The sequence below is a fragment of the Notechis scutatus genome, chromosome 1, assembly GCF_049901735.1.
Source record: "Notechis scutatus isolate UNSWTSFEM ecotype Mainland chromosome 1, rNotScu1.2, whole genome shotgun sequence".
NCBI classification, from domain to species: domain Eukaryota; kingdom Metazoa; phylum Chordata; class Lepidosauria; order Squamata; family Elapidae; genus Notechis; species Notechis scutatus.
Genome location: NC_142009.1, coordinates 150277605 through 150413237, shown reverse-complemented (window position 1 = coordinate 150413237; position 135633 = coordinate 150277605). Strand labels below are relative to the sequence as shown.

The 135633-nt window shown below is 38.8% G+C and overlaps 1 protein-coding gene across 1 annotated transcript; it reads right to left on the bottom strand.

The window, feature by feature from the left end:
* Positions 1 to 22667: 22667 nt before the first annotated feature.
* On the bottom strand, positions 22668 to 121600 carry SPTLC3 (serine palmitoyltransferase long chain base subunit 3). Its single transcript, XM_026668503.2, has 12 exons — positions 121169 to 121600; positions 76959 to 77150; positions 73147 to 73301; positions 70756 to 70904; positions 68305 to 68429; positions 59966 to 60059; positions 53564 to 53669; positions 53067 to 53286; positions 49472 to 49598; positions 28822 to 28957; positions 27747 to 27876; positions 22668 to 24569 (listed from the first exon to the last, which is right to left on the bottom strand). The coding sequence occupies exons 1-12, from the start codon at positions 121277 to 121279 to the stop codon at positions 24456 to 24458; spliced, it is 1659 nt and encodes a 552-aa protein (XP_026524288.1). The 5' UTR covers positions 121280 to 121600; the 3' UTR covers positions 22668 to 24455.
* Positions 121601 to 135633: the final 14033 nt, after the last annotated feature.

The window sequence follows — 135633 nt, the reverse complement described above, 5'->3', positions numbered from 1 at the left end:
TAGAAATAATTTTGTTTGTGCATTAAGTCTTCACTATTATCTTTAAAATTCAAAAGGAACTTTCCATCTTTCCCCCTCATAAAATAAACTCATCTGCAAAGTTGTCATAAATCAATTTTTAGGTTTGAAATTTGTAGCTTTAATACTGTCTGGAGCAACTGACTCTGATTTTCATGTCTCGGCTTCTTGGATTCTGGAACAGATACCCAAGCAAGATTTCTGGCTGCTTTGAGAAATAGGATATAACGGGAAGAAAAAGATGCAGGCAAAAAGTGTTGTTTTGCTGCTTATAATTTAAAATTAGCTCCGTGGCTGAGAAGCCATTTAGCTCAATGGTAAGTAGGAAGTAGGGGTATGCCTAGAAAATAATAGGTTTGGTGGCTACTTCCTCTGCCTAGCATTCTGCAGAATATTCCCACGATTAGACCAAATGAAGTTGGAGAAAGTAGGCAGTTAGCAGTGTAATCTCAGTTCCTGCCTCCCCCCTCATTAGTCTCACCATTGGAGAATAGTAACTATAGCTTGTCCAGCATCCACTAAACTAACTTGATCTACCTAGATGGAGTGAGGACTACATTCCTACATTTAGCAAGCAGTACAATTTATTTATTTATTTTTATTTTATTTATTTATTTATTTATTTCATTTGCCAATTGTTTACAAGATAATAAGTATAAATGTATACATAGTTGTGAATACATGAAATGGTTACATATAAGAAAAATAAAAGAATAAGAGAAACAATAGGACAGGGACGGTAGGCACGTTGGTGCGCTTATGCACGCCCCCTACAGACCTCTTAGGAAAGGGGTGAGGTCAATAGTAGACAGTCTAAGGTTAAAGTTTTTGGGGTTTGGGGAAGAAACTACAGAGTCGGGTAGAGTATTCCAGACATTGACCACTCTATTGCTGAAGTCGTATTTCCTGCAATCAAGTTTGGTGCGGTTTACTTTGAGTTTGTATCTATTGTGTGCTCTTGTGTTGTTATGGTTGAAGCTGAAGTATTCATTGACAGGTAGGACATTGCAATGTATGATTTTATATACCATGCTTAAGTCAGACCGAAGACGGCGTAATTCAAGGTTTTCTAGTTCTAGAATTTCAAGTCTGGTGGCATAAGGTATTCTACAGCGAGTAGAGGAGTGGAGAACTCTTCTTGTGAAATATTTCTGGACTTTCTCAATTGTGCTAATATCAGATACGTAGTGTGGGTTCCAGACTGATGAACTGTATTCGAGTATTGGTCTAGCAAATGTTTTGTATGCTCTGGTTAGTAGTGTGATATTACCAGAGAAAAAGCTACGTAGGATTAGGTTAACAACTCTTAATGCCTTTTTGGCTATGTAGTTGCAGTGTGCTCTAGCACTTAGATCATTAGAGGTGAGTATTCCAAGGTCCTTTACAGAGCTTGGGTCATCAACAAGATCTTGACTATTCAGCTTGTATTTTATTTTCTGATTTTTTTGCCAATATGTAAGACAGAGCATTTATTTGTTGAGATTTGAAGTTGCCATTTGTTTGACCATTCGGATACATAGTCAAGATCTTTTTGTAGGGTAGCAGTATTGTCTGTGGTATTGAACAGCTTTACATCATCAGCGAAGAGAACGCAATTGCTCTTAATATGATCACAGAGGTCGTTTATGTAGAGTATGAAGAGAGTTGGTCCTAGAACACTGCCTTGGGGAACACCACTATTGACAGGTACTGGATTTGATAGGACGCTCCTCGATTTTGACCATTTGTTGTCTGTTTGACAGGAATGCTTCTATCCAGTTATTCAGTTGTCCAGAGATACCATAGGATTTTATTTTTAGGAGTAGTTTGTCGTGTACCACTTAATCAAAGGCTTTACAGAAGTCTATGTAGATTGCGTCTATTGTTTTGCCCTGGTCGAGTTGTGTCGTCCATATGTTTTTGCAGTGTAAGAGTTGCAGATTACAGGATAGTTTTTCCTGAAACCAAATTGTTTATTGGAGAGTAGGTTATTTGTCTCTAAGTGAAGGATGATGGATTGGTTAATAATTGATTCCATGACTTTACAGGTGACGCAGCATAAGGAGATTGGCCTGTAGTTTTCAACTAGGCTTGGGTCTCCCTTTTTGAAGATGGGGATGACTGTGGCTTGTGACCATAGGTTAGGCAAGGAGCTGGTTCTGAAAGATTTTTCAAAGATTATGCTTAGAGATTTGGCTATGGCAGTGGATAGCTTTCTTAAGAAGTAGGCACATATTCCATCCGGTCCAATAGATAGAGATGGTTTTAGGTTGCGTATTGCTTTTTAACATTGTCTTCTGTGAAATCGATATGTATTAGATCATTGTTGTTATCTGTGGTACGGCTAGGAAATATTGGGCATGATCCATTGCTGTTTACAAATACTGAGCCGAAGAATGTGTTAAAGATGTTGGCTTTAATGGTGTCGTCGTTGCAGTCTTTACCATCAGGTCCTATCAAGGGAGGGATGGACCTTGAGTCTTTTAGTTTGTTGTTTACAAAATTGTAAAAAGCGCGGGTGGAATTGGTGCTTAGAAGGTTTTCCTCTTGTTTAATGTGATAATTGGTGCATTCGGTCTTTATCTGGTGGCATAGATTTTTGTATCGGTTTTTGAAATTGGCAACGTGACCAGATTTGTTTTTCCGCCAGAGTGATCTCTTTTTGGATTGAAGTTTCCTTATTGATATGGGTAATCTGCTTTTTGTTTTGTTTTGGGAGTTGTTGTTGGTACATATAGTTTGATGACTCTTTTGACTTCAAGTAAAAATATGTTATAATGGTCTTCAACGGTATTGCATCCAGTGAATAGAGATTGCCAATCAAGGGATGAGAGATCGTTGTCTATAAGATCATAGTTGCCTTTTTGAAGTTACAATAGGGGATTACATCATTGTGGTGATTTTTGTGTGGATGTATGTTGAGACAAAAGTCGATCATATTGTGGTCACTACTGGAAAAGGGTTCTTTAGATTGTATTCCGTAGATTAGGTTCAAACTGTTGCAGAAGATGAGATCGAGGCAGTTGTTTAGTCTAGTGTTGTTGGTTACTAGTTGTTCCAGTCCCAGATTTGTAATAGCATTGTAGAAGGTTGTGTGTATGATTTCAGTTGTACAATCATTTAGGGTCCAGTTAATATGAGGTAGATTGAAATCACCAAGAAGGATAAAAGGGTATGGGCAGGATGCAGCCCATGTTAGTAATGTATTTAGCTTGTTTACATGTTCGATGTCATAATCAGGTGCTCTGTAACATAGTAAGAATCGAATTGTGATATTTGAGGATAGTTCACAGATGATGGTTTCAGGAAGGGCAAACTCCTGGGTAACTTGGATATTTTTAGATGTAAGGATTTTTATAGAATATAGCAACTCCACCTCCTCGACGATTTTCACGATCTGATCTGTAAACATGATAGTCTCTTACTGTGGTAATGGAGTCGGGGAGAGATGCATTGAGCCATGTTTCACAGACAAATGTAATGTCGAAGTTAGCCATATTTAGGAGGAAGAGAAATTCAGGTATTTTATTCACGAGGCTTCTTGCATTGAGTAGTTTGCATTTAAGGCCGGCAGTAGTTGGAATTGAGGTAGTTGGGCGTGCGTGCCTAGTCTTGGGTGATGGTGGATGGGTTGAGGTAGGGTTGTGGTTGAGGGTAAAAGCTGAGTATTGGGTTGAGTGGTTTACTTTTGATACAGTCAGCATGGTAGTCAATGTACAGGTCCTTCTCTCCATTGTCTAGACGGTTTTTGAGTTCGATGCGGAGTGCACGGGAGCGGGCACGTTGCTGTATGGTTAGGTCAGGGCGGCAACGGAGGTTCTTATGGATGGTGTTGGTTTTGGCGAGTGAGTTTATAGTATAAATGAATTTACGTTTGCTTGATTCATTTTTGCAAATGACCCTGCACAAGCGTGGGGCCACAGAGCCATCTCTATTTTTGAGCTCTCGGTCAATGCGGGAAATGTCAAGTATTTCATCAGCGGAGATGGTTGATGCTTGATAATTTCTGATGATGTTTCGGACAGTTGTGATGTCATCATTGACATTGATGTCTTCTAGACCAAATAAGATGGCGTTTGGGCGTTTCCGTTCACGCTCAACGGCTTCTCTGATGAGAATTGGGATATCAATATTTGTCTGGGTTGTGTTTATTTGTGGATTGGGCTCCGATGTCCTATTAGAACAGCTTTACCTGTAACCTCTATGGGACACAAGAATTCCAAGAAAATCTTCATATTGTCAAGGGAAAAAAGCATTATAAGTGCTTTTAATACAGGTATGTTGTAACTTAGAGAGAGAATACCCAGAAATACAGTAAGGAATTTCTTCTCTTTGCTCTTCTCTGTTTCTTATAACAGAGTTCTGGATACTTTTCACAGCAAAATACTACTTGGTTGACTTACATATGTGAAATTTAATTCCTATCACTTGTCTCCTCCCTCCAAAAGGTAGGAAACAGACAGATTAACGCTAAGCCTCTTCAAGCTGTATAGCAGTTGACATACAAACATGTGTACACAAACATCACAAGCAGACACAGAGGCACTTGAACAGTAATCTGATCTTGGATGTAACAAAGCTTACTTATGCTGTCTGATTTCATTATTAGCAATCAGAGGTTTTCTTAACTTGTGTCTTTTTGGTACCATGGAAACCATCCATTATTAGAAAGAGGGATGTGACTAGTTCAAACAGATACTCCTGGGTCATTGTGGGAAATGGTATGAAGATATCAGGGACAAATGGGAGATGTGGTGCACCTACCGTGTTGAAGTAAGATATTGTTCGTCTCCCCGAGGTCACGTTTGAGATGGGCAACTATACAATTTGAATGAATGAGTGAATAAGTGAATAAATGAGAGAATGAATGAATGATTCACCTGGACTTTGTATAAGGAAACCAGTTTGAATCAGGAATAAATTATACAAGTTGATCAATGGCAATCACATTATATGTTTTAGATTTATTTAACTTTTTAAAAATTCTGTTTTTATAGAAAGCATTTGAAAAAAATGTAGGGACTGGAAAAGCAGGAAAGTACATGAATAAGAGACAGAAAGCATTTTTCCAAGTATCAGTTATAACCAGAAGTTCAGATTTTATAACATCCAAAATAAAATCATACTTACTACAGTATATGTAATTTGGCTGTGCATCAATCACAAGTTTTATCACGAAGATCCAGATTATCAGATTATATTTAACAGATTATCATTTCTTGAACTTTTGCTAATTAAGTTATAAGTCAAAGGCTTATCATCACAGTTGAATTAAATTAATATTTAAATTACATTAAATTACTATTGTCTCTCATGGAAGGGAATATCAACTCTACATTTTAAAGATACTCGTTTTTATTATTTTTATTCTTCAGAAAGTCAGCAAATTTAAAATACATACAATAATTGCTAAGTGGTAAATTTCTCAAACTGCAATGACTGGTATTTCTGAATTTTACAAAATTCAAATATAAACGTTTTTTGTTTAAACATCCTATATTTAAGCTCATCAGATAAACATCATTAAACATGCTATATTGGATTCCAAATGGCCCTATATAAGAGTAAGGATTGATAGATTTGTAACCTGTAGGATATACACATGTAATGAAAAAAAAAGTATTGTAATTGTATTGTGTATAATAACAGTATGCCTTTGTAACTTGGCTTTATTTGAAGAGCCAACAATTGTGCCTGACCGTAGAAGTTGACCATATCTGCTAATTGCTGACTTGTAGAATAATACATTTGGGAAAGCTTGTTTTAAGCTTCTGTCTCAGCACTAAATATCTGTTGTGATCTCTAGGAAGATCAGATTGAATATTTAATCCCACCAAAAATTTTTTTACTACCGATTCTGTGGGTGTGGCTTGGTGGGCGTGGCAGGGGAAGGATACTGTAAAATCTCCAGTCAGAGGTGGGATTTGCCGGTTCTCCGAACTACTCAAAATTTCAGCTACCGGTTCTCCAGAACTGGTCAGAACCTGCTGAATACCACCTCTGCATTATAGGCCTTTTGGTATCTAGTAAAAATGAAATTGGTCTGCTACGGTTTTGGTGACTAATGTTTTCTTTGGAAATTCTTCTTCTTTGTTTTATTATAACATATTATTTTCAGATGCCCTGATTCTGTTATGTAAATTTGTTTGTTCTTTTATAATTTAATAGTAAATTGCTTGAGGCATCATTAAGTGGAGATATGGTTTTAAAATGCATGAAATAAATGAAAAGAACCTGTGAGAAAGAGAGAGAAAACTATGCAGGGTCATTTTAGGTATTGCCTTCCTAAGAATGCTTTTAAGGCAATAGACTAGCATACAAAATAATTCACTATGAGTTGTTGTTGTTTTGTTAAATTCAGTATAAAAAAGAGAGTTTGCCATTCCTCCCATTTCCCTTCAGTTCATTTATACAAGATAATGTCTGAATTTAGATGACTCTATGACCAATATTAGTGCAATTTATTTTTCTTCAATATGGGGTTAGTTCTTAAAATAGGAAAATACAGAATGAGGAAAAATGCAGAAAAAGGCCGCCTATATTGAGGGCATCCTTGGTGCTCTCTAAGTTTTGTTGTTTTCCTGCAGATGTTTTGTTACCCAAATTGGGTTAACATTATCAGTGCACTTATGATGTCACCTAATTTGGTAGCAGGTAGCATCAATACTCTAATGAACTTACCTAGTTTGGGTAATGAAACTTCTATAAGAAAACAACCAAACTCAGAGAGCACTAAGGTTCCCTCTGTAGGAAGTTAGCACTCCTAGAAAATTGAAATATCCTAGGAAATATTAAAAAGGCAGAATATTTCCCCTAAAAAGAGTAGAAACTCAAGAGCAGAAACTCACCTCAGAAGCATAAGCTCACCCCCACCTTTGTTAATGGGTGGGCCATTAAGGCCTGGGCCAGAATACTTTACATAGCAAAGTTCTCCAGGTAAAGCTATAGCAATTGCTCAAAAGCCCTTTCAGTGCATCATCATCCAGCAAGGCTCAACCAAGCCTGGAACTCAGGACAACCTACAGAGTTGCCCCTGCATGGCCTCATGGGAGTCTGACAACCAATCAGAATACAAGCTCCAATTCAAATCCCAACAAAGGTTATAAAACCCAGGCACTCTCAGCACCTCAGCCTTTTCTTGATCTCTTCCTTCACCTTGAAGCATGTGATCATCCTTCCTTTTCACTCTGGAGCTCCAGGCCATGTGGTCCTCCTGTCCACCATTAAACCTTCCAAACAGCCTCCATGTTTCCAGTGTCTTTTTTCCCACTTGGAACTGAACCCAGAAGGCTATTTCTTCCAATATCTCAAAATAGGGGGCCTTTTCCTACATTCTTCTTCATTCTGTATTTTCCTATTTAAGAAATAATTAAATTGATTTTTAATACTGGTCATGGTGTCATCTAAATTCAGACATTACCTTGTATAAGGGGAAAAAAAAACCCCAACGAAGCTCAGAGGGCACCAAGGACCCCCTCATTGAAACTCTGAGCTATGAAGAATAAATATTCTATTACTGTGAAAGGGAAAATAGTTACAGTTTGGACCTGGATGAAAAGGAAATTATTTTCAAGCAATTGCAACAAAAATTAATTCAATCCCTAGGCATGACTGTGTTTGTTACAACAAAGAAACAATGAGAAGAACAGAAAAATAGAATAGTGCAAGAAAAGGAAAGTGAATTGGCTCTATTTAACTAATTTCTGTCTGAGAATGTGAAATGATTACAATGCTATTAGGCAAATTGAATGGTCTGTCTGTGTGTGTGTGTGTGTGATGGATGTGGGTGTGATTGGGATTATTTTTCTCTCTTAGCTGGAGAGGAGTTGGAGAGGATTTATTTTTCTTTTTCTTTTATTTTTCTACATTGCATTTTAACCCTTACACTACAATTTTTATCGATGTCTACTTTAAAATTGTGCTGTTTCAAGCAATAATAGCTAAATTTGGGATGGGTACAGAAAAGAGGTTCAAGGTTACAGGTACCTGATTTGTGCAAACCAGTTTAAAAAGAAATAGACATAAAAATGGAAATCAGCTTGTGGGACATGAAGTGAATTTAGCATTTGAACAGCAAATTAAGCCCACAGCATTTGGCTCGTATTTTGTGCTATATGGAGAAATACTGCATTTTATTTCAATTATTTTTTAAATGAAATATTTTCTAAACACATATCATGCCTGTGAATTTCATATACAAATTTTATTCCCTTCCATTTTGATTATGCATTTGATGCATAATCAAAATTATGCATTTTGATTATGCACGTCCAAGTATTCATCCCGAGATAAAAATTATAGTACCTTTCATGTTGATTCTTGAAACATCTGCCAGCTCCTACAGTACCCTGGGGGTGTAAACCATCAGCTCTAGGAGATCTGAACTTAATGTTTTCTAACCAATGCCTTACCTATTTTGACCTGAATTCCTTTTGTCTCCCACAGTGCTGTTTTTGACAAGCTGGACTGTTTTTTTTCCCTTTTGCATAAAGACAGATGCAAAAAAAAGAAAAGAAGAATTAACCAATTCCAACTTCTCCCTGCTCTCTGTCTTTCTTGCCATTATTGTGAACTAACCATTTCCTTGACTTTCCTCTTGTTCTTTACATATTGAAGTAAAGTTTTTGTGAGGTGTTTTTGTTTTTTGGTATTTGTTTTTTTTTGGTATTTGGTATTTGGAAGTTAAAGTCTTAGCAGATTCTGAGGTTAGCTTTTCTGATGCCATCCTTGCAGATTCAGGCTATTTGCTGGTATTCTGCTCTAGTTGGAGAATTCTGGGAGTTGAAGACCACAAGTCTTAAAGTTGGCAAGTTTGGAGATCTCTGCTCTAGTTTCTGCCTCTGTCTTTTGGATGCTGTGTATGTTGGGAACCTATATGATCTTCCACTTGTTGCAGAGCTTGTTTCCCAGTTGTTGTTTTAAAGTCCATCATTACCACAGTGTTATGTTTCCTGGAACCTCAATTAACTTTGAACGGTTGGGTAGCCTCTCTACATACCTATAAAAACATCATTTCTTTTTCACTTAATATTCATCCAAAATTCCAAATGTTTTCAAGGAGGCTTTCATCCTTGGTATCATGTATTTCTGTACAGGTGTTGTCATTATTTTTTTTTACATATGATGCAGTTCCTTCTCCTCTTTAGTTGGGTCAGTCTCTCTTGAACAAATTATATCCCTCTAGTATAGTTCAGTTTGGGGAAGAAGAGGTGATAATACCTGAACTTCTAGCCTGCCTGTTGTCCTCCTGATCCTTTCATGATGTCTTTTTAGTATAGCTGGCCTCTATTTAGTTTTGTTGTTGTTCATTAAATACATGGGATAGTGAGGCAAATCTAGCCACCTTCAACAATTAACTTAACTATGTTCATCCCTTTCTCAAATGCTACACATATGGCGCACACAATTTGCTGAAGACACATTGTGCCGTTGATGCTGTGCACGCCATTGGGTGGAATTTCATGTCCCTATGCATGCGTTAGTCTTTAGGATGTTTTGTTAGAAGCCCAAAGCCTCACCCTGTCTGTTTGCCACCCAGAATTACTGAAGGAAACAACAGAGCTGACTTCAAAGAGAGCAGGGTTTCTGTTCACCAGGGGTTCAAGACCAGTAGAGGGTCTACTGCTCTCCCAGTGGCTTTCATCTCTCTTTGCGTGGAGTCCTTAAGAAGGTCTGAGCGCAGCCATGGAGAATTCAGTGAGCTTCCCTGAAAGACTACTTAATCCCACCCCCAGACCTAGTGATTTACGGATAATTAAAAAAAAAAAAAAGCAGCAGCAAGATTATTTGCTCTCTTAATTGTTGCCCAAATTGTTGTAGCATTTTCTTCATACAAGCCCATCCATATTTCATGTTTAATGCAGCATTTGACAAAAGGAACAATGCCCAGTAAAGAACCTAAATATCCAGCTTGGAATTGTTTAAATGTGTTTGTGGGTTGCAAGGGCATTAGAGAAGGCTGCAGAGAACGTTTGGGAGAATATGAAGGGATTTTAATTCCTCTTTGAATTCCAGAGTTGGTTTCAGAGTGGGAGGATGAAAAACAGGGGAATGCTGAAAACGTCTTTATTTGGCATACTTGTTGGCTTAATTCTTAAAGTTTGATGCCATGTAATAGAAAAGAAAATTAAGGATCATTCAGAAATATTTTTAAGGTTTATTGGAAACAGAGCTGTTTGAACTGCTTGACCAAGCTTGATTTTTTAAAAAAATCAAAAGAGCAATATGAATAGGTGGCACTACAAAGGTTTGTGATTCCATTGCTTTTATCCAGATTTTTAAAGAAATAATTGGGGCCAGTTCACCAACCTTGGAAGTTAAGCAGAGCAGTGCCTGATTAATATTTGGATAGGGGGCTTTTAGGGGACACCATGGCTATGCATGAGACCACAAAGTTAAAAAAAAGAATGCCTCAAAGCAGTGCCAAACCACTTGTGCATTGCTGCCAAGAAAAATGAATTTATTTATTATACAATAAATTATAGTCAGTCTCCTTCAGCAGGGGACTCAGGAGAGTTTATAACTGAAACAAAAAATGAAGATACTAGTCAGACCTAACTTCTTATTATTCCAGCAACCCTTACAGTATTTGCAACTTTGTGCACCATGGAACAATAGTGTTTAAATAGCAATAGCACTTAAATTTATATACTGTTTCACAGTACTTTACAGCCCTCTCTAAGCGGTTTACAGAGTCAGCCTATTGCCCCCAACAATCTGGGTCCTCATTTTACCCACCTCGGAAGGATGGAAGGCTGAGTCAACCTTGACCCCTGTCAGGATCGAACTTCTGGCAGTGACAAATCTTGGTGTCCCCCTTCCTTTGTACATACTGTACAAACGAAGCCAAGCTTAAGGCTACATAAAAGTTTTTGTGGGGCCCCTTTGGGCCTGGTGCCCTAACATACACCACTGCTTGGGGGGGGGTCATTCTTTTTCACAGGTGGCATGATGGTTTCATTTATTTACAGGGCTTACAGGCCACTCACATCCTAACCAACTACTTGAAAAGACGAGAAAGTACATTTTCACACACACCCTTCTCTAGGTAATTTCGTTGGCTGGGCTAAATCTGGGTGGGAAAGATTGTCACATCCTGAAACACAGCAATGCAGGGCTTTAAAGGGGAACAGCCAGCACTTTGAATTGATCCTGAAAGCACTGGTGATGTTATTTAGTTAGGGTAATGAAACATCTTCAAGAAAACAAACAAGCTCAGAGAGCACCATGGGCCCCTCCTGAAAGCAAGACCATAGTCAACAGTGTGTTCACGAAGAGCCCAACTTACTTTGAGGAAGATTTTATCAGGAGATGCAATACGACACAGTATGTGGATTATATGCAAGGTACTGTGTTATCCAAATAAGTATTTCCCAGTATTATAGCTCCCTGATAAATGCATTGATTACGACTAAAATCATTGGCCCACACTTTCAGGCACAGGTGAACCCAGGAAATCTGTTGCATTTTTTAGCCAGTTAAATCCAGGGGAAGGATGGTTGTAAGATCTATAGCAGGGGGTTTCAAATCTTCTCAGGCTTTGGAAGCTTAGTTGAAAAAAAAATTTTTTTTTATAATACATTTTTTACTTTTATACAATCATTCCATCTTCAGTTGAACAGTGTGTTGTCTGGGTTACAAGCATCTTTGTTAAAAAAATAATCAAAGTTATAACATCCTTCATGACATATTCTGCATATTTAACACAGTAATATCCACCTATTAATTATACTAATTAATTATACAATATTAACATGGTAATATTCAACATGTTAGCGATCATATTAGCTTTCCACTTTTAACACATCATCTTTATTTTGTTTCCCTGTTACTAACTTCCATTTCTATTATTTAACCATTGATAGAATAAATCCCATGCCATATAATATTCAGTTTGCTCTTTCTCTTTAAATGCCAACGTTAATCTATTCATTTCTGCACATTGTAGTATTTTCCTAATCACATTCTCACCTGTGGGTATCTCTTCACTCTTCCAATTAATTCCAGTTAAATTCAGGGGATGGATCAGAGGTGGTATTCAGCAGGTTCTGACCAGTTCTGGAGAATCGGTAGTGGAAATTTTGAGTAGTTCGGAGAACCGGCAAATCCCACCTCTGACTGGAGATTTTACAGTATCCTTCCCCTGCCACGCCCACCAAGCCACGCCCACAGAACCGGTAGTAAAAAAAATTTGAATCCCACCACTGGGATGGATGGTTGTAAGATCTATAGCAGGGTGTTTCAAATCTTCTCAGGCGTTGGAAGCTTAGTTTTTTTTAAAAAAATCTTAGAACCTCCAATTAGCTGTAATGTTAGAAAAATTGCTTTAATCAAGTGATTTCCCCACCTCCCCCTTCGAGGTCCCCTCATAAAACATTCACAAAATTCTAGGTTTTCACAGAAAAAAAAAGATTGAAAGTCCCTGGCCTGTTGCACAATTCATGGCCCAAAATGTTTTACTCCCCCCGCCACCCCTTAGCTGTTTATATGAAGGCAGATAATTTTGAAACTTTTTTTAAAATAACATATTTTTCCCCCTCTCAGCCTTGCTCAATTTGCTATTGAAGTCAGTTTTTAAAATACAGCCCTCTCCATGTGTCAGCCAGAAGCCTTTGACATAAAAAGGCTTTCTTTTTCCTCTTCCTTAGACATATACATTTCTGGAGGGAAGGCAGAGGTGGTATTCAGCAGGTTCTGACCAGTCCTGGAGAACCGGTAGCGAAAATTTTGAGTAGTTCAGAGACCTGGCAAATCCCACCTCTGACTGGAGATTTTACAGTATCCTTCCCTTGCCACGCCCGCAGAAACGGTAGTTAAAAAAAAATGAATCCCACCACTGAGCGAAGGGATCATAAGACAAATCCTGGAGGATGCGGGTTGGTTGCCTTCAGAAAGAGATGGTTACAGAAGACTAGAAGGACCCAAAACACTGCCTTACAGAGCAGTTCAGCAATGGAACAGACTACCTTGGACTTACCTTCACTGGAAGCATTCATTCAGAGGCTGGTTGCCATCTGTCAGGAAAGCTATAGTAGTGGATTCTTGCACTGAGTTAGAGGGGTTGGGCTACAATGACCTTCAAGATATCTTCCAATGCTTACATTTTATGATTCTATGATTTCAGGGAGAAGCAACCACGTAAGTAGGGACATGTGAAAAATGTTCTTCATTTCATGTTTCATGCAAACATGCTGAGCTAGTGGATGGATCATGATACTGCATGTACCCAGCTGCCGTGAAATTCATCTCAGTGTTCAGGGTCTTGGTTATTGGGTGACAATTCTCTCTAATCATAGTAACTCTACAGATCTGTTAAAATGAAAATTATTTCTGAATGTTCATGTGAGTTTAATATTGTATATTTCATGAACATCATTTCATTTTTTTATTGAAATGTTTTGTATTTTCTATTGGTAAAGTAGCAGGGATACTATAATAAGGAGATCATGAGGAACAGCATATTTATCTGCATTGAATTCTGAATAAATGGATGCTAAATAGTTGCTTGCTCCCTTCCCTGGTCATTATGTTGGCCCTCTTCCCTTCCAAAACAATTTTAATTGACAAAAGGGGAAACATTGGTCATAAGTTGAATGAAATAAATTATATGCATGAAACTGCATGAATCTACATTGCATGAGAACCCATTTGACATAGTGGTAAGGTGCTGGATTAGGAATGGTGACGCCATAAGTTCTAGATCTCCCTTAAGCTGGCTATGTGATTTTGGAATAGTCTCACGCTCTCAGTCCAACCTAGTTTGCAGGATGTTTGTAGAAGGAGGGAGGATTAGATACCACCCTGAGTTCTATGAAGACAGGATATCAATCTAATAACATTTTTAAAATTGCTATTTTAAAAAAGGAAAAAGTGAAAAGCTGAACGAATCATTGACCTAGTTTTCAGTGGATTTGATATGAAATTGCTGGAATTTTTTTTCCAGTAGGCAGTGGTGAATCCTATAAAACAAGTAAAAAGAACATGAGATATAACTCTTGTGTTAGCACTGAAATTCCTTGGGTTTGGGTACTTTTTTTTGAAAACCACCTTTTGGTTAGGGAACAGACAATTAAACTGCAAAAGATTAAAATCTAACTTTTCAAGCATCCAATTGCAGCCTCCCTAATCAAATTCCAGGGAGAGGAGACAGCCAAAGCAGAAAAGGTAGAATTTTAAAAAACTTTGAATGAATTCTGTGCCTTACTATTTGGGGATTTTAGCTGATTGCAGACAATTACAAATTGCCTTTATTGCACATTTATCAGACATGATGGGAATGTCACCTACCTTGGCAGGCATTCTCCAAGCCCATTTTTGACAGTTTTTTATCTTTCTCCTGGAGGAAGCACCATGTGACCCCTGCAGAAGGTCAACAACTTAATTATCCTACTCAAGACAAAGCCACTCTGTGCACAGGAAATGAAAGAGGTACTTTGAAAAGAAAGACATTTCCCTCTCTTGAAAGAAATGAAACTTACACAATCCCATATTCTTTTCATCCTGAACAGACCTCCTGACTGGATGCTAACTGATGTGGATCATGGAAAGAAAGGAAATCCAGGGTCCCTTCCTGTCTTTTAGAATACAAGGACTGCAGCCTGGTGAATCTGTTTGGAAAAACAGTCCTATAAAAGGGCTTCATAGAAGGGCAAACTCAGCCATCAGAGGAGCCACCACACAAACAAAAGTAATCAAGAAGCCAAACTAATATTACTGCGGGCACCTGTCTGGCATGAGTTGAGGCACATAAACAGTTGTAGGAAAGAAGCAATTTTTTAATCTCTTCCCTTGTCACTAACAATAGAGAAATGCACAAGAAATGATGAAAACAGCACTGGCTTATATTAATGGGCCATAGGAAAGAAACCACATGTTACAAAGAAGCGCATTAGGTGACACCAAGAAAATTAAAAGTAACTTGGTTGATGGACTTTCTTTGGCACATTTTAGAAATACTGACTTTGTACAGTAGCTTTTACTTGCCATTATTTCTTGCAAAGCCAAGATTGAGTCCAAATCCAGTTATAGACAATGAAGGCAAAGGGTGAGCTTGTTTGCCTGCTTATTACTTACTTACTTACTTACTTACTTACTTACTTACTTACTTATGTGGCAATAAACCCATGGCTCCAATACCTTTATACCTAGCATCCCAACTATATACAAGGAAAAGTTGGCTTATAGTCAAGGCCATATACAGGGGAGATGAGAGGGCGATATAGCAGATATGAAAAAAGATGGAGCTTTATTGCCATCACCTTTTTGAGCTTTTACTACCCTTGAAGATGTCCCTGCCTATAAGCCATCTGTCACAAAGATCTTGAGTGCTCCTTCTGGTGGGATGTAAGCTCCTGTGAAAAGCAAGAAATGGAGGAGTCTGAACAAGCTTTTTTTCACGCCAATACTCTAGTTCTCGAGATTCCTGAGACGAGTTGTGAAATTTGCAATAGAGAGATACAATCAAAATTGGAGGGAGAATTGCTGTTTAACAGGCTAATTCTTTCTATGGTTATTGGCCAGGTTTGCTGACATCCTCAGAGATAAGATCAAGACAGTTTACAAACACGGGGGGACGGACCAGATTATTTCAACTGCAATGTGTCCAGTTAAACTTCATCTTTTCTTCAAAGCCTGTAGCAGAGGAAGAACAAATTGTTCTGATGGTTTCAATAGTTTATAGTTGTTATTCAGGCTCTCATGTTTCTAAAATATACAATCAAAACCAGACTTCCTCATCTTGGCACCCTTTGAACATATTGAGACCACTCTCAGATTCTTACCCCATATGGTCCAGCAGGCAGAGCATTCTGGTGCTTGTAACTCTAATCCCAGTCCTAAGAAGGGATTGCTCTAAACCAGGAGCAGCCCACCGTTTGGTATCCAGCAATACACCTTTTTTTGTGAGCTACAGGTTGAAGGCAAGGAAACCCTTGTTTGTTCACTTATTTATGAAGAGTGCTCTCTTGTGCATCATGGCAGAATTAGAGTGTCTTCCCATCTCTTGTTTTGGATGAGGAGTTGAGATTTTTCTTTTTTCTTTTAAGAAGTCAAATTAGGATTTAATTTCACTTTGAGCTTTTCTTCCTCAAAAATAGGGGGAATTGGTGAGCTTCTGGAGAAGGCATGGCAAACTGAAGATGACTGCAAAAACTGATGACCACAGCAAAGACCAAAGAACCAGTGAGTAGATTGGTTTCTTGGAATGAAATAAGGAGAAGACAGGGGATCACTCTCATGTGCTCCAGATGGCTGTTTCTCATGAGGAGACCACAGGACAATAGTTTTCTGTGGGTTGGAGTGCCATGAGACAATGGGAATAATCATCTTGCCAGCAGCTGCAGCATAGACTTTTAAAGGATGCTAGATTCACAAACTACACTTTCCACTCACTTTCAGAAATGGCTAATTAACTACTTTTAAACTATTAGAGATCTTCAGAATGACAAGTTTGAAAATGCTGGAGGAGACTGCCTTTGATCATGAACAAAAGAAAATTTTAATTATAAGGATAAGAATGTAAGAAGACTGAAATAAACAGCAAAAAGCTAATTCTGATCTTAGAAAGTTATAAACCAAGGGTGTCAAACTCAAGACCCGTTGGCCAGATGCGGCCTGCAATGTGGTTGGATCTGGCCCATGGGGCCGTCCTGGTCTACTGAATGTGAAGAGGAAAGCTCAGGCCAGTATAGCTTCAGCCCGGTCTACCTGATGTGAAGAGGAAACATGCCAGTAGTTTGGGGAGTGGTGTCATGCTAATCACGCCCACCCAATTTGCCATGCCCCCCACAGCTCTGATGCGGTCCTCAATGAAATTGAGTTTGACACCCTGTTATAAATGGATTAAGGGTCTAAATAAAATTGGAACACTGAAACTTTTGCAATAAGATTTTGGAATTATAAAAAAATAAACAGCATCTCTTGGGAAATAATTTTTGTTTTAGTTTTTTGGGATATACAAAAATAGCAATTTTATGATTTCAAAACTGGACACTAGAGTGGACTAATGCAGCGGTCGCCAACTGGTGGGCCGCGAAAATTTTGGTGGGCCGCAGAGAAATCTCATCCCCAGAGCACCCCACCAAAGCAATTAATCCAGGCTGCTCAGCCCACATGGCCCGCGGGAACCCTCCCCGCCCACTCACTCCTTCCCCGGCAAACTTGTCTGCTAAGTTGCTATTTTTCCTTTTTCCAACCATCACCTGTTCTGCTGTGCCGGGAGATTTTAGATTAACTAGGAAGCAGGAAATGGTTGAATTTCTTGCTTTCTAGCTAAGCAAGAACCTCCCTTAGGACTGAAGGTTTGCTTGCAAGCAAATTCAGTGCAGACTCACGGCAAGCAAATTTGAGAGACTGAGCTAGCCGATGGCAGATAGATAGATCACTGAATGATTCTATGAGCAACTCAATCTGCCTGCTTTGCCTGATTTTGAATGAAAGTTGCTTTTTTATATAAAAAATTCAATATTTACATACATGGTGTGTTGTGAGTTAATTTTGTGAGTTTGCTTGCAAGCAAATTTTATGTGACAGACTGAGCTAGCCAATGGCAGATAGATAGATTTCTGAATGAATCTGTGATTCTGTGAGCAACTCAATCTGCCTGCCTGCTTTGCCTGATTTTGGGTAAAAGTTGCTCTTTTTTTTATAAAAAAAACTATTTATATATTTATAATATTTACATTCAAGCCACGCCCAGCCAGTCACATGACCACCAAACCACACTCACAAATTAGGCCACACCCACAGAACCAGTTAGTGGTCCCTGGGATCTAAAATTATGAGTTTGGTGGTCTCTGAGGTCCAAAAGGTTGGTGACCTCTGGACTAATGTTTTTATGTAGAGGAAAGATTTACAAATCTGTTGCAAAACATTTTAACAATGAAAATATTGAAGGAGTCTTTTGAATAATGGAATCAGATAATAGCATATCCAAAATATCAATAATTATGTCTGCTTCTATGCATAGTACAGTTATGTCTAAAAGAAATGATTGAAAAATGACAGGTGTAGAACATATTTTGTCTGACAAGGTAGAGCTGGTTTTGAGAGATTTACAACTGAAAGGCCAAGAGAATGATTTTAAAAAAGGATGTTTCACTGGATCCGGTTTGCAGATAATACAGCAAGCCCTTCCTTAAAAAACAAATTTCTTCCTTTGTGCAAGGTAAGTGAACGGCATTCCTAAGTACAATTTATTTTCTGTAATTTTTTTTAAAAAAAGTTTGACCCAACAGCAGTTGCACCATTTTAATCCATGCTATGCCTTTCAGGTATGTAAGTGTTCCTTTCAATTCCTTTGCCACTCTCTGTCCAGGTTGCTCATGTTAGATACATGAATGGCAATTAATTTATTCTCAAACAACTGTTGCCTGAACAACTGGGATAAAACACTACTCTAATGACATGCTTTGTAAAAGAAGACCATTCCTGCTCAGTTCTCTTGAACCAAGAGCTCTGTTCCAGATAATGGTGAAAGAGGAAAATTGGACAAGGTAATGCACTCTACTGAGATACTAGACAGAGAGAAGGGCTATATTGAGATTCATTTAAAGAGAAATTCAAGGTGCTTTTATTAAGTTTTATTGAAGAATTTTATATAATAATAAAAATGGTTCAAATGTAAGAAAAAAAAAGTACAAACAGTGAACAGGTAAAGAAAAACTATATAATGAAGCGGATTTCACCTAATAACTTTTGTTATACAAAAAGTAAAGCGAAATGGATCTCACCAGGGGAGAAATAAATTTGTCCTCTTTCAGATTCCATCATAATACCCTTTTTAATCATCCAACCCATAAACCACCAATTTGAGGAGGAGCCAAGATGGTAACAAACTAGCAGCTCCTGAAATAAGCTCCCACCCTGTCACTTCTCTGATTCAGTCCTATGGCCTAAAAATGTAACCCAGAGCCCAGTAAAGAAACTAGGCCAGCGCCAGTAATGATACTGGCGGTCCATAAACCCAATACAGCAGAGAAACAGATGAGGATTGACTCCTCTTTCCCCGCCACTAAAAATGAGAGCAACAGAACTATAGCTTCAGGAACTCCTTTGCCCGCAAAGATTACGACAATACAGAAGCCAGTAATAAGACAAGTCCCCTGCCTGATCATCCAAAACTTCAGCCCAAGTTACTTATTGGAGCAGGATGGTAATGGAGGTAACTTTCTGGAACAAGTCTCCTGCATTTATTCATTCTATAAGGTCTGCCTTTTGTCTGCAGAAAACTTGCTCTTCGTTCTTCGTTGGCTAAGTGACATTTCAGTCAAGGTGGACTGAAGCTGGACAAGCCCTCCATCTGCAAAATCTCTAATCAGGGGAGTGGGTGGGTTTAAAATGGCAACAGAAGCAGCCTTTCCCACATCAATAGTGTACCCAGAAGCTGCCAATCACCACCGTGTACTCCAAAAGAAGCAGTTCCTGCTAGAAATCCATCAGAACGCTCATCGATGAAACAGGTGAGACTATTGTGACCTTCCTATCTCAGCTCTGAAACTGTCAAAATAGAACGATTGATTTAAAAGATTTTCACTACTTACCCAATTCAAGAAATTTTAAGCGCATATTCCTGGATTTAAAACAATCGTCTCTGCCCACCAGACTCACACAAATGAGTGAGTTCTTGTGGCAGACTCAGCACATCCAAACTGTTAAAACCCCTAAGGATGAGTTAGTTCGTGACCTCATCACTAGGAAAGGGACAAATGATTGTGACTCTGCAGATAATAACCATAAAAATATACAGCTAAAAGGTAGTAAATCTGCCACACTTGCCAAAACTAAGGAGGCTAAGCAAACTCCAAGGAGGAAGGAAACTAAATCTATAAACTCAGAACTCATTAATGGGAGGAAGCTAGCAGACATCAAAACAATTCTGACATACCCTCCCAGTGTTGGTAAGTGATATGGAAATCCAGCAATGATAATAATACATCTGCCCCGTTGAGGTGCTCATCTTCAAAATCGTCTCATACCGCAGCCTCTGCTTTGCCTTGGACACCAAAAGCTGTTAGCACACTATTCTGACTTCTTCTTCACCAGTAACTATGTTAGTGATATTGACAATGATTTCCCTGAGATTAATACTCCAGAATATCCAGGGATATCCCAAGGAAATTGTCTCCTCAGCTAAGCATTGCAGAAACTGTCGGGCTACAAAAACCAAGAAAGGCACATGGTGATTCTTCCAAATAGATTTATTGCTCCACACCTATAGACAGAATCTTGCTGAACAGAAACACCCAGAAATCTATAGGAAGCATATACTATGAAAACAATTAGGAAGGAGCTGACGTCACCCATTTTCTTTCACACAAATGATCTGAACTGAGCTACCTCTTATCTACCGCTCCCTATACATTTTTGGGGGGCTCTTGTTTTTATATATCCTTTTAATATTTTTAGCTCTTCAAAATTTACTTGTTTGTATCCTACCTTCTGTTTGATTTGAATCGCCACTTCCGTTTCCCCCCCATTTTCAGCAAAAATAAAAAAGGATTTCCAGGCACAAACAAAAATACTTGTTGCTTCTTCCCTAATCAAACAAGTCAGTTTTTCCATTTTTGAAAATGTTGACATTTCCCCCAGAACTCCTCTGTAATGTATATTTCTGAGCTATCAGATTTTTAAGCAGTTTCGTTGGGTTTTTCTTTGCTTGAGTTTTAATATATTTATTTTAAAATATTCCCCTCTTTGAAGTTCTTTGGAGTGTGCGTAATCCTTATGAAAATCTGACAAGTTTTAGGGTCCAAGTATATTAAAACAGAGATCTTCGTTTCCAGCTTTGAAAACTGTTAGCTGAGGACAGACTCTTGGACAGACAAAGGACAGACAAAGCTGAGGACAGACTCTTGGCCTTAATAGTTTTCTCCTTCTGAAACTGCTTTGGTTTAACAATTATGATCCTCTGTTATCTTAAGTGAGATGAGTGTGCACTAAAGAAAAGAAACTACTTAGCTTTGGCCAATCATTAATTTTTCCCCAATAGGTTTTCTGGCCAATTTTCTTCTGTTGCACCAAATAACGCTCTTTTGATCTGATTTTATAATTGCTGTATTTTGACATTTTAAATAATATTTCCCGCTTCCAAAACATTGGAGGCAAGGGGCAAAGTAAAATATTTTAGGAAGATTGGCCAAAACCCTCAGTGCATTTCAGATGGCCTTGATACATTTCTTTATCCTAGATCTTTTTTTTAGATAGTACTTCATATAATTTGATGTTGGAATAATACAAACTAATCTGTCCATCCATTTCTGCATTAGTACCAACTTACATGTCCCCCTGTGATTAAGATGGGAACCCATCTATAATTCTCTGCACTCTTACTTGTGGCTCTGTAGTCCTCTTGAGACCATGGTACTGTTGAACATCAGGCTAAAGAGGCATTTTTTTTTCAGTTGACTTCCCTCTCACCTGTTTTTGGTGGTCTTATCAGGCAAAATACATTGATTTTGAATATGTTAACTCAAGCAAATAAAAAAATGATGTCACTGCATTTGTAGAACCTTTTTAGTGCTTTCAGTAGCTCAGAAAGCTAGATTATAGTTACAACCCAGAAGAAGCTGCCTCAGGGGTGGGATTCAAAATTTTTAACAACCAGTTATGTGGGCATGGCTTAGGTGGTGGGCGTGGCTTGGTGGTCATGTGACTGGGTGGACATGGCTTGGTGGTCATGTTATTGGTTGGGTGTGGCCAACTCAATATCACTCACATCGAGGCACGCATCTCCTCGCCTGGCCTCTCATGACTGTGGGGATGCTGCAAAAGTCATAAGTGTGAAAAATGGTCATAAGTCACTATTTTTAGTGCCATTGTGATTTTAAATGGTCACACCACACAAGCAAAGTACCAGCAAAGGAGGGGGGGAAAAACCTCCAGAGATGTTCCTGAGAGAGAAATTCTAGTCCTGCCAAGAATGTAATAAGGGTTAACGGAGAGGCAGTTTCTGTAAGCAACACCAGCATGTTTCCTTCCTGCCTTCCTTACAGGATTAGGCCAGTAATTTCTTCTAACAACCGGTTCTCCGAACTGCTTAGAATGTTAACAACCGGTTCTAGCGAATAGGTGCGAACTGGTAGAATCCCACCCCTGAGCTGCCTTATGTGCTAATTTCCAAATGGAAGTGAGAAGCATTTGATTCTGCTATTAAATTACAGATGTGAAAATTAGCGCAAGTCAGAAAAAATTAAGGTGAAAACAGCAAAACCAGATAAGACAACTGTTTTTAAGTTCACCATTACGACTATCATGTGAATGGCCATACTGCACATGGGAACAACAAAATCAGATGGCTCTACCAACAAACTTCAGAACGCATTCAACACACATTTCTTCTGCTTCAGGCAGCATAACTATGTACAGCACTAAACCAGAGTCCTGCTTTCTTTGATCATGATCAGAGAAGCTTGCTCTTTCCAGCATCTGCTCTTAGTAGGCTGTTCCAAGTATAGAAATACAGTGAAACAGGCAAAAGCAAATTGCTAGCGGCTGAAGAGAATTGTGGAGGAAAAGACACCGAGAACAGGGTCTTCGGGAAATTTTTATAACACTTTGTAGAACATAGTTTCTTTGTTAACATATGGTCATTCATCAGGGGCAGATTGGTCCTGAGTCATTGTGCCAATTTTTTTTTTTTAATGACCAAGAAATGAACCAACTTCAAGTATTTTAAAAAACACACAAAAACATCCTTTATTTTTATACAGCAGTTTTAGTATAATGCACAAACATGGGCCTGTTTAGTGTTTCTCAAGTTCATTTGCCAATGTGAACAATCATACAACACTGTACAATTCGCTCCCCTTACCCTCCTATACTTGTGAAGCAGAGATCTGCTATTCTGGAATGCACCGTGCTCCATTTTTAACACTGTAGCCCCACTGAACTTTATTAACTTGAATAACAAGAAGGGACCTCAAAACTAATCAGCCTTGCTTTATCCTCAAAGCTGCTTTACCAAGCAAGGGAATCCCATACTGTAATTGGTATTCCACAATTTAATTGTTCAGTTCTTAAATCTAATGTTGCAGCTGTGTTAAATGGATACCACAGCTTTTTAAGAACATGAAAGTAAAATACATCTGTGAAACAGAAAGCCGAGCCATCTCTTGATCAGACATGTTTACAGTATCATGAGACTTTCGAATGGTTTGTATCTCTCTCAAAAGTGATAGAAATGCCTTTCAACCAGTTATCTTAGAGTATGTGTGTATGTGTGTATAGCTATCTGAGGCCTTAATTGTTGAGACTGGACAACAGTGGTATATTCACATTAGTCCTGGCTCCTTCATCATTTGGTGAAACAGAAATGGAATCCTATCCACTTGTTCCTTTAATCTCCAAATGCTGTTTTCAAATCAACTGGTCATATTTTAAAACAGTTAATAATTTTAGCCTCATGAAAAAGATGGGTGCAGTATATCAACCTTCCAGAAAAGAACATTCAGTGTGGTCTCCTATAAGTAATAAGGTAAAACGGATAGTTCTTTCAACTTGAAGGCAGCAGTCACAAATGCTAAGGTCTTTTAGAATTATATTCTGTAATAGCCTGAGTGTTTCAAATCAGCAGCCTGCTTACTGAGCAAACAAATATTCATGGAGAAAGAAGTGTCTTACAAATGACATCTGCTTTTTTTTTCATACTGAAAAGCTTAACACATTGCAAATGGGAAAGCGAAATGGTTATTAAAACTGTGTGTGACAACTCTAAAAACCTATCTGAAAATTAAATAAGTAATCCTCCTTTATGAAATAATTCAAATAATTCAACAATGTTGAATCTGAATTGACACTGTTTTGGCTTAACTTTATCAATTGAAATATAAAACAATTTTTTTAAAAAATACCAAGCAGCAAAGATGAATTGGTTTTTTTTTCCCCCTTTACTCAAAACTTTCTAACAATAATACTTAAAGTTACACAAAACCATGAAAGACCACTGATTTACCCCTGAATCAAGCTCCGGTTTACTCAGTATGTTGAAGAATTTCTACTTGATGGGGATTTTTTGCCTAAATCCTGTTGAGCTGCATTAGAGATACACCTCTTCTATAAATAAGGGCCAATTTAACAAGATAACTTTGTTTTCAGCTATTGTATTACATTCCAATTCATTTTTAAAAAGTGTTCTCATAATTAATTTTTTTTCTAACTCTGCTCTTAAAACAGCAACAAGAGCTGCATAATAGCAACTGATCTAGCAGTTAAAGTCTTTGGGGTCTAATAATAATAATAACAATAACAATAATACTTGTGTTTCCTTGTGAGAGAACCGCAACAATATTCTAGTCCTTTGCAGACAGAATTCAATCTGGTTAAAAACAGACATAAAATGCTTCTCTTGGATTAGGTAACGGTGAAGCAAAACCTGTTCTTAGAAAAAGAGAAATGCATTCCTATTGTTGAGATCCCCATCTCCTCCTTGTAACATCATTACGGTTTCTCCATGGGAGGGAAACTTAATCTTCAAGTTCAAAGCTCGTTTCATCATACAATTCAGGACGAGATGACTTAGCGTGCCGGGAATATTTCAGACACAAAAAATCACCCAGTTCATCTAGAGCGTTCAGGACCTGAAATGCAATGTCAGTGTATTAGAAAGGGCATACTTAGCGTTTTTAAAAAGACACACACACAAAAAAAAGACACATACTATTTTAGTATGGCATTTAATGTTGAACTATTATGAAGAACTCATTTTTTTCAGAGGTTCTACATAAACCATGCATTTACAAGTTTCTTGTGGTTTCTGAGAGCTGCTTCTATCATCTTGATGAAGTCCAACAACCTCCCCTGGATTAGAAGAATTTTGCATGGTTCTGGTCTTGATGCAAAGGCATAGTTTTGAAAAGGGTGATAAGGTCTCTGCATAAGCACAACACATATCCAGAATATTCTTTGTGTGGGTGTACTAGAATAGAATAGAGCTGGAAGGGACCTTGGAGGTCTTCTAGTCCAACCCCCTACTCAAGCAGGAGAACCTATACAATCTCAGACAAGTGGTAGTCTAATCTCTTCTTAAAAACCTCCCATGATTTCTGAAGGCAAACTGTTCCACTGGTTAATTGTCTTCGGTGTTAGGATTCCAGGTTGCTTCTCTCTTTGATTAGTTTCCATAACTTTTCTACATACTATTTCCATGACTTTATTTTCCTTTATCTGCCTTTTAAGCAGCATTAACATGTTTGGGAGGAAGAAACATTATATGAGTATGTGTTTAATCTTGGCATTAAACTAAATTAAATACATCTGAAAAAGGATTAGCGTACTGCACCATTATAAATCAAAGTACACACCTATCTTACTGAGCACTTACTGAGTTATTGAGGATTTTTCCTGACAGAGAACATTCTGCCATATTGCTAGGCTGTGGCTGAGGTAGGCTGAATCTGGATCAAGATAATCTAATAGGGAGGTGGCGTTTTCCATAGAGAAACTTTTTATGCAGGCATTCTAGATGGTAAGGAGGAGGAATACTGGAGGGTCAGCACCCTTGCTTGGCTCTACCTGGCTTCCTACAGGATCGGTGCCTTCCCTCCAGGAGGCATGATTCTGTTCCCTCTAATCATTTTTTTGCTCTGGCCACCATAGCAGACAGAAGCTTTAGAATAGAATAGAATAGAATAGAATAGAATAGAATAGAATAGAATAGAATAGAATATTGGCCAAGTGTGATTGGACGCACAAGGAATTTGTCTTTGGTGTATATGCTCTCAGTGTACATAGCAGAGCGGGGTTTCCCCCCCCCTTTTTGTTCTTTTGGTTGAATGAGGACATTGGTCTTAAGAAAGTGCAACCATGTGTCTCCCATAAGGTCAAATAGTTTCTGTAACACACATGAGGAAGTAAGTATAGAGACAAAGGAAAGAAAGATGGACAGGAAGGGAAGTCTGGCCTAGTTGGTTGAGTAATTTTACCTGCCATCCTGTAAAAGGACTACTGTGGGAATAGTAATTTGAAAAGTGACCTTTATTGTGGTGCTGTAATCCTAAAGGAATACAAACTTCCGTTTTTCTTTAAAACATTATATGTCTATAGAATTAATTTTTAAAAATTACAAATACATTTCTGGTGACCCTTTTTTTTGAAAAATGTTGGTTCATGGATACTTTATTCTTGCTTAAAAGACAGAAGGAGAACATAACCAGGAGGTCTATGCAGATAAATTTGAGAAAACTCTTCTTATATCTTTCCATTTTAGGAAGGGAATAATGATGACTGAGATATTTTAAATTAAGTTCATGTCATAGCTCAACAGTGTTTTTATAAAAAATGGTTTAGTTAGGTTTAAATACAGAGAAAGTATGAAAAAGCAAAGGAAAAAAAATAGCCATACTGTGTCCAAACACTCTGGAAAAATTATATGGTTATAGTAACATTTTTTAAAAAGTTACAAATCCTTTTTTGTGGCCAAAATATGTGCTTGTCTTCCACACAAAAATAATAGCCCAGTTAGGTCATTCCTATTGATTCATATTCAGGGTTCTTTTATTTTCCAATTACTGCAGAGAACAGGTCCTGCCTGTCTCTAGCAAACATAAAATTCTTTAATAGGCCTTATAATACATTACAGCTCTTTAATGCGTGGTCTTTTCCAATTTTATTAAACATATTGGGCTTAAAATCATTAGGTGTCTTTCAAGAACAAGCAGAAGAATAGCAAAACCAGAATATCCAAATATTTGGATAATAAATTATTATAAATTTTATTTAAGGTTCTGAGTTCATCAGGACAATATAGTCAAACAGAACATTTATAGACGATTAGATAGTGGCCCTTTTCTTAGAAATGCGATAGAATTATTATTTAATCACATTTTGACAAGGTTTTCCGCAAACCTTATTTTCTGCTAACTCTAATCTCTCTTTAATTATTCTTTGGAAACCTCAGGAAACTGAGGACACAACACTGCTTCTCAAATCTTCTCCAAATACCATAAAAATTGATACCACTGTGATACCATTGTAAGGGAGGTGACCTATAAGAACTAGAATTAACAAAAAATGACTTAAATTGCTATCAGAGATCAATAATTTTTTTAGAGAATAAGTGTGGACAGGCTGTTGGAGCCATGCGGGCATAGGCATTATTCATTGAACACTATAGTAACTTTCAATAATTGCTGTACGAATGGCCATAACTATTCTGTTCTTGAAATTCTGGCCTTCACAAAATCCCACTGTCACACAAACACAATTTGCAACCTTCCCTGCCAGCTTCGCGGAAACAAAGTCAATTAAAAAAGCAAGAGAAGTTAGAAATTTGGTCATGTTAGTTCTTGATTAATAACTGATAGTGTTAAGTCATAAATTCCACTATTGATGAGAACAAAAATATATAATGTATTTTTTATCCATTGTCTATAATGGTGTGAATATTTATTTTAATAGGATTTCAGGATTTTTAAAGGGTATTACTCCCATAATTCATAAAATAATATATAATTTTTTAAATTTTGTAATTCTGCTCCCTTTCCACTTTGACAATTTAAGAATTCTACAAAAACTCGAAGCCTAATGCAAGTGCATTCAATAAAATACACTGTTTAATCTATACTTCCTATCTTTCTAGCAGCAGTGTGTTCTGATGTTTCTAATTATCTAACTTAAAAGCTCCAAAGCCTCTCTGATCAAATGAAGCTTAAATAAGGAAGGCAAAATTACAAGAGACAACAAAGAAGAGAAATTTAGTGAGGCTTCTCCCAAGGCCCTCCAGGAAGTGAGGTTCGTAAGTCTATCTCTGTGCTTACCGTGTCTAGCATCTCTCGTGTATGAGCAGTGGACACACAAAACCGAGCCCTGGATTCTGTGATTGGAGTAGCTGGGAAGCCAACTACAACCACACCAATGTTTTTGGATAACATGAGTCTTGCAAAAGCCCTGAGGAATAAGGAAACAAAATGAAAGACAGCTTATTTTCTTAAAATGCCATTATATTTAAAAGAACAAGGAATAAGAATTGCAAAAATAATACCAAAACATATACATATTCTGATGATATAAGAATCAATGTTAATTAAAAAAAAACACCTTCCAATAGGATTACAGCTACGATTAGTTCTTTTTTGTATTACTGTGCATGTATATGATATGGACATTCAAAAACATTTATTTGGTAGGTTTTAACAATACAATGGCATATGAATAAACAACAAGGGGCTCCTAGTCTCACTTTCCTTCCCCAGGGTTGCTTTTAGTAAACTACACTTGATAGGTTGTAATTAAATTGTCTAATTGTGGCTTCCACATGCAGTTCACTATTTATTTCTGATTCCTCTCCAAAGGATCATTTAATAAATGCACTGAATTGAAAGCTAGATTACTCTATTATCTGTCTGTCTGTCTGTTCCAGTTCATCTCTCTCCCATCCATCCATCTTCTATCCATCCATCATTGTTCTTCTCCCTGCATCTCCCACTACCCTGGGTGTAGTCTTATTGATGTGCCATATTCCTGAGCATACATAGTGTAAATCTTTAAAAGGCTATTGATAAGCTTAGTTTAAAAAAAAAAGGCTTGTCCTGTTTTGGTAATTCATTCCCATTAGGATGAGAGACTCTCATTCTGGCTGAATTCATTATTTTTAATCATATAACCAGTGAGAGTTTACCCATTGCTGAAATAATATAATAAAGAGAACTTGCAGCCTGCTTCCTCCCCACAAGATTGCATTGAGGGAGGGTAGGAGAAAGCCCCAGTTTGCTACAGGTGACTACTACCTATGTTCCTCTTACAGCTTTTAAACATAATTACAAATGAACTGAGTTTAAAAATTATATTCTGAAAATTTTGCACAGTTTTTTTGTGTAGCAGGAATTAACTTACCCAACTTTACCAGGTAAATAAAGAAGTAAAGGCACAACTGGAGAATCTTCATTGCCATAAATAATGAAGCCTAATTCACGCAATCTTCTTCTGAAGTACCTTGTGTTTTCTGCTAGTTGATTGATTCGTTGACGTCCTGAAAGAATGAATGAATTACAGAATTCAGAAAAATCATGTCTTATACTTGCTACCTAAAGACAAAAACAGAAGTATAGGCATTTACATTACAAAACACTTATTTATTTAAAATAAATTAGGAGCTCATCAGTTCTGAAACGTATGGTGCAAACTGTAAAATGGATTCATGAAATTATTTCCAACAAATACATTTGCTTAAATTATCAGGCATAAACAGCAGTAATGATGAGACCAAGTGAGATGGACATTCAACCTTTCGATTTTTTAAAAGAGGTTTCAGCATAAGCACGTAGAAGAACAACACATTTTTCTCCTCGGAACGAATTTACCATTTGTCCAATCATTTTTCTGCATGTTTATTTTAGAAATGAAAGAATTTCTAGACAACATGTGCTTAAACCATTTTAGGGAAGAAAAGGAGTGGTACTAATGGAGAGGTTCCATGCTCTGTTTAACAGACTTCTTTTAATAGAACAATTCTCTTTGTTGCTTTATATTTGAAAAGGGGAGGAGGTGTGAAATGATTGCCTCATTTCAAAGCATACTCTCTTTTTCTTTTCAAGAAAATAGAGAATGCTTCTCAACTCTACTGAAAAACACATTAGAAATAATTAGATGTTCAGAAAAAATATTGAACTCCCACGACAATTACCACCTACCTCTATCCTGCTTGAATACAATCAACTTGGATATGTCAGGATATGCAAATCTATCTAAATCTGATCTCAGAACCATTGCCAAGACCACTGACACCCTTAAATTCCTGTTCCACTTCCCTGAACTTGTGCTAGCCTAGGAGTCATTTATCCTTTCGGGATATGAACAAGAATATGAAGGAGCAAGGCAACAAGGTATCATCTTATTCAATATAACTTTTAATGTTGTACAGTTGAAACTGGCTAGCTGAACATGTTTCCAGAACCACACTGCATCTTACAAATGAAAATACTGATCTGATGGAATTGTTATTCAGCCACTTTCAACTATTTGTGAGCCAGTCAGTGAACATCATCTCACCAGAACAGTCTGTCAGTAGCTGCTTCTCTAAGTTATTGTACACTCTTGGCATATTTCATCACTGATAGTATCTAGCCACCTGTCTTTCTGTCAGCCTCTTTCTGATTGCCTTCAATTTTTTCAAGCAACAGACTCTTCCAATGACTTTGCGTTTTATGTGTTCAGAATATTTGAGTTTCACCTTACTATTGTTCACTAACTGCTTTCACTGAGTAGTTGGAGGGGGCAGTTTTATTTTGTGGACCCTTACAGGTTTCCACAAGTTTTGGACAATTACTATCCAATCTTCAATCTTCTCTTAGCTGTGTAAAGGTAAAGGCTGTGGGGACAGTGATTCAAGATGACCTATGATATGGGGCACTCTAGAAGAAATGAATTATCTAGACCAGGGGTGTCCAACCTTGGCAACTTTAAGACTTGTGGACTTCAACTCCCAGAATTCCTCAGCCAGCAAAGCTGGCTGAGGAATTCTGGGAGTTGAAGTCCACAAGTCTTAAAGTTGCCAAGGTTGGACACCCCTGATCTAGACCTTATCGGACAGAGTTCAGACCTGGGTAAAGGACGTAGATAGCATTTGTAACTTTGGCCGATGCCTATGCCCATGCCTGATTAGGGATCACATGACTTTCTAGTACTGCTTCTTAATCAACAAATGCCTTTCAGAGCCTAGGTTTATCTATTTTGTTAGTTTTATGTTATAAAACCATCATTGTTATTGTTTTGTGCTGCTGGGAATCGATGTACAATTGTAATAAGATATAAATATGATAAATAAATAAACACATTAATTAATGTTGACACCCTCCTTTACCAATTTTGAACCATTTTGGTGGCTCTGTATTTCAAGCTGTAATATTTTAGTTGTAACTGTTGTTCCTGGTCATCAAATAAATTCAACAGGCAGATGAGGCGGCCTGATACATGTTTTAGGGTTAACTATAGGTAGCGGCGAACACAGTAGAAAGGATTGGAATAACCAATACATTGAAAATAGCCATTTCTAAAATACTTGCTTGCGTTTTCCATTATTCCTGAGAGGTGTACAGGTTGTCCTTGAGTTATGGGGGTGATTGGGATTGCCATCGCCAAGTTTTGTGGTCATAAAGCTTGATGTCATTGGAATGCATTGCTTAGTGAGGGCAATTCAGGCAGTCCCAATTGGTGTGGTAACTCAAGATATGTGGGTTATTAAGTGGAAAGCAAAGAGAGTTCTGGGTAAGGAGATTGGAGGGAAGTGGAGGAAGCCTGTGCAAGCCACACATGAATTAGGAGGGGTGATGGTGCTACAGTGTGGCGTATGGTCAGGGAGGCAGAGGAGTGGGTGCAGGATGAGTTCATGCATGTATATGAGTGCAGGGAGGTCAGGGAAAGAGGGTGCAGGATATGTATGTGTAAGAGCACAAGGAGGCAGAGGAAAAGGGGTATAGGGCGCATGTCAGAAGTGGTATTCAGCAGGTTCTGACCAGTTCTGGAGAACTGCTAGCGAAAATTTTGAGTAGTTCGGAGAACCGGTAATGGAAATTTTGAGTAGTTTGGAGAACCAGTGGTAACCTTCCCCCAGGAATGGGGTGGGAATGGAGATTTTACAATATCCTTCCCATGCCATGCCTACCAAGCCACATCCACAGAACTGGTAATAAAAATCTTTGAATTCCACCACTGGCACATGTGTGTGTGTGAGAGCAGAAGGAGACCAGGGAGGTAGGGTGTGGAGGGTGTTCAGTGTGCGAGCATAGGGAGGCCCAGGGAAAAAGGGTACTGATGAATGCATGCATGTGGTCCAGCAGGTAGGCCGAGAAAGGAGGCTACAGGTGCGTGCAAGCGAAGAAAGGTCAGGAGAGGGAAGGTTTATTCAAGTGACTTGTGTGATCTTACCACCAGCTTTCCGCATTGACTTTGTCTTTGGGAAACTGGCAGGAAGGCCCAAGATTATGTGACCACGGGATGCTGCAACTAGTCATTAGTGCAAACAGGTTGCTAAGCATCTAAATTTTGTTTACATGACTGCGGGGCTGCTGCAATGGCTGGAACTTTGAGAACTGGGCACAATTTCCTTCACCGCCATCATAATGCCGAACAGTCAAATAAATGATCCTAACTTGAAGGTTACTTGTAAGTATTAGGGTTGAACAAAGCATTTCTTCTGTGACATGGCTGTGTGTGCACATGTATGTCGGGAAGCAGTCATCAGGAAGCAGAATTCAAAGTAGCTGCATGAGCTTTACAAAAGATAAGGCTGATTGAAAGATTTAACGAGAGGAGCTCTATTTGCACTCTGGCTGTGGAGTACCTTTTTCTAGTGTTTTTCATAGTCATTATAGCGATACCTGGCTCAGCATATGTCTACCTTATGCTGATACGTGCAGCTAACCTGCTGAACACGATTCCTGAGTAGGATCAAGGATTGTAATTACTTTCCACGATTAAGGAATGTTGATTTAGTTAAGTGATTATCAGCCAGAAATTAAGACTCTGGCTTTTGTACTGCATATGGTGTTGCACATGTGCTACACTGACAGTAACTATATAACAAAATCAGCATAGAGAAATGATTTGTGGAACTAAGGTTGTGAATACTATGTCTTGGTTCATGCACTGGGATTTATAAGATACCATCAGGGCAACATTTAGAGCCGCGGTGATCTTCTAAGGTTATAGGTACTCCTCGACTTACGACTACAATTGAGCCCAAAATTTCTATTGTTAAGCGAGACATTTGTTAAGTGAGTTTTGCCCCATTTTATGACCTTTCTTGCCACAGTTGTTAAGAGAATCGCTGCCGTTGATAAGTTAATAACCTGGTTGTTAAGTGAATCTGTCTTCCCCATTGACTTTCAAAATGTGATCACAAGACCTTGGGACATAGCAACAGTCATAAGTATGAACCAGTTGGAAAGCACCTGAATTTTGATTACATGATCATGGGTCATAACTGTGAAAAACGATCATAAGTCACTCTTTTCAGTGTCGACGTAAATTTGAAGAGTCCCTAAATGAACTGTTGTAAGTTGAGGACTACCTGTATTTGTTACAGGTATTGTGAAAGTAAAGCACAACTAACCCATGTAAGTTGTCTTGAGCATCTCAGAATGTGCAGGATAAAATGTGATAGATGTGGGTAGATATGCCTTATATATGATTAGTGGCATATGTGTCTCACCCAGTAGACCAAAGCACTCTTGAATCTTTCTGTAAAGCAGTCTAAACAAGAGTAAGATGAGAACAAGAAATACACAAGAACTATTCTAATTGGTTCTGAGTTTTTCCATTCTTTAACCTTGAAGTTAAGTTCTCCCATGTCATATGACACCTATCAGATTTTACTAAATCTGATAATGGTGATGCCACCAGAAGATACATATTCTAGAATCAAGGAACATCACTAAGGAACAAAGTAAGTTTTGGAATACATTTTTTTTAAAAAAAACAACTGTATTCTTAATTGGACATAAAATGTATTTCATCTTTACTTGATAATGTGCTATTCTTGCTAGCATTTTCATTCTCTAGGAGACAAGAATACTTTTGCTGGATTACTTTTAGTGCTAGCTACTAAACTGATAGACCTAAGCACGTTTGCAAGAGCTTACAGGCAGCCTTTGCACATCACACAACAGTTCCCGTGGCATCCCTGATTTTTAAAAGACAGCCTTGACTGAATATTTCTCTTTAAGGATGTCACTTTGACAGTTGCCATTATAGCAATTCATTCTTTCTAGAGAAGCAATCCACAAGCACTTCCTGCTCTACCCTGGCAAGTATTATTATTATTTTACAATGTCTCTACTGCTCTTTGTAATTAGAACTTCTCTTAGGCACAATGTCAAGCCAGACTATTTGGCATTTCTTTATATCTCATTTTTGATGTTGTTATTTGAAAATCAGTAATTACTGCAATCTTGGTCAAATTTCCTTTCATCTAATTGGATTGAGAAACAAGGTACTTAACATCCTCTGATTTTCAAAGCACTTATATGCCACTAAGACACATATGCCACTAATCATATAAATCAGGGGTCGCCAACCTTTTGGACCTCAGGGACCACCAAACTCATAATTTTAGTTCCCGGGGACCACTAACTGGTTCTGTGGGTGTGGCCTAATTTGTGGGTGTGGCTTGGTGGTCATGTGACTGGCTGGGCATGGCTTGTATGTAAATATTATAAATATTTATATAAATATTATAAATATTTGTATAAATATTGAATTTTTTTATTAAAAAAAGCAACTTTTACACAAAATCAGGCAAAGCAGGCAGGCAGATTGAGTTGCTCACAGAATCACAGATTCATTCAGAAATCTATCTATCTGCCATTGGCTAGCTCAGTCTGTCACATAAAATTTGCTTGCAAGCAAACTCACAAAATTAACTCACAACACACCATGTATGTAAATATTGAATTTTTTATAAAAAAAGAGCAACTTTTACCCAAAATCAGGCAAAGCAGGCAGATTGAGTTGCTCATAGAATCATTCAGTGATCTATCTGCCATCGGCTTGCTCAGTCTCTCAAATTCGCTTGCCGTGAGTCTGCACTGAATTTGTTTGCAAGCAAACTTTCAGTCCTAAGGGAGGTTCGGCTATACTTAAAAGCAGAGCCGAAGATCTAAAGACTAGCTAGAAAGCAAGAAATCCAACCATTTCCTGCTTCCTAGTTAATCTAAAATCTCCCGGCACAGCAGAACAGATGATGGTTGGAAAAAGGAAAAATAGCAATTTAGTAGGCAAGTTTACCGGGTAAGGAGTGAGTGGGCGGGGAGGGTTCCTGCAGGCCATGTAGGCGGCACAGCCTTGTGTTTCTGCCAGCCTGGATTAATTGCTTTGGGGGGGTGTTCTGGGGGTGAGACTTCTCTGCAGCCCACCAAAATTTTCTCATGGTCCACCAGTGGGCCACGGCCCACTGGTTGGCGACCACTGATATAAATCATATAAATATTAGTTAAGAGACAACTGTTAACTGGGGCAGTTATGAAACAAAAATCTTCGTACTTTTTTCTATCCTTTATGTTTGTATTACTTTGGTCAGTGCATATAGCTGTTGCACATTAATATTATCAAGGATTCCTCATTTCAACCCCTGAGCTACAAAATATTCTCCTTTATCAGAAATATGATCATATGAATTGGGAGGAATGTTTAAAACGCCATCTCCCCAAGATACATCAATAAACAGAACCTTTTTAGATATTGCTGAAATCTAATTCCAAGTTCCTTTTACCACAGACTTTATTAGCTAGAGGAGGCTTCTGGTGCCATAATTCAACAACACCTAGAACAATGTTTTCCATATCTGGCAACTTTAAGATGCATCACTTCAACTCTAGAGTCTACAGATCTTAAAGCTGCTGCGTTTGAAAAAACATCACTCTAGAGGATTGCATATTATGTTCCTTCCGCTACTGAGCTACTCCTTGTAAAAATCTTACTCATAGAGAATTGGCATGTTATAGATAAAGTTAAGCTGGAGCCTGCATTTCGAACATGGAAATCCTTATGCTGGGTTGCATTCTGTGATATCATATTGGTTGGGGTGGGTTGAAAGTATAGTTTAGAAACATCTTGATAACAACTGATAAGACTGAGATAAGAATAGTTTAAAGTCAGAAAAATCTATCCTTAAGCAGTAACTACTGTCACATAGAAATTATACTGAATAGTTCAGAAGGTTATTTTCCATGCAGACAATGATATTCCTAAACTGAAAGAAGGAAGGTGAAAAAAAACTAAAAGATAACCCATATAGCTGTTGCACATGGATATTATCAAGGATTCCTCATTTCAACCCCTGAGCTACCCTAAATTACCAGAAATTAAAAAAAAAATCTTACCAGTTGAAGTGACATGATACTGATATCTAACTGGTATATAGTATCTAACAACATAACCCCAAATATACCTGTCAGGGGTAAGTCCTGTTGAACTTAAAAAACTTTCTTTTAAGTAAAAGGCTACAGAAATGCAGACTCAATTCTTGCAAATGTATCACGCAAGTGGGATATATCTATTGACCATCTCTGATAGGAGATTTTACAGTATCCTTTCCCTGCCACGCTCACCAAGCCACGCCCACAGAACCGGTTGTTAAAAAATTTGAATCCCACCCATTCCCACCTCACTCCAGTGGAAGATACTGTAAAATCTCAATTCCCTCCCCACCCCACGAACCTGCTTTCCAGCCAATCAGCTGGGACTCGGGAGGTAGAGAATAGATGGGGCAGGGCTAGTCAGGGTGGTATTTGCCGGTTATCCAAACTACTCAGAACCTGCTGAATACCACCTCTGGTTTAACCAAGAACTAACACAAGTCTAGGGTTTTTTCTCTTTTCTTATAAAAGTAATGGTGGACATGTATTCTTTTTTAGCTAGGAAGTTTTTTTTTATGAGAATACTTTGAAATTATTTATGTCTTAGCTGAATTAAAATAAAGAGAACAACAATAAAAGACTATAAGGAACATATGGAATAAAGGAGCAAGACAGCTGCCATGATGTTACAATGTTTGACCCTAGTCGTTAGCATGTGCAAGGATGTGGTCAAAAATAACTCTTCTGAAGTATAAATCTAGGGCAACCACAAAGGAATCAAGGAGCCCAAATGTCACATATAGTGCCATAAGGGGCTTCTTAACCAAAAGTTTCCCTCTTCCAGGAAGAGATCTTAATCTTAGAAACCCACTGGTTTTACCAACATGAAAGCTGTAGACACTTGGAAATTTCCAGTTACCTATTGAATGCTGTCACAGCAAAGTTCACTTTGCCACATCTTTATGGAGCTGGATTACTTCCTGGCTACATGCTGTGTTTGTGGGATGATGATGTTTGCAACATTGCCACTAATTATTCAATTCTTATATCTTTTTTTTTGGCCTCCAGACCTACCACCTACATCCCTCATAAGCATAAACAGGTACAGTAGCTCATGATAGAATCGACTATTGGAAGCCTGTGTTTGAGACAGATGAGTAGCCGGAGCAGAATGGCCTTCCAGCCTTTCATAGGCTGTGCTAGCTTAAAAAAAAAAAAACCTGCCAAAAAAAGATACTGATCTTCACTCTATGTGAATGACATCTAAATGAAACGATCTACTGAATGCTCCATTCATTTATCAAAGGGGGGAGGTTGTGGATGAAATTAAGGAACGTAGAGATTAATAGCAGTTTTTAGCATAGAGTTTCTGAATATTGCAACAGTCATGATTTAGCAAGAGAGTAAACAGATAGAATAACTTCAACTCTGCACAGGTAGTCCTCAACTTATGACCACAATCGAGCCCCAAATTTATGTTGTTAAGTGAGATGTTTGTTAAGTGAGTTTTGCACCCATTTTACAACCTTTCTTGCCCCAGTTGTTAAGTGAATCACTCCAGTCAATAAGTTAGTAACTCGGTCGTTAAGTGAATCTGTCTTCCCCATTGACTTTGCTTGTCAAAAGCTTGGAAAAGATGAGGTTTCCCAAAAACATGACTTTGGGACACAGTAATGGCCATAAGTATGAACTAGTTGCCAAGCATCTGAATTTTGATCACAAGGTTATGAGGATGCTACAAAGTTGGTAATTGTGAAAAATGGTCATAAGTCACTTTTTTCCAGCACCGTTGTAATTTTGAATGGTCACTAAATGAACTGTTGTAAGTCAAGGACTACCTGTATTACAGATTAAGTTCAAGAGGAAGACAACTAGAGTTAGCTGAAGGCTATGGTTTTGCAGTTAACAGGTTCAACATAATGTGTCTATTTTTTTCTTTGGCCTTCTTTATAACCAACATTTTTACACTTCTAGAGTTCTTTGGTGCTTGATAATAAATGCCTCCTGTTTTCTCTGTTTTGGGGTCTTTGACATGGAATTTTACTAACGTGGCTCTGTATGCTTGACCTGGCTTTGCAAATTCATAATTCTGGAGACTCAAGAACTTTGCGTTGACCAGATTCAATAGACAAAATGGTGATAGAGGGAGAAGAAAGGGGAATTGGGGTATAGTAAATTCTGAAAGTTCCCGTTTACAGATTTTACTTCAACAAGTTATAGAGTTAAAGCATACTTAACACTTGCTGCCATATAACAAAATGGGCAGAACTATACTCCAATATGCAATTTTTGCTTAGATCAACAACTACCCACTATTATTCTATTAGCATTTGTACATCTACTTTCATGACCATTTCCCCCAAAATCCACTCCTGAAACTATCAAAAAGATCTGTCCCATTTTCAGAACCTCTAATCACATTTGCATCCCTTACTAATTTTCTCAGTCTTTTACTAGGAATTGCACTGTCTGATCCATTATTTTGCCATGTGTATGTATAGACCAATGTTTAAATCATATATTCAAAACTAAAAAAAAACCCTTTTTTTCTAGGCAGGCATTTCTGAGATCACCATATTAATTGATGTTTATTCTCCAAATGGCTTGATCACTTTTTCATCTTATTCCCATATCATCAATGGAATTACCATCAACCTATTTCCATACATCTAGAACAGATGCCACCAATTAATATTTTCTGGAATATAATTTAGTTCTTTCTTTCACTCACACCATCTCTCCCCATATATATTTGTCGATTCCACAAGATCTGATGCTAACAGATCTTCTATGAAAGCTAAGTCCCTTCTTCCTTTTCGTAGTTTCTCAAACACTGCACATATCTATTTTGTTTCAGTGAAGTAATTATTAATTAATACTTTTTGCCTAATTCTTTCATGTTGCAATCTCCACATGCCAGGTGGGCCTCTAAACCTTTATCTTTGCTGCCCATCATGGCTTTAATGTTTTGAGGCTTTCACATAATGTTTTCCACCAATCTAAAGGCAATGTAGACTGGGACTGGGTTATATTTGTGCCATATCTACATTCTCTGCTAACAGTAAAAGCAATACTAGTCAGTTTTCACAAATTCTGGCCAGCATACCGCAAGCACAAGGAAGCATGCTCACTTTTGATGCAATCTAGGATTTCTAATGGAGAGACTATACTTCAAGCCAACTTAATGTTGCGTGTGTCCCTCTAACTAGGAGGTAGATTCCCTGTATGTGTACGTACACACACACACAAAGATACAATATCATAAAAGCAGGGTATTATTTTTTAGAGTTGCTATTCAGCATCACTGTGACAAATTCTGCAATGGGTCCAAAACAACAGCAACTGTGTCAGAGTAACCTTACTCAAGCGCCTCCCCCCTCCTCTAATTTTCCTGCTACTAATGCAAACAACAGCCTGGGGTTATTCCCCTCAAAATCATCTGCTATAACGTGTACTTAACATGTTTAAGGACGATGATGTTCTTAAAATTTCAAAGAATTTTTTTTTTAATGTTGCTTTAAAAGTTGAAAATACTAGCAAAACTAAATACTTAAAACTGCATATTCTCTTAAGAGATCTTCAGAGGAAATAGAGAATAATGGCAAAACTTGGAAATACATACATATACATAAGAGACCCATGTTCCTGCTGGCTACACAAATTGCCCAAGTTGATCTGCATTTACAAAGAGGCAAGTGTCCAACATTATTTCCTTTAAGTTGTTTTCCTTGCAAATACAGTATGTCAAAGCCTTATTTTCTGTTGTGAGCTTGGCTAAAAGTTGCCTTTGACTGTTTGGACGGAGGAATGTTTCAAGATTTGTTAATGAATCAATGTGTTTGGAGCTATGGAGGTACAGTACCAAACTGCGGTGTGTATGTATGTACATGTGTGTTTATGTGGATGAGTATATATTTATTTATTCATTTCAATCTCTGGAAACAGATGGCTTGCAAATCCTTAGCCATTCTGGGATTGCATCTAAGCCCGTTTTTCCCCATCCAGAGCTGAACAGCCTCCAGGCACAAGGCCAGATCCTCCATTTCATCTCCTGCCTGAATTATGCTAGCTGTACTCCCACGACTATTTTCTGGTTTGTTCTGTTAATTAGTTATGAAGGGCACAGAGTCCATGTGTCCCTCCACTGTCAACATTTTTTTTAAGCCAATAAAAATCCTGTCATCATGTGTCCCTGATTTAAATCAACATGAACAGAATGGCCTATGGCAAAAGTTGTTTTAACAGAAAAAAATGGTAGGTGGGGCAATGGAAAATAGCTCAGATAGGAAAAATTTGTTTTCATTGCAAGATCAAAGATGTAACTTTTCACCCAAGTTTCACAGGGTCTTAACTTTAGGGCTGTTGGCTGTACCTGCCCCTTCAGGTCATGTTGTGCAATGCTGTCCCTGTCACAGCTAGTTCAGGGCCTGCTTGTACCATTCCCACTGTAGCTCCTCCTTTCTATAGTTTAGGATGAGAAGTAGGGCTCCATATGGCTCCAGTGTTAGTCCCTTCCTAAAGTACTACTGCAGTTAGGACTGGGGCTTCTTACCTTGCTTGTTCTTAAGTAGCTTCATTTTTTACTTTTGTACTGATGTATGAAAAGACTACAGTATTGTGGCCCTCAAGCTAATGGCTTAAATCTCATGTGGCCCTTGGGTCAAAGTCCACTGCACTAGAAATAAATTGCATATAAATATAACCCTTTCATAGGAGAGAAAAATTATCTTAGATACTAACTACAGGGTTGACATTTAATGAAGCCCAATTTTTTCAGATTATATATTTTTACTTCTTAGATGTATGTATTTAGAAACTTGGATATTAGCCTTTTGAGGAAACAAATGAAAAATTGTAGCATAAACTCTGCAATATATTTACCCAATTTTTAAGTGATCAAAGGAAAATCCCCAAATTCACTCTAACACAGGAGAAAATTAAAAGCTCTCGTTCCATGGTTTTGCGTGATGTCACCTCATTTATTCTGCAACATTGTTCCACGTACCGTGGTCAATTCAACAATAAGGTGAATTCATTTGTGTTACATATTCCCAATTGGTGAGAAAGTACCATTGGCACTTCTCAAGAGAGAAGAGTGAAAATGTAAAGGGTTGGGAAAAGATGTCATCGTAGTTGGAGAAGATCTAATCAAAGAAGTGAGATTTAATATAATTAAGCTTAACATTTTTATTTGATTAATTCTATGTGGCCTTTCAGGGAGGAGTATTTTTTGAAGTAACTCACCTAAGCATTAAAAACCACTATATCAAAGAATCTTGCAATGTGTCTACCACAAGTTTAGCAATGCCTTATTCATATTCCATGGCTTTGATATTTGCTTTAATAGTAATGACATAAGTAGAGAGCAATATGAAATCAAATGTAGGTGTGTGCAGCTACCCAGTGTGAAATGCCTGTATGCTTTCAACCAAATATACTTCAACCTTCCATCTTATTGCCTTATCCCTTCCCTCCATCTTCAAATTCAAAACTCAGGCTCTTCCCTTAATCATTTAAGAGACATCTATGACCAAGAGAAAACATCAGGAAGCTGCATACAAATCCATATTTTCAGCAATACTCTTCTCTCCAGCTAAACCATACAATTCCATAAGATGTCTGTTTGTTATCCACCTTAATATAATTTTTGGTACAAGAATAAAACTTTTCTATTCTTGTGGGATTTGAAAAACTATATATCTGTGTTATCATAACACAGTTGTTTCGATGTGAGATAGGGCAGCAAATAAATCTAATAAACAAACAAATAAATACATTTAAATTTTTTTTACAGGTAGTCCTCAACTTATGACCACAATTGGAACTGGAACACTGATTACCAAATGATATGATTGTAAAGCAAGATATTACATGACCGCAACACTTTAGCAACCACAATTCCAGCACTCCTTAGTCTTCTTAACCGAGAATCATGAGTCATTTAATTATTGTAATTCTGAACAGTCACTGAAGAAATAGTTGTAAGGCAAAACTATCTGTAATTCTTTGAGGTTTATTTCAAAGTATAGAAAATAATTGTTCCATTATATTATGCATTAACATATGAGTTATCAATGGTCCTCAGTACTTTAAGAAGGATTCAGACAGTGACAAACAGTGCAAAGAAAGAACAATGAAAAAGATCAGGAGCCTGGACACTAAACCTTGTGAAGAGAATTTGAAGGAACTTAGCATGGTTTGATTTAACAAAAGATATCAGAGACAAATATGAACAAATTCTTCAAGCAACTGAAGGATATCAACAGTCCTGTATTGACCCAGAGCATAATATATGGAATATTAGTTTTAAGTGTAACTTAAGGCAGTCTTCAATTAGGAAGTTTTCTAATAGTAAGAGCAGTTTGACAGTAGAGCCAAATAATCTGGGAAATGGATATATTCCAATTTGCTAGATAGATTCAAGCAGAGGCTGGATTTCTTGGAGAAAATTTAACTTGGATTCCTGCACTGAAGAAAAGGTCAAACCTGATTGCATGAATTGCCCCTTCCAACTGGTTCCATATTACTGGTTGTTATAAGATTATGCTTCATTTAAAATTAATTAGGTTATTGTCATGGTCTTGACTGAATTGATGCATAAGAGTGTATTTGGATTTTCCTTGGGCCATTCTTTGTATATATGCCAAAAAAGCATAGCAAAGTACAGAAATCTGAAATGACATTCCTGAAAAATGTTACATTTTTATGGAAAAACATTCAAGCAAGTGTTGTTTCTATTTGAGACATAAACAAAACACGCTCTATCCTTTCTTACACTAATACTATTGTGAACAGACACGAAGGAATTACGAAGGGATAATATGTGGTGTGTTTGAAAGGCAAGCGGAGAAGGAAAGAGGAACTTCTGCACCAGATGATAAAAAGGATGTAAGTTGCTCCTTCCTCAGCCTTGCCACTTTCATCTCATTTTTGTTTGTGTGTTTTTGCGGTCAGAGACCACACACACTTCACTGAAAGCCTCCCCCACTCCGCCATAGACATGTTTGGCTGAGCTATTTTAACACACAAGAACCAATATTATAGTGATAGATACTTTGGAAAAACCTCAGGGCTTGAACACAATTACAGACTCGCAACCAGATGCAGCTCAACATTAAATCAAGGTAACTTAGCAAGGGCATGACATGGAGCTGAAGTGGTGAGTGTGTTTTGCCTAAAGCAGGTTTCAATGTGTCACTTTTACAAGTTCAAGCTGCAGCTGGAATACTTAGGTTTTAATTTCTTAGTGCTGCTCTGAAGACTGAAGACAGCACATCTGGTTTGAAGTCAAAGGAAGGGCTTAGTTATCTCCTCCACACCTCCTCCTTTCCCACGTATATTTTTGGAACGAGTTATCTGAAGATTTTTCTGAGAACATGGCAATAGAGATCTAAGAATTTCTGCCTATATTCCTTTGGGAGATGGGAGGGGACTTAAATCCTTTAAATTCAGGACTGTATTCCTTCCAAACAAACCATGTACTATCTTTAATGGGTGATGATGAAACACAAAGGATGTGCAAACAAAAACCACTAAGGATGAACCGCATGTCTGTGAGAGCCTGTGCTGATGTAAGAAGGACAGGCTTTACCCATGACCTAAAGATGGCACTATATTCTTATATTTCAAATATGCTTTCTACTGATACAGGTATGACAGTAAATTGTTAAGACAGGTATGTGTGGGGGTAACACACAAAACATTCAGAACCCATAATAATATATATTCTGGATTGATAAACTCAAGAAATATTTGTATGCGTGTAGTATATACATAATTACTATAAATACAGCTATTTAAAAAGTTAAGAGTAAGCTTTGCCTATCGATGGGCACTAGTTCTGAATTATATATAGGGCAGCGGCATAGAGAAAGCATCTTACAAAACTATAATTCTTGTTAAAGTGCAATTCCTATTACATTATGCCATTTAAATGGGAAGGAAAGAGTTTAAATAAAAGCTCTATCTTTTCTTCTGGTTGGTTTCAGATAAACTGTTCTGACCTAAAACATTCCCCCCCCCCCCAATGTGGCTGAATGGAATGGCTAAAAAGAGGGAGTACCATCACCCTCCCACAATAATATGAATTTAACCCCGGTTGCAAAATGAAAACTCATATTTTCTTTAGTCCTCTTCTAAGAATTTAATCCAACTTATTATTTTTATTCTTTATGTGCCACCTTCAGGCGATCTTGCCAGTTTCTCAGCTGAGATGAGACCGCCTGATTCTTACTTGGTATCTATAAACATGTGGCTTACGCAGCTTCATCCAGTCACTACAAGAAATAAATGTCTCTCAATATTTACCTAATAGTATCTGTCTAAAAAGCCTGTTCTAATAGAGGAAGGAAGATAAATTTTGCTGTGATTCTGACACATTAAATTTCTGACACATTATATTAAACTTCTCATGGATTTTTGAGTGGTCTCTGTTAGGAAACCTTCCTCTATGAAAACACTTTGGTGAGCAAGAAAATGAAGGCTCCTTCAGCTGCAGGTGTAGCAATTCTAGGCAGAGGCTAATTTCATGCTCCCTGGAAGAGAAGTGGCTTCTTCTTGTCCCTTCTGGCCTTTAATAAATTTGCTACTAAATTCTATATGGCTTAATTGTAATCAATTAGGTGATGTTAATATGGGGCCTCCCAGATTTCTAAGTGATGCCTCATCTATTCTTGGAAATATTGCAGAAGTCTCACAAGATTGTGACAATCTTGCATAACGTTTCAGAAATATTTACTTCAGATAGTTAGAGCAGGAAAAGCTTGTCGATCTACCTGAAATCATTATATGGGTTAATGTAGTGATATGCAATTACGTGTCATCAGAATGTGGACAAATGCTCACTCCTCCTTTTCATCTAGTCCAGATCTATCTATCCTGAATTGGCACTAGGAACCAATGAAGGTTGGGTTAAAAAAAAAATCTCAGCAACCCGATGAAGACAAACTGGTATGATTCAATAACAAATGGTATTTCCCCTCCAACAGAGGGACATGCCTTATACTTTTGTTTCTTGGCTTGATTTTAGAATTCCAAATGAATTATAAATGTGATGTTCATATGATGTTTATAATGTTTGGTATTATTAACCAATTATAGATAAAGCTGAATAAAGTGTTTAATTAAATAATAGGAAATATTTAATAAGGATAAGTGAAGATCATAGTGAATAGATTTTGAGAATAATAGTTGTAGTTATCGTATGTATTATTACTTGCATTTAAAAGAGATTGTACCCAGACAGTACACTGCTATTGTAGATATGGAAATTTTATATATGACATAAGTCCTTGAAGACATGTTCATCTTCTCACTATTATCTGTATACTTTGTCAATGTCCAGATTGGAAATAAGACACACATTTTCTATGGGGATTACTTGGAAGGCAGTCTGGAGGCTTTCTTGATTCACCTGCAGTGGCCAGATTACATACTGAGGCAATAGAGGAATGCCCTTGGTCGCTATTTGATGATATTGTATACACTGGATATCTAAAATACACCTTCTTTCACATCATTCATTTTTGAAATTGAGTTGAATTGAAAGCCTTTTTCTGGGAACCTTGCTTCAGGGAAGAAGGTGAAATTGAATGGGATGGGGATTTCTTTGTAAGAGGTTTCTTAGTGATCGCTTCTCTGATTTTACAATGTCATCTGTATATAAACATTTTGAGGGATATTTGGCACAATATCAGACATTTGGGGGGTTGTTTTTCTATTGGAACAAAAATACATTCTAATAATTATGCAAGGATGATTAGAGGGGAGGAGGAAGATACTGTATGAACCATACACATGAAGTTATTTGAGGAAAAACCTGGAAACCTGAATTTGGGGAATCATGATCCTTCTTAGTATAAAGGGGTTAAACTGATTAGATGAGAAGTTATAATTCTCAATCCAGACAGAATAATTATGTTACAGATATTCTCAATGGTCAAAATAAAAAATCTATTGCCGTGAGTGTACAGGAGAAAATTGTCTAGGATTGAAATTTCTGGGGGAAATGTTTGTTGTTTGTGTGTGTTTGTGAGAGAGACAGGGGGGAGGTATGTGTATCTTGGTCACCTCCCATTTGAACGACCACATAGACCTCTACGTGGGGTTGTTCTTGAAGACTAACTGAAACATCAACTGGTCCAGAATACAGCAGCATGCACAGTTACGCCCCACCCCTTGGCTTGTCCATGCACTGGCTTCCAGTTTCTTTCTGAGTATAATTCAAAGTTCTGCTCATCACCGTTAAAACCTTATCTAGCACAAGATAACCACCTTCTCTAAGAACATCTACCCATCCGATCAGATCAAATGGGGTGTCCATGCTCCTAGTCTTTTCCCCTAAATATTGCCAATGTAAGGGAATTAGGAAATGTGTTGTTTCTGCAGCAGGCCCTGCCATATGGAACACTCATCCTCCCTAGCCTTCCAAAAAGGTCTGAAGACCTGGCTTTTACTCCCAGGCACTGGGATAAAATGAAGTGACTGTGCACCAGAAGTTTAACTTTGATGCCAGGTTTTTGTTTTTAATGTGTTGGATTTCTATAGCTTTAATATGGCTTTTATGCTGTTCTAACTTTTGATCGAGAGCTGCCTAGAGTTGGTTATGTGTGTGTAGATGTATGTAAGTATGTATGTATATGTGTACGTGTATGTGTGTGTGTGTGTGTACACTTACATGTATACTTACATACATACAGTACGTACACACGTCTTATAACCACTTTATACTTGGTACTTTGATTCTTATGCTCTGAAAGAGGCAGATATTTTGAATAAATATGACTTGCCTGCAATAAAACCAATTTTCTAATCTTACTGATTCTATGAACTAGCTGTTAACTGGATGCAAACTTAAAATTCCAGATAGACATATTTTTGCCATATCTGGATAAAGCCTGGCACTTGATGTGGGATGCAGTGAGGAGAACCAGGGAACGCAGCTCTTCCAAACCCGAGACGGATACAGAAGGAGACAATCCCATAGCAACCTTACAGTCTGTCAAGTAAAAGTCTAAGAAGCAAATAACTTGCTCTCAAGATGATACCATATTGCATTTGGTAGCTGGGTATTTATTGGTTCTGAGACTATTTCATGAACATCATGAAAACATGTAATAGGCCAAAACAAGAACTTTTTCTCCATCTTAGTTACCCATGACAAAGATCCTTAGTTTTAAAGAAATCTAAAGTGAGCCAAATAAAATCTGAAAAGTATTAAGTTTTGCCTAAATGCGTTAAGAAATCTACTGAGAACATGTGCTCTGCCTTGATAACACACAGATTATATTTACAACAGAAAGCTTTTTTTTTTTTTAAAATAAAAACTGGTTTGGCAGAACTCAAGCCTCCACTGTGACAGAGATTAAATAAACTTCTGGTGTCACCATTAAACCAAAGATAGATTACCACCCCATCAAATATTGTTAATAACAAATGAGAGCAAGACCAATTCAAAAGTTTCTGAAAAAGACATCTAATAACCCTTTTCTTCATTATAAGGCAGATGGTGAGTTCTAGTCCTGCCTTAGGCACAAAGCCAGTTGGGTGGCTCTGAGACAGTCACTCTTTCTCAGCCCTAGGGAGAAAGCAATGGCCAATCATTTCCAAGACTGTTGTCCAGAAAGCAACAAGCAAAATACTTATCAGCAAGATCTGCTCTGATCGGGGCTCCGCCCATATGCAAAACTTGAACACAGGGGCTGTGCTCATCTCTCTGCACAGTACTATAAAGTTTGCAGAACTCTTCATAAACTGAGCTGAGCTGAAGTGATTAACTTTGAGAAGAAGCCCCAAGAAACACTGTAAATATGCCCTTGTATCATTTCCTTTGGGTTTGTGGCACAGGTGTTTTTCATTTGGCTCCCAGATCCTCAATACCCCCCTCCAGTTGAGCCAATGTGGTTGTATCTCCCCATCACAACCAAATAATCTGAAGGATGATGAACATGTAGGAAAAGATACTTGAAACGTTGATATTTTGATTTTCCAATGGCCAGTTGGACGGTGATCAGATATGCTTTTGGGTCAGGGCAAATGCAATTATAAGAACTTGTAAGAAAAAGGTGATCTACAGCCTCACCCCATCATACTAGCTTTTTACATTCAGGAGTCTTATCACCGCATGCCTGCAATGCTAAGTAAGGCACTGCCTGCAATGCTAAGTAAGGCACTTTTTAGTAACACAGCCACACCTTATTCAAACAACAAAAAAGAACAGGTACATTCTACACATTTCAAACATTCTTAGCATTTAAGCAAATAAAGATGTTTCTGTGCGCATGCGCACGCACGCACACACACACGCACACACACACACAAAGTTATCCTACAAATTACCATTTGGTGTTGTAATGTGAATTAGAGCCGCTGCATGGTTCCAATGAGTATACAGTAACAGCACAGATATTATAGGAGAACATTTTTGACAAGAATAGTACTGAAATGAAGCCCTGTAATTACTTCTCAATCTTGGGGAGAATCCTTTGATATTGGAAAAAAATCAGGGCAATATTGCCCTCCATTGGCAAGAAAGTTTATATGCAAAAACACTAAAAGCAGTCTATTTTTATGATATCAATTGCAAACTCTTCCTATAAATTAAGTTTCTCCGGTTTGGTGCCACTTTAGAAACGGTACAATAATTCTGTTCACGGCAGAAGTAATATGTTACTTCCGTAACTGTTCTATGCTGGCATCTCATACAACGAGCATATAAATGTTATAATGGTTTCATGCAGATGTGGGAAATAAAGCCTTGAGAGGAGCTGAACCTGGAGAAAGAAAGCACTACTGTAATATTATGTGTTCCCACCTCTAATTCCTAGAGTCAGTCCAGAAGAATACCATGGATTGATACCATTGAAAAGTCAAAGAGATCTAGGATGAATGCTTGCCCCGTTCCCATGTAGGTCATTGTCAAAGCTCTCCCAGTACTATGTCCTTGTCTGAACCCAGATTAAAAGGAGTCCAGGGATCTCTAGAGCTCTAAGGTGGTGACCTCCCCTCAAACATCCTTCCCTAAAATGAGGAATCTGAAATCAAGCACACAAAAAATCAGGTTGAGGAGGGTGCGTGAGAATCAACAGGAATGAATGGCTGTTGTAGTGTGAGCGCGGAGGGGATAGGGGAAGAGCCCAGCCATCGATGACCTTCTCTGCTGGCTTCCCCATTAATTCTCTTGGGATCCTAGCAGGAAAGAGTGCAAATGAGGATCACATGATCATGGGGTGCTGCAATCAGTCATAAGCACAAACAAGTTGCCAAGCATCCAGATCACAATCATGTGACTGTGGGGGGCACTGGAATGCTTGGAGCTCTAAAGACCAGTTGTAATCACCATTTGTTTAGTGCCATTATCACTTCAAATGGTCATTCAATGACTAGGTGCAGATCAAGGACTAGCTGTATATTTTAATGTAAATTAGATAATTAAAAAAATGGAATGAGCAGGGGACAAGGTAAAACATGAAACATCCTTCAAGGCAGAGCATGCACCATCTTCCAAGGAGAATTATGCGAGTCAGATATCTTGGTCTGAAAATGAACATCTTGTTCATACTTGGGAGTACTTGGGAGTATAAAAAATACATTCATTCATTCATGATACCAAATATGTCTACAGTATATGCTATTATGGTGAAAATTCATTCTCTTTTCAATACAAACAAGACCACGTTAGTGAAATATCTTACCTTGTGTGGTCCCATCTAGTCCCATGACGCATTTCATTGCTCTTATAATTTGTTCGGCTATAGGAGGAGCCATAGATGTGGCGTAAGTTGCACTATGTGAATGAATTCGTAGGTAGTCCACTAATTCCTTAAATAAAAAAAAGGAACTGTATTTCAATGTGATCATCAAAAACCCTCTTCTGCTAGAATAAAAATTGGAAAATGAGAGAAATAGCCTTTTTCCTGCACATAAAATTGTACACACGGCATGTTTGAATTTATCACTAAATGACTATTAAATTCTTGTCCCCTTATCATTGAATTTTTCTTCAAACATGTTTCTGGATATTTCCTCAATCAGTCTTAAAGCAAAACAGTCAAAACAAATAAAGAAAATGAGTACATGGCAAGAAAAATGTAATTCCAAATTATCTTGAAAAAACATAAAATGCTTTATCTTGATTTTATTACATCAAGAATACAAGTATCACATACCCAGAAGAATGAAATAGTGATGCTTTGCCAAAGCAACAATTTTCATGTTGCTTCTGATTCTAATATGAACATCATTATCTTTATCGTCTTTTTTAACTGCCTGACTTTCTATTGTGTACTTCATTGTGAACCATGTCAAGGGATTTGGGCTTCCCTCTTAAGAAATATTATTCACTCTGGCCTCCTTGGGATTTATCTGATATAAATTTAAATTCATAAAATTAGTACATACATTAAATATACTGCATAAAGTTTAATGTTTAAACTTTAAACATAGTATGCTATCCCTATCCGGCTCTCATATTCGCTTCAAAACAATATAGGAATTGAAAGTTCAGAATGCTAACCTTACTATTTATGTAAAATAAAATTTTCATTTATGTTTAGCTGTACGTACTAGTTTGGCAAGTTCAGCAGGTAAACTAAAAGAGGCAGTTGGTATGACTAATTAAACAGAGCCATTTTCCCAGTAAGTTTTTAGGGCATTGTATATGCTTGCATTTTCATGATTAAATCAATCAAAGCATTTTGAAAGTGCTCAAGAACAATATGCAAATAATTGGTGTATTTTCAACTTACAACAGTATCTGACAACTTTAAACTGTGAGCAATCTGCAGGTAGACCAGTGGAATGAAATACTGACATAGCTAACTACATACGGTGTTTCTCCAACAATACGACCTCCCCCAATAGGAAGACCCAGCATGTTTTCTAGGCATAAAAAGAAATTAAGCCCCTCCCCCCAAATTTAGGCCTATTTTAAAACATGCAAAATGGGGGGAAGGACTTGCCGTTAGGAGCGCCCCGCGGGCAGCAATTCCTCACCACCAGCTGCTCCTAATGGGCGATCATGGCATAGTGCGGAGAGCTCCCTACTCCTGCCAAGCACCTTTGCGGCAGACCCAAGACCTTCAGCGCCCGCCACTGTTAATTTCCCTTCTGCCCATGCCACCGCCGCATTTGGAGCTGCCACTTCCACGTTTGAAGCACCACTGCTGTTTGGAGCACCGCTGCCGTTTGGAGCTGCCGCTTCTGCATTTGGAGCTGCCGCTGCGTTTGGAGCTGCCGCTTCCACGTTTGGAGCGCTGCCGCTGTTTGGAGCACTGCTGCTGTTTGGAGCTGCTGCTTCCGCATTTGGAGATGCCGCTTCCGCGTTTGGAACCCCAACGCTGTTTGGAGCACTGCCGCTGTTTGGAGTTGCCATGTCCGCATTTGGAGCTGCCGCCGCATTTGGAGCTGCCGCTTCCGCGTTTCGAGCACTGCTGCTGTTTGGAGCACCGCCGCCATTTGGAGCGCCGCCGCCACTCCAAACACGGCGGCAGCTCCAAATGTGGAAGTGGCAGTTCTAAACATGACAGCGGTGCTCCAAATGGCGGCGGCACTCCAAATGGCAGCAGCACTTCAAACACGGAAGCGGCAGCTCCAAACGTGGCGGCAGAATGGGCAGAAGGGAAAGCAACAGCGGCAGGTGCCAAAGGTCTTGGGTCTGCAGCAAAGGTGTTCAGTGGGAGTAGGGAGCTCTCTGTGCTTCGCCATGATCACCTGTTAGGAGCAGCTGGTGGCGAGGCTGCCCGCGGGGTGCTCTAGATGAGGATGCAAGGGGAAATTAAGTCACCCCGAAAGACGGCCTAGCCGTTTTTGGGCTCAGCTAAAATATAAGACCCGGCCTTATTTTATGAGAAACACGGTAGAAGAAAAGTTTATTCTTACTAACCTTAGGAATTACTAACAATCTTTACATTCTATGCCATTTGAGCACTCCTGAACTATTTGTCAGCCTTCGGAGGTGGTTGAACTCTTAGCAGGTGTAATCAAATGGTGTCACAAATGGTGAGAAAATTTTAGTTGAGTAGTATGTGGAGAGACAGAGATCCCCATTCCCAACATAGGGAAAGAAGGCATTCCGAAATTGGAGTACTGATCATGCTCCACAACATATCATTTGGGATAGTATCTATGCATGTTGGCCCAAATAAAGATCTTTAGAGACAGAGCAATAAGATATTAAAGACTACAAATCAGCATTTTTTTTGCTTTAGACTATCCTCCATAGTCCATACCTACCCCCAATATCTTGAGAACTGTATAAGAATATCTTGACGAGAATGGCAAGATCATTTCAGACAATTATCTAGAGGAAAATGACTATTTTTCTCATTTAAAGATGATAATGGATCCCCCCCCCCCCCCCCCCCCCCCCCCCCCCCCCCCCCCCCCCCCCCCCCCCCCCCCCCCCCCCCCCCCCCCCCCCCCCCCCCCCCCCCCCCCCCCCCCCCCCCCCCCCCCCCCCCCCCCCCCCCCCCCCCCCCCCCCCCCCCCCCCCCCCCCCCCCCCCCCCCCCCCCCCCCCCCCCCCCCCGCACTCAAGGGCAAGCTTCACAGAGAATTACATTTGCTTTGATTTTTACTGATAGTGCTTGCTTAATAACCACTCCTTCAGTGACCTTCAGTGACTGCTGAACTAGTATTTATGACCCAGTCCTCAGACTTATGTTGGTTGCCCCCACTGTCATAACATCATGATTAGAGTGGTTGGAACCCATCTTGCAATTGCGTTGCAGCATGTCATAATCATGTGGTTGAATTTGCGACCTTTGCCAGTTTCCTACAAATAAAATCAATGGCGAAGATGGCAGGAGGTTGCAAGTGGTGACCACGTGATTTCCTCACTTAACAACTCTTGATGATTTGCTTAACAACAACAACAACCGGAAGTGCCAGAATTTCTGTCCCTGAGTGATGTAGTCATGTGACATCTTACATTTCTGGCAATGTTAGAAATTCCAGTCCCAACTCATGCAGTTAAATGAAAATTACCTGCAATTTGCTTAAATTGGCAAAACTCAGCTACTCAAAACTAGCCATTTTGCTGTCAGTTTTTGGCACTGCAATCTCAAGATGCTCAGAGAGTTTCAAAATGAAGCTGAGAGCTGTAAACCCATCCCAGCTGAGAGGGAGAACTTCTTGCAAAGTTTGAAAATCACTAGGATTTAGAAATGTTTAGATTATCTTCTTTCCTGTCTCAACCCACAATTTGTGATACTAGTTTTTTTAGGAGACACTTATCGTTACATCCATAATAGTTTGGATATTATTGAATGCCAATGCTTGCTGCTGTTACCTTTTTGCCAGCTATATACCCTCCAGCTGCTCCAAAACTTTTTGTGAATGTTCCCATCAATACATCAACATCATTAGGATCCATTCCAAAATATTCCACAACTCCTCTTCCTGTAGGGCCAACAGCACCTATGCTGTGGGCTTCGTCCAAGTAGACATAGGCTTTGTATTTTCTCTTTAAGGAAACAACTTCTGGCAAGCGTACAATAGAACCTTCCATGCTAGAAGAACAAGAAAGTTAATGAGAACTGAATACATCTAATGCATGAAACTGTATGAACTGATCCATTATCATGCCAGTATCCCCGAAGCAAATAAAAAATTCTAAAATGGAATCATACAAGCAGTAAAAGAAATAACAAGTAAAATCCAGTTTGTAGGGCATAATTTATGGCTTTTTGGTTACTGTGCTTAACATATTCAAAATGTTGGAGTATTTTCTATGGATTTTCTAGAATTTGCATACTCAGTCGAAATTATATATTTTATTTTACATACCTATAAATGCCCTCTACTAGGATAAGAATTTTTTTCCATGCTCTTCGGCTTCGAGGCTGTCCCTGTATTACTGCATCCTTCAAAAGCTTTTCTAAGCTCTGCATATCTAATTTTAAAAATACAGATAATGTGAAATATTGTATCAAATATATATACATATCTATATTACATTTCTACAAACCGCAAATCTATTTTATAACAAATTTAAACCAAGTGTGAGATGCTTAGAAAAACAAACCAAGCTTCTGCATAAAATATTACTATTGTAACTTTTACTATATGGACTGAATCTATTGGTAGTGAAAAAGAAATGTTTTTTCACACTCTTTTAGGAAAAAACAGTTTATTAAATTTGACAGAAATATGAATTTGATATGCTTTAGAGTTATTTGTATCTTGACCCTGCACAGTCACATAAGTTTTCTGATATAAGATCCTTCTAATTAGTGTATAATATCAAGTTACTGATTACAAATTGAAGTATTTCAAAATATCACGCTGTTGCAGCGTGGAGGGACAAAGAAACCAAATAATGCAATAACAAATTTTAATTTCCATTCCATTTGCTTTTAAAAATTAGCATAGTTCCATTCACTGAATCCACACACCATTATTCTGATACAGGAAAAGGTCAAAAGCATCTCAGAATCTATGTCATCAATATAATTTTGATGTTTGATGACATCAAAAGTATCATTCCTATCTTATACATTCATCATCTCCACCAGCAGAAAAATGCTGCTTGATACTAAGGCCACGAACAGTCTTTGAAAGTCTTTTTGCAATGTGTAGGAGCATGTGCAAACTTAAAAAAAAGAAACCTGCTTTGAAAGCTGCAAAGCTAGAGCCCTAAGAGCAGTGGTGGGATTCATATTTTTTTTACTAACGGTTCTGTGGGCGTGGCTTGGTGGGTGTGGCCATGTGACTGGGTGGGCGTGGCTTTTCTTTTCTTTCTTTCTTTTTTGCAGCCACCCCCCAACTATTTTTTGGGCTTTCTGGTCCTCAGAGGAGTCTCTGGGGAGGGGCATTTTTGCTCCCAGAAGGCTCCCCTGGGGCTCAGGAAGAAAAAAAATGGAGTCTGGAGGGGGCACATAACACCCCCCCTAGCTCCGTTTTGGGACCTACCTGGCCTCAGAGGAGCATCTGGGGGGCGTTTTTGCTTCCCTAAGTCTCCTTTGGAGCTCAGGAAGGCAAAAAATGGAGGGGGGGGGGCTGAGCCATTTTTTGCCTTCTTGGGTCTCAGCAAGAGGGATCCCGGCACAGCTGATTGTTGGGAGAAAAAAGAAATACCTCAGGCAAATGTCAGGTGGGCGGGGTGAGTGAGTATCGGGTGGGCGGGGCAAGCAAGCCAGTGGTGACCGGGTGACTAGGTCGTGGGTGTGGCGAGCCAGAACTTACTACCGGTTTGGCGACCCATGCCAAATCCTTGCTACTGGTTCGCCCGATCTGGTGCGAACTGGCTGAATACCACCACTGCCTAAGAGACCATGTACCAGCCTGTTCTCTCCTATTTGTATGCAAAGATCAATTCCTATCAGACTAAACTCCCAGCTGTCCTTCTGACCCTAACTGGACAAGTAGGCTGTCACCTCATCCCAGCAGTATAGGACAAATGTGAGCTTTTGGTTCAGTTTGTACTGAAAACACTGGGATTTAAAATATTTGGGCACTTAACTTCCACCTATTCCTTTTTAACAGAACCTGATGGGCATAGTTGTGGTTTATGCATAAAAATATATATATCTACATAGTTGTCTATGTACATACTTCAGTTGGATTGTGGTTACAAAATTGTTTTCCATCAACACAGTTGTAAGAAATGAGAACTTTATACTTTTACTTGTTAAAACCTGTTTTAATTATCTGATGGTGTACCAGGAAATAAATTTAAATAGGTTGGGAAGAAGTTAAATCAGCTGAAAAATTTTATTTAAGCACTCTTATTTTCATTTTCCACACTCAAGAGATGTCAAGCTATTTCTCTTCATGTCAGGGCAAAGCACCCAAGATCAAATTTTCAGGGCGAAGCAACCAAGACCAAATTTTCAAAATTTCTATTATCAATAATTACCATTCTGCTTAAAGGGAATTCTCTATGTGGAAGAGTTTTCTTGTCATCCTTAACACTGCAAAACCATTGAGTTCCTCTCTTTTTTAAAAAATAAAGTGTATTAGATTTTTAAAAAAACTGACAAGAACTAATACCTAGGATGAATAAGGAGGAAAAAAGAAAGAAGGAAAGACCAAAGCCAAAACTATCGGAAATCAAAATAATAAAAAAAAGATTGCAGAAGGCGGAGCCTCCTCGCTGATGGACCGTAGATCGTGACTCTCTGTGGCTATGGTCCGTGCTTTTTCGTTGGAGAGCCCCGATTATTACAATTAGGGGCTGAAGCTGCCTTGGAGGGGCGGCAGAGTAAGGGGAAGCCGCAAGCCAGGTTGAGGGGAGCTGCATCTCCCCCCCCGGTCTTGGTCTTTTCCCCCCTGAAGACGACTGCAGCGATGGTTTAAAATGGCCACCCTGAAGAGGAGGACTCAGCTGGATTAATATTTGTGCAGGAGGGAAGAAAGAGGTGGATAACATCTGAACCGGGACAACTGGGCAATACAACTAAACAAAAGTACCCCGGGCTTAAGGTAACATGGAATTTTTAAGAAAAGAAAAGTGAGCGGCGAAATTAAAAAGGGACAGGAAAAAAAAAAAAGAAAACATTTTTGACAGCTAAGTGGGCCTTCGAACCGGGAAAGGAAAAAGCCGGAACTAAAGATTTAACTAAATTGGACAAAAATATTTTGGCAATAAACAGGCATAAAATAAAGCTGGACTTAAGATTGTCAAAAAATAATAATAATAAAGTTTACAAATTGGAGACTGGACTGTGCTGGAATATTGAGGTTCGAAAAACCCTAAATGAAAAATAGGGGGAAAAGGTGAAGACTTTGTATAATGGAGAGTGCCACCTTTTGACAAAAACTTGAGCTCAAACAAAAAGGAAAACATCTTGTTTCTGAATGAACTTGTGTGGATATAACATTAAAGAAATATTGAAACAAAGTAAGAATCTTAGAAAGTGAAAGCAGAACCAGAATAAAGAAAAAAAGCAAGGAAAGACTGTGGGATTGATTGATGTTTTTAGCATAGACCCTGGGCTGGAATAATTGAGAACTTTAGAAAATTGAAAGAAGAAAGAAGGAAAGTAAAAGTGGTTGTTTTTTTTTTTGTGGACTTTAAAGATCATAAAATATAAGAGTGTGTAATGATGATATCTCTTCGGGAATTAAAAATGGAACTTAAAAATATGAGAGAATTACTACAGGAAAGAGGCGAATCACTTTGCTCTGTGTTAGAAAAAATGGAAATGGCGATTGAAGAAGAAGAAGAAAGAGCTTCAGAGGAGGAGTCGATTCAAGGAGAAGACATTTTAAATAGACAATTAACACAAAGAACACTACAAAGAAGTGGGGAAAGAAGGAAGGTTAAAAAGTTGAGATTTAAGAAGGCCAATCAAAAGGGGGGAATACCTGTGAAGTCGGGAAAGGCAGAAAGACCCAGCAGAAAAGGGGAAAGGAAGATATTAAGAAAGAGATGGATATAAACTGGAATGAGAAAAGATATGGGGAAAAGAGGGGGAGGAGAAGCAGTAAGAAACAGGTGCATGAAATAAAGAAATACGGAAAGAGTAAAATGTTGAAAAGAAATTGGTTTTTCAGAGATAATGGTTGATGAATTAAAAAGAGGATTCTGCAGGGTGACAAGGGGTAATAAGAATATTTCTGCAAATAAAAATATTTAGAAAATAGGGTAATATAGATACTGATAACTCTTATTAAAAATTAAGGGGGGAAAATATGCTGCGGAATCCAAATGAAAAGATGTAATGATTATTATTGTAACTTCTTAAAAATAATGGTTTATTGGGAATCAAGATGAGGGAATAAAGGTATATTTTAATCATTGAGGTGTCACACTCAAAACAGTAAAAGGGGAGAAACCTATACTTGTTTTTTTTTCTTTAGTGTTAAATTTTGTATTAATCTAGAATTTATAAAAAGAATGTGTAATGGAAAGGGAATATGACAGACTAAAGAACCAACTAAATTAATAAGTTAATATAGACTATTAAAAGCAAGGAGAGACATTGGTAACCTTTTTTATTATCATTATTATTATTATTAGGCAAACACATATTGTTTATCTTTATTTTTAAAATAAATATTAAAGGATTATATTTGAAATCATTGAAATGAAACAAAAAGATGTTTTGTTTGAGATTAATGAAAGAGGCTAGAATTAATGTGTTTGGTTCTCTCCTTACTGAAAATTTGGAATGGAAAAGGTAATAATAGAATTAAGTATGCATATATGAATGTATAATTGCTGTCATATTTGTATGTAAAGGTGATGACCCGGAAATATGTTGTCCACTAAAAAGAGATTTTTGTTTTTAATGCGAAAAACTGAATAAAATTTGTTTATTTTTTTTTAAAAAAAAAGATTATAAATAAGTGACTTCCAGATTTCTTTTATAGTTGCTAAAAGTATAGATATATTTATTTATTTATTTGTTTGTTTGTTTGTATCATGCCTTACTTGTAAAAATAATAAAGGCAGGATATAGATAAATAAAATAAAATAAGCAATTAAATTACATCTATATTTATAACAAGTGTAAAAGGCAATTGGAAGTCACTTCTTCAATAACTGAAGTTGGCTAACATAGCTACTACTCCTTCCTTCTCCTATTTTCCCCACAACAACAACCCTGTGAGGTGAGTTGGGCTGAGAGAAAGTGACTGGCCCAATGTCACCCAGCCGGCTTTCATGATTAAAGTAGGACTTGAATTCCTGGACTCTTGCTTTCTAGCCTGTGACTTAACCACTAGACCAAACTGGCTATTTTATGGTTACAGCATTGTTTATATTTTCCTGTAATTATAATTTTTATTCTAATTATCAAATCCATATATTATGTTTTCATTTTCCCCACACCAAAAGTCAATAATGGGTTTCCAATCATCATCCTCAATGGTGAAATCAAGGCAAAGAGGAAGATTAATTCTATTTTAAATAGTCATAAGACTACAACATGTGTGTCAAACTTGCCATATCACATTGCCGTCACGTTACGTGGCGTGTTGCTTTTTCCTTTCATGGAGCTGGGGTGGGCATGGCCTGTGCATGATGCATATGGCCCACGGGCCACCAGTTTCACACCCTTGGACTACAACATTTGAATACTCATGTAAGATTGGTTTTGCTGTGACTTGTGTTGCTTTTGGTTGAAACGAACAGCTTAGAAAAGTATCCTGTCTATTGCTTCAATATTTCTCATTCTGAGGGTTAAGATGAATTATCTTCAGAACTATTCATTGCTTAATTTAAATAGTATCCCTAGATCAGTTTATTGCAGTTCAGTAATACAATACTGCTGTCATAGAAGTCACAGAAATAATATTGCAGAATAATAAAAATATGTTTTCCACATCCAGTATATATTGGTGAAAACACTGCTCAATTGAATCTTCAGATTTACAATAGTTCTAATTATGATAAATGCCAACATGTTTAAGCATTTAAATGAAAAGGGATTGTGATATAAACTTTTTTTGACTAGAAACTAACCAAGCATCTTAAGGTTGAAAATACACAAAAACTGCACTAAGATTTTACAAAGGTAATAGTTTAATCAATTTTCCATCCAGTGAAGTGGTTTCTGTTGAATTAGGAAGGAGTTTTTGGTTTTAGTTCAACATTTACCAAATGTATAGTTAGGCTTAGCAGACACTGTGCAGACTTCTGATTAGATAACAGCCGCGTGGGGAAAATGGTTAAAAGTAACAGCAGTATCGGTATCTGAATCATATCTCTAGCATTTGCTCAGATCTTGAACATAGTGGCCTGATTTGATTCCAAAGTTAAATCATAACCTAATGCTACAAAAAGTTGGTTTAGCCTCAGATAGACTTTTTCTATATTAACTTTATCCTTCTTAACTGTTGGTGGTGTTTTAATTTTTTTCAAAGAGGAAGAAAAACTAAGCAATAAACATGAAATGAATTCGCATTTGGAGGCTCCCATGAAAACATGACAGAAAAGGATCCTTGTGTCAAATTTTAGAGACATCTTTAAGGTTACTCTTTTGTACCTTTTTCTATCAACACGAGAGTTAAAAGAAACTGTAATACAGACAAGATTAGTTAGTCTTATACAAATGTAAAACCAGAATCTTACAAACCAGAATCAAATTTCACAGTGGTAACTTGAGGCCTCTTTCCATGAAAATCAAAAAGGGGTTTCTTTCATATTAAAAGTATGAACACATTATTTCCAAAAAGAGACAGTTACACACATGAATTTCACTTTTTTCATCAGTTAGCTAAAGCTGCCACATTAATACTCACTGTTGTGCTTAAAGACTCTAATAGTAGCACCTGACAGCCTTGCACCAAGAACAAGTGAAGTATGGTTCAACTCATCACTTAAAATTAGACAACCCTGTGGAAATACATAAGCAAAGAATTACAATAAACATCCAACTAATATATTACAATAAATTAAGCAAGCAAACAAACAAGAATAGTTTGCCTTATTTAACCTCATTGTAAACATCACCAGCTATTAAAAATAGTAAATAAAAACCCAAGGAACCTAAGGAAAATACACTACAGATTCTTCTTTCCCTCTCTCCCTCTCAAAAATGAATTAAAAGAAATCATGCCTTAAAACATTATAATAAAATCAGAAGAATAAAATCAACACAAATTAATATTTGTAACTAACACACACACACACACACGTGTATAATTTTATTTAAAATTTTGATTATGAATAAAATAGAATGCAAAGTGAACTTAAAAAGAATAGAAGGAATAAGATATACAAAGACAAAGGGGATAAAAAGAAAAAAAAGGATAAAGAAAGAAAAGAAATATATATTAAAAAAATTTCCAACTTTCATCATAGGTATGCAAAAATTTAGTAACTCTTCACCCCTTCTAACATTGCAAACTATTGTTTCTTCACCCCATCCGTTGTTTATAGACAAATACATAAGACATCTTTTCAGTCCTAATGTATGTCAGTAAAAAATCCCCAAGGATTGCCAGAAGCAATCTCTTGTTTCAACCCTGATTAAAATAATGAAATATTCCTTCCTTTTACTGATAACAATCTGTAGTTGATTCAGATATTGTCCTAGGGTTTGACTTCTTTTAATTTCTTATTTGTCTCATCACACAGTGCTCTTCAAGGCTTTGACACATCTCCTTTGAAAGTCCAATAGGAAAAAATGGTCTAGGTCAGTCTCTAGGTTTATCATTTGTGTTTCCCTTTTAAATGTTAAAACATTAGCCAAATTCTTTGCAGATCCAGTGAAACATCCTTCTGCAAGATATTCACTGTCATTTATAAATCCAGTTTTTGTCTTGTCAGATCAAATTTGTTCTAGATCTGGCATTTCTTCAATAACATATTTGGGATGTATTCTATGCATAGAAGCAGACATTATTATTGACATTGTTCATATTGTGGTTCTAATTTTTAATTTCATTCTTCAAAATACTCATTCAGCATTTTATAGGCTTGTATTTTTACGGTTCCAAAAATCTTTAGTCCCCTCTAGTGTCCAGTTTTTAAATCATGAAATTATTTATCTCTATTGTGTCTTCCAAAAACCAAAACAGATCTATTTCTCATGAGAAGCTGTTAGTTCTTCATAATTAATTCCAAAATCCTATTCTAAAAGTTTAAATATTCCAAATTTATCAGGATCCTTAGTCCATTTATAACTTGTTAAGATCAAAATCTTCTTTACCTTTTACCTACTTATTTCAGATTCTTTAAACTCTTATAATTAAAATTGTCTTTTGTTCAGGATAGAAGGCAAACTCATTCCATGTTTTCAAATTTGTCAGTCTGAAAGTCTCCAAAAACATAGAAGCAGTTAATGAGCAATTTCAAAAAAAAAAAAAAAAAAAAGATTATTAGCAAGTGAGATTAGTGAATGTAGGCACAGGTTGCGGGGTTGCAAACAAGATGGCTATAGATGTCACCTCCCAGCATTCAAACCAGTAAGATATAGCTCTCTTATAGTCTTGTTCTAAGAGTGGCTGTCTGAGACACAGGTGGGTTATCTCCCAACCTCTCTTTCTCCAGAGAGATTTTGAAGAACTTGTCTACTCGTCAGCTCTACATTCTTCATGGCAGTCTTCGTTTTCATGGAGACATCTTCAATTCCCCCATTCTTCCCCTGGAAGCCAAGGTTATTCAGCTGGCATATAGCTTAACTAATGATAGATGTTGACATAATACTGTAATATTTACTATTTTAGAGATTCTTTTGGTAAAACTGGTAAATATGAAGGAGTGATTTAATTTGGTACCTGAAAAGGAGTTAATAGTAGAGAAGCCAGATCCCTCCCCCAATTAAATTAAAGTTGCTATCCAACCATGTCAATCATAAGATTTTTTTTTAATCCATCTGTATTTTGATCACATGACCATGAGGATGCTGCAACAGTTATAAGTGTGAAAACTATCATAAGTCATTTTTTTTCAGTGCCCCTGCAACTTTGAACAGTCATTAAATGAATTGTTGTAAGTCGAGGACTATCTGTATTTGTTACAGATCTGAGAAGAATTAACTGAAGCTTAAAAATCAAAATCCTATGCTCATAAAAAAATTTGAAGAAAATGGATGAAATCTGTATTAATTAGTAATAATTTAGGAATTAGAACATTCATTAATATTTCAGATTTCTTCTACTACTGTATAGCCGTATTTTTGTCTGAAATGTATCAAATAACTTTAGCATGATCCTTATTAAAACTCATATTTCCTTTTTTGGCTATATCCCTACATTTGGAATTTATCAAGGCATTAAGAATGATGGGTTGTTCTTGCAGAGGAGTAGTAAAACAGCAACAGCATAACACTAAAAGAACCTCCTGATTTGCCACCATGGAGTACTGAGAATGGGCGTTGGTAAATTTACCTGAGAACGCCCTTTCTATCTATGCTGCTAGAGAGCCCAGGATGGGTATGACTCCTCTTGATGACATCATCAAGCTGGGTCTGTCTAGTATAAAAGTAGCAGCCTGTGGGAGAAACCCCCCAGCTTTGGCGAAGATACTTGACAGACTTTAGTGAGTGTCTCTGAAAGCCAAAACAGAATCGTGAACCAAAACATACCTCCCCACAATCCGGACGCAACAAGGGAGGGGCTGGGCTCTCTAGCAGCATAGATAGAAAGGGCGTTCTCAGGTAAATTTACCAACGCCCATTCTCCTCCATGCTGCTGCAAGAGCCCAGGATGGGACATACCAAAGCCTTCATATCCTCAGGAGGGTCCTCGTCTAGTCTCTCACTCCGAAGTAGGCACCACTCACTGAAGAACCCGTCTGCCAAAAGCCACGCTTGTGAAGGCGTAGGAATCCAGGGTAGCGTCTGATGAACAGAGACGGGAATGTCCATGTAGCCGCTCTGCAAATTTCCTCTAGGGGTGCCTGGGTGGCCCAGGCAGCCGAAGTTGCAGCACTTCTAGTGGAGTGTGCTGTCAAGCCGTGTGGTACTGGCAGAGCTTTGGCTTTGTAGGCTTGTGCAATGCAAGCCCTGATCCACCTACTTAAGGTGGCAGGAGAGGCCTTGTTCCCCCAGTGGGAAGGGGAAAAGGATACAAACATAGTCTCTGTCTTCCTAAACATTGAAGTACGTTTGATATAAATTCTAAGAGCCCTTCTAACATCTAAGGTGTGTCACTTGCGCTCTAAGGCGTGGTGTGGACGGGAACAAAAATCAGGAACCACTATGTCTTGGGATCTGTGGAATACAGAATTTATTTTGGGTACAAAGGTAGGGTCTAAACGAAGAACAACTCTATTGTCATGAAAAGTGCAGAGGTCCTGCCATATAGATAGAGCAGCCAACTCTGACACCCTTCTAACTGAAGTGATGGCTGTTAAGAAAACTACCTTGAAGGTCAAGAATTGAAGGGACACCTTTCTGAGGGGTTCGAAGGGAGGTTCTGTTAGCGCCTGGAGGATCTTGTGAAGGTCCCAGGATGGGAAACTGTGAACCACAGGAGGGCAGAGATTGGAAGCCCCTTTTAAGAATCTCTGAACTGAAGGATGATGGGACAAGGAAGAAAAGGAATCCCAGGAGATGACTGAAGCAAGAGCCGCTACTTGACGGCATAAAGTGTTAGGAGCCAGACCTTTGTCAAGGCCATCCTGTAGGAAACAGAGGACTTGTGGGACCCACACGACTGTAGGAGAGAGACCTTCCCTGTGACACCAATGACAAAAAACGCTCCAGCTGGCATTGTACGTACGCGTTGTAGAAGATTTTTGAGACGCCTGGATAGTAAGGATGACCTGGTCTGGGAGATTGGCTTCTCGTAACAGTTGCTGCTCAAACGCCACATGGTCAATTTGAACCACTGGAGATCCAGGTGGAGCAGTGCCCCCTAATGTAGTGAGATCATGTCGTCTGGAATCCTCCAGGGAGTGGCTACAGACAGGTTCACCAGATCTGCAAACCAGGGTCTCCTGGACCAATGGGGGGCTAGGAGAATCAGCTCTGCCCGTTCCTCCAACATCTTCTGAATGACCGGCGGAATGATGGGAAGAGGGGGAAAGGCGTAGAGGAGACCAGTGGGCCATCTGCTCCGAAGTGCATTGGTCCCCTCCGCTCCCTGAGAAGGAAACCTGGTGAAAAATCTGTTTTCTTGAGCGTTTTGGGGAGAGGCGAAGAGGTCTACCTCCGGGGTCCCGAACCTGAGGGAGAGATCCCTGAAAATGGACTGGGGAAGGGACTATTCTGCGTAGTCAACTGTGCTCCTGCTTAGCCAATTGGCCTGGGAGTTGTCAACTTCCGAAATGTGGTCTGCTGTGATAGACAGCGGATGTCTCTCTGCCCACCTCCCCAACCTTTCAGCTTCCCTCATGAGGGTCCTGGACCTTGTGCCCCCCTGCCGGTTGACGTGCGCCTTTGCAGCCATGTTGTCTGTCAACTATAGTACATGGGACCCCACTATCCTGTCCCTGAAATGTTTCAAGGCCAGATAAATGGCTCTGAGTTCTAGCCAGTTTATGGGCCCAGTCCTGTCTAATCAGGACCAAGATCCCTTGAACCATGAGACCCTCCATGTGGGCTCCCCAACCCAGGAGACTTGCATCGGTGGTGATGATCAGTCTGTCCGGTTCCTTGAACGGGAGACCTTCGAAAGGGCTGAGGAAAGCCACCACTTGAAGGAACGGCAGACCTCTGGAGAGAGCAGGACCTTGGCAGATGTGTGGCTGGTTCCTGCTCATTGAAAGGGGAGCAGGAACCATTGTAGAGCCCATGACTGTAGCCGTGCCCATGGAACGATGCCTATGCATGAGCCTCGGCGAGGCTCCACTTGCCAATTTCATAGCCATAGCAGCCATGGCCCTGGAAGAGAACTTGGCGGCATTGAGGGTGGTGTCCGCCAAGAATTCTGCTGCTGCTATGATCTTATTGAGGTCTTGATGCAACCTACAGTCTGATGGAGGTATGCGGCCTTGAAGTTGGCATAGCCAGTGGATGGAAGACCTTGTAAAAAATGATGCAGCAGTCGAGGCCAGGATGGCCCAAGCCGAGGCTTGATGGTTATGCTTCAGTGTTTGTTCGGAATGTTTGTCCTCTGCCTTTAGTACGTCCTCAGGCTCAGTTGGAGTGCTTGAGGAGAAGGAGGCCACAACTGGGGCGTCTACTGGGGGAACTGCCAGAGCTGTAGCTAAGGAAGGAACCACATTGTAGAACTGCCTATCTTGGGATGATGGACGGGGTCCTGCAGTGGGGAAGGCAAATTGTTCATTGATTAAGTCAAGAAAGATGATGTGGGAAGGAAGGACCTCCGAATGAACAATGGGCTTGGAGAAGAGGGAATCCCCATGCCCCAATTGTACCACTTGAGGCTTGGGGGCAATTTCCTCCGCTGACAACTGGGCTGTTACCAGTGCCTTGTGTAGGAGAGGCTTGAATAAAGCAGATTTGAATACAGAAGCCGAAGGAGGCTGATCAGGCCTCAGATCTTCCTCTTTCCCCTGAGGTTGGGGTCCCAGATTTCTCCCTCTTCCAGATCAGAATCAGGGGAGGGGCTGCGCTCTGATGATTCCTCATACTCTCCCTGAGTGAGGTCCACTCCTTCCGCATAGGAAAGATGGGCCCTTTGTACTACATGGTGAGGTAGTCCCCTTTGGGGAATCTGCACTAGAGGAAAAGCTGGGAAGGAAGGCTGAGGTCTGTCTGAAGGCCTGAAGATGTGTTGAAGCCCTTCTGCAAGACCCTGTCTGATGGCTAAGGAGACGACTTCATTGATGTCAGAAGATCTGCCACTTGATGGAGGATCTGGGGGCCGAAGACCTGCTGCTGTTGGAGTAAAAGTGGCCTCGGGTCTTGATCAAGAGCTGCTTTGGGCCATGGATGGGATAGATGAAGAAGAAAGATCCCAAGGAGTCTGGGCGAAGTTGGGACCTGACATTCTCAAGTCATGAGGTCCTGGTTGGATTTCAGGTCATTCTGGGGACCAGGATTGGAGGTGGCTAAGAGGAGCTGAGGTATCTTCCCTCTCCCTAGAAGTAGCTGGCTGAACAACTAGAGGATTGGCTGGTTGGGAAGCCTGTTGTAGCTGACCCCTCATTTGCTCAAGTTTTGTTGAACTGCCTTTCTAAGGCTGCATGCCTTCGTTTCTCTGCCTTTAATTCGGCCTGGGATGTTTTCTTAGGGCCCAAAGCTCTGCCCCTAATCTTGGCCACCATCTCCCTTTGAACAGACTGGGAGCGTTGTCTCCTTCTCTTTCTTTTGCCAGCTTGGAGGCCTTGAGAGATCAGGCCTGAAGGCTCTGTGTGGGCCTCGTCTTGATCCATAGTATGCATAAACTGACGCAAAGGTGCTTGAAACGATCCTCACTATGTGTTGTCGATGCAGTAGCCTGAATAGGAGCTTATGAATAGTAGAAGCTGGCCTTTGGGGGATGATGCCACCTAAAATGGCCGCTTGCTACTTTCTTTAGAAGAAGAAGCTTTCAAAATGGCCACTCACCATGTGCGGTTGAAGAAGAAGCCTCCAAATTGGCCGCTCGCAAGAGCTACACGCTACGCAGGGGTTAAATTGCTCCTTAGGCTGTAAACAGCCCCGAATGGCGAAATCGGCAATAAAGTGAAAATTTATGATCCGCTGAGAGGCGCTGTTATCGCAGATGCGATCTTTACAATCGTGGAGGCCGAAATCGCTGAGGGAAGACTGTGGGGGAGGATCAAGGGTTAATCCCTATTTACAGTCTCCCTCTGTTGAAGAAAACGTTGAATCCTCGGCGTTGCAGAAGAGTGGATGCCAATGATGAAGATAGCTTTTGCTTTTGATAACCAAACTGCTTTCAGAGACACCAGTTTATGGTCATCGAAAGAAGCTGAGTCAAAGCTGGGGGGTTTCTCCCACAGGCTGCTACTTTTATACTAGACGGACCCAGCTTGGTGATGTCATCAGGAGGAGACATACCCATCCTGGGCTCTCGCAGCAGCATGGAGGAGAATGTACTATTTATCAACTTAAATTAGTCTTTTTTGTTTTGGACAGAGATAAGAAAGAAGACTCAGAAAATGCATCTCTTGTTTTTCTGGACTTAAGACAAAACAAAGGCATCAAGAGGTGGGGAATGAATGACAATACGAATATTTCACTGTTATAATCCCTGCTTAGCCATTTTGATGAACTCATGATTGTGTGAATGCTTCTGAATTAATGCCAATTCAAGTAGTAGTTTGACATTTTCCTAATTATATAATCCTAAACAGACTTACAAAAATAAGTTCAGCAACCATATTCAAGAAACACATATATTTTGTTTTTTAAAAATGAAGCCTTTAGTACAGTCCCTTGATGGAATTATAGGCACTATGATTTTTTTAAACAACTATATTTATCATCAACATTATAAGTTAATACTTATTGACTGCAGTATTAACTCATTAATAACAAATTTAAGAAAGGATCAGGTCTATTTTCTAATAGTCTGATTCTTTTTTTTTTTTTAAATATAGTTTATTAATTTTTACAATTAAAACCAGTCACAATACATACACAAATAAGCAAAAGAAAGAAAGAAAAAAAAGAAAGAAGAAACAAAATCCCCCCCCCCCCCACCCCCCCCCCCCCCCCCCCCCCCCCCCCCCCCCCCCAACCCCCCCCCCCCACCCCCCCCCCCCCCCCCCCCCCCCTCAATCCATGTCATACAGATTCCCTCATAAAAGCAAATGAACAGTTTGACAACACTATTCTACTATGTGTATAATTAAAATTATTATAACACACCAATGGTTTCATTTATGTTAAATACCAGAAACCTATCTTAAACACTGGCCAAATGAAATTAGTCCACTGTTGTATAATTGTATTTAGTTCAGCAGTATTTAAGTAGGAGAAAAAGTTCCTAGTGGTTATCCTAATATGTGCTCCTTCAACCAACAGTTTCAGAAGCAAAAGTTAATTATTAAATCAACTATGTTTAATGCAAAATATGTGGAGAAGTAAAATAAATAGGAAATATATAGGAAATATAGTTTATGAACATTAAGGAAAACATGGCTTCCAAAGAGCTGATTGCAATTTATGATGCTTTTGCTAAAGAAAACAACAGCTTGCCTTGAGACAGCTTTCCAATGATCTTAAATTTCATGCGCAATGATCACAACAAACTTATTTGGAAGGATGTTCACTTACCTTCCCTACTAATGCTGGAATATTCATAGAATTTGTAGCAAATCCCATACCAAACGTCAGAGCTGATTCAACACCAAGGAATTGTGCTAGCGTATTTTCTAACTCCACATGTTTATCTAAGTTTCCTGTTATAAACAGCAAAAAATATTTTAAAGGATCTCATTCATATCATTCATGAACATTTACTAAACTGTAATGAACATTTATTTACTTTCACATATTAACACTGACAATTTTAAAAATTCTTCATTCTAAAATTTATAATTAAAAGTGCTATGTTTCTTATAGGGAAAATATGAATCATATTACAATTAAAGCACCTGTATTCTAATCTCTACTTTAAGATAAATAGCAAAGTGATAAAAAGAAGTGCAACTGAAAATGTTTGAAGACTGAAAAGAAAGAAACAAACAAACATCCTCTACAAAAAGGAGAAGAGTGCAACAAAATGAACATTCCACAGAAACAATACCGCCAATAATTTCATTGGATAATCTCAGCTATAATGCAGGCTTAAAATAATTTTTGGAGTATAAGGCACTTTTCCCACCCCTAAAAGTGGGTGGGAATGTCTGTCTTATACAGCAAATGTTGCCACCAACCCTTCGGCCCCCACCCTTTAGCCTGTGTCTCCCAGCAATTTGCCTCCTTGCAGCAAACAGCCTGGTCAGCTTCAGCACAGCCTGATTAGCACAAACAGCTGATTGTCGGCTGGATCGACCACCAACCTATTTCAGGCTGCAGGGATGCCATCGCTTATTGCCACATCTGTGAGCCCCCTTTTTGGCCTCCATGCACCCCATTTTCCATTTGTTTCTATCCCTGCCACCCAGAACGGGCCAAAAATGGGGTGCACAGAGGCTGAAGGGGCGTGTGGAGGCTGAAAACGGGATGCAGAGGCTGAAAATGGGGCTCACAGAGATGGCAATATGAGATGGCAATCCCTGCAGCCTGAAACAGGTTGGTGGCTGATCTAATTGACAATCAGCTGTTTGTGCTAAATCAGGCTATGCTGAAGCTGACCAGGCAGTTTGCTGTTTGCTGCAAGGAGGCAAATTGCTGGGAGGCAGAGGCAGATTTTTGACCCTTGTTTTCCTCCCTAAAAGCTAGGCGCGCCTTATACTTCGGAGCATCTTATATTCCAAAAAATACGGCACTAGATTAGCACTTAGACTACTAAAACTACTTGGTGTTGTTCTCCAGATGTTTGAGATTACAACTCCCACATTCTCTTGCTACTGGCTATGTTGAAACCAAAACATCTGGAGGACAACAGCTTGCCTATCATTACCCTGAGTGCCTAGCATATCATGTAACTTGGGAACATTAAAGCCAAATAACAATTGCTACAATTCAACATATGGAGGGACATTACATTAATTATGTAGCCTTTGCATAGATTAATAGGCATGCCAGTTGCTTTGATTATACTACTAATTATAGGCATTTTATCTATGTGGTTATTTTAATATACATTTGTATCCACTCATAAACTATGTTAATCTGTAAATCACTCATTAACTGTGTTAATCATTCAAATTATATATATTAGTGAGTATGTATGCATGTGTGTTGAAGGATGAAAAACCTACTCTGATAACAACAGCTGTTCAGAATTCTTTGATGACAAAGAGGCTATCCTTTCAATCATGAGTGTAACACATTATTGGATCTCTACATACAACAATGCTTCTGCCTAAAAAATTGCTGCTACCTTCATAAATATAGCTATGAACTACAACTGAGCACAACTTGAGATAGAATTAGAATCCTCCATTCGATTGTGTGCATGTTAATAGATGAGGGACTTCCAGGCTGATGAAAAATATCCTTGAACAAGGGCCAGATCACGAAATAAATGAATAGGTACATAAGGGTTCAACTCAACTATTCTTTCACCTTCTCTGTTTTAGCCATTATAATAATCTGTTTTGGGAAAAATGTGTGACTGCATTACACGAAAGAATCACTATGTTGCATTATGCTATAATATGTCAGATTTAAGGGAGTACAGGGAAAACAGCCAAGTAGAGTTTTACTTCTTTTGAATAAAAATGAAATTAACTTCCGGTATTAACAGCTCTTCACACCAATCTTGCTTTTAAATGAAGTTTAATTGAAATACAATTTTAAAGCTGAACAAGCAAAACCACTCTCCTATTCTTGAAAGCTTTAAAGTGAATTCAAAGATTATAATCCAGGCAATCCTATACATGAGCTATTTTAGCTGAGCAATAATTACTCATACTTTAACAGTTTCTGGTTAGGCAACAGGTAGTTGTTTATGGGGGTGGTTGGGTATCTAGGTAAATAAGCATAAGAGCAGCCACCCAAATGAATTTCTATAGGATTATGTGTTAATGAATAAAATTCATTAAGAAGTCAAATCTACAGTATATTTCTAAATTAGATTTCTAGACTCAGATTTTAATAATAATAATTTTAACTTACCCATTTCCTGTCTGGTGCTACAAATTCCTGTGCCATATTTATTTAACACTGAACTCACTGTTTTCAAAGCATTGTGGTCAGTTTCTGCAAAGCCAAGGTAATTATATGAACCCATATTGATTACATTCTTGATTATCCTTCCAGTAAACCTATAATGGTCAAAGAAAGTATAACAACATAAAGTCTAATTATTAATAAAAGACTTTTTAATTAATTAAATCTTTTTTAAAATTCAGTTAATACCAGGAGACTGGAATCCTCCTTCCTTCCTAAATCTATTCAGATAATCTTTTCTTCAGCCAAGGCTGAAGGAGGTTTTTCATTTTAGGAAAGTATGAAGCAGCAAATATTATCCAATAAAACTGCTTTCTTTCATATCTCTAAATTTTCCTCTCCCCTCCCTCCCCCCAACTTCTTTTAATTGCCATCTTAAAATTAATTCATTTTATGGATCTATTGTATGTACACACACATGCAAACACAAACATGTTAATCAAAGACCACAATAAAGACTTATCTCACCTCATATATCAGGAAAAGAGCAGTATAAGACAATCACAACTTTCTATATAGACCCAGACTGTGCTCAAATATGCCTTTATTGGTGTCAGCACAAGTAGTATTTTATAAGATGCTTAAAGTGCTTTTGTAATAAAATATTTACAGCAACCTGAATTAACTTTAAGTGGCAACAATGAGATAAATCAGACAAGAAACAGTGCCCCAAATGGTGGTATCCTTTCACCTACTGCTATTGGAAAACTCCTTGAACTATCCTTCCTTCTCTGCTTGAACATGTCCCTTTTTGTGAGTATAGAGGTTATACAATATTCAACAATCCTTCAGATCATCATTTCTGACTTTAAATTACTATTAGATAATCCAGGTCCTGTGGGGTCATCTTACCAGATTCCTCAATGCCTCCAACAATGACAGAGTTTCTAATGTGCTGCCTTCACTGGAAAAGTTGGGATATGTTCAGAGATGCGGGTCTTGTCGTGTTCAGGTCTTTTCCCATGTAAGATTGAGAGTATCTTGGTGACGTTTCGACGAGGTCCCACTCGCCATCTTCAGGCTGGTACTTTCGGCTTCGTGCTTGTGCGAGCAAATTGTTTGCACGAGCATGAAGCCGAAAGCACCAGCCTGAAGATGGCGAGTGGGACCTCATCGAAATGTCGTCAAGATACTCTCAATCTTACACAGGAAAAGACCCGAACACGCCAAGACCTGCATACCTTTACCTGTGAAAATCTACAAAAACAAATATTCAGAGATGTTTCAACAATAGCTTACCTTGAATATATAGGACAGTCAAATATCACAACAGGAAATGTTTTCTGACGTTCTGTATTATGTCATAAACCACTTTATGATAAAGTTTATGTCATGAAATGTTTTATAAAATTTGCCAAATTTCAATTCCACAGGAGTCATGGGTCCCAGATTTTGAATACATTCTATAAGTTAGCCTATTTGAAGTTCAAAACATTTTACTCTATGGTGCATTGTTTCAATCCAGTTGAAGGTTTCAGGAATTAGAGTTCTGGTGATGTATAGATTCACATTTCCATACATATCCTCTTCTTTTTGTATGTGCACTCACTCCTTGTTTAGTGACTATCATGTTTGGCAATCATTTGCAAATATAATAAATAAAATTCATTTTCCAATGCACCCATTTACAAGCAGTTTTCGAATACCTGATATGAAAGCAATGCGGGCACAGTTGTCTGAGAAACTTTATGACTGAATGAGATGGTAGCAACCAGGGATCTTTGTGGCAGCTCTCTCTCTCTTTCAGTCATGTCTTCACTTAGTGACAATTTTGCTTAACAACCAGGTCATTGGAATGAAACTCGGTCACAAAACAAGGAGGGGGTGTATTGTACTCCCCATTAGAAAAAAAAGAGCACATGGTTTTTCATAGTAGTCAATATGGGATAGCTCAGGTTTCAAACCTGTGTAGCACTTTGACAACTTCAATATATAGACATTCCTCCATTCCTCTTTTGCCTTTTCTCTCTGCCTGCTGTCTTCCTTGGAAAAATAATGGACTACAAATGCCACAGACTGGAGAAGAGGAAAGGGATAATAAAAGTTCCTATCTTTCCTAAGAACTTTTAAAAATAAAATGAATGGTAAGCCACCTTTTGTTAAGTTTGGAGAAAAAGATCAAAATGAAAGTCAAATGTCAATTTCACCAAGTAAATGGAAAATCACTCATCAGGAAGAAGGCAACACCACCACTAATTTTTGGCCAAGAGTATAAAAGGAGTAGGTTCTAACTTTGAAACTGATACAAAATCAGGCCTATAAATATAATGCTTTGATGTTAAAGAATAAACACAGTTTTATTTATATTAATTAAAAACGCTTTGTAGACTGACCCACCTAAATGTCCAGTTGCTGTCATCTGAAACACGTTCCAACAGGTCAAATTTTGGTCCTGGAGCACTGCAGATGGGGCGGTTCCAATTATCTCTTATTCTCATATAGAAGTTTCTTGTAAAAAAGTGTTCAAAATCTTGATAAAGTGGGACAAAATCCTAAATGTTTTTTTTAAAGAAAAAAAAAACCCTGTCATGTTACATTTTACTATTTGCTTACTTTTTATTAAAATTAAGTAACTATTAAAATTAGATAACTGTTATGTGTTACAGATCTCTTATAGCCAATCTTAGTTCAATTCTTACATTTTCATCTTTTTGGGAAAACTAATACAAGGCGACATAAACACATAGGGCATGATATGGTTATATGTCTTTCAATCCCTACACTGTCATAATTAGATCTGAAAATCCTGAGTTCAAACTCCCATTTAGCAATCTCAGGCTCTGTTTAACTTAATTAATTTAACTTCCTGTCATTCTGCATAATGCCTAGTTATTATATACAATGCCTAGAGAAAGTGTGCAGCACATTAAAATAAGACAGATATTTCATTCTTTGCCTAAAAACATCATATATTCTATACATTTTCCTAAGCATTCTGCATCCAACATCACATATTCTATATATTTCCTAGGCAAAGCTGCCCAGCTTTCGCACATTGCTGGTAACATATATATGTATATATCCAGCAAATGAGGAAAGACTAAAAAGCACTTTACAAAATTAAAAAGTTCACCTCTATCAAACTTCTGCCCCGTTTGTTAAGAAATAGTGAAAGAAGAAACCCACTAGATCAATGGAATAACTTTTTTTTTCACAGAAAGGAGATTTAAAAACCAGGAACCTAATTAATATATGTGCATTTCCGACTGCACATAAGATACTCTTATTTTGCTGCAGCTATCATGTAGAAGTATAATATCCATCCCTGAACTCTGAATGCCAGATTGAATGTTTCTTTATTACTGTACTTCTCCTCCTGTCTGTTAATGGTGCCAGAAAAGCAAATCATATTTAGAGAAGGTGCATTTCCTATAAGAAAAAAAAACACCCACATAACTATATACTATGTATTTGTGGTGCTCATTGTTAAGGAGATCTGGGACTGGAAGGAATAGACTGAGACTCAATCTCAGCAAAATAGAGTGGCTTTGGTTTCAAAAATCTGACAATTTTAGCAAGAGTCAATTGTAAACTTTGACTGTAGTTGCTGATTCACAATTTAAGAATTGTCTTGGATCTATAGCTCCTATTTCAGGAATAAGGGACATTGCACATCATCAATTTGTACTCCAATTGCAACCTTTCCTGAAATAGCATTACTCATCACTGCTCATGCCTCAGTTAACTGGATTGCTGCAAGGAGTTTTACATGTTGCTGCCTGAAGAGCATTCAGAAGCCACAGAGGGACTAGAACAGGGGTGGGCAAACTACGGCCCGCGGGCCACATCCGGCCCGTTGGTCTTTTTAATCCGGCCCACCGAAGATTGGTACAGAATTAAGGTTTGATGTGAATGATTGAATGATTGCATTCATTTGATTTTGACTTGTAATGACAGGCATTTTGACACCAGGTGGCACATTAGGCGCAGTGACTTGATTTTGCGGAGATTTTGCAGTTTTTTATATGTATCATATCTTGTGCTTACCCGGCCCGTCTGTCAAATTTTAAAAGTCAATGAGGCCCCCGAGCCAAAAAGTTTGCCCACCCCTGGACTAGAATGTAGTGGCTTAGGTAAAGACAGGTACATCTTGAGGCATCGGGGATCTATAACAATTCATCACGGCCAATTTGCCACGGCCAACTTGCCCTTGCCAACTCACTGCAGGACAACTCGCTACAGGACAAGAGTTACACTAATATCAAATAAATGGTGGGAAAGAATCTTTAAAGAAAGGATGCAAAAGGAGGGACAGAATGAAATGTGTATGGCAAAAATTAATTTTTTTAAAATTTATTTTAAATAATTAAACAGAATTGTTATTTTTTTTTTCGCAGTAAGTTGTATCGCATTGAGTTGGCCATGGTGAGTTGGCTGCAGTGAGTTGTCCCATTCCCTAATCTCTGTATTGTTGGTTGCAGTTGGCTTCTGAATGCGATTCAAGGTGTGAGTTGTCTTGCTACGCATTCTCACAAGTAGCAAATGTCACCTTTAGGGCCCATGTAAACATTACTTTTCTGACAGTGCCCTCTCCCTTTGGAGCAACATTGCTTTTGATGTGCATTCAGTCCATTTTTTTCCCTGGCTTTTTAGGAAACAGGAAAAAATAGCCACGGAGTTGGATTGTTATAATTGCCTGTTGGATTGTGAGATCACATCCATATTATTACCATTAATACTTTATTTTGCTTTTCCTGTTTCCCTAGAAGCATTATGTAGTTTTAAACTGATTGTACGGTCATAATACAAAACACTTATTGGGGAGTTATATGCCACTCAGTATTGGTAGATTGGAATGGCCTATGAGTTCTGTAAATAAAAGAAAACATATGGAGTTGGTCAAGACTTAATGTTTTTGGAGGTAAGGGGAGAACAAAGAAAACTATTGTGCATCAAAAATGTATCTTTGCTTAATCAAATTCTTTACTGGATTGAATGATAATCTCACAATGAAATTATGAGCTGTCTTTCTTGTAAACATATTATGGGAAATGTGAAAGCTGTTGTAACAGAAGTTAATCTGGATGTGTAACTAAACAATTAACAAACTAACAATCTACGAATATCCATGCGTATTTGCTCAACAATGGATGATATTTGAACAGAACCTAATGAGGTAATCAGAATTATATTTTATGAGGCCTGCCTGAAATATATTTGAACTTGTGAATTCTGAGAATCTGGAAAGGATTCTCTGTAGTGTGCAATCTGACAATTTCAAACTGGGCATATTCCTACTGGGCTGCCTATTCTGGGTGGCCTCACAGGTTGAGTGGTGTGCAGCTGGATTGCAGAGAAGCACTTTGTTCATTATAATTCTCAGTTGAGATGTGGAAGCAAATAATTTTGCTTCCTTTCCAGCTAGCCACATAAAACTCCCTTTTTACAACTCTGTAGTCCCTGTTCAGAGTAGAGTTGGGATGACTGGATGGGCCTGAGCATTTACTGGCCAGATGCCCTTCCTGACACCTAGGTGGAGTTTGCAGCAGATTTTTTTTCCTTTGGGCCCCAGGAGAGAAACATCTGCTGCTACCTAGGATTGAACTCTCAATCTTCCGAGTGGGAGGAGAGCATCTTCCCCTCTAGACTACCATGCTGCTCCCTCCCAGCCACATAGGATGTAAATAAATAAGACAGATGTGTGTGTGTGTGTGTTTTAACGGAATTGGCACAGCCTGTCTTTGTGCATAACACCTCAAAACTGTAATGAGAAAATAATCATACTTTGTTAATCTGTAGTTTAGCAGCTCCATTACCTAAGAGAATCATGAAAACCCGGCAAATTTGTGCCTCCCTATTAATTGCATTTAAAAGCTATTCAGATCAGCTTTTAGAAGATTTTGTACTACAACTGTTGTCTTCCTAAACAATTGTAATTGATGTACAAGTTTGGGCTGATGAGTGTTAATCCTAAACTTCTAACAGGTACTGTGCCTTTTGTTTTTAGAATTGGGGGCAAGAAATCTAATAATAGCCACAATCACTGTTAGGAAATACTCCATAGTCACATATTTTACTATCCATTTTGTACAAGTCATCTACAGGAAAAGCAATAGGCCTAATTTGTTTCAGTCTTTTGTCTTTTCCATTCTGTTATGCTTCTTGAGAAGTAATTTGGGATTGTTCAAACAGGTTCAAATTTTACGTACCATTTGCTCTTCCCGTTCGATTGTGCCAATCTTTGTTTGTATTCCATAGTCTCTTAAGAAATCTTGCAAATAGCCAAACAATGTTGCAAATACAAAACCAAGAAATGTAAGCACAGAAACATACATGGGTGGTTGTTCAAAGGATTCATTAAATGGTCGTTTATAGATACTTCCATTTGCTACACCATTTTCCTAAAAAAACAAAAATAAAAAAACAAATGAAGTTAGAATAATAAACATTCATTCACTTAAAAGTATAGTGATTTTAGTGTGTTTCACTGTTACCGTCTGTCCAATTAAAAAAAAAAATCACACAAAAGAAGATACCTCAACTAATCATGAACAGAGTTTCTAGTTATTTTATATTTCTTTGCTAATACGGATATGGAAAACAGCCCAACAGATTTGATAATTGACTATTCTAAGAGTAAAAAGTAAATGAAAACCAATTAATAGAAAGTCTTGATATAAATGCAAGGAAGAGAGAATGAACATTAATTGTTTTTTTAAAAAAGCTGGGTACAGCACATTTTTGCTACTCGGGATTTAAGATTCTAATCCTGAAGTATGCTTTCTAACTAAATCCTAATTATTATAGCAAGTTGTGGAATTATGTTAGGAAAATTTCTATGCTTGCATAAAAAAGGTAAACCCCCCCAAATTCAAATGGTATAGTAAAGAAGACCTGATTACTCAAAGAGCATCATTCATAACAAGAACTGCTCCTGCTTTAAAGATATTGAAAAAAGTGTGTGTGAATATATGGAACTTCTAGTCTTTCAATATGGCAATATGCCTTTCAATAAGGACAATGTTTAAATGGATTTCTCTACTAGTGAAACTTTTATAACTGAACAAATCTATAGGTATTACATGATACGTAACATAACGTTCAGGGGCAACTAACATATTTTAAGGTTTATATATGTTGCTATAAATCATTATGAGAAAACCTTGATTGATCAAAATCGTGATGGATTATGAAGCTCAATATTAATGAGTCCAACTAATGATACATGCGAGATTATAGAAATAACAGGATTCAGTATAACCTTTGTGCAAAAACCAATGACACAATGAAAAACAAAAATGCTGGTAAATGGTGATAGTTTCAGAAAAGCTAATATAAAGATAAAAATATTTCAGTCAAACTCATTATCACTATTACTGTTTGTCATTGCATTGATTCCTGTCAATGATATGAATATTTCAGACTATGTCTATCAAATATCAAAAACATCTGCCAGGCTATCCCATTTCCTTTAGATGGATGTTCTGAAGCTGTATCAAAAAAGAAGCATCTCAAATAGAATTGTTGCTCAACATTATCTGTATATGTAGCCAAGATATTGCAATGGAGTTTGGACTAGAAAAATGTGTCATCCACATCATCAACAGGGGAAAAATAGTGAAAACTGAAGGAAGAAAGATGCCCTATGAAAATAACATCAGGAGTCTGGATGAAGATGAGTACTACAAATACCTGGACATCCTTTTACAATATCAAGCATGATGAAGTCAAGAAAAAGGTCAGAAATGAATACTGAAGAAGATCTTAAAGTCCACACTCAGTGGAGGAAATACCATCAAGACAATGAACACTTGGGCAATTCCAGTCATTAGATACATAGCTGGAATAGGAATCTGGACTTGAGGGGAACTAAAACTCTGAACAGGAAGACCAGAAATATAATGACAATGAATCATGCCTTTCATTCAAGCAGCAATGTTGACAGACTCTACTTACCAAGGAGACTTGGTGGGTGTGAAATGTTGCAAGTATAGCACACAGTTGAAGAATTAAAAAAGATCATTGGAAGAATATCTGAAGGACAATGAAGAAGATGCATTGAAGCTGGTATACCAAGAAGGCTTACTAAATTCTAATCTATATTTTCCTACAAGAAAAGAGATGTGGCAAGGCAAAGTATTACAAGACCAGTATATTTAAAAAAAATATAGCAGGCAAAGCAGATAGCAAGCCCAGGCAATGGTTAAGAGCAGGAGATTTGATGAAAGAGACAGAGGGCTAATTTTGGTTGCATAAGGCCAAGCCTTAAGAACAAATGTGTACAAAGCCAGCATTGAGACATAATAACTGACAGCAAATGTCATCTCTACAAAGAAGCTGAAGAAACAGTAGTTCACCTAATCAGCTGCTGCAAGAACATTTCACAGATTGACTATAAGCAATGGCATGACAAAGTAGCTACAATTGTGCATTGAAATATCTGCAAGAAAACCCATTTGCTTGCACACAAGAACTAATGAGACTATAAGTAAACAAAGTAATAGAAAATGAAGTCGCTAAAGTGCTGTGGGACTTTAGAATTTAAATAGACAGGCCCCTCTTACATAATACCCTAGATTTAGAATTGTGTGTAAGAAAGACAGAAAAGTCTGGATAGTAAATGTGGCAGTACTTGGAGACAGCAGATTAGAAGAGAAAGAAAGGGGGGTGGGTGGGAAATCACAAAGTAGAAAAAGAACGACTGTGTCAAAAGAAAGCAAAGATAGTACCAATAGTAACAGGCATCTTCCTTGGGTGCAATCTCAAAATGACTGGAGCACCACTGGCATTGAATTGCAAAGGCAGCTTTAAGAACAGCTTAGATCAGGGGTGTCAAACTTGCCTCATCATGATGGTGTCATGTGATATATCGGGACTTTTTCCCCCTTCACTAAACTAGGCAGGGGCATGGCCAGAACATGACAGCCCTGGCTTAGATTCTGCAACAATACCATTAAACAACATCTACCTATCCCAGGTCTTTGGGAAAGACTTGATAGGTGGACAAAAAAGCCAAATTCAGTCTAACCTTCTATGTGACAAACCATAATAATGTGACATAACACAATCACTAAAATGATTCATTGAAACATCTGCAAAAATTATCATATGCCAGTAATAAAAAACTGATGAGAACTGAAAAACTGATGAGTTGAAAAAGTAGTTGAAGTGAGCCGGTTAAAGTATTGTGGGATTTCTGAATTACAAGACTGATAAAGCCTTGACTTAAGATACCAAATATATCTGTGGTTCCGGCCTCTTACTTGTCCTTTATTTCCTGCTTTTTCAACCTTAGCTGTTTTGCAAGGCACAGCTGAGGTTGAAAAAGCAGGAAAAAAGAGGCTTTTCAAACGCTGTGCACCTGCGCGCTGAGCTTTTCAGCTCTCCGGACGGCACAGCTTAAGATTTTTTTTCATGCATGTATAGTGTGCATCTGGTCACTGCATTGGTAGTTCAACTGGTAGTAATACCAGTTGAATCCCACCCCTGGTGGGGATAATTGATGTGGCAATACCAGGGAATGGTACTTTAAAACAATTAGAGATTACAAAATATTGAGATCCAAAAATCAAAATTATGGCATAAATTGACTGTTGTAGCCCCAGTGGTTATTGATACACTGAATGTCATACCCAAAAATCTTGGACAATACTTAGAAAATCTGTCGATCTATCAATTGTAAAAAGCCAAATTGCTTGGATCTGTACATAGACTACACTGATTGATACATTACAACATCCTAGGTTCTTGGGAATAACTTGATGCACATGAAGGCCAACACTAGCTAAAGATCTAGCATCTGTGACTTCAGCTGTTTTGGACAGATTAATAATAATGCCTTCAATGCAATACCAAAATACCTGGAGCATCACCAAAACATCTGGAATAACACAAGCTTTGACAAAGTCACCACCAGTCAGTTGCAAAAAGCAGCTTTACCCAGAACGATATACATCCTAAGCCGGCACCTTTTATATGATTAAATAACAACATTCTGCCTATCTGGGAAGGACTTGATAGGAGGACAAAAATACCAAATGCAATTTAAACATTTGGCTGACTGTGCAACCAACCATAATATCTTATTGCACTAAATGATAGGAAAAGCTGTGATGTGTCCTTATTTGCATATCTAAAAAAATGCTGACCGCATGCTACAAAGGTCCCTAGTTATGAATTCATATACAGTATATTCCATGTTTTCTAATCTGGGAGAAAAGATGCAATGCATCATTACAAACCAGACACACCCAAAACCAAATATACCAAAAGCTTACATTGATTAGAATATTTCACGCTTGTAATTTAAATGAGTTACACGTATAAAGTATTAAACTGTTACTTGTACATACTAAAGAGTCTACCTTACCAACTGTCTCCAAAAGATAAAGGCTAAGTATCTTATCTGATTTCTTTCTATTCTTAATCTGAAAGATCCCCAAGATTAAGATGTTATGAAACTAAGAATTCTCATTCAGCCCAGCACTAACAAGGACACATTTTACAGATAAACATATTCATTTATTAAATTTATATTTATAAATTTATTTTTATTGTTTGATTTCTTTAGCCTCCCATCTCAACAAGTGACTCAAATTTAAAGAATAAATCCTCTAAGCATATCTTTATTTAATTTAGGTAGCCAACCAATGTTCTGTCACAGATGGTAAACCCAGCACTCATACAGAACATAACAAACAAACAAGAAAATATAACTAAGAAATGTTTATAATCCTGTCTTAACTCAAATATCTACTAAGAAAACATAGAATCTGTAAACTGGGCAGTCCACACCTACAAAATTCTAGCACAGGACACCTTTCCTGAGCTTAAAGCTGCCTTCTGGTGTTCCCACTGCCTTCCAAGTAGTTATAGCCTCTAATAAAGGAGAAACATTAGTTGTAGCCTTCCTATCAATGGCCACTTCTGATCCCTTTCCACATGGGATGGGTAATGGAACCAGTGGTGGGATTCAAATTGTTTTACCACTGGTTCGGTGGGTGTGGCTTGGTTGGGCATGCTTTGCCTAACACCAGTGCGTAGCTTTCCCCACACCAGCTGAGATCTGCAGTGCCAATCAGTTGAAGAGATAAAGAAAAGAAAAGTGCAGGGGTGGATGGGAAGGCCAATCCTGTACTTTCCTCTTCTTTCTCCTCTCAGCTGGAGGATTTTTTTCCTCCTCTCAGGTGATCGTCTGAGGAACTGAATTAGTGTCTGGAATCTGGAAACAGTCAGAGTGGACTTACTTATATAATGGTGACTCTCTCTCTCTCTCCCCCCCCCCAATGTGTGTGTATGTAGAAAATTGAAGAGATGCCAGTTGTTGTCAGCCAGCTACACCATTAAGATTATCTCAGTACAAGTATTGTTTTCAAAAAGTTTTTTTTTTAAATAAAACTCCTATCCCCCAAAATGTCACTATCTAGAAGTCTGAACCACAAATGGTGAACTTATTTAAATCTAAATGGTGGATAAATCAGTATAATGAACATAATAGCACACTGTGATGCATGTTGAAATTAAATCAAATCTAATTTGATATCCTTAATGATAAGGGTTACTAAGCTGCTTCATGTGTTGTGTAGATGTCAAAGCTCCTGGATAATTTTTCACAGGAAAAATGTGGAAGATATATGGAAGCTCAATCGCTTGGAGCATCATATGTCAAGTCTCATAGATAATATACAAGGAAACAAAAAGCCTTTTTATGAGGATTGCTTGACAGGTTACTTGAAAGTTCATTTGAAAAGAAGAAAAGGCAAATCATCTTCTCCTTCTCCTTCTCCTCCTCCTCCTCCTCCTTCTGTATTCAGCAGGTTCTGACCAATTTTGAGTTTTGAAATTTTGAGTAGTATGGAGAACCGGCAAACCACCTCTGACTGGCCCCGCCCTCATCTATTTTCTGCCTCCCAAGACCCAGCTAATCAGCTGGGTCTTCTTTTGTTGTCCTGCACAGAAGAATGGAGATGGAAAGCAGGTTAGTGGGATGGGGAAAGAATGGAGATTTTATAGTCTCTTTCCACTGCCACGGTCATCAAGCCACACCCACAGAACCAGTAGTAAAAATTTTTTGAATCCCACCATTGATCTTCTTCATCATCATCTCTGTGACTTTATTAGGAATCTCCTCTCAAGTCCCAGATGGTCAAGTGGAACCACTGAATCCTCCAAGGACGGGATACTGATAGGCTCACCAGGTCTGAGTACCATGGCTGTCTGGGCCAATGGGGAGCGAGTAGCAGGATTTCAGCTTTTTCTAGTAGAACCTTCCAGATCACCCCCGGAATGAGGGGAAGAGGAGGGAAGGCATATAATAGGCCTTTGGGACATGGACTGCGAAGGCATTGACCCCTTCTGCTCCTGGTGTTGTAAATCTGGAGAAAAATCTGGGTAGTTGCAAGTTTACCAGGGTGGTGAACAGGTCCAGCACAGGACAGCTGACTCTCTGGGACAGTTCCCTGAAGAGATCCAGGTGCAGGCGCCACTCGGAATGGTCCACCGTGGTTCTGCTCATAGTCCACCTGTGCATTTGTCACTCTTGAGATTTGCTCTGCCTTGATGGATAGCAGGTGAGCTTCTGCCCAGAGTCCCAGTTGTTCCACCTTGCGCACGAGGGACCTGGAGTGGGACCCCTTTGTTGGTTGACATGCATCTTGGCAGCTACGTTGTCAGTCAGGATTAGTATATGTTGTCCCGATACAATGTCCTGGGATTGATGTAGAGCCAGATGGACTGCTCGGAGCTCCAGCCAGTTTATGTTGTTTTTCAAGTCTGCCTGAGACCATTGTCCTTGTGCCAACTGGGACTGGAGATGGTCACCCCAGCTAAAGAGGCTGGCATCTGAGGTCAAAGTCAGGCAGATGGGCTCCTTGAACAGGGTTCCCTTGGTCATTGCTGGGGAAGCCCACCAACTGGAAAACTTGAGTGTCTCTAATGGCACCTAAACCCTGGAGGTGCTGCCTCCTGATCTCTGGAATGGTAACAGAAACCAATGCAGGGTTCTGGAGTGTAGTTGAGCCCAAGGAACTATAGCTATGCATGATACCATTTTTCCGAGGAGCTGTGAAAGCACTACCAAAGGAACAGTTCGTTCTGTTCAGATTTGATTCACCAAGGACTTGATGCTTTCCTGGCACTCCTGAGAAAGCTATACCTTGCATAACCTGGTGTCTATCACTGCGCCTAGGTGTAACAGGTGAGTGGATGGTACTAGGTAGCTCTTTGGAAAATTGATAGAGAACCCATGGTCTTGAAGGACACGGATTGTCATCTCTAGATCCTTCTGTGCTTGATGGTAAGAACTGAACTGAATGAGGATGTCATCCGGGTAGAACTGGACACACACTGGAATTGTTCTGAGGTGTGTGGCTAGTGCTGCCAGCATTTTTTGTGAAGATTCTGGGGGCTGATGACAGGCCAAACTGCAGGTCTTTGTACTGAAAATGGTGCCCTGCCATAAAAACAGTTCACAGCAGAGATAGGCACTAAATCCGCTCCAACGAGCTGCGACGGCTATTTAAACCAAATTTCCTGATCAGCTGTGAAGCACTGAGGCTGGTTAATGGTGGCTGTTTTTGTTAATGGCAGCTGTTGTTGAGCGCCCGGGAGAGCTCCCAGTGGGCGGAGATAGTCCAATCTCTAATTTGTGCCCTCCCAAGAGTTGATCCGTGATAAGGCCAGTATTAATGGCAGCAGGCGAAAAGCCACGGTTCGATTGATTAGTTGGTCAATTTTGGAATAGTGTGCTAACGATGCTTTGCTGGAAGCCTATTCCCTGGGTCCCTTCAAATCTGTCTTCAATGTCTTTCTGTCCAATTCCTGAGCCAATTTTTACCATGTCTCTACAGGGCCAAGACTGAGTTTTTTTTTAAATGTATTTTTATTGAGTTTCTTTTATTACATCATAAAATATCGTAATTCCAACAGCATTCTTGGCATAGATACAGGTTCTTAATTTAAATATCATAATACATTATGTTACATTTATCTAATATTAAATAATAGTTTCCATTATAATTGCTATTCTTATATCTTTATATAGTTTATATTTTATATTTTACTCTCATAAGGATTATTCCAATTAGATTTCTTGTCTCCCTTCTTAGTTCTGTTTGTTAACCATTTATTTTATTTATTTATTTGGTTTGTCAATTGCTTACAAGATAATAGGTATAAGTAACAACATAGTTATGAATACATGGATACATATAAAAAAAATAAAAAAATAAAAGAAACAATAGGACAGGAACGGTAGGCATGTTGGTACGCTTATGCACGCCCCTTACAGACCTCTTAGGAAAGGGGTGAGGTCAATAGTAGACAGTCTAAGGTTAAAGTTTTTGGGGCTTGGGGAAAAAACTACAGAATCAGGCAGAGTATTCCAGATATTGACCACTCTGTTGCTGAAGTTGTATTCCCTGCAATCAAGTTTGGTGCGATTAACCTTGAGTTTGTATCTATTGTTTGCTCCTGTATTGTTATGGTTGAAGCTAAAGTATTCATTAACAGGTAGGACATTGTAATGTATGATTTTATACGCTATACTTAGATCTGACCGAAGGCGGTGTAGTTCCAGGTTTTCTAGATCTAGAATTTCAAGTCTGGTGGCATAAGGTATTCTGCAACGAGTAGAGGAGTGGAGAACTCTTCTTGTGAAATATTTCTGGACTTTCTCAACTGTGTTAATATCAGATACGTAATGTGGGTTCCAGACTGATGAGCTGTATTTGAGTATTGGTCTAGCAAATGTTTTGTATGCTCTAGTTAGTAGTGTGATATTACCAGAGAAAAAGCTACGTAAGATTAGGTTAACAACTCTTAATGCCTTTTTGGCTATGTAGTTACAGTGGGCTCTAGCGCTTAGATTATTAGAGATGAGTACTCCAAGGTCCTTGACAGAGTTTGGATCATCAACAAGGTCTTGACTATTCAGCCTGTATTTTATTTTCTGATTTTTTTTGCCAATATGTAGGACAGAGCATTTATTTGTTGAGATTTGAAGTTGCCACTTGTTTGACCATTCTGATACATAGTCAAGGTCTTTTTGAAGGGTAGCAGTATTGTCTGTGGTGTTGAATAGCTTTACATCATCAGCGAAGAGAACACAGTTGCTCTTAATATGATCACAGAGGTCATTTATGTAGAGTAAGAAAAGAGTTGGTCTTAGAACACTGCCTTGGGGGACACCACTGTTGACAGGTACAGAATTGATAGGATGCTCCCAATTTTGGCCATTTGTTGTCTGTTTGACAGGAATGCTTCTATCCAGTTATGCAGTTGTCCAGAGATACCGTAAGATTTTAGTTTTAGGAGTAGTTTGTCATGTACCACTGAATCAAAGGCTTTACAGAAGTCTATGTAGATTGCGTCTATTGCTTTGCCCTGAACGAGTTGTGCAGGCCATATGTTTTTGCAAGAGTTGCAGATTATAGGATAGTTTTTTCTTAAACCAAATTGTTTATTAGAGAGTAGGTTGTTTGTCTCTAAGTGGAGGATGATGGATTGGTTAATAATTGATTCCATGACTTTACAGGTGACGCAGCATAAAGAGATTGCTCTGTAATATTCAACTAGGCTGGGCTCTCCCTTTTTGAAGATGGGGATGACCGTGGCGTGTGACCATAGTTTTGGCAAGGAGCTGGTCCTGAAAGATTTTTCAAAGATTATGCTTAGAGGTTCGGCTATGGCAGTGGATAGCTTTTTTAAGAAGTAGGCACATATTCTGTCCGGTCCAATAAATAGAGATGGTTTTAGATTGCGCAGTAGTTGTAGTTGTTTGTGGTTCGACTAGGAAATACTGGGCATGATCCATTGCTGTTTACAAATACTGAGCCAAAGAATGTGTTAAACAGGTTGGCTTTAATGGTGTTGTCGTTGCAATCTTTACCATCAGGTCCTTTCAGGGGTGGGATGGACCTTGACTCTTTTAGTTTGTTGTTTACAAAATTGTAGAAAGCGCGGGTGGAATTGGTACGTAGAATGTTTTCCTCTTGTTTAATGTGGTAATTGGTGTTTAATCCTTTTTCGTGAATATTCACTATCTAGAGTTACTGGTTTGAAATGGACAGCTATACAAATGGAATTAGAGATGGGTGGATAGGAAATATAAATAAATAAAACAATAAATAAATCAGAATATGGTGATATTTGTTGACAGTTTTAAGATATGGTAAAATTGTTGTACATAATAGCGACAATCCTAATACCAGCACAGGTTTGCTTGCTTGCTTTATTTAATAAAGCCACCCATCTTTCACCCAACTCTAAGCAGCACCAAAATAAAACATTAAAAGACACATAAAATCATATTAAAAGTATAAAACAAAACTGATTAAAACATTAAAACCAAGAAAAATGTGACACCAAATAAACCTTCTAAGGTACAATTTTCCAGTCTTGTCCCAGAGCTTGTGGGAAAAGCCAGTTTTTCAAAGCCTTATGGAAGGCTAAAACGATGGAGGCCTGCTGGGCTGCCATGGAAAAGGCACACATATTGAAATTAATTTATTACTAATCAACTTGAAGGAAGATGAATAAAGTAAGGGAAAAAGAATGTGGCCTACAACAGTGGTCGCCAACCGGTGGGCCGGGGACCACTGGTGGTCCACGAGAAAATTTTGGTGGTCCGCAGAGAAATGTCACCCCCAAAGCAATGAATCCAAGCTGCATGAGAACACAAGGCTGTGTCGCCCTCATGGCCTGTGGAAACACAAGGCTTGCGTCGCTTGCATTGTGAACAACATGAGGTAGTGAGGGGAGGGGAGAAAGGGGGGAGTGGGGACTTGCCTCACTCACCCCACATGCCTCGCCTGGCCACCGGGCTGCTTCTTTCAGCTTCTTTCTTCTTCTGCTTTTGACTGTACACAAGGAAAGCAGCAAAAGTGTTTCTCTCCTCCAAACTCCGCCAGAAATGAGTCTTTGGGACCCTGCAAGGCATCCTGCTCCAAGAGGCTGCGCCATTCTGGTGGATTTTGGGGGAAAGACTTTTGCTGCTTTCCTTGCATGAAGCCAAAAGTCTCTCTCCCTACCCCCCCTCCCTCCCTCTCTCCCCCTAAGAACAGACCCAGAGAAGATATCCTGTGATCCCAAATAAAGAATGACCAATTGGTAGGAAAACGGGGTGGGGAATTTTTCTGCAGACTTTTTTGGAATTTTCCCATGGTTTTTGTTGCTTCTGCTTTTTCTGCAGAGTCCCTGGGAAAATCCCCCCAAAAGTCTGCAAGAAAATCCCCCACCCTGTTTTCCTACCAATTGATCATTTGGGATTGCAGGATATCCCTCCTCTCTCCCCCTGAGAATGGAGCTGAAAAGCAGGTTAGGAATGCGGCTGCCTTGGAGGGGGTGGGGTGTGTGTGAGGGACATGTGTGTGTGAATATGTGTGTGTGTGTGTGTGTGTGTGAGAGAGAGAGAGAGAGAGAGAGAGAGAGAGAGAACATCACCGCCAGCCCTCCGAGGTTAGATCGGATCAATCTCTCTCTCTCTCTCTCTCTCTCTCTCTCTCTCCCTCCCTCCCTCTCTCCCACTGTCAGCAAGCTACATGGTCGAAAAGGTTGGCGACTCCTGGCCTACAAGACCTGGCACATGCAGAAGACCAATAAAAACTGGCAATAAGTGGATAAAGAAAGAGCCCACCAGCTAGGACTTATACCATCAACTGCACACAAAGGAAGGTAAGAAAAACTTCTATTGTCTTGAAAAAAATGTGTGTCAAGGCAATAAAAGACATGGAACACTATGTGTGTATTAAGGATGACAACTGAAACTTAAAATTCTGAAATGCTAACAGCAGCCCTTTGATGAAATCTTTCATATCAAATTTCCACATCCACTAATTCCTGATGACTTGGCTAATGCTGGCCCAGCCCTGTGCATTTCACCTGAAGAGATCATCAAATCGGTCAGCAGTATGAAGAATTTGAAAATACCTGGCCTGGACAATCCATCAGTAGATACCAGGAAACTGAAAAAACTTTGAGGCATAGCAGTTAATCAGCTGACAAATTCCAGTGCTATTACGTGTGTCTGCTTGATTGGGGAATGAATATTAGAGTTCTCTCTTCAAGAATAAAGGCAACCTGCTGACTGCTCCAACTATTCACCAATCCACACATAATGTCCTGTGACACACAATGAAAAATTTTAAGTGGATCCTTAATGGGTACCTCCATGACATCACTGAAATCAGAATCAATCAGTGCAGTTATGTCAAAGGCTTGAGTGCCAGCCATTTTTGTGGCTCACCTTCTCATGGAGAAGCATAGAGAAAATAACTAATCTAGTATACCTGGTCAATCCTCCACCTAAAAAACCAACAACTTTTGAATGTATTCTGCATCAACTGGTATGGTATGCACTGTGTGACCATGATATGACCAAGCTACTCATAAAATGAGCACAGATGCTTTACATTAATATCAATAGCATGATGAGATGCGCTACTGGTTTTTCTGACAGCTTTCCTATGAAAGTTTGTGTGCATCAAGGCTCAGCATCAAGGCTATTCATTCTCATCACAGTGTTTTCTGGGATTTGCTCTACTTCAGCTACCATGAGGGAAGAACTGCAACATGGTATCCTGCAGACATGGAATGACTGTCATAGCCAAATTGGTTGCACCACAATATCAAGAAGTCTGAGTATCTAGAGACCAGCTCAACTAATTCCATTATTCAGATCGGTGGTGAAAATCTAGTAAAGACAAAGTTCTTCTGTTCCTTAGGATCTGCCTGCAAAGTAATGGCAGTATTTCTGAAGAACTGCACATGAGGGTAAATGCAACATGGCTGTGATGGAAGGAGATTACTGGAGTACTCTGTGATAGGTGCATGCCAATTCACTTAAAACTGAAAGTGAATAGAATGATGATGTCCACCCTAACCCTAACCCTGGCTGGGGCCATTTTGGAGGCTTCAGGGTTGCTACAATGTGAAGAAGGGATAGGAAGTGGGGGGGGGGACATAGATTGGGATTTTTAGCCAAAACAAAATAGTTTCCTGTGAGAACAAGGCCATTCCAACAGGTGGCTGGAAAGAGGAGGAGTACCGTATTGGTTGAACAATGTGACTGATTGTTTGGGGAAAGGGGGAACTTTCACTTTTAATCAGGTGAAAACCGCGGAAATTTTCAGAATCAGTTTTCACTAGCTTGTGCCAATATGATATCTCCAATAAAATTGTTCTTTGAGGAACTTGTTCTGCTTTCTATGGAGATATTACTTGGAACCCTGACAGATGATTTGCCCAGTAGCACTATGTGGTGCTGAGTGCTGTCCAACTACCAAAAGTGCTGAACACTCTCTACATGCCATAGAGATACTGTACTATTTCCCTTTTTGACCACATAGCAGCAATACAGACTGCAGCAGATGGGGAAAATGTGGGGAAACACACAGTTGCTGTCATTGCCTACTACTGTAACACTGATGGCAAATGTCTACTCAGAAGACCAAAGCAAAGGTGGCAGGACACACTTGACATGGATATAACAATCACTAACTGGATCCAATTGCTATGTCTCATTACGTGAAATGGCATTCAGTTGAGCTGAATGTTGGATGCTGCATCTCCAGGAAAATGCGACTGTGTTTCTCATAAAATAAGGCCGGGTCTTATATTTTTTTGAGCCCCGAAAAAATGGCTAGGCCGTCTTTTTGGGGATGACTTAATTCCTCCCCTTGCATCCTCATCTAGAGCGCCCCGCGGGCGGCCTCGCCACCAGCCGCTCCTAACGGGTGATCATGGCGAAGCACAGAGAGCTCCCTACTCCCACCAAACACCTTTGCTGCAGACCCAAGACCTTTGGCACCCGCCGCTGTTGCTTTCCCTTCTGCCCATTCCGCCGCCACGTTTGGAGCTGCCACTTCCGTGTTTGGAGTGCCGCTGCCATTTGGAGTGCCGCCACCATTTGGAGCACTGCTGTCATGTTTGGAGCTGCCACTTCCGCGTTTGGAGCTGCTGCCGTGTTTGGAGTGGCGGCGGCGCTCCAAATGGCGGTGGTGCTCCAAACAGCGGCAGTGCTCCAAACACGGAAGCGGCAGCTCCAAACGCGGCAGCAGCTCCAAATGCGGACATGGCAACGCCAAACAGCGGCAGTGCTCCAAACAGCGGTAGGGTTCCAAACGCGGAAGCGGTAGCTCCAAACGCGGCGGCATCTCCAAATGCGGAAGCGGCAGCTCCAAACAGCAGCAGTGCTCCAAACAGCGGCAGTGCTCCAAACGCAGCGGCAGCTCCAAATGCAGAAGCGGCAGCTACAAACGGCAGCGGTGCTCCAAACAGCAGTGGTGCTCCAAACGTGGAAGTGGCAGCTCCAAACGCGGCGGCGGCGGTAATTTGAGGTTGGCCATGCTTGAGAACCCAATTTTTGTCTTGGCATGTTTGGGAAATTAGATGATCACACACATCATAACAGAGTTCAACTGTTGTCTTGGCAGGTTTGGGATGAGATCATCACAAACATCATAATAGAGTTTATTTATTTGAACATGGTATAATATATGAACACAATGGTTTGATACAGGTTTACTGTATCATATGAATCCAGCCAGTAAGTGTGAACATTGTTCTATTTAATCCACTTTTATCAACATTACTACATAAAAACAATTACTACCAACCTGCCTTCCATCGAGGACCTGTATACCGCACGAGTCAAAAAGAGGGCTGTGAAAATAATTACAGACCCCTCGCATCCCAGACATAAACTGTTTCAAACTCCTTCCCTCAAAACAACTCTATAGAGCACTGTATATCAGAACAACTAGACACAAGAACAGTTTTCCTTTGAACACCATCACTCTGCTAAACAAATAATTCCCTCAACACTGTCCAACTATTTACAAACTCTGCACTACTATTACTATTAATCTTCTCATCACTCCTTATCACCCATCCCCTCCCACTTGTGACTGTATGACTGTAACTTTGTCACTTGTATCCTTATGATTTATATTGACTGTTTCCTAATATGATTGGATTGCTTATTGTACCCTATGGCTATTATTAAGTGTTGTATCTTATGATTCTTGACTCTTGATGAATGTATCTTTTCTTTTATGTACACTGAGAGTATTTGCACCAAGACAAATTCCTTGTGTGTCCAATCATACTTGGCCAATAAAAGAATTCTAATTCTAATTAAACTAGCAGTAAATCTCCAGGATTTTAGGCAGCTATTGGGAATGCCAAGACTTAATTTTGTGTGTACTCTGTACATAAAGCTCTATTGCTCAGCCACTGTCCCTTACTTATAGCAATATTATCTGCCTTGGAAGACACTGTCCATGGAGGCTAGTAGGAATTCTCTACAGATTTACTTGAAGGATTTTCTTTGTTCATTACATCATTTTTAATTTTTTTTAAAAACCCACCTGGATTTCTCCCGCTGAGAAAGAACAGCAGCTCAAAACCCACAGGACTTCAGTGTTCCCTTTGCAGAGTTTACTACATCTAAGATTTTCTTAGTTTTCAAAGGCTATTCACAATCTTCACCAGAAACCCCCACAGTGGCACTCAGCATGAATCCAGCTTCACTTTAAAGCTAATAACCCAAAAAATAGTGTAGGGAGGCCACTATGATGAATGAAGCAGACCAGATTTTAGACTTGATCAAAAATAGTTGTAAGTAGCTCTAGGAGCTATTTTTATAGACTTTCAGCACTGAGGCTTATGGTGTACACTGTGAGTTTTTTCCCTGAAATTCAAAATTATCTTTAAAATAATAAAGCCCTCACATGCTGAAGTGCCTACAGAAGAGACAGTCCTGATAACACAAGTAATATTTTTTTGGTTCCTGAACATCAAATATCATAGGATTCTTGAATTTAGTGGTCTCACATCCCAAAGCCACTGGGGGAAAACGAAATAATTCATGTCTCTTTCTCCTCAGCACAAAAGTCAACAAGAACGCCTTAAGGATTTCCAAGCTTTTAGTTTTGTAAACAGATATTGAAAAGTAATTTCCTAGAACCAAACAGCTTCCATGTGAAACTCAGTTTTTTGCATTGCTTCCAGGTTAGGGATGCTTCTGGAAACCAAGACAGGCAGATGTTTAGAATATGCAGATTCTTACATCCTGCATCTGGTGTACAATATTAATATCCCATAGCAATCATGAGGGGGGAAAAAGCCCAACACATCCTTTGTTGCTTATAAGATGATCTGAGGCAAAATTCTAAAAAGAAAAATACATTTAAACAACTGTATTATTATTTAATCCTTGTCGTCGTCATCTTTATGTCAAGAGCACTGTCTTAGTCTTACATACTGATATTTAGCTTACACGTTATGCTCATTTAACTTTAATAGATATTGGACTCAGTTAAAAAAAATTCTATAAAAATACCTTTTACCACCATCTCAGATAGACAAGAAACCCTTCTTTATTAATCTTCAGGAAGAGACATTGTCTCACTTGTGGAAATAAAGACTTCTGACTCCCACCCTCCAATTCTTCACCTGTCTTCCAATCCATCAGTGCAGCCAATATTGAGGGACGATCAATGGGGGGGGGGGGCTAGAGAAGATGCTACCCTCTGTGGATATTAAGAATATGTCTGGGAACGTAACATAACAAGGAAGATAGGCCTTCAATGCCTTATGAGGAAGGTCTTAAAATGGAAATCATCATCATCCCAAACACCACCTACATCAACCACTGCTATTGCTCTCTTGTCAGCATTCCCTTTTTCTTGTCAGGGAAAAAAACGAAAATCCATGCCACTTTTCAAGAAAACTTGCCCCTGAGAATTTTCTTTTTTCACTTTTTGTTCACTAATGGCTTGAGTGTAAAGAAAAGCCTGAGACCAAACAGTAGGCAAATTCCTGCGTATGCTGTGCTAAGATGCAATGTGTCAGTGGATGCCCATTTAACTCCCCTAAAGCCTTTCAAAATCAGCAGAAAGCCCCAATTATTGGACAAAACATAGGCTTCTACCTACAAGAAAATGAATAGAAGATTAAAATCACAACTAGTCAATAGCTGAGACAGATCGAAAAACAAAATTTTAAAACAAATTAAATTAATCAACATTGGTGGCTAAAGGCTATAATGAAATTGATGTGAATAAACCAATTAAAATAATTGTGCCACATCCATCCCCACCCCAATATTTATTATTTTTGCATTTTGTCACATTAAAAAACATGACAACAACTTTAGATACATCCTTGTTATTAAAGGATTGGTTAAACAATACGCGATTGTGTGTAAAAAAAACCTTTTAAAATGCTGTTTTTAATCTTTATGCATGGTATACATTGCTCAAAATTGGTTGGAAGGAAAGAAATGTGTCATCGATGTATCTTAACCATAGTTAGGTTTGTGGGTGGCATTGGCTAGGGCTCTGGATTCGAATTCTTCCATGAACAGGTTTGCAATGACAGGTGACAGTGATGATCCCATAGGGGCTCCTTCAATTTGCTTGTATCTTTGTCCTTTGTATATGAAATATGTGTTGGTTAAGCAGTGTCCTGTTAGTTCCATGAGGTGTTTGGGTGGTTGGTATTTATTTTTGATGATTTCAACCAACACATATTTCATATACAAAGGACAAAGATACAAGCAAATTGAAAGAGCCCCTATGGGATCGGGCGAACCGGCAGCAAGGATTTGGCATGGGATGCCGAATGGGTAGTAAGTTCTGGCTGGCCACGCCCCCAACCTGGTAGCCCAGTTGCCGCTGGCTCGCTTGCCCCGCCTGCCCAATGCTTGCTCATCCCCCGCCTAACGCTCGCCCCTTAAGGTATTTATTTTTCCCCCTCCTGATAATCAGCTGTTCATATGATCAGCTGTATCGGGATTCCCCTTGCTGAGTCCCAGGAAGGCAAAAAACGGAGGGAGGGGCTCAGTCCCCCCCTTCATTTTTTGCCTTCCTGAGCCCCAGAGGAGCCTTCTGGGAGCAAAAATGCCCCCCCCCGAGGTACTTCTGAGGCCAGAAAGATCCTAAAATGGAGCATGGAGGCGTGCTGTGTGCCCCTCCCATGGTGTTTTTTTCTTCCTGAGCCCCAGGAAGGTCCCAAAACGGAGCTGGGGGGTTGCTGTGTGCCCCCTCCAGGCTCCATTTTTTTTCCTTTATGAGCCCCAGAGGAGCCTTCTGGGAGCAAAAACGCCCCCCTCAGAGGCTCTTGAGGCCCAGAAGGCCCAAAAATGGGTGGCTGCAAAAAAAAGCCACACCCACCCAGTCACATGGCCATGCCCATGCCCATAGAACCGGTAGTAAAAAAAATTTAATCCCACCACTGAATTAGCCATTTAGCAAATCATATATGAAGATTTATATAATTTACATATACTCTTACAGTCATGTACCAGGAGCACCGAAGTGCTTCCGGGTTGAAAGGGTTAGCTAGTGACATCACTGCTGCCTGGGGGGGATGCTCAATTGGGGGCTTTGATGTCCCCATTATTTACATATAGTCTACATCAGGAGTGCAAAACTCAAGGCCCAGGGGCCAAATCTGGCCCACAATTTGCTTAGATCTGGCCCGTGGGGCTGCCCTGGAAACAGCAAAGGACCAGCCTCTGCATGTGGCCTTCCCAAGGTCCATTTTCTCTGGCAGAGGGTTGCAGGAGGCTGTCGCAGCCGAAAATGGAGCTTGGGAGCCTGTTTTCTCTGGCAGAGAGATCAGACCACCACAGGTGCCCCCGACACAAGTGACATAAATCTGGCCACACCCACCCTAGTCACGCCTACTCTGGCCCCTTGAGGTCAAATACAACCCTAATGCAGCCCTCAATGAAATCGAGTTTGACAACCCTGGTCTACAAAGATGCAATTATTTAAAATTTACATAAATTACATAAATTCATTATTTCAGATTTAATGAATACATCACTCCACCCCAGTGTTTCTGATGAACTCTCTCCTTACAATTCTATTCAAGAAACAAAATCATTCCAGATCCAGCAAGTAGCCTGTTCTGTTCATTAAACAGTTTCATCTGGAAGGATCAAGAAAAAAGATCTTTCCAAAAAATCTATTTGGAACATCACCTCCTTCCCCCATATGAGATTAGCCCTCAAATGTCCATCATGGTCCCCTCCCACGTCTGTGCGAAGAGACCCAGACAGCCCCTTATGGGGTGAAGATTCCTAATGTCACTTGGTCTGTCTGAAGGCCCTACCAGTGCCAAAAAAGGACATTTTGCCTTCTGGCCTCTGACGGCCTCTGGCACCAAAGGCTGGTCTATCGGCCTGAGAGGAAGGGCCTAGGAAGAAGGGCCTATTCTGATGGGGAAAGCTTGCCCCAGCCTCCCCTTGTCTAAAGGAGGGCTTCCCAAAAGAGGGCAAAGGCCGGTAATCAACCCACCTCCCCTGGGAAGGGAGTATCTTGCGCTTGTCTCTGGTTTCCATTAAATATGGATCCAGAGACTCCCCAAAGAGCCTCTTCTCCTTAAGGGGGGCTGAAGCCAGCTTCCATTTATTCTTAGTGTCCATTTGCCAATTACATAGCTAAAGAAGCCTACGTGCTGTTACAGAAGAGGCAATGGCCTCGAAGAGAACTTGGCTGCAGTGAGTGTGGTATCTGCCATTAATTCTGCTGCCGCTATGATCTTATTAAGATCCTGGTGGACTCTAAGGTCCTCAGGGGGAGTCCTTCTCTGCAATTGCCTAAGCCAATGCAGTGAGGCTCAGGTGAAAAAGAATGCCGTTGTGGAGGCCCTAATGGCCCAGGTGTTGGCCTGATGTGCTCTGCAGAGAGCCATCTCCTCTTTCAGGTCCTCCGCCTTCAGTGTCTCCTCAGCGTCGGTTGGTATGATAGATGAGGACGTCAACAGCAACCAGGACATCCACCTTTGGCACATCAATAATGTCCAAAAGTTCTTGATCCACATTAAGTGAACATTTCTTTTTTCTTCTAATTCGTATTAGTTTTTACTATGTTTATTAAAAATGTCAGTAAAATTATGTGTGAATGTATGCATTTATGTGCATGCACACACACACACACTATCTTGGAGACTGACAGAGCCCCCTATGAGCAATTTAGCATAATTTTTATAATTAGACAAATAAGAGGAAGCAGTAAGAAAATTAAAATCTGATATGAAGGTTTGGGGGAAGCATATATTTCAGCCATACTTCCCCTAAAAATAAATGGTAAAAAACATCATTATCAAATTGATTTTACTTTGCATTTTGGCAATAGGAAAGAGACATACAAAAACTGAAAAAATTCAATACTAATACCAAATTTACTTTATTACTATTTTCTTACTATATGTTTTTTATTATTTAATAGATAACATAATTCTAAAACCACTAGTTAAAAAGAAAATGCCAAGTAGCCATCATTGTCACTGTAGTGACATACTTCTAGTTTTCTGCTCAGCCTTACTGTTGCATGAAAAAAAAAATTAACTCCAATCATACGTTTCAATTGTTGACATTTATTTAATTAAAACTATGCTATCCATATATATTTCATAAGAATAACAATAGTAATCACAGTAATTATCACCACCTATAAAGGAAGGAATTATCACCACCTATAAAGGAAGGAATAAGTAATGGGAGAATATAAAAGCAGGTAAATAGGAACTGCTCAAATTTTGCAGCCATTAACTTTGCTAAAAGACCAGTTCTTTCAGATTTCCCCCCCCCCTTAAATAGTTTCATGTTAAGAATTTCTATTTAATTTACAGGAACTTACGCCTTCCTTCCTTCCTATCTCTTTTTTCTGTTTTTCTTTCATGTTAGATTAGCTAGGAATGTCTTTTTATTGGCTGTAAAAAAAAACACACAACCTCCAGAAGCTATTTTTTGGCTTATGAAATGAAATAAAAATGCCTTTAAGTAAATATTGTAACTCCCTCTCAAAACATGAGACCGTCATCATCAAATACGCTGCCAGGGCTGTGAGGATGCCAAACAGGAAAAAATATAGTCATTATGGAAACTACAGCACATTTTGACAGAATTCCTATCACTTCTGGGACTTGCAAAACTATGTGTGCAATGCCAGTGATTTTATTCCCTTTTTCTTAAGTGCAGTATATGTAAAAATGCATTCAATAAGATTTTCAAAGAAGTACCGTACATTGTAATCCAGATGACCCATGACCAGGACCAAGTAGCTGTCCTGTATTTCTGTTTGCTGGGTGCAGTGTGAGGAGAACAAATTTTACAATGAGTTAACCAGGCAAGTACATTATTACTGCTTCCTAGTACCATAAATTGGTACTTGTATTTGTGGCTTCCAAACAATTTCCCCATCGCGTGTTTTTAGTCATTCAGTCTGGAAGCTACATGGATAAAAGTGCTAGTCACATTCAACAGCCATGCAAAGTTAGGAGACACACCTGGTCCCCAATACTATCTGAAAAGTAGCAGATCTGGTAATGTCGTAATGCTATGTGTAGTAATAAGTTGCAAAATACACAGGGATAAACCCTTTCGACATTGCTGTACAACTGGATGTGCAATTGACATAAATAATGATCAGAAAATCACAAGCAAATCAAGTATTATCAGTGAGTTATAAATGCTTGGGGGATTTCCAGTTTTGGGCCAAGACTATCCTTGCTGCTGTAATGATATGTGATATCAGATGCTGGTGTTTTTTGCTCCATGTCAGTTCTGTCATTCCAAGTAGAAAAGTCTCTGGGTTGAATTTAATCTTTAGTTTTGTCATCTCTTCTAACCATGTCTGTATCTTAGACCAGTACTTTTGGGCTTTAGGACATGTCCACCACATGTGAAAATACATTCCCTGGCTAAAGTTACCTTTCCAACATTTGGGTGACATATTAGGGAACATCCTAGCAAGTCTTGCTGGTGGGAGGTACAAGCAATAGGAACATTTTATAAATATTTTCTTTATATGAGACTGACAACATTTATAGTTAGTTCACCAAATTTGTTCCCATTGTTCTAATTCAATATTGTGGCCACAATTTTTAGCCCATGTTATCATGCTCTCCTTAACCGTTTCCTCTTCCATTTTAAATTTCAATAAATAATTGTACATTTTGGTAATTGTCTTTTTTTCACTTCCTTGTAAAATTTTGTCTAATTCCTGATCTGTATTATAAAATCCAAATTGTTCCTTGTCTTTTTTGTGTTTTATTTGAATTTGTTTGAATTGACATATGTTCTACATTTGCATTTTAAACAATCCCATTCAAGTCAAAAATTGATTTCCCCCACAACTGAAAAACCAGTAGGCCAGGGATGGGGAACCTTTTATGGCTCACTCAGGTATTCTGGGAGTTGAAGTCCATAAGTGATAAAAGAGCCAAGTTTCCCTACCCCTGCTCTAACCGTTAGGAATTTTCTCCTTAGTTCTAGGTTGCTTCTTTCCTTGGTTCATTTCCATCATTTCTTGTCTTGCCTTTTTGTGCTTTGGAAAATAGTTTGACCCCTTTGTGTTTGTAGGAGCCCCTCAAATATTGGAAAACTGCTATCATGTCTCCTCTAGTCCTTCTTTTCATACCCAATTCCCGTAACCATTCTTCGTATGTTTTAGCCTCTAGCCCCCTAATCATTCTTGTTGCTTTTCTCTGCAATCTTTCTAGAGTCTCACTCTCTTTTATATATTGTGATGACCAGAACTGGATGCAACATTCCAAGTTCTAAGACTTTGTAAAAAACTTTACATGATCTTGATTCTATCCTTCTATTAATGCAGCCTAGGATAGTATTGGCTGTTTGGCGGCTGCTGCTGCACACTGTTGTCTCATATTTAAGTGATCGTTCATTAGGACTCCAACATCCTTCTCACAGTTACTGGTGTTAAGCCAGGTTAGGGATAGATAAGTCTGTCAAGATCTTTTTGGATCTTGAGCTTATCTTCTGTGGTGTTGGCTATTTCTGCCAGCTTAGTGTATCTGCATATTTGATGAATTCCCCTTCCATTCCTCATCTAGATCTTTAAGAAGATATTCAAGAATATGGGGCCTAAAACAGAACCTTGGAGTCCTCACTGCTTACTTACTTCCATCTGTCTGTAGTTCCATTGAGGATTACATGTTGAATATTATTTGTCAGCCAGTTAAAAACCCATCTGGTGGTAGTGCTCTATATTCCACGTTTTTCTAGTTTGCCAACTAGGTTGTGATCTACTTTATCAAATACTTTACTGAAGTCTAAGTGTACTATGTTCACAGCACTTTGCTGATCCACTAATTTAATCACGTTGTTGAAGAAAGATATGAGATTTGTTTGGCATGATCTGTTTTTGATAAATCCATGTTGGCTACTGGTTATAAATTTGTTTACTTCTAGGTGTTTGCAGATTTGTTGCTTATCTTTTCCAAGACCTTCCCAGATATTGGTATCAATCATTCAATAATTAATTGAATTATTGTATTAAATCTGGTTCATTTTCATATTCTACTTCTGAGAAGACTGCCTGGCATACTACTTAAAAATAGTCTATAGGACCTTCTGGAATCCATCTGAATTCACTTCTGCAAAATTGGATAGTTACTAGAAGTCTAAATTTTAATAGAAAGCTGTTTGACCACAACAAATAATGGCAGTAAAAAAAAATTGAATTCCGTCACTGCTTGATATCTCCTCTCTGCACCCAAACTGGCAGACAGGAGATATCAAGCAGTGACGGAATTCAATTTTTTTTTACTACCAGTTCTGTGGGCATGGCTTGGTGGGCATGGCAGGGGAAGGATACTGTAAAATCTCCAGTCAGAGGTGGTATTTGCCGGTTCTCTGAACTACTCAAAATTTCCACTACTGGTTCTCCGAACTGGTCAGAACCTGCTGAAAATCACCTCTGGCATCAAGCAGGGAGCGTTTAGCGTCAGTGTGCAAGTGTAAAAAGGACAGAACCACCTCTCCCTGAATTACTTGGAGTCTTATCTAATTGTTCCCAAGGAAGAACTGTCAGACTGGGGAGATTCCTGTGTTACAGGAAGAACATAACAAAATAGTTTGCTTGAATGCTGCACTTGTGGGCCTGGTTGTTTGCGCCTGACATTTATAGTATTTATAACCTGCCCCAATCCCAAAGAGGCAGCATATATAAAGCAAAAAAAGAAAAAAATCTATAATAAATAGCAAAATCATAACCGTATCAAAAAAAAAAAAAAAACCCATAGAAAGCAGATATAGAATTAGAGATAAAACTCAAGATGGGCCCTTATAGTTAATAGGCTATGTGGGGGTTACATATAATACTTGGGGGCAGAGGAGAGTATTTCATTAGATGCAGCTATTACAAGCAAGATGCCCTAGGGATCTTATGAACCTTCAGTAGGCCCCCTCCCTCTTTCAGTGGACCAGATAAGCAATTTTAATTTAAACAAGATGTCACCTGATGTATGCCAGTGGTGCATCAGGACTTGAAAAGTAATGACTAGGACTCTTAATTAGACAAAGTGACAACTAATGAACAACTTTAGTATAGTTGTAATTCTATATTGGTGGGACCAGTAATCTTGGTACTACATTTTGTATCGGCTGCAGATTCTGGTTGCCTTCAAAGGTAGCCCATGCAGAGAACTTAGCAATTAAGTTGAACAGAACAGTGTTCAAGGCATGAATTAATGAGATGAGCGCCTCCTGGTCTAGATAAAACCATAATTGACACAGCAGCCAAAGCTGATCAAAGGTACAACTTCTATTAGCCATATAAGCAGTAATTGCAAATCCAGGAGGAGCCTCAAATTATGAATACAACTTCATCCAGAATGTGGCTAGAATTCAATGTGAGCTTAGAATAACAGAGTTGGAAGGGACCTTGGAGGTCATCTAGTCCAACCCCGCTTGAGCAGGAGAGTCTATTCCAAATATTAGCCTCTACCTAGGATCTAACTCATAGCCTCCTGATTGTGAGGCGAGAGCTTCACCTCTAGACCACTGGAGCTGTTTTACCTGATCCGGATTCTCACAGTTTCCAGGTACCAATTCAAAGTCTCCATGGCATCCCTAGCTTGGCATGAAAAGGCAATGTATAATTCAGTGTCACCAATTCTAGGAGATCAATGCTTCTGAAAGTTTTGACAAGACCAAGAGGAGCACACTCCTCCATCTGGATCTTAATGGTCATCTAGTTACCAATACTGCTTCTGTCCCATGATGGGGACTAAAGGGTTCCACATTATCTGCTTTCTCTAGGATCATCTGAAAGTATTTCCACCAATCTAAAACAGGAAGATTGGAAACAGGGCAAAAGTCAGGCACATCTGGCTTCTACAAAAGACAGCGCACATCACTTTTTCAATGAAGGAGATATCAATCCATCCTTCAATAAAGCATTGACAACCTCGTAGATCCAACAAGCTATGCTCCATTTAGACATCCAAATGAAGAAAAGATATGGATCCAACATAGAACTCAAAAGCATCTTCTACTTCCACAGATCCTGCATGTTCAAATGAATCCCAATTCATTTCACAAGATAACTTTTCATTAGTAATATTAGAATCTGTCCAATTGGCATCCAACCCACAGTGGATACAACCACTTTTACCAATAAATAACCCTGAAAGTTCATGTGATGTGCCTACAGGCAATTTTTTCTGGCTCATTCTTCCCTCAAAAGATCTCTGATCACCAAAACTGCTGCTTTGCTGCTTTTATTGCAATGGTATCAACTTGATTGTCAGGCAGGCCCAGTACTCGGTAAACCAAAAAGCTGTCCAGAACTGGCAAATTTGTAGGATAGTTAATAGGAGCAATCTCATCCAGTGTTTTGACAGCCATAAATCCTGAATTGATCAAACCATAGCAGTCTCATTGTGAACACCGAAATATTTCAGAAAGGACATAGTGTCTACACAAAATTCGTTATCACCAAGTAATTGGTACATCAACAGAGTCCATGAAGATAGAAACATTAGAATGGCAATTGAATGAATAAGGAAGCCTGGAAAAAGAAAGGAAATTGATAAAGTTTTAGCCTTACAAGGTAGATCAGACTAAGAAACAGACACCCTATGAGCCTAATGGTACTTTTATAAAATCAGCTACAGTAACAGAATTTGCAATTCTGAATTATTATTTCACCTCTCCTTCTTTATGTGAATTGGGATGGATGCTGTCTGAGGCGTTTTTGTAACTCTCTTTCTTGGCATAGGCTTAAGCCCTGATAATAGATCTTCCATAAGCTTAAGCCCTGATAATAGATCTTCCATAAGCTTAAGCCCTGATAATAGATCTTCCATAAGCTTAAGCCCTGATAATAGATCTTTCCCCAATTCAGAGTTTTCTTCTGAGAACCAAGAGAAAAACATATACCATTTAGCTTTTTATCCCAGATCTCAGTTGTATGAGTGGGCCTTCTCATCCACAATTGAATCATATATGAGAGATCATATTATTCACTAGCATTTAACTACAATATCTGCAGCCTAGCAAGTAAAACACACGGTTGCCACAATTCAAGCATTGGAGCACTAGGAAAAAGATGTATATTTTTTTCTCATTTTCTCTGGGAATCATGACATCAATTCATGACCTCCCATTGCTTCAGAATTTTGACAAATGTTACACCTTTATTCAATGAATAATTACCTATTTTGGAAATATCCTGGCTACAATGATTTTATGTAGCCTTGATTTAGTCACAAGTCAAGCAAGTAAAAGTTTCAGAGAAAAAACAAATGAAAATTTACAATCCTAAGGCACCCTATTCATAGATAAAGCAACTCATCATAAATTAATAAATGCAATCTTGCAACTATGTTTAGGAATGCCTATAATTTTTTCAATCTTGCTTTATGAATATAATTACATGAACATGGTTCCTAAAAGTCTATCATAATAAATGAACTAAGAACCTAGGGCCTTAAGTTGTTAAGTCAGCAAGAGTTCTAATTTTGAATTCCTGTACTCTCCTGTATCATATTAATTAACAGAAGCAAGGAAACTACGTACATTCATACTGTAATGTGAGCTACAACAAAGTCCAAGGATCCATCTAATTCAGCTTCTTCAAACTGAAAGAATGACAGGTAACTGCAACTGACAGTAAACATACCATTATAAACAAATCAGTGATACCATGCAGTGAAATGTAGTCGACAGATCTTCTGCATAAATATTGCTAAAACTATTATGATTTATACCTCCTATATATGCAATTGGGCACAACAAAATACACTCTTCAATATAAGAAGCCAGTAATTATTAAGGAACGCTACATGGGAATCCTAACAACAGTATCTAAAAAGTTTAGCTTCCACCCAACATCATACAAACAAACTTTGATTTGCCTCAGTGAACTCTGCCTTTTCTCTTTCCGACTATGCATCTCCATATCATCGCCAAATGAATTCTGCAGTGCATCTAACCTCTAAAAAAACATTCATGGAAGTTCATCAGGGAAGATTCTCTGAATATGGCTAAGCAACCGGCTAACAGACATAACTGGCAAACTTTTTTATTTTAAGAAGAGATGATCTCCTTAATTATTCACAATGAGAAATCATTTGGGGGCTCAATATTACCACAGAGCATCAGATTCTTATTTAGCAGTTCATTTACTATCTTTACTAACTTAAAGACAGCTTGCTGGAGATGAACGAAACTACTTTTGTTTGTACTTTGGAAACACAGACATGGATTCTTCAGTGCTCCTATGATTATACGGAGCATTTGGGTTGTTCCACTTCATTGCATGATAGGCACCAATTCATGGTATTACCACACATAACAGTCATAGTAAGAGTGGCCAATGTCTTGGTTACCTTGCAATCACTTTCAATTCAAATGGCTATCTGATTAAATAGCACGTAATTAAGGATTTCAGGTAAGGATCCAACATTAGCATAACTTATAGAAGTACTTAAAATGACATGCCATAGATTAACTTACAAGTATATAATTTAACAGGTATGATACAAAAAATGACAAAGATGGGGGGCCGTTGGTTTTTACCTGATACGACCTTTCTCTTTGGGTGGAGATAGCATCCAGGATTTGAGTTGTCAGTCGCTGCTCCTGATTGGACTGAGTCTGTCAGATCTGTGAGGACACTCCCATGTTGCTAAGGGTCCCCAGAAATTGGCGAAGGAATAGTGACAGACTGACGTGTTTTCTTGTTATGGTTGTTATGCTTCACTGATTCAGAACAGACCTCCATCAGGGTAGGTCTGGATGCTATCTCCACCCAAAGAGAAAGGTCGTATCCTAATAAGGTAAGAACCAACAACCCTTCTCCATTGTTGTGGAGATAGCATCCAGGATTGGGACATACCAAAGCTGGCTGTCCTACGGGTGGGCCTACTTCGGTCCGAATCCCCTAGACAGGGTGGACCTTTTGAATAACTCTCCATCCAAAGGCTGCCTCCGAAGATGCAAAGGAGTCCATCTTATAATGTTCGATGAACAGAGAGGGTGATGCCCAAGTTGCCGCCTGCAAACCTCCTCCAGAGAGGCTTGAGTAGCTCACGCTGCCGTTGTGGCTGCACTTCTTGTCAAATGGGCTGTTATTCTTGGAGGAACTGCAAGACCTTGGGATTGGTAGGCTTTGAAGATACATAGTCTGATCCATCTCCCCACAGTTGTTGAAGTGACTTTGCAACCCATGGTAGAGGGTTGAAAAGATATAAAAAGGGATTCAGACTTCCTAAAGGGAGAAGTTCATTTAACATAAATACACATGGCCCTTTGAATGTCCAGAGTGTGCCACTGTTTTTCTAAAGAATGGACAGGTTTCGGACAGAAATCAGGTAAAACCAGTTCTTGGGCTCTGTGGAACCAAGAGTACACCTTTGGCATGAACGAAAGGTCCAGTCTCAAAATAACTCGGTTGGGGTGAAAAATATAAATGTCCTTCCTGACAGATAAGGCAGCCAAGTCCGAAATCCTCCTGGCAAAAGTGATTGCTACCAGGAAGGCCATCTTGCAAGACAAAAATTGCAGAGAAGTAGATCTCAGTGGTTCAAATGGGGCCTCAGTCAGCAAATGCAGTACTTTAGAGAGGTCCCATGCTGGATATTGATGAACCACTGGAGGCCGCAGATTTGTATCTCCCTTCAGAAATCTGCGGACTGTAGGATGCCTAGATAGGGATTCTGAGCCCCCCAAAGAAAGTACAGAAAGCCACCACCTGCTGCCTTAATGTGTTGGGAGACAGGCCTTTGTCAAGTCCATCTTGAAGAAAATCCAACAACTGGGTGACCGAGGCCTCGGTAGGGTCCAACCCAGATCGTGAGCACCATTCGCAGAAAGCCCTCCAGGTCGCATCATAGATGTGATTGGTGGAAGGCATCCTGGAGGCCTGAATGGTTTGCTCAATCTCCAAGCAGTCAATTGAAGACACTGGGGTTCCAAATGTAATAACGATCCCTGGCTAAGAGATACTCTGTCCATTGGTATCCTCCAAGGACTGGTCACAGATAGGTTTACTAAGTCTGCAAACCATGGCCGCCTGGGCCAATGAGGAGCCACAAATATAAGTTCTGCTGTTTCCCCCAATAGGTTTTGTATCATACTCTGGATCAGGGGCAGAGGAGGAAATGCATAGAGAAGCTCCCTTAGCCAAGGGCTGTGTAAAGGGTCCGTCACCTCTACCCCCAGAACCGCAAACCTGGAGTAGAATCTTGGGAGTTGTTAGTTGTCCTGAGAGGTGAAGAGGTCTACTGCTGGTCGTCCAAAGCACTCTGACAGCTCCTGAAAAAAAGCAGGGTGCAAACGCCACTCTGCATGGTCTATGGTGGCTCTGCTAAGCCAGTCTGCTTCAACATTGGATACACCTGCAGTGTGCTCAGCTCTGAGCAATACATGATGTCTTTTCGCCCAAAGACAGAGTTGCTCCACTTCCAGCATCAGGAGTCTTGAATGTGTACCCCCTTGGCGGTTTATATGTGCCTTAGTGGTCACATTGTCAGTTAAGACCAGGACGTCCCTATCTACTACTATGTCTGTTAATTGCCTCAGGGCCAGGTGGACTGCCCTGAGTTCTAGCCAATTAATGTTGTGGTTCAAATCTGCCTGGGACCACCCTGGATTGGAGATGAGCTCCCCAGCCATAAAGGCTGGCATCCGTGGTCAACACCAGCCAGTTAAATTCCTTAAATGAGTGCCCTAAATAAAGGGCCTTGGACAGCCTCCATCTAAAGGACCTGATGACTTCAGGGGTTAACCTGACCTGGAAGTGGAAACAACTCCTGCCTGTCCTCTGAAAAGGGAGAAGAAAACATTGGAATGCCATTTTACCTAGGAGTTTAGAAAGTGTAACCAGGGGAACCCTGTTCTTAGATTTTACATGCCCAATCAATTCCCTAATACTCTCCTGATGCTCCTGGGATAAAAACACCTTGTGTGATATGGTATCTCTTACAGCTCCTAGATGGAGCAATCTATTGGTGAGAATGAAGTGACTCTTGGCCTTGTTGATAGAAAAGCCATGCTCCTGCAGCATCTGGATGGTGATCTCCAAGTCCTCTGCTGCTTGAGATGGTGAGGAGAACTGGACCAGGATGTCATCCGGATAACACTGGACTCTGACTAGGATAGCCCTCAGGTGGGCTGCCAGGGCTGCTAATAGCTTTGTAAATGTTCTGGGAGCAGATGAAAGGCCAAAGGGCAAGTCCCTGTACTGAAAATGCCTTCTGTTATAGCAGAACCTGAGGAATTGTCTATGGGCAGGGTTAAATCTATGGAAGTAAGGAAATCCCCCTCCCTAATTCCCTCCTGGAGAGAATGCATCTTAAACCGCCTGTATTTTACCCTGAGGTTTAGACGCTTCAGATCCAGAATTGCCCTCCATCCCCACGAGGCTTTTGGTATTACAAACAAGATGGAATAAAATCCCATCCCCTGTTGTTCCTCAGGCACCGGCTGAATAGCCTGGATCTCCAGCAGGTGCTGAATAGCTGTTTCCATGAGGACTCTTCTCTCTGTTTTGAGAAACAGGGCAATGAATGAAAAACCTCAGGCAATGGAGAGGAACTCCAGAGAAAGGCCCGAACGGAGCATCTCCAGGACCCAGGTATCTGTGGTTATTTCCTCCCCATGCCTGGCAAACAAGGCCAGACATCCCCCAATGGGAGAATTGACAGTAGATTTATCTGGGACGTCAGAAGGGATGACCTCCAGCCCCTCGAAAGGGCCGCTTGTTGTTGAACTGGTGATTTCTACCTGTTCTGTACTGGTGCTGGTCCTGCCTGGGAAAGAAAGGCCTCTGAGGTCTAGAAAACCCCTGTCCAGCTTCAGGTGCCCTAAAGGAGGGGTGGCAGGAATAAGGCATTGAGCGGAAATCGCTCCTTCTGGACCTAGAAGGCAAGATCTTCCCCTTGTCCTTGGAGTCCACCAGCACCTTGTCCAGGACTTCACCAAATAATTTGTCCCCCTTGAAAGGGGCAGTGGCCAACCTCCACTTATGCCTCATATCAGCCTGCCATTGCTTGAGCCAGAGCAAATGGCGAGATGTTATAGAAGATCCTATTGCCTTTGAGGCAAATCTGGCTGCACTGAGGGTGGCATCAGCTGAGAACTCAACATCAGCTAGAAGCTTATTAATATGCTGATGAGATATCAGGTTATAGGTTGGAATCATTTCTTGCAGCTCCCTCAGCCATATAAACGATGCCCTATTAAAAAAGGATGCAGCGATGGAGGCCTTCACTGCCCAAGTTGCTGACTGGCAAGTTCTCTGAAATTTTGTTCCGCCCCTCTGCCCCCCCCCCCCAAGGTGGTTATCTCGGAAATGGATCTGCAAGGCAGCCCACAGGGACCCCCTGTGGGGGCCTTCAAGGGCCCTAGATCTGCTCCCTTAAACAGCTTCCTGGGGGGCGGCCCGGGGGACAGGACTGCCTTTGCTGACATTGTGAACATTTTGGTGCAGGAATGACACTGCAGTTACGTCTTCTCTGAGAAGAGGCTTGGTGTCTCAGAGGCACCCAAGCAGTTGCCTCCTTGCATTTTGCCTTAAAGAGGAGCACCATACTGGTTGAAAGGCCTGATGCCTTGGGAACAGCAAACATCCCAGGCTTTCCATGGGACCTGTCATCATGGAACTGAGGGGCTTAACTTGCATGGAAGATGAATGGGCTGTCTGATTGTTGTAGCCCACAGACTCCTGCTTCTCTCTGTCATTTAGCCCACAGCCTGTTCAGCGCCCTGTCCTGTGGTGCTCGTCCCACTCTGCTGCCTTGAGCTCTTTCGAGCCCCTGCAGTCTTGGCTCTTGGCTTGGGGTCTTCTGTTGAGGCTGGGACATTCATTTTGGAAGGGCTTACAGAGCGTGACGGTCAGTGAGCCTTCTTCTCCACTCTTCTGTCTGCATGGCTGGCATTCTCTGAAGAATTCGCTATTTTAGCTAACTGACAGGCAGTCTTTTATCTCTAATTTTAACTGCTGACCTGTCCTCCGAAGGGTCCAGGGGCAATCCCCACTTGAAACACTGAACAGCAAGGGCGGAAAAAAATTGTCAAAATGCCTTGCCGATAACAGCTGCCTTCACGCCCTTTTTAAACAGCACCGCAGACAAACAGGCTCTGGCAGACGTTAAGACCACACGATAGCCTTCCCAAGCCAAGCCAACCAGGGTATGGAGATCTTCTCAGACACACCATCCAAGCTTCTCCTTACTTCAATGGAATCAGCCCTCAGCTGATCCGTTCACTTCGCTCTGGGCCGAAGCCCCGAGCGATCAGAGTTTTGACAGCCACTCAGATGGTAGACCGGGAGCCTGTTGTCAAATAGATAAAATTCAGGATTGGATTGTCCTAATTTTTAATAGTTAAAGTTCAAATTCGAAGAGCACTCAACAACATGTCGTCCTAGCTGCTTAACTGAGTCAATTTCTGGGACCCTTAGCAACATGGGAGCGTCCTCACAGATCTGACAGACTCAGTCCAATCAGACTGACAACCCAATCCTGGATGCTATCTCCACCACAATGGAGAATAGAGAGAGGAAAATATTTTAAGGAACTAAGGCAATGTTACATTTGTAATAAAAAGCAAAGAGAATAGTCACTAAAACAAAACAAAATAAAACCAAAAAACAAAGCCAGGCTAGTAGAAGCAGGTTGTCACAAATGACACATTTTATTGTACAAGCATTACCCTTATGAGAAAATAGTGTCCAAAATATATCCCAGATCCATATATTTTGGTAACTCAAGTTCAATGATCAATACGACTATGGATCTAGTCCTCTTTGAGACACGGAAGTTACCTTGGTAACCCTTGGGCCAGGCATACTCAGCCCTAAAAAGCAGATTAAAAAAAAAAATCAACCCCCTTCAATTCATACATGGATAAACTTTGCTTTGAGAACTAGGTGAGTGTGGTGTAAAACAAGAAGATCCTGTGATTAAGTGGAAGAAAAGCAGTAAAGTTAAATGTATTAACAATTTGTAACTATCTGTGTAGTATGGCCTTGTGTAGTATGGAATATAAAGAAACTATAGTGCTTAAGTACAGAAATAAATGCCAGTGCAATTACGTCAGCATTGTAATTTGTGCTTTATTGACCATGGACTGCAAGTTGGATTTTATCCAGAATGACAGTAGACTTTTTCATCCTTCAAGGAAGAATGAGATAGCTCACGTGGAGGAATTATATAACTATTCCATATGGTAGTCTCAAAGTAATATAAAACACAAAAAGGGACACATCTGCCATATACAATTGAGTTATTTGTGCTGTTGGCATTTTCCAGCAAAAATCATTATAGTCTATATTACCTTGGCCAAGGGTAATGGATTTATTTCACTCTAAGCTCTGAACTGACTCTGAACAACCAAACTGGAATCCTCAATGCCAACAAAAGGTGTGGTCATATTTGATGGTAAACTTATCATTTACCGATGATAAATTAATAAAAGTACTGTATAGATATTTATTAGAATACAAACTTGAGGAGTTAAAGAAACAATGGTGGCATGGGCAAAAAAAATTTGGTTATAATATTGAAGTGGCTAAATGGCAAAAACTTTGGACCACCAATACAAAAATAACATTGGCCGTGGCATACAAGGAAAACCTTTATAAGATGTTTTACATGTGGCATCTTCCACCAGCAAGGCTTTCCAAAATGTTCAAAAGTCTATCTCCAAATTGTTGGAAGTGCAAAAATATATCAGGCACATGTTTTCACACGTGGTGGACTTGCAATGCTGCAAAAAAGTATTGGAGACTGATTCAGACATGGGTGGAACAAATGGCGGGAGAGTGTATTCCATTTAGGCCAGAATTTTTTCTCCTAGGAATAATATCAGAAGGCTATAGGAAGGATTTAATTTATCTAATAGTCCATGTGTTGACAGAACCTAGAATAATATATGTGCAATACTGGAAGATATAAAGCATACCGCCGGAAACAGAGATAATACAGAAAATTATGGCATGTGCAGAATCAGATAAGTTAACCCTAGAATTAAAAAACAAGGGGGAAACTGAGTACTATGAAACATGGAATAAATTATATCATTGGTTGCATAGAAGAAGGCAAGGTCGGAACTTAAGTAGTTATGATGATTAGAATAATTAGTAAACAATGTATCAAACAAGGAGACTGTAAATGGTGAAGTAAAATGTATATATGTATAACAACTGCAATGCCAGAAAGGCTGCACTGTGTTGTATTCTTATAATTAAAATAAAAAATAGAAAAAAAAAAGGTGTGGTCAGAATTCAAAGGAGATGAAGATAATTTGCCACAGGACACTTTCTACAGATGTAACCACAGCACACTTTCTATAGACTTCATTCATACCACTTAGACTTTCATAACCGCACATATTAAAAGAAATGCACAAGGCAAACATGAAGTACCCAATCGTAGGAAAGAGAAAGATTTCTCTCAGAAGATTTCCCTCAGAAACTCACCTCATCACATACATTTGGGCTTCTCCCCAAATGCTTTCCTCCAAATGCATGGCTCTAAAACAGCTTCCTTTTACGCTCATCAAGTTTATCTTAAAGCAGTGTTGGCAAACCTTTTTGGCACCAAGTGCTGAAACGGGAACGTGAGCGTGGGGGAGCATCAGAAACCAGAAGAGTAGTTCCCCAGTGCCTGCGCATGGGAACACCAGAAACCGGAAGAGCAGCTCCCTGGTGCATCCGCATGGGAACGCCAAACCTGGAAGAGCAGCTTCCGGATTCTGGCATGCCAAGGTGTTCTTCATGCACGCATGCACGAGTTGGCCACCTGGTCTTCTGGTTTCTGGCACATATGAGCGCACAAAGACCAGCTGGCCAGCACACGTGTGCACTGGAACCCAGAAGAGCAACAGGCAACAGCTGGCATGCTGGGAGAGATGGCTCTACGTGCCACTTCTGGCATGTGTGCCATAGGTTCACCATCACGGTCTTAAAGCCTCATTGTAATACAATTATGTAATTGTAATGTAATGTTTAGTCCTCTCTTCCTCAGCAGTAACCAACTCAAAATATCCCTACCTGCTTCAACAAGTTCTTAAAATGAAAACTAGTTTAAAACCACATGAAGAAAAATTGTAATATCCATCTTAGAATTTTTCCTCTTCTCTGTGAATGACAAGGAATGGGAGAAAACTTTCAAATTCAATTTATATTTTGTAAACTCAAAAAGCCATCTCTGTATTTTCTTCCAGTATTATTTGACCTCTATACATTGCCACCACATATGGAAAAACATTCCTTTCTTTTGTTTGCACTTCCAGCATTCTGGTTTTAAGGTTGGATACATTTTCGCCAGTCGTGCCAGCGCTAAGTGCCATCTACAAAACATTTCATATTGATTTTCTTTGAATGCCGTCGACAAGGTCAGCTTCCAGTTCTCAGTCCAAGTCTTTTCCCACTCATCCAAATTTATATTATGACCCACATTTCTCGCCCAGGCAATCATTGGTCCCTTAACAATTTCCTCCTCTAGTTCTACCTCCAGTAAATAATTATATGTTCGTGTTATAAATTTTATATCCTTGCCTGTCAAGATTTGGTCCAATTTTTGTAAATCTTTATCTATCCCTAGCTCCTTTACATCTTTCTTAAATTTGGTTTGAATTTGCAAATATACCCACCAGTCTAATATTATCCCTTGTTCTTTTAGTTTATCCAGTGTTTTTAATTCCCCCTGTTCATCTACCAATTCTTTATATCTAATCATTTTTTTAATGTACCTTGTATTTGGATAGCTTCCATAGGTGAGATCCAGTTTGGTCTTTTCAAATAATGCTTTTTTAAATTTTCTCCCATATTTGTAAAAGTAGTCCCTTATCAAAGTCTATGTACACATCTTAACTGCAGCAAGAATCACGTTAGCACAAAATTGGAAGAGTGATAAAATACCACCAGATGAAGTTTTGATTAAAAAAATAATAGACTGTGCTGAACTAGATAAATTCACTATGGAACTGAAAGGCAAAGAGGATCGAGAATACTATACGACATGGGAGAGGTGGTACGAATGGGTGAAGGATAAGGATAAAAATAATGTATAGTCACAAAATAAAAAGCTTGTATATACAATGACACAATAACTGTTAATGGAAATGAGATTTTTGTATTTTTTATTTCTAAAGAATAAAAAAATTTTTTTTTAAAAAAAAAGAAGTTCAACAGGGAAGCTGGAAAGAAGTTGGAAGTCACTCCCACTTCCATTGCTTTTTTGCCCATGCTCGGTCATTATTTTTCTCTTTAGTTAAGGGAATAATTCTAAAACAATGACCTAATGAGGCACAGGTTGTCCAGTACACTGTTAAAACTCAGAACATAATTGTCTCCATTAAGGGTTGTTGGTCTGATTTGTCTGCATGCCAAGTCTCCAGGAATCCCCTAACATTTTTGGAATTACAGTAGCTTGGTGTAGGATGCTCTCAGTTTCCCAGTTTAAACTAAGGTTGTCTCTGTGTTATGAAATTAAGGGGTTTCATCATTGTGTCTTTTGATTGCTAGTTGATATTCATGGATGTACTCTGCTAGACTTCTGCCTGTTTGTCATACATAGTGGCTGTCAACATTCTTTATATTATATGTTGTGTATTACTCCTGTTCTTTTTCTTCTTGGGCTACTGGATCTTTTGATTTACTTAAGATGTTTTGGAGGACTTTAGTTGGTTTGTGTGCTCTGATGATGGCATTGTGTTAAAATCTCTTGTCTGTTTCTGAGATGTCTTTCATATATGGCAGTGTTATACTCTTTATAGCTTGTGTTGGTTGTGCCGTAGTGGGTTGAGCATCAGGCACTTTTAGATAAAGTTGCATGGGTATCCACTTTGTTGGAAGAAATTGTATAAGCAGCCAGTTTCCTTTTTTTTGGATGCTTTGGGTTGTTGCAATAAATTTGTATAATGTTCTTATCTAGTACCTTTTTTGGAAAGTTGGGTTTACTTTGCTGGTGGAGTATTTGGTTAATGTGTGTGGTTTCTAATAGACTTGTGTTTCTAATTTGCTGATAAGAAGATACAGAAAGGGCAGTGTTTTGTTGTTTTTGTTCTCTTCTGAATTTTATTGCTTTGAAGATGATATTGATTGCTTCATGTGTGTTCTCTAATTGTTCTTTTATTATGACAAAGGTGTCATCCACATAACATAGCTATACTTTTGGTTTTATCTGAAGGAAGGCTATGGTTTCTAGATGCTACATTACAGTATCTGCCACAATACTGAGAGTGGTGATCTCGTGGGTGTTCCTCTATTTTGTTGGTAAATTTATCCATCAAACCGAAAGTCGGATGTGAGACAGGAGGTTGCCGAGGTCCATTATTCTGGGTATTTTGATCTTAGTGTATTTGGTTAGGTTAGGTAGGTTGTGAAATACTGCTGCCATGGATTGTTTCTCTAGTTCTGAGGTTTACGGGAGTAAAGAGTGCTGTGTGATCAAACAAAACCATAATCTCTTCTTTTGAAGACACTGTAGTGGGAAGTTGTAGTGGGTGTTGGGGAGGCAATTGAAGGATGCAGCTCTGGGGATAAATCATGGGGATTTATGTTTGCCAAAGCGGGAAAGAGTTTTACGATATTGTGTGTTCTGAATTGATTATAAAATTCAGTATAAAGCTGCGAAGGGATTACGTGTCATTATGATAATTTGTACAAAAGAAAAAAAATGCATCACCACGAAACGAATAGCATAATGGAGAAAAGAAAAAGAAAAACATGGTTACTATAGGATTTGGCTCTGCAGATAGGAACATTATTATTTATATATATTTATATATGTTCCATAAATTTTATATATTTGTAAGATTAATGGCTGTGGTACGGAACATTATATATTACCTGCAATTTCAGAGAGAGACTTGGTTGTATAACTAGAGATCCATTAGCTACATAAATCTCTAAAAATTGTTTATTTTTCCCAATTTTTTTGCATGGCTTACATCATGCAGGACCAAGATCCTGTGATTGCCTTATATATAAGAAAATTAACAATTTTGAATACGCCCACTATCACTTATAATGAAAGAATGACATCTGCAGTAACAAAAACTATAAACTCCAAAGTGGGGTTGGAGTGCATCAACTGGCTTATTTGGTTGATTGATTGCTGTCACCAGGGGAGTGAGGGGTTATTGTTTGCTATTGTTTGCATATCGGGTTTCTAGCTTCATAAGCTGCCCGGAGTCACTGAGAGTGAGTTGGACAGCCATGTACATTTTTTAAATAAATAATATAATAATCCAGTAATAAATAATAAAATAATTCCATAAAATGTGACAAGAAGCAAATTCACCTGTGGAAATCCAACTGAAAATATTCAGTTTCCATGCTTCATACAGTATAACATTGCAGTGTTGCTTCATTTGGAATACTTGGAATACTGCATTCAATTCTGATAACTTAACTAACATACTTACTGACACACTAACTAACATAAAAGCTGAAAGGAACGTAGAGTAAAAAATTCAAGCAATCAAGAGGTTAAAGTAAATTTTTATTTGAATCTAGCTCAATTAAATCCACATTGCCTTTTTGTCAATAACTTGTCACTGGTTTTGTAAGCATTTTGTTTTTCAATTTCACAGTCTAATATACAGTTTGGGGATTTCTGGTGATCTCATACTGACAAAAGTTATTTGCTTAGCTCAAGATTGAATGAATGCTGTTACCTGATGTTAAATGACCAAGCAGTTAAATAGTGCCTACTGAGGAAAGGCTGAATTTGGATGAACTTTAATTTAATAACTGGAAGAAGACTGAATACTAATAGATTAAAAACAAACAGTATTCCACAGGACATGTGATTTCTAAAACCTATTCGCCTACACTTTAATTTGCTTTAAATTAGGGTTCTGATTACATTTTAGTCAGGCAAATGGAATGACTAGATAGCAAATATCGTAGGGAGATCAACTACCTTCCTTTTGTTTTGTGAAATTCATAAAAAAATGAATTGACAGTTTTGGTGAACTCTTTTAATCTCCAGTATATTGTCCTATCTTGGTGATGGATTAAAGGCACTTTTCAAGGAAAGCCACTAGTTGCATCTGTCCTTTCAAATATCAAATAGTATTCCTTACCTAATGGGTGGGTAGGGAATGACAGATGTAATCCATCATATATGAGAAGCCAAGAAAGTTAAGAGAATCTATGATGCACCCTATTCAATGGCTAAGGTAAAATCAAACAAACTACATATTACTTTAGCATATTATCTATAACCCATAGCATTATACTAAGCATATGAGATTTAATGTAATATTTTGTATGAACACGTTTGTAATTTGTCATGGATTATAATATAGTACAGGGCCTATCCTCTATCATATTAGGTTTCAGTGTTCTTAATCTACACATAGGTGCAGCCAAAAGCTAAAATAGGTTCAGAAAGAGGATTAAGTTATGAAATGGGAGTGTTAACCTTTTATGAAGCTTAGGATCTATTTTGCCAATTGATATCCCTCAAAAAACATAAAAGCACCACTTTCTAGAAGCTACAGAAAGATATTCTATTTTTCATACCCAATGCTAAGCCACAATGACAAGCTTTATATCGCTAATATTTGAGTTCACACTTCATATTTAGTGAAAGCCAAAAAGCATTGCAGCTTAGCATACTGGAATCTTTACTGTCAAGTTTTAAATTTCCAATATCATTTCTACAAACGCAACTAAGAATAGGACTACAACTGGTTTATAGCATATTTATCTGAAATTGCTTCCAGCCTTACATTTATTATATTTTGTTTTGCCTCACCCATGAAGTGTTATCGGGAAGGAGAACTAAATGCCATTGTTTTCTATCTGAAACTCAGTGTTTCCCTTCCATTTTATTTCTTCACCTCAGAAAATGTGTTAGACAGATTTAAAAGCTATGACTCAATTGTTCTAAGCAATTTTTATTTTTTAATGTCATGTTGGTTTTAAAAGATAAAGAATCCAACTACTGTGATGTATAAAATGTGATTTACATCTTATTTGTGAGGTTACATGAGCTTTTTGTTTAGCAGAACTTGGTTAAAACAAGTCATGATTTGGCACTGGTGAACCAAGTCAGTATCTTTTAACTGGTAAAACTGGTTTAACTTTTATCTGGAAACTTCCTTTCTCTTACTGCATTAATCCTAGAGTATGATTTCCATTGAGATTTCCTCCTTGGGAGAGGATGATACTATCAACCTTCAATAAGAAACCTTCCTCATACTCAGCAGTTTTTGAAAACTATAGACCAGTTTACAAACTTCTTTTTGAGAGAACATGTTTAGATTCAACTGTAGAAAATTTGAGAGAAAGCAGATTACAAGGTCCTTTCCAGCAGGATGTTGAGCTGGGCATGGGATGGAGTCAGCATTGATTGCTCCAGTGGATGGCCTTTACTGGGACCCAGATATGGGAAAGTGTGCCCTTCTTGTCCTAGGTGACCAATTTGTAGATTCTGATACTGTCCACCATGGTATCCCTCTGGGGATTCAATGCAGTGTTCTGAAGTGGGTCCATTTCTATCCCAGTAGGCAATTCTAGTCAGTGGTACTGGGAGAAGAAAGACTGGGGATTCATGCAGACTAATCCTTGCCTTCTTTAGCATCTATATGACACCATTTTGAGATGTCACCCCACAGTTTAGAGGCGATAGAAGTAAAACAACCAATATACTGATATTTAGCTATATATTTCTACCCTGGATCTACAAAAGATGTTGCTGAAATCTTATCATCGTGCCTGCAAGCTGCTGAGTTTTGGATAGGAGGTAATGGTCTAAAGTTGAACCTAGCAAGATGGAATTACTGTTTGCTCATTCTGGTTTCTGTCATGGACTGTACTGCCACTCACAGCTAGTGCTCAAAAGGCAGATTGATTTGCTGGATTTATGAGATTTAGAGGATGCCTGATTTGATAATAATTCCACAATGGCTTTACATCAAAATAAGAATAAAAGGAAAGCAATAAAAACATACTTTCCCTAACAAAAAAGCATTACCAACAGGGCTTCACAAACACCTTACCTTAGGACCCTTGGAGAACAGTCAATTTTTTTAAAGACTTCCAAACCATCATGAGGATGGAATGGATGCTGTGGAGGGAAGACTTGGGGGGTGAGTTATTTTCAGCTCTCTCTTTTGCAGGTTGATGCGCAATGATGATTTATGTCCTTGAAACCCATGCAATTAAAGTATTGTAATGTGCTCTTCATAGAGTTGCTTCTGAAGGCCATTTAAAACCTATAGTTAGTCCAAAATACAGTAGCTTAGTTGTTAATGTATGCTACTTGCCATGATCAATATTATACTGTACTGTGGGTCCGGCAATGGTTACCAGCATCCAGGTGCAATTTAAAGTATTAGTTTTGCCTTACAAAAGCCTTCATAAGTTTTGTATTTAGGTAATTTCAGGATCACTATTTCAATTCTGCTAAGGTGATCTTCCCAGGAAAAATGGTTCATAGTATCCTAACATCATTAGGTGAGGAAGTCTAAAGTCAGAAAACAGTGCTTTTCCATCATGGAAATAATGTTATGGAACACACAGAACCGACTCCCTCTAGAAGTTAGGCAGGCCCACCTCTATAGCATTCTATTATATTTATTATACAAATTTTTATCTGGTATCTTACTATAAGCTGCTGTGAAAACTTGACAAGATTAAGTATTACTTTGTAAATTTAATAAATACATAATTTGTATAGTTACCTACACTGTTGTTGCTGTAGAAAGTTCAAATTTGATCTAGCCAGTTTCAGGGAACAAGCACTGAGAAGGGATGACTGTAACTGAAAAAACTTCAAAATACCTTTGTCAGTTGTGACCAAAGTACAAGAGTTTATATTTCCAGCAAACTATAGTTCTTTTAAATCAGCATTAACGATAGTTAGCTAGCATTCAGAATTTCAACCATATAAGTTTGTTTGTAGAGTGACAGTCTAGAATTTACAAAACTAACTAAAGATCTAAAGCTGACTTATGTGATAAGGTTAAGTAGTAATCTAAACAAGTGACTATTACGTTATGGGAAGTCCTTAGTTTTCATTCTTTCTAGATTCTTCCTCCTAGTTAGGCAATTAACAAACATATATTGAGAATGGTATTTTCAAAATAATTCAGCAACTAAGTTAAACAAATTAACTGTAAATATAATAAATAAAAAATAAAACAAAATGACCCGAATATTTAAAAAAATTCAGCAGTTATTGAAGTAAACTTTGGCTGGTTAGTAGGGAAATAAGTTTATATAAACCTGTAATATTAATAAAGATTTCAATAAGTAAATTTCAGAGATTCCTTTCTTCTAAACAGCATTGAACGTTTTTCCATTAATGAATATTTAAATCATGAATGTATTTATGGTACACTAAATATAGATACATTTACATATACTATATACAATAAATTGATGATTTCTATACTAAACATTTGAGGTGATATAAGTCAGAAACTGTTCACTCTAATAAAGGAAACAAAATATTATTACACAAGCAGACACCATAGAGTCCAACTGTATGACTGGTTTTTCGGAAAATTCCATTATCTTTCTGGGAGATAGTTGGATTATTTCAGATAAACTAGGGAAATACCCATTTCTTCAAGAATAGTATAAGACGAAACCTCAATAAATTTGAATTCTACACTGCAGTCATTAGGAATTCTCTCTAAACCACTTTGTATTTGTAAAACATTAATTTATCAAATACTATTTTTGCTTCCTATAACCACTTTAGTATGTTAGGTATTATATTACAATATATGCTCTTCTCTCACTAAAGTATAACATCATTCTCTCCTCCCCCCCCCTTTTTTTTTACCGCCAAGCAATTACCACTCACAGAAACTCCTTGGGTTAGGCCCTGCGTGGATCTGTTTAATAAGTCATAGTAAAATTTTGGTAATAAGAACATCAAGATCGGAAATACTTATATACAAGGTCAAGTCTGAGGAATTTAGTCAGCAGCACCTGTTATTTCACCAGACATGTTTAACAATGTCAGGAAAGGTGGAACAAGATACTAACTTAAGAAAGGACACTCCACCTCAGCTAAGAAAGCCCAAGTGGCTACTTCATTTCTAGCCTCTTCAGCTATTGATTGATAAGTAAAGAAAAGCTAATTTTTACCTCAAAGGAAAGGATTGCAAGCTCAGCACAGGAGCACACACTGGGTTTTTGGCCCAACCTCTATCATCTTAAGGAGAAATATTTTTCTGGGGACTTCTAGAGAGCTGCTTACTAGCCATCATATTGCTAGCATTCATTCTGTTCAAACCTGATGCCATCTTTAGATCATTTGGGGCAGCAAGGGAAGGGAAGCCATGTTTTGTATTACACATTTATGCGTTAGGATGTATGCCAACCCTGAGCATCAGACCACCAGTTTAATTACAATAATCAAAACAATTAATAAGTTAACTGACCTGCGATCAAAGATACTACATTCCACCTTTTTCCTCATTCCAACTAAACCTTTCAAAAATCCCATCTTCTGTTAGAAAATCACCCCCAAACACAAACAACCTTGCTTCTCCAACCAATGTCAAGACCTGTTTGGCAAGATGACACCTGAAAAACCCGTCAGGAAGCCTCCGAGAGGTGTGACTGAGAGGTGTGACTACCAGTGAAAAGTTGAAATCGAGAAAGATAAAGTGAGGGGCGCCAGTAATACCTCAAAATAAAGAAGATACCATCAGTTTACTCCCAACGGAGTCGAGCAGAGAAGCGAGCTGGTGTGTGAAACAACCTACAAAAGCATCTCACTTGCACAGGCCAATGATGGATTTGCAAATCAGAGCCAAAAACAAACAAACATTCTGTTCAAACCTGATGCCATCTTTAGATCATTTGGGGCATTTATAGTTGATGTGGCATTTATGAGAAAGAGTTTGAGGTTTTGTTTTTTTTAAAGGAGCAATTAATAACGTTATACAGGTTTTATGATGAAAGATGAAAGGGAGAACCATGACATTATCCGCAATGTATGAGAAAAGGGGGAAATGAGTTCTTCCCGGCTTGCTTTAGGCAACCACATCCCGCGGGTTGAAAACTTTTAAGGTTGGGAAAGAGGGGCAGACGGTACATCTAAAAAAGTTTCCATTAAAATAACGGCGGAGAAATCAAAAGGCAGGCAAGTTGGGGAGCCGATCCTGGAGTGTAGAGCTTACCTTAGTTTCCTTAACCACGCCGTTTTTCTTGTGGATCTCGTGTTTTAAGAAGTTATTTTTTTTCTGACGACAGTGTAGATGTCCATTGGAGAGACCTTTCGGGTGAGCCATTTGCTTTTAACACACACACCGGGTTTCTAGTCCCTTAGGAACGCCTCGGTACTTCAAACTTCAAAAAGTTCAGCAAAAAAAAAAACCCCACCAACCCGATTCCTTTAAGAAAGAGGTATATAAAGGTATCCAACTGGTCCGGATGGCTGGTCGGGGAGATCGTTGTTGTTGTTGTTCTTTTAATCACTTCATACAATCTCAACCACTTAAAAGGTAAACGCTCCCCGTAGTCCCAGCAAGCGAAAACTGCAAAACGGGGATTTACTGCAATCGCAAAGCGTAGAGCCCATACTGTGGCTGAGCGCACCGAGCTGTGACTCGTGGGGAATTAAGCGAAGCTGCTAAAAAGGAGGGCGGAGAAGAAGGCGGGAACGCTTCGAGGCAGGCAGGCTGCTTGCTAAAGGACTTAAAATGCGCAAAGCTGGCTTTGTTCAGGGCGCTCCGTGCGCCTTTTACATTGAATCTTAAAGGCTTGCTCTACTTGTATGGCGAGGAATCTGCAAGGAGAAGCCTCCCTGTTCGCTCTCTCTCTCTCTCTCTCTCAATCTGTACAAAAAGACTGCTTACTTTTAAACTAACTTTCCTCTCCCTCCCTCCCCCTCCAGCCCCATTGTCAGGAGAATCCTTAACCGATCTGAAAGTATTTTTTTTTCTGGAAGAGAAGCGTTGGTGTTGATCATCGACCTACGACGAGAATAGCCCCAAGACGAGATAGGCGGCAAATAAAATTTAACAAACAAACGATAGATAGATAGATAGATAGATAGATAGATAGATAGATAGATAGATAGATAGATAGATAGATAGATAGATGTCATTGCTTGCTAAACTACAGTAAACCTACCAATTATTTTTCAGGGAAAGACTCCACTAGGTGTCTGCTCTTAAAGATTAAGAATTTAGGCTGATTTTAGGTGGACCTGCAAATCATAGGATTATTTGCTATTTTGATAGAAAACAAAAATCAGGAAAGCGGAAGGCGAAAAAGTTAGGTGCAGGGTACTGCTGCTGCTGGCTTGGAAATCCAAATTTAGCAACTTTAACAGGTTTTGGGCCTGCTTCTTCCTGCTGGTGTGTACTGATGTGTTGAGGACCCAGATCTTGTTCCTCTAGCCACTTTTTCATAAAGCAGGTTGTAGTCTTGGTGCTGTAATATTTGTGTTAATTTAAGCACATTAACCTAATGAATTCCAAAGCCTGGTTTCTATCAAATGCAGTTTCTCCCTCATTATACGATGTTGTGGGAAAAGTATGCCTCATGAATAGTGTTCAAAGTTCAGCAGGAATACATGCAGGAATATACAACTATTTGTATTAATATAATTACGATGGTGAAAGAACCAGTTTGGTGTATTGGTTATGGTCTAAGCATTAGGTATTTGTTCTGGGAGGAAGATGGGCGTTTTTTAAATATGATAAGTAAACAGAAATAAGGCATCAAGCTAGTAACTAGACAACAAAGTCAGCTGCGTGACCTTGGCCCAATCACTTTCTCTCAACTCTAGGAAAAAGATGCAGCAATTACAGGCATGCCAAGATATACCCATATAATACCTTCACTTCAACAACTGTATTGTTTACCAGTGGGATTCAGAATGCAATTCAAAGTGCTGACTATCACCTATAAAGCCCTTCATGACATAGGACCTGGCTATCTGAGGGACCCTAATAGTTTCTGCCAATCTTTGATGATCATACACAGCCAGCATGCTTTGTATGTCACCGAGGGGACACAGGAAAGAGGTTTTCTGGAATGACATTTATTTAAATGAGTCCCCAAAACCTATCTCTTCTCCCAAGCCTTGGGCTGGAGCACCTCTTGTGGGATGTTTGATCTGGCAGTGATCACATTATTTTTCCAGACAATCATTTTTTGCATTATTTTATTTTTTAATAGTTTCATATTGTACACCGCCTAGAGTTGTGAGGGAGTCAGGCAGCTTATGAAATAAATAACCTAACAACGTAGGGGATTTTAAAAGCAGGAGTACATATGATATGGTATGCATTAATGAGATTTATGAAGAAATGTGTGACTCATCTATTCAATTCCCTAGGTGCCTTAGGATGGATTTTAAGTGCAATTAAATGCAAAGTATGTTGCCATTGCATTAAAAAATAAATAAACAACCCCATCTAAATAAATTACAATACTAAATTAGTAGAAATAGAAGGTTGAATTTTAAATATGTTGGTATGTGCTTAAAATCAGAGCAGATGTAACTTGTACCACTGAAAAGTATCACTGTATTTTAATTTTCCTTTTTTTAATTTAGAATTTTAGTGAACACAAAATTATTTATAAAACAGTAAAAAGAAAAACAGTAACATCAAAAAGATTGTCTGCAAATGTGGAAAATCAATGCAAATTTGATAGACTGAGTTCAGAAAATATAATTACTACCTATGGTAACTCAGTATATGAAACTTCTTATTCACTTCTGAATAAATATGTATAGGAGCAGATTGCCAGATGTTACACCTACCAAGCAAAGAGTGTATTCAATACAAGTAGATGGGGTGAGGAACTGAACTGAAAATCCCAGTATTGGTTAGCGATTTGGTTAAAAAAGTGAAGTATATGGAAAGCTACAGACCAATCAGCCTGATACAGGCATGCAAATTAATATTATATTAAATAAACACAAATCACCCTTTATCCTTTTATTTTGGGGAGTTACTACAAATAACTACAAACAGATCATGAAAAAAAAAACCCATGTATATAAGATAGTTTATTCAGAAAAAGCATTGCCTACATAACATGGATGTGTTGTGCCTCTGCTGTTAAGCGTATAGTTTGCTAAACGATCAGTGTCCTTCAATAGATCTTAAGTTGTACGCTTTGGGTATGAAGTATAAGAGGAATAGCTAACACCAGGGACAAGAATCAAGATTCACAAGAATTATGATTAAAAAAAAAAACATTAGAGTAACCCCTCCCAAATATTTTTGTAGAGTTAAAAATAAAGTCTTGTCCTCCGGTACCAAATAAATCAAAGAGACAATTATTTGATGGGAAAGAGCTTACATGGCCCAAATTTGTATAACAAAAAATATTGAGAGCCAATTTGATATATTGGTTAAGGTGCTAGCCTAGAAACCATGAGACTTGTGAGTTCTAGTTGCTTGTTGGGCATAAAAAACCAATCACCCTCTTTCAGCCCAATCACCCTCTTTCAGCCCAATTCACCTCACAAAACTGTTGTGGGGAAAATAGGAGGGGGAAGAAGTAATTAGATATGTTTGCTGCCTTGAATTCTTTATGAGAAAAAGGCAGAATTAAAAAAAAAATCTAAAATACAACAACATGTAAACCACACAGGATTGTAAGCTTAATATGTGCCAGTAAATGTAAAGCAGTTTTAAACTGCTTCAAAAAAAAGTTTGATATGCAAATCATGGCAGCACTACATATCCCTTTGTTCTGGGAAAGATAAAACTGGAGTGTTGTGTCTAATTAGTGTGCTACAATTTTAGGAAGTCATACCAGTCATATCCAGAGAAATGCTGGCTGGTGAAGGAACTAGAGACCAGTTTGGTCTAGTAGTGGTTAAGGCACCAAGCTAGAAAACAGGAAGCTGAGTTTTTTAATCATGCTTTAGGCATTAAAATATACTGGATGATTTTGAACCAGTCATTCTCTCTCACATCACAAGGTGGTTGTTGCAGAGGAATAAGAGGAGGACAGGGCATTATGTATGTTCACCACCTTGAGTTATTTATAAAGTCTTATGAAGCAATACTTATAAAGGATAAAAATATAATCTAAAAACCAATTTGTATGAGAAACCATTGACATCATTGCTTATGTTTAGCCTGGAAAAGAGTAGGCTTAGGAAGTTATGATAGCACACTTTGAATACTTTAGAGTATTTCTTGATCCCCAGATGTTATTGGATTTGCTTGTGACAACTGTAGTGATGCACATGTTTGCATAAATATTCCTAGTGTCCCAACTCTGATTTAAAGAAGCCTACTTATTCTACTTTGGTTTCATTCTACATTTCTATATTTTGTTTCATCATAAAATCCATGTCGACTGTGCATTACATGGGGTTGTGCCTGAAAAGTGTTTGGAAATTATAATTGGTGCAAAATAGATTGATTAAGCAGCTAATGGGTATAAAAGAATGTAATATCTGTGTAATCTTTTGTTTACTGGGCACAATATATGGTCCTGGTGATGGCCTTTAAAAATCATAAATGGCTTAGCATCTGACCATTTGAGGGGTTCCTGTTAGGAATGATAGTCACCTAACAGTTGGGTTGGAAATATATAAACCAAGATAGTAATTTAATACTGTATCTTTAAGAGAATGGTGTCATTGTGATTGGCTGAGTTTCCTCCAATGGCCAAAAGATGGAGCCAGAAACCTGGTTTGTTCTTTTTGCATTTCCTTGTTGCTTTTTGCCTGATAGTCATTTTGCTTGGATTGCTGTGAGTCTTGCAACTGTTAGCAAACTCCGTTTACTGAACTTTGTTTATGATACTGGACTTTGTTTTTGGATTATCCCTGGACTGATACTAACTGCTTTAACCGTGTATGATTTGGACTGTTTGTTGGACTTTGTTTACACGTTTACTGGAAGTAAATCCTACATTTTACTATTCAGTGTATCTGTATGCTGGTTTCCCTGAGTGCACTCATTCTCCTAACGGGAATACCTCAACAGTTACTTCTAGGATTCTGCCCAGTCATATCAGCAGGAAAAACCCTTCTGAAGTCCCTTCCTGCCCTCTGTTCCCCCCAAAAAACTAATCTACCAAATATAGGCTACCAAATATATTTCTGAAAGAGGCCCCATTCCTCCTGTATTTAGGAAAATGATGAACCATGAAACCATATCGTTCACTGAGTATTTAATTGTTAATTGGAATGATCTTGATATAAATACATAAGTAACCTTCGTAATATTCCATTGGAATATAATATAAGCAAAGTTATGAAAAGTATGAAAAGGGCATAAGAAATACTGAACTAAAAGTAAAACTGTGAGAAATGAAAGAAAAAGAAATATGGCTAAATCTAACATTTTTCTATAAATTCTTTTCATTTACTGCTTCACGAGTTGCCTTTTATTTTTACTTTTATTTGCAAACCCATCAATGCTGTACAAATACAACTTTACTATTTCTTTTTGTTTTGCTGTACACATTCCATAAGTATCTCATTTCTACTGCATTCAGTGTATTTTCTTATTTTTTTCTGACATATCTAAGTCTTATTTCCATATAACAATGACAGTAGCAAGCACGTAATATATGTGCAGTCATTTTTCTTTCTTTTGACAAATATACTTTCCTTGCAACAGATAGCTGTATTCACTGCCTTTCTATAAGTATTTGAACTTCTTAACACTTCCTATCATTTTCCAATTTTAGTACACTTTTGCCAAGGTACACAAATTCATGCTATGTACAGACAGTATGCAGTTGATTTTGATTTTAAAAGTATTTGTTTAATAGCTTTGTTTTATTATGTTTTACAAATCATAATTTTGTTTCCTTAAGCTGCCTTGGATGTTGCATAACCAGAACAGTGGGATATCAACTTAATAAGTAATAAATAAACAATACCTCCAAGGTCTTCCTGCAGAAGAGAATGCCTAGTTCAAGAACAAATGGAATATTCTATTGCTTCAAAAGATAAACTAATCATTGGAAATGGTTAGGAAAAAAATTATGATTGAACATTCGATGGCACTTCCTAATAATAAAAGCAGCTTGACTGAAATACAATGCCTGAGAGGATTATGACACTTTCACTGAAGTTAATTAAACGTAACAAAACAAACAAATCTGGAGAGTCATATATCGAGGATGCTATAAGTAAATCCTGCATTGCTATTCCTGGACTGAGCATAAGTTAGATTAGATAGCCTCTGAGAATCTTTCCAATGTTCTGAAATCATTATTTATTTCCCTGTTGTAGCAAAAATCATGCATTATAGGGAAAGCAAGGTTTCGAATGTCATTTTTTTTTATTACTCCGAAGGACGATTGATTAGAGTCTGCAGGCAAAAGCAATGAGCTTGTGAGTAATTGGTTCTTTCTCTACTTTGGGTGAATATTCAGAACAAGATGTCTTATTCACTACATCACATGTTGCTATTTACTTAACTGTGGACTACTGACTGTCACATTGTGAAATAAATCTATAATCCTCACTGTGGAGTAGTGGAATATTTTTGCCTGTTCCACTAAGTCTAGCAGGGAGATTAAACTACAAAATTTTTCCATCAAACAATGGCATCTGTTTGAACCCTGGAGACACTCAACAGGGCAGAGCTGTCAAACCTCCGGCCCATGGGCCGGATGTGTCATGCATTGGCCATGCCCACACCTGGTTTAGTGAAGGGGGGGAAAGTCCCAATATGTCACATGACGCCATCGTGACGACGTGAGTTTGATACCCTTGCAATAGGGTAACTGAAGAATAATGTAGGAGTTTTATACTATTTCCTAGCTAAATGAAAGGAATAGTTATGAACTGGTTCCAGGGATCTGGCACTCTTGGGATATGTTGTTAATGTGGCTAAAAAAATGGGAGCAGGCAGAAGCCCGCCAGTCAGCATTTTCCTTCAGCAGTTCAGGTGGTATTATGGTTGCTGCCAGGGACTTTCTCACTCTTCAACTGATTTATTAATTTCAAAATCTCCAAGGGGGAAATTGGATGCCATGAAGAAATGCTATACCTTTGTACCAATAAAGGAGAATATTTTGTTTTCTTGCAAATGTTTCATTACCAAACTAGGGAACATCATTAGTGCTAGCACTGATTGTCTTGCTTGGAGGCCAGTAGACGAGAAGCTTTAATCTTTCCTTGGCAGCAAGATAGAATGTTATCTTTATATTGCATCAGCTGTTCTGAGAGATTTCGCAGCAGCTTGTAAACATAAGTGGAGTTCCTGTTTGAGATGTACCAGGTATGAAGAGATTGTGCTGCCTCATGTATTGAACTAGTTTATACTTGGGCCAGTCTTTCAATTCTAGTCTTCCTAAGCTTATTTATAGTCACTGTATGGAAAAAAAATTAAATCAGTTCATGTCATAAGAGTCTGGCATTTCAATAGGGTTATTAGAATTGGCAAAATGCATAATTGCTGACACTGTTGTGCCAATATTGGAAATAAGACAAGAAGAACTTGGCCTTCAGCCTCCAAGCACCTTGTTGCAGGAGGGCTGCTTCCTTATAGACTTGGCTGAAATCAACTTCATATTAAGGTTCCAACTCAGTCAAATAACTGGGTTGGAAAGATATCAAACAAAGCAAGAAAGGGTCACATTATTTCAAACATTGATGGAAGAGCCGAGGTATTAAAGAAATATGTATATTTAACCTCAACCAATACAGCCTGGAAGTAAAGTGACTTGAGCCAAGTCCACAGTCTGAAGTTTGCCATGAAGACACTGACTTAGAAACTTGTTGTGACTCCGGGATTTGAATCTGGTCCGTTAGCAGATGTGAGCTCGAGTGAAGAGGATCTGGCACTGAGATTCGAACCTGCATTATTAAGTGATTTTGTAGGTAGCCAGGATGAGGAAGTGGACATAGCTATGAGAGACGAACCTAATTTATTGGAGGTGTCGGAGTCCTCTCCCTCCCCCGAATCTCCCTCTCTGATTACGCAGCAGCCGGTAACAAATAATCAGGAAAACGTGCAAGAGGTTTCAAGTGAGGAGGAGGACTTTGAGGGATCCTGGCTTGACGTGAGAAATAGACGGAGATTAAGACGTCAATCTCAATTGGGAAAGAAGCGTCAAGCCAGTGATTAATTAATGAGACTAACACGCCCCCTTAGGGGATAAAAGGAAACGGATTGGCTTGAGAAATTTGCCAGAAGCAAAGTGTCTTGTTAGAGCGAAAGTACTGTGAAGATTATCTGAGGCATTGTGATTTATAGGCACTTCAGGATTGCCAAACAGATTTCCGAACTACTGCTGAGGACTGGAAAAACCTCAGCAGTTATATTTGTTGGGGTTTGTTTTTGGTTGCTTATATTTTTGGAACTTTAGTATTTTGATTGCTCACCTGTGGATAGAGGTGAGACATAACAGAAACTATTGCATAGAGCCCTTAGAGTCCCATGTCCTTTGTTAATGTTATTGTGGAGCACTGTCAGAACTATTAATTTGTCTTGATATGGTTATGTGACTGCAGAGTTTGTCTTGTTCTTTAAATAGGATTTATGATAAGGTCTACTTTCTGTCTCCATATTGAGAGACTTTGTATTAGACCAGGAGTGTCAAACTCCTGGCCCATGGGCCAGATGTGTCACGCGCTGGCTACGCCCACCCCCAGTTTAGTAAAGGAGGGAAAAGTCTGTGTTTTCTTCCCCAAACCCAAAAAACTTTAACCTTAGACTTTCTACTATTGACCTCACCCCTTTCCTAAGAGGTCTGTAGGGGGCATGCATAAGCGCACCAACGTGCCTACCGTCCCTGTCCTATTGTTTCTTTTATTTTTTTTATATGTATTCATTTCATGTATTTATAACTAAGTTTATCCTTATACCTATTATCTTGTAAACGATTGACAAATCAAATAAATAAATAAAATGTTACAGGACGACAATGTGATGTTGCGACTTTGACACCCCTGTATTAGACCAATCAACTTGGCAAGAGGGGAGGGATTGCTGTTGTCACGTTAGTGAGACTTCAGCGTAGGCTTTTATCTCATTTGGGAGTTCATCAGTCCTGAGGGAGACGGATGCAAGTTGGTTAAACAAGGTTAGCACAATCTGTGCTGTTTTATTTATTTATTTATTTATTTATTTGATTTGCCAATTGTTTACAAGATAATAAGTATAAGTGTATACATAGTTGTGAATACATGAAATGGGTACATATAAGAAAAATAAAAGAAGAATAAGAGAAACAATAGGACAGGGGCGGTAGGCACGTTGGTGCGCTTATGCACGCCCCCTACAGACCTCTTAGGAAAGGGGTGAGGTCAATAGTAGACAGTCTAAGGTTAAAGTTTTTGGGGTTTGGGGAAGAAACTACAGAGTTGGGTAGAGTATTCCAGACATTGACCACTCTATTGCTGAAGTTGTATTTTCTGCAATCAAGTTTGGTGCGGTTAACTTTGAGTTTGTATCTATTGTGTGCTCTTGTGTTGTTATGGTTGAAGCTGAAGTATTCATTGACAGGTAGGACATTGCAATGTATGATTTTATATACCATGCTTAAATCAGACCGAAGACGGTGTAATTCAAGGTTTTCTAGTTCTAGAATTTCAAGTCTGGTGGCATAAGGTATTCTACAACGAGTAGAGGAGTGGAGAACTCTTCTTGTGAAATATTTCTGGACTTTCTCAATTGTGCTAATATCAGATACGTAATGTGGGTTCCAGACTGATGAACTGTATTCGAGTATTGGTCTAGCAAATGTTTTGTATGCTCTGGTTAGTAGTGTGATATTACCAGAGAAAAAGCTACGTAGGATTAGGTTAACAACTCTTAATGCCTTTTTGGCTATGTAGTTGCAGTGGGCTCTAGCACTTAGATCATTAGAGGTGAGTATTCCAAGGTCCTTTACAGAGCTTGGGTCATCAACAAGATCTTGACTATTCAGCTTGTATTTTATTTTCTGATTTTTTTTGCCAATATGTAAGACAGAGCATTTATTTGTTGAGATTTGAAGTTGCCATTTGTTTGACCATTCTGATACATAGTCAAGATCTTTTTGTAGGGTAGCAGTATTGTCTGTGGTATTGAACAGCTTTACATCATCAGCGAAAAGAACGCAATTGCTCTTAATATGATCACAGAGGTCATTTATGTAGAGTATGAAGAGAGTTGGTCCTAGAACACTGCCTTGGGGGACACCACTATTGACAGGTACAGAATTTGATAGGAGCTCCCAATTTTGACCATTTGTTGTCTGTTTGCCAGGAATGCTTCTATCCAGTTATTCAGTTGTCCAGAGATACCATAGGATTTTATTTTTAGGAGTAGTTTGTCGTGTACCACTGAATCAAAGGCTTTACAGAAGTCTATGTAGATTGCGTCTATTGCTTTGCCCTGGTCGAGTTGTGTCGTCCATATGTTTTTGCAGTGTAAGAGTTGCAGATTACAGGATAGTTTTTTTCTGAAACCAAATTGTTTATTGGAGAGTAGGTTGTTTGTCTCTAAGTGGAGGATGATGGATTGGTTAATAATTGATTCCATGACTTTACAGGTGACGCAGCATAAGGAGATTGGTCTGTAATTTTCAACTAGGCTTGGGTCTCCCTTTTTGAAGATGGGGATGACTGTGGCTTGTGACCATAGGTTAGGCAAGGAGCTGGTCCTGAAAGATTTTTCAAAGATTATGCTTAGAGGTTTGGCTATGGCAGTGGATAGCTTTTTTAAGAAGTAGGCACATATTCCATCCGGTCCAATAGATAGAGATGGTTTTAGATTGCGTAGTGCTTTTTCAACATTGTCTTCTGTAAAATCGATATGTATTAGATCATTGTTGTTATCTGTGGTACGGCTAGGAAATACTGGGCATGATCCATTGCTGTTTACAAATACTGAGCTGAAGAATGTGTTAAAGATGTTGGCTTTAATGGTGTCGTCGTTGCAGTCTTTACCATCAGGTCCTATCAAGGGTGGGATAGACCTTGAGACTTTTAGTTTGTTGTTTACAAAATTGTAAAAAGCACGGGTGGAATTGGTGCTTAGAAGGTTTTCCTCTTGTTTAATGTGATAATTGATGCATTCGGTCTTTATCTGGTGGCATAAATTTTTGTATCGGCTTTTGAAATTGGCAACGTGACCAGATTTGTTTTTCCGCCAGAGTGATCTCTTTTTGGATTGAAGTTTCCTTATTGTTATGGGTAATCTGCTTTTTTGTTTTGTTTTGGGAGTTGTTGTTGGTACATATAGTTTGATGACTCTTTTGACTTCAAGTAAAAATATGTTGTAATGGTCTTCAACAGTATTGCATCCAGTGAATAGAGATTGCCAATCAAGGGATGAGAGATCGTTGTCTATAAGATCATAGTTGCCTTTTTGAAGTTACAATTGGGGATTACATCATTGTGGTGATTTTTGTGTGGGCGTATGTTGAGACAAAAGTCAATCATATTGTGGTCACTGCTGGAAAAGGGTTCTTTAGTTTGTATTCCGTAAATTAAATTCAAACTATTGCAGAAGATGAGATCGAGGCAGTTGTTTAGTCTAGTGTTGTTGGTTACTAGTTGTTCCTGTCCCAGATTTGTAATAGCATTGTAGAAGGTTGTGTGTATGATTTCAGTTGTACAATCATTTAGGGTCCAGTCAATATGAGGTAGATTGAAATCACCAAGAAAGATAAAAGGGTATGGGCAGGATGCAGCCCATGTTAGTAATGTATTTAGCTTGTTTACATGTTCGATATCATAATCAGGTGCTCTGTAACATAGTAAGAATCGAATTGTGATATTTAAGGATAGTTCACAGATGATGGTCTCAGGAAGAGCAAGCTCCTGGGTAACTTGGATATTTTTAGATGTAAGGACTTTTTATAGAAGATAGCAACACCACCTCCTCTACGAATTTCACGATCTGATCGGTAAACATGATAGTCTCTTACTGTGGTAATGGAGTCAGGGAGAGATGCATTGAGCCATGTTTCACAGACAAATATAATGTCGAATTTAGCCATATTTAGTAGGAGGAAAAATTCAGGTATTTTATTCACGAGGCTTCTTACATTGAGTAGTTTGCATTTAAGGCCAGCAGTAGTTGGAATTGAGGTAGTTAGGGGCGTGCATGCCTAGTCTTGGGTGATGGTGGATCGGTTGAGGTAGGGTTGTGGTTGAGGGTTAAAGCTGAGTTGCGGGTTGTGTGGCTTACTTTTGATACAGACAGCATGGTAGTCAATGTACAGGTCCCTCTCTCCATTGTCTAGACGTTTTTTGAGTTCAGTGCGGAGTACACGGGAGCGGGCACGTTGCTGTATGGTTAGGTCAGGGCGACAACGGAGGTTCTTATGGTTGGTGTTGGTTTTGGCGAGTGAATTTATAGTGTAAATGAATTTACGTTTGCTTGATTCATTTTTGCAAATGACCCTGCACAAGCGTGGGGCCACAGAAGCCGTCTCTGTTTTTTGAGCTCTCGGCCAATGCGGGAAATGTCAAGTATTTCATCAGCGGAGATGGTTGATGCTTGATAATCACTGATGATGTTTCGGACAGTTGTGATGTCATCATTGTCATTGATGTCCTCTAGACCAAATAAGATGGCATTTGGACGTTTCTGTTCACGCTCAACAGCTTCTCTGATGAGGATTGGGATATCAATATTTGTCTGGGTTGTGTTTATTTGTGGATTGGGTTTTGGATTGGGTTGTGGTTGTTGGGTAGAGATGTGGTTTGTAGCTATTGGATGTTCAGGTTTTTGCGTTGTGTCTTTTTTTTCAAGGTTGGATATTCTTTCTTTTACGGCGTCCAGGGATGCTACTATGGTGTTAAGGGATGTTTCAATGGTTTCAATGGTATCAACTCTTTCCAACAGATCCAGTTTGGGTTTGCATGATTTGCAGAGATATGGAAACTCATTGGATGATTCCAGGTATTGAATAAATTGCTTGGTTAATCCCAAGCAGTCATGATGAGCGTATTTTTTACACAGAGAACATTTGATAGAGTTTTCATTATCCTTTAGATTTTTGTAGCATTTAAGGCATATGCAGGAGTCTTGTGGTTCATTGGTGGGGATTATCTTCTCTTTAGGTTGTGGTTTGGCATTGGATTTTCTTTTTGGCATGGTAGGTTTGTTAAGATAGTACGTTGATTGAATTAATTAAAGGAACAATTTTGGGTAATCTATATAGCCAATATCACACCAATCAATCAATTGCAGTAATCTCTCTAGTCAGATAATATTCCTGAATTAGGAGGAGTAACTAGCCATCACATCTGCCATTGATTTAAGTAGCAATTTGTTAATCTCATGATAAGCTGTTCTATCAGAAAGAATCATGAAAGCACATACTGACCTCTAATGTATTCTTTTTTGTGCTGATAATAGAATCTGTCGATTCTTGTAGATAGCTGGCATAAGGTAGCTGGCATAAGTTGGAATTGAAGTTAATAGCTGTTTATAATATCCTGGGTGTTGGGAAACTTTTGGTACTCAATAGGGAATGTTGGCTGTTAGGCAACCATTAATTTTTAGTGTTTTGGCAGCTTTCACAGGGTTAGATCTGTCTTTTCTTGTTACGTATTTTAGCATGAGGAGTACTTGCTCTCCTCTAATAACTGAATGACTAACTAGGCAGCTAAATGAATTATGGACTAGGCTGTTAAACTGTTGCAGTGCATCTGCACAAAGGATTGTAAAATATGGTGGTTATTTGAAGAATTAAATGTTGCTATTTATTTCATGAATATTATTCTTTTTTTAAAAAAAACAATTGATTGTGCATTGATAAATTATGAGGCTAGGTTACTGGTCATTGTGTTATATGTTATTTGTCTATATTATTGTTAAGACTGCAGAAAAAAAAATTGCAACCAACCTGCCTTCCATAGAGGACCTGTATTTTGCATTGGTCAGAAGAAGGGCTGAAAATAATGTAGAGACCAAAACATCTCACATCCTGGACATAAAGTGTTTCAACTTCCCCCCTCAGAATGACACTATAGGGAATTGCAGGCCAAAACAACTAGACACAGGGGAAGTTTTTCACCTTCATGCCATCATTCTGCTGAACACCTAATTCCTACCATACTGTCTTATGTATAAGCCTATTTACTCATGTAGTATGAGTGTAGCATTATTCTTCTCATCTTCTCTACTATCTCCTCTTATTGGTCTTATTATGATTATTCTTACTCTGTTGTTATTCTGAGAGCTTCTGTACTGGAGACAAATTCCTTGTGTGTCTGCTTACACTTGGGTAAATAAATTGTTCTGTCCTGTCCTACTCTACTGAAGGGCTTAAAAGTTTGAGAACCTTTTTGAATTTTCAGCATTTCTGCAAACTATGAAGTAAAAATGTAATCTGCTTGCCACACAAATCCTAAAATGAAATGAAGAGAACCCAATTAAATAAATGAGTAAAATATTTGTTCATTCATTCATGAAGGATAAAGATCCAAAGCTGCATATTTATGTGTGGCAAAAGTTTGTGAATCTTTGTTTTCAGTCATTGGTGTGCTCCCCTTAGGCAGCAATAATTGCAACTAAATGTTTCTGATAACTATCGGTCAGTCCTGCACATCATCTTGGTGGAGTTTTAGCCCATTCCTCCTTACAAAACAGCTTCAACTCAGGGACCAACATCAGTTGCTAGGCTTCCTCACATGAATCGCCCATTTCAAGCCCTTCCATAACATTTCTATAGGATTAAGGTCAGAACTCTGACTTGACCA

Coding starts and splice junctions, on each gene's coding strand:
- SPTLC3 (XM_026668503.2), bottom strand. CDS start 121,279: ATGGCTCACCCGAAAGGTCTCTCCAATGGACATCTACACTGTCGTCAG. Junction 27,877..28,821: donor TATTTACCTGGTAAAGTTGG/GTAAGTTAATTC, acceptor CTTATTCCTCAG/GGCTTTTGCAAGACTCATGT. Junction 24,570..27,746: donor CACGAGAGATGCTAGACACG/GTAAGCACAGAG, acceptor ATTGCATTTCAG/GTCCTGAACGCTCTAGATGA.